Source organism: Zootoca vivipara, chromosome 8 (genome assembly GCF_963506605.1).
Source record: "Zootoca vivipara chromosome 8, rZooViv1.1, whole genome shotgun sequence".
NCBI classification, from domain to species: domain Eukaryota; kingdom Metazoa; phylum Chordata; class Lepidosauria; order Squamata; family Lacertidae; genus Zootoca; species Zootoca vivipara.
This window is the reverse complement of record NC_083283.1, coordinates 55,095,209-55,217,104: the sequence shown is the minus strand read 5'-3', so window position 1 is coordinate 55,217,104 and position 121,896 is coordinate 55,095,209. Positions and strand designations below refer to the sequence as shown.

The window sequence follows — 121,896 nt, the reverse complement described above, 5'->3', positions numbered from 1 at the left end:
CCACCCTTCTTGTGGCAATTAAACTTTGCATGTGACAGTGATGTTGTCTGTGTTTTATAGCTGTAAACTGCAGGTGCTATTTTTATCCATTTCTAAGTATTTTGAGTGGAGTCTTTCAGTCCCAGAATGGGGAACAGTGAAATAAAGTAATAATAAATATATACCAATGGGAAAGAAAATATACAAAAATTACATTTATACAAAAATTACATTTATACAAAAATTACATTTATACAAAAATTGGACATTTCCTTCAGAAAATGTCCAATTTTTGTATAAATGTAATTTTTGTATATTTTCTTTCCCATTGGTATATATTTATATTTGGTCTCTGCAAAGTTGCAGCTGCAATCTTATGCATACTTACTTAGCAGTAAGTATTGTGCTTCAAAGGCCCTGGATAATCTTGTTTAGTTGCACTTATGTCTATATTCAAATTCTTACTCGGGGCGGGGGAGGGGATTAATTTTTTCAGTATTAACTAACATCCTGTTACATAGCATGGAAACTAAAACAACTGCATGTTCTAGATATGCTTCATGGAACACACATGTGCCATAGGTGAAATTACAGTTTGTTTCCCAGCCTTTGAAAATGTTTCACGTGGTCTTTCCTTCCTACCCCCAGTGCTTCTCAGGACCTTTTCTTATCTAAACTTCCACGAATCAGCCTTAGGAATGAGTGATACAGCGCAGAGTCTCATCAAAATGCCATTTTCCTGAGCTTGAGAAAGCCTACTTCCAAATGCTGAGCAAATAATTTATTTGGCTCTGGCAAAGGTAAATAAATGTTTTCCTGTTCCTTGTACTCCATTAGACAGAATTATTACACATAGCAAACTATAAATAGCAAAATATGTATTGAGCTATTAATATCCCTGACATTCTCATATAGTACTGTACAGTGGAACCTCGGTTTATGAACACCTCGGTTTATGAATTTTCGGTTTATGAACACCGCGGACCCATCTGGAACGGATTAATTCATTTTCCATTACTTTCAATGGGAAAGTTCGCTTCAGTTTATGAACGCTTCAGTTTATGGACAGACTTCCGGAACCAATTACACCCATGCTTCAGTTTATGAACATTTCAGTTTAAGTACTCCACGGACCCGTCTGGAACGGATTAATCCACTTTCCATTACTTTCAATGGGAAAGTTCGCTTCAGTTTATGAACGCTTCAGTTTAAGTACTCCGCGGACTGTCTGGAACGGATTAATCCACTTTCCATTACTTTCAATGGGAAAGTTTGCTTCAGTTTATGAACGCTTCGGTTTATGAACAGACTTCCGGAACCAATTGTGTTCATAAACAGAGGTACCACTGTATTGTAATTTAACAAAATAATTTCAAATTGGAGTACTTCTGTAAGATTTCATTGAGACACAGAATAGAAAACAAAGCATCTTTATAAGAGATTGATCAAATTGGAAACTGGGATGTTTATCATTTATTTCTTTGTTATCATGTAACACGATATTATTCCTATTATAATATTATTCTCTGAACCAAGAAACAGTACAATCCATTGGAAGATGATGACGATGATGAAGAACATCTATAGATTAAAATTATTTGGATCAACTAGCTCTCTGCTACTCTGCAGAAAATAGCTTACAGTGAGATTCTAACACTATGCAGAAATAAATCCTGATGATTTCAATGGAATTTACTGTCAAATAAGAGTATATAAGAGGGCAGCCACCATAGTGGCAATTTAATTAAAATATGTTTCTCTTTCTCAGTTTTATTTGATCACAAACCCTGTTTACCTATCTACAAAATTTAAGGCCCAACTAGGCAGCCCTTTCTAAGATGTTTATTCCTTTTACCGCATGAGGATGAGCTCTGTGAAAAGCATTGTTGGAGGACCGCATAATGGCATAGTAAGCTTAACTCCAAACATTCACCTGACATTTGCATCAATGCCAGCCATGTTGTTGAGCCATCATGGCTTATGCTGTCGAGCTGTTCCCACTTTTTGTGAACACAGCGTCTAAAGTAATTAGTGCTTGACACAACACGGCTCACAAATGAAAGAGATGGGTCATGACATTCTTGCAACGTGGAGAAGTTTGGGCATCCTGTCCAACTTTCACTCCAGTAACTTGTCACTTTTCCCCACTTGGAAAATTATTAGCCTCATATTATAGCTTTAAATGCTGCCTAGCAAAGCTGGCTTACAATGGATGCTTTAAAAGTCTGCACCAATAAATGCTCTTCTATTGTGTGCACTATAATGGTTAGAAAATTTGCGCAGCACATTGTCACTTGTATAGGATTTTATAGAGTGAAATCGTATTCCTGATTTCCACCTGGTACAAAACAGAAATTCCTGGAGTGTGCGTATGATGAAGAGAATAATCTGCTGTAGTCTGTGTTCTGAAAAGGACACGTAAGAATGATGAAAATGCAAAACACAACCTTTTAAGTATGGATTAACTCTTTTTTCTTTTTATAGGAAAATAGAATATTGATATGAGATGCCAGTCTCAAGCTGCTGTCAAAAATCACTGAAAAGGGCTATGTATACACTGAAGTATGACTCTCTATGGAATGAATCGAGAATGCCCCAAAATGTATCCCACTCAGGCATTCATGCTGAAACCAGCAACAATTGTCAATGACCTTTAACATGTTTGCTATTCAAATTAGCGCAGATCATCAATTGTACGCAGCATACATAGTTATGTTTTTGTGTGTTCTTCATTACAAACTTTCCCTCCATTTTCTTCTCCTCTTTTTTTGATCTCCAAGTGTTCCCTGACTCTAAGTATTTATATTTATGAGTTCAATTTGCCACAGACAGCGTGCATGCATGCCCCTCCCCCAGCGACTCTGCTTGCTGCCGGAGTAGATTCTGTCGCAAATGGGAAGAAACTGGAGAGGGCTTATGCAGAGGCTTCAAACATTATGTGCACCAAATACCACAGCACTAGGTAACTGTTTAAACTGAAGCAGAAGCATCCTTGATTGTCTGCCTTGCAAAGAACCACACTGAAGAGATTTGGACAGCATGCTCCTTTTAAGTGCTTAGTAATCATGGTTGGGCAGGGAGGAGGGGGGAAGAGGGTGAATATGCAATGGAAGGGAAATGGAAAGATCGAATCAACACTCCTCAAAAATTTTGCCTTTGCCAGTTATCACACACTACAGTACTAGGCAAAGACTAAAACAAAGCTCCATTCTTACCCCCAACACACCCAGCACCTAGCACCACAATTCAGCCAATTAATTTGAGGCTCCAAAAAACCTCAGAACTCAACATATATCAGCTGTGTGTTTGGGCGATTGAAGTGAGCTTTAGAAAGCATCCTGGAAAATATGAGATAAAGTTTGGAGCTTATCTTTTTTAAAAATAAGATATATGGCAAATGGATTTGTTCTGAGAAGTTCCAACTCTTTCCACTGTTAGTAGTATTGTCTTCTTCTTGAAGCCTCTTGTTTAAAAGAAAGGGCGGCGCAGGAGTAAGCCACTTCAGATATTATGACTCCTCTCAATGAGTAACACGTTTGTTTAGGGAATTCCATTGCCAAACATATTGGATAGTATCCAATCAAGGCATACTCAGAGTAGACCCATTGAGATCAATGGACTTGAGTCATGATTTTAAATGAATCATGTCCATTGATTTCAATGGGTCTACTCTACCTTGATGATTATCGTCACATGATACAAGCACACACATATTTGTCCTGTCTATGCACACTGTGGTTGATATGTTTTGGACAACACCCAATGATACAACTGTGTTTATTTAAAAAACTGCGATGCAAACCGAATTCATAGTTGACAAATGTCTGATTCTGATACAAAATAATGTATGCCTTTAAGAAGGAGCGGTGTGCATAGCTTTCTCTTTCAGCTTCCAGTACATTGCCACATGAGATTACTGAACGTATATAATTTGTGTGTGGTCATTCTAGTACAGCATGTACCTGTGATGAAATTAATGCACCCAGGAAAGCCACACGCATCAAATGTCAAACCAAGATTTCATGGAGAAGTTGTCTGCAGCAGACGTCTCTGAATTAAGCAATAAGGACAGCAACAATTTAACAAGAAGAAAATGGGCAACCCAGCAGCATGGTATCTATCGCGAGAGAGTCGAAATTATACAAAATTGCATACTTTGTATGTGAATATATAGTTTCCTTTAATCCCCATCTATTTAGTCATTTGGCTGAAGCAGAGATGAATAACAGATCTGCTAATGAATCAGTCCTGTTAGTGGAATAATTGTTTTTTATGTGACTCGCTTTTGGCTATCTAGACTTTCCCCGCATAATACAAGAACTTTGTGCTGATGAGACAATAGTAGACAGTGTGTGCATTTAATATAGAACAGACCATTCGCCCGGCTGGGGGAAGACGTCAACCTATACGCTGCGAGGAAAAAGACCAGGAAAAGGAGAGGGGGATTCCTCCCGTCGCCTTCCATCCCGGAGCCCTCAAGGGATTCCCAGATGGGCTAAAGGGCGGTGGAAAGTTTGAAGCCGGAGGACCCCTTGGCCAGGGCTTGGCACCGAGGGGTGTAGAGACGCCCCCCTCGCTGCTCGCCGGAGTGGAGCTGGCGCAGTGAATCATGTGCAGTTCTTTCCTTATTGCCTTCAGCGCATGGTTTCACCTTCAGGTTTCTTGTTTGTCTGTGTCCTTCTCAAAATCGCTTCACCTCAACTGCAAGAAGGTAAGGGGATCGGGAAGAGATAGTTAAGCCCTTCTTTTCTCTCCACTCCCTCCCTCTTTCTTTTTTCTTTCTTTTTTCTTTGGAAGTGCTGAGGAAGAAGATGGGAGGGGATCAGAAAGAGGAGGAGAGAGATGAGAATATTCTTAATACGCCCGTGGGAAAAACTTCGCGTTTCCAATTAATAGTTAATCTCGCTCGGTAATGGAAGAGACTTTTTTACAGAAACGATAACTTTGGGCTCTTTGAAAGGGGTGGGGGGGGTAGGCAGAGGGAGGAGGAGAAGAAAAAATGGTATTTTGCGGGGGCTGAATGGATTGTCGCTATATGTTGTTATTTTTTAAAACTGTGAACATTTGGACTTTGTACAGAGGGGTGGGGAGGAGATCTCGCACGCAAGAAAGAAATCTGCCTGTCTTTTTAAAAAATGAAATGTTTGCAGGCTGCGGGAGGGAGGCGATGCTTCTCCAGCTTGGGAACGAGCCACTTACATTATTAAGGGTATTTGCAGATTGGATTGATTTATTGCTTAGTGTGTGTGTGTGTGTGTGTGTGTGTGTGTGTGTGTGTGTGTGTGTGTGTGTGTGTGTGTGTGTGTGTGTGTGTGTGTCCGTCCTCTTCCCCTCGCCACTTCTCTCTCTTCCATTCCCCCCCCCTCACAACCCCTCCTGAGCCTCTCCCATCAGCTGAATTAAAAGGACTAGTTTATCCTGGAAAGTTGAGGGCTGTAAATTAGGTGGAGAGGAAGGGAGTCCTTGGAGGGCAATCCCGGAGATTAGTCCTGCCCATTGGATATACCGGGAAGGTGGGAGGGGGGGGGAGAGAGAGAGAGAGAGAGATGAGAGGACTGGTGGGGGGGGGGTGCAGAGAAGAGAAATAATGCAGACATTTTGTCCTATGAAACCCTCCTCTTCTTCTTCCTCCTCCTCTGCCCCTCCCATCTCCACCCAGAATTAGCATAATACTACTTGCTTGCAACCGTCATTTGAATCAAGCTGTTTCGACAAGTTGAGGAAACTTTAGAGGGGTCGGAGTAGAGCTGCAAGAAGTCTCAGGGCGCAGGAGGCGTTTTTCCTCCAGGTTAAGGTGACAGGGAGGTGGTCTCAATTTTGTGCTCTGGCTTTCGGGTCGCCTGCCCTCTGCAGCTGCAGAGCTCTAGAAAATGCTGCCCACTTCCCCGCGGCAACGATCTTGCTCCAGAAGCGCTGAAAAAAACTCCCATCAGTAGACCAGGACGCTCTGGAAAATATATTGTGTGGATCTAGAAGATCTTGCAAATTCAGGCAGCCCCCCCCCTCCAGCTTGTAAAAGGATATTTTGTTGTTGTTGTTGTTTCTTCTAGACCATTTATGGAGATCTATTAATGCATGGTCTTTATCTAATCCAGATGTGGCCCCCTGCCCCCTCACCTCTCTCAATCTCCGTGCAGTGCTTTATTGTTGGTTTACAGTCTCTCTCTCTCTCTCTCTCTCTCTCTCTCTCTCTCTCTCTCTCTCTCTCTCTGTGTGTGTGTGTGTGTGTGTGTGTGTGTGTGTGTAAAAAGCGATCTGTGTAACCTGTGGAATTTGAAATGCAAATAAAAGCCCGTGGGAGTTGAGGCAGAACAAATCAGCATTTATAAAGTGGGGAAAGATTTCATGTCTTTGAAAGCATAGGGGGCGAATTCTCTCTCTCTCTCTCTCTCTCTCTCTCTCTCTCTCTCTCTCTCTCTCTCTCTCTCTCCCCCCCCCCCCCAGTTCTATTAAAAAAAAACAACCACCGGAGTATTGAACAGTGACGTCAATTCGTCCCTTTTCTAATGTGTGTGTGTATATGTTGTTGTTCTTGTCGTTAATGTCTAAAAAGCGGGCATGCGAAGTGCTTACAGGAAAACAGATTACAAGATTAACATCTGTTAACATGATCGTTTATCTCCAGCCAAAAATAGGTCAGTCCTTAAGGAAGCTCGATTGGTTGGCGCATGATTAAATAATGAAATTAGACTAATGAGTTCGCAAATTAGACAAGAGTTGGGGGTGCTGTTATAATCCCAATTGACCTGCAAGAATAAAAATAATAATGGTACAGTAATGGTAATAATAGTAATGGATTCAGAGACTTTAGGAGATCAACGTAAGGTCAAAGCCTCTTTCAATGGAGTGACACAACTCCTCTCACCTCACCTCTGGGTCCCTTCCTCCTCCTCCCTCCTCCTCCTCCTCCCCCTCCTCCCTCTGCTTTACAGCTAATAGTGTGTTACAGACTCCAACTCTCGTTTTTTTTCCCCTTTCTCCACTGAAGTGATACATTAATATTTTCCATCTCCAGTGCTTTTGGTGAAGGAGACCAACTCCTCCATGGATATGGATGTTTGTTGCTTCCTAAACAGTGGGGTGTTGTTTTTGGGAGAGGTGGGGGGAGGGGTTCACACAATGTGACACACAGTGGCAAAGAAGAATGGGAAACACCGATGCAAAGTAGCTGTGGTTCGCTTGACTCTGCCCTCCTGCAAAGATTGGCAGACCCACCGTCCAATCAGCAGCTCCAGCCCTCCTTGCTGCCTTTGCATTGCAACTCCACATTACAGGCTCGGGAAAGCGGTGCTGCTGTGCCCTTGTGTTTCTCTCTCCCTCTCCCTCTCTTTCTCTGTGCCTGCATCTGTCTTTGTTGGGATATACGTCAGTATTGAGATAGGTAAATTAATACTTTCCCTCCCCCACCACCCCCGCCCATCTGCTGTGAACTAAAATCCAGTCCTTGGGACCAGAAACTCGAATCATGAATAGAGAGTTATCGTTAAGGAGCTGGTTTTAAGTATCAAGTTGAGACCTGCTGAAGGCAAGGAAGTATAAAATGATCTATGGGTGTATCTGAACAATGTGGCAGACTCGCTTATCTGAAGGGAGAAAAAGGTGGAGTGCATCCAGAAATTCCACCCATTTTCAATCCAAGAATGATTATTTATATCACTTTTGAAAGCCATTGCTATTAAAGAGGGTTTTGTTGTTCTTTGGCCTTTAAGATAGTGCAGATTCACACCACCTCTGTAACATAATGGGTGTGTTTGATTTCTTCATGGTTTTCAAAGCAGACAGCTGTGTAGCCAAATAATAATAATGAATCAGGCAGTGCCCTCTCGATTCTTTCTGCACCAAGTGGTTGGTTAAAAAAAAACAACCTCAAAAATAATTTAAATTTAAAAGTCCGCTTTAGCAAATGTCAGATTTAACCATCATGGCACAACAGCCTGACTGTTAGGCAGCATACTTTGTGAATGCCACACCACACAATGAGCACATTCATGGAAGGAGCAATCCTATACTATGCTTCAATTATGTTAGGCTGTGGATTTGCAAGATACTCCTCCTATGCCCACCATGGCAGCAATGCCCATCCCACTTGCATACCTTGAGAGGTTTGGCCCTTCGGGGTCCAGGCAGTGGGGGCGGGGAAGGCCACTGCCAGAACCCATAAGCTCTTTGCCTGCTTTAGAGAACCATTCTGAGCCAGATTTTTCTAGGGGGTTAGGGGAAAATCCATGGGCATAGCCAAGGGGGGCAGCTGACCCCCCTAGATCAAAAACAATAGGAATACTTAACTAACTGACCAATCACTTCGATTCTCCCCCCCCCCCAAAAGTCCTGCCCCCCTCAACAAAAATCCTGGCTATGCCCATGGAAAGATCCCAGTTTACATTTTCCTAGACCTAGAGGGAAATGGTTGTATTTAGCTAGGTAACCCAGAGTAAAGGTAAAGGTAAAGGGACCCCTGACTCTGGGGTTCCGATGCTCATCTCACGTTATTGGCCGAGGGAGCCAGCGTACAGCTTCCAGGTCATGTGGCCAGCATGACAAAACCGCTTCTGGTGAACCAGAGCAGCGCACGGAAATGCCGTTTACCTTCCTGCCTGAGCGGTACCTATTTATCTACTTCCTGAAATCAATGGAACAATGTAAGTCTGTATATTCATTTGAATGGGTCTACTCTGAGTTAGACTAGTACCGTATTGGATGCAGCTCAGAGGAACAACATGTATGATAATGTCATAGTCTTATTGAACAGCATCCAGGATGGAGGTGATTCTGGAAGGAAAGTATTTATTTATTTATTTATTTATTTATTTATTTATTTATTGTGTGTGTGTGTGTCTAACTAGCCACTCCAGCAGGGATTGTACAGTGGCTTGACACAGATATGAGGGTAGTAGCTCCATAGTAAGGACATCTTCACCTGTTGCATCTGTCTGAAATAGAGCTTTTCTGCAGATCAAGAACCTTTGGGAGCATGCTGGTCACTGTTGCAGGTTACGGAGTGGATTTTGATCATGATGAGTGCAAAGTGGGGAGTGGGGCGGATCCTGTAGCTGTGGTGATCAAGGGAAAGACAAATATTGTATTCAATTTTTTACTGTTCCTTGTTTGTTCTGTGTATATTTACCTAAAAAACAAAAACAAACCATTTAAAAATAAGAGAAGAGAGAATATCAAGCAGTAGCCAACAGCTCTCCAACATAATCTCTGTAGAGGGATGCATATTGGGTTCTTGTGAGCAGGTGTGAGAGAGCAGTGACTGGTGCTGCCTGAGTGCTCAGCCCTGTAAGGCAAAAGTGAGCCTGTAAGGCAAAAGTGATCCTGTAAGGCAAAAGTGCACCTGAGTGTCTCACCAGAAGTGGCAATAGTTGCAGAGGAGTGCCTGCCTTTGTCAACAGGTAGCCGTGATAGGAGGCAAGAGAACATCGTGTAAAAGGCAGCAGGCAGTGCGGTTGCTGTAAATAAAGCTGTACAGTTTAGACAAGATGGACGTAGTCGCACATAGCAAAGGGGGTGTGGTAGAGGGAGACACTTGAAGCAGGCATGCGTTACAGGATGTGTTTTCCCCTTTATTTACTTCATTGTTGTTGGGATGGAGTGGAATTTGGTGATAGGAATCTGGAGCCCTATGGTGAGTTACCTGCTACAGTTATCGGTCACTTGCAACCAAGTGAAGATGTACGGCGCCAGAATGGTGCCTATGTCTCCACCATCTGGGGATGCAGGCCTGGGGATCATTGGATCTTGCCTGTTTTCACACAATAACAGTGCATCCTTTCGAATTTTATCTGTGGGGTTTTATCTGCACAACTGGAACGCATTTCATTCCATTTTGGCAACTGTAACCCTGGTTTAAGGAGCCATTTGGTGCCTAGCTTTATATATCTGAGTTTCTAATATTGGATCAGAGTGGTACATAGCTCTATGCACTCTGTCAGCTGATTTAGGATGTCTCTGTGTGGGATTTATCTATTGATGGTGGTGTGCTATGAATGGGTCCTATGCTTTGCCATGAGGATGTGACTGGAGTGATTGTCCATGCAGGGGTTGCTTAAATCCCCACCCCCTTCCACTGATATCTCAGCTGCTTGTGTGGATTCTTTGTGATAGGCTGAGCACTGATGTAATATTGTGCTGTTGATGGGGACGTGTCTGTGGACTGAAGGATTGTAGGATACGATGTCTGGAGTTCTTCCCTGTGTGGCCCATGACTCTGCCTGATATTGGCCTTTTTAATCCTGGAACGGCTCTGCCAACAGAGTGCTCTACATATCTGTCAGGGCGACAGCCCATCTGGCATTCTGCCTGCCTAGCATGGCTTTGCCAGTTTCTACGGCAAATCTCAAGTACTGTATATGATTGCCCCCTAAAAATGAATAGCTGCAATGTGTCCTTCCCTGCTTTGTACTTAGCAAATTCTTTGCTTTGCGATTTCATTTGTTTCCTGTTATATCAATATTATAATTGATTCTGGTTTTGTATGAGGAACATACTGCCTGTTAGTATATTGATTGTTCGGGGCAAATGAGGTTTCTGTGCTTTCCAGGATAAATGGTTGATTTCCTGGGTTTTTCCATGATCTGTATTTGGGTAATGGGACAGGATGGACAACTGAAGGCCTAAATTCGCCCTTTTGTCTAGAAGCCAGCTGCCCACTTCTTTCGGAAGATGGTCAGAACTATTTTTCTTGTTAGAGAGAGAAACCTGAGTAGGTTCAAAGAAGAGTCCTTTATGCTTTGGCCTTGTGCCACATACTTTATTTCATAGCTGCTATGCTAAATGAGTTAACTACCAAAGGGTTTTTCATTAACTCACTTGGCAGCCATATATTTAACTTTTTGAAAAAGAAAAAAAAGAGAGTGTAACTTAAAGAGGACAAAACCTCACACGAGGAACATTTTGCTATTCAGCTGCATAGTTTTAAGAACCAGATTTATTTATTTTTTAAATCATTTCCTCCTATTTGTTCTCTCCATCTCAACCTGGGACAAGAGTAGGTGGGGGAGATCTATCAATATTTCAGCAGCTAATTACCATAGGCAGCAGTAACTGAATATAGTCCTCACCCCTTGAACTCCAATGTCACCAGTTCCCTCTGTTTTATTAGGTCAGGCGTGCACCCATTGTTACACGCTGTGGCATTAGCAAGAACATTGTTCATGTTACAGAACAAGCCATGGCAGCTTTCAGGCCAACGTGGTGTTAGTAGTGGTGATGTCTGTTTTCCTGCTTGACACCAATAGCCAAATCCTATGTATACCTAGTGCTATTTTTCCAGAAAAAGACTCACCATGAGCGCCTCGCTTGTCCTCTTATAATGACAATGGTGCCCACCTGAGGGTTGCCCAGAATTGAATTCTGGTGAGTTCCGGTTGAAAAAAGGCCCTATGTATATCCATTTATTCATGATTACATTTATATCACACTTTCCCACCAAGAAGCTCAAGGTGGCATAACAGTTGCCTCTCACAACAACCCTGTTTGGTAGGTCAGACCTAGGTCAGCCAAGGTCATTTGGTGAGTCTCGTAGCCAAACAATTATTTGAAAACTAGTCTTCCACCCCCACCCCCTGCTCTCCGCACACACACACACACACACCCGGTGCCGGAGCATGAAGCTCCGCTACTGCTTCCAGGTCCAACATTTTAGTCACTACACCTGGTGTAGACTTATGCACTTCTTGAGAGAAAGTCCTGCTGAAATCCATGGGGCTTCCATTGGGGGGGGGGGGAACCTCCATAGGATTAACCTGTTTAAGCATATTTACATTTCCCATATCTGCCATGCAAAAAGGGAAAACCCACTTGGCTGAAATGTATGTTCTGCTTTCTGCTCTGTATACGCAGAAATAGTGGTTCAAAAGTGCACTTACAAGCACAGTCCTATGCATGCATAAACCAGAAGTAAACCCTATTTTTTTCCTCCAGTGGAACGTCTTCCAAATCAGAACGCCCAGCCTAGGGTCGGAGGCCGAGGCTTCAGTCCTCTGTACACTAACCCATCAAACGCAATGGGACTTCCTCCTGAGCAACCATGCGTGCGTAGGGGGAAGTGCGCTTTTAGGATTATTTCTGAGAACTACTGCAGACATGCCTGGCAGACCCCCTCAGCGACATTGGCACCAGTATGGGAGAAAGGTAGTGTCATTTCAAGGTGCAGTTGTTTGCAGCAGAATAGCAGGAGTGGCTTTGCCCTACCCATTGTAGCAGTGCCAGCTTTTATTATATTCTGGGACTACAATTAACTATCCCAGAAGAAGCCAAAAACCCCAGACGACCCAATACTGGTAATAATCAGGATAATAAATGATGTTTGAGATTTTTGAGTGGGGCTTGGAGCTGCAAGGATTGGGGGACGGTAGGGTTTATACCTGTGAAGGGCAGAGGCAGAGCTGTTTTCTCTCCACGCCCCCCCCCACCCCAAAAACAGCTTGTTGCTGTGTGTTAGTCTGGAGGAAGGAGGGAGGGGAAAGCAGCAGAGAGGCGAAGAAGGGAGGAGCTTCGCCCTGGCAGGCGGCTCTCACCCTCAGTTGTTTTCTCCCCCTTTTTCTGTAGCCAGAAACGTCACACAGCCATGTAACTGTAATACAAGAAGTGAAAGAGGCAGAGAGAGAGGGAGGGAGGGAGAGAGAGAGAGAACAGGCACAGCTCAACTTCTAACCCTTAACAAAGGCAAAAGAGAGAGAGGGAGAGGATTTGTCAAGGCGCTACCCAAAAGAAAAGAAAAGTGGAGGTGGTGGTGGGGGGAGAGACCGCTGCAGCCCCTGAGAAACCAGGCGAGGCTCAATTTCTGGAGGAGGAGAAGCAAGCAGCTCTGGAGGTTAGAGCGCTGCCCTCTTGGATTATGTGGGGCTCCGGTTGGCGGAGGACACTGACTCGGGAGGTAATTGCTTTCTATTTTCAACTTGAGTTTTGTTATTGTGGAAAAGGGAGAGCAGCGAGGGAGCGTCGCAAGGCGTGGCGAGCGCAGCAATTGTTGCACAAGTGTTTAAAAGGGAGGAGGGAGGAGGGAAAGCATGAGGTGCAATGGTTTGGCTGGCTGGCTGGAAGGGAAATATGCAGCATGCACAGATGTAGATAAATAGTTAAGATGCCGCACAGTGGGGGATTAGTCGCCTGCACCCCCCACCCCACCCCACCGCCTCCAATCGCTGGGAAGCTTTCCTTGGGGAAAGAGGGTACTGGGAAAACGGGGCGTGTGTGTGTGTGTTCAAACAGGAGATCTTTACTCGAGTCTGGAAGAGGTGAAACTTTAGCAACCCAGATGTATTTCTTGGGCGTGAGATGAAGGCAAGCGCAGGTCTGCATAACAAAGGGAGAAGGATGGATCGCGGATTGCAGATCTTAGATGAACTCTTATTCTTGTTCTGGGCTTTTTCAGAGAAGTGGGTGGCTGGGAATCCAAAGCCCGTGCGTATTGACGCAAATATGCATTCGTTCATTGAAATGGGAGAGACTCGTCGCTGTTGTTGTTGTTATGTCATGTTGCATCTTAATCATAGGGGAGGGAGGTCTGCACAGAGTGTTCTCCGGAGTTCTAAGGCCTTAACAACTTATAAAGGAGTTGAAAAGTTGACACCAGGCCTTACATTGTTGTAAGCAGGCTTCCTCTGCTGTGTAATCAGCGGCTGCATTTAGAGATGAAACAAATCCCACAAAATGTTTTCCCAACCAGTGATGTGTCTCAGCTAAATAATAAAAACAGAAACAGCCCTTCAGCTCAGTCCACAGGATGACTATTGCTCTGAAACATAAATATTCCAGCGGCTATATACATATTATCTTCTTGTGTTTGTGTAAGGCAGAAGAGAAGCTTGTTTTGCTAGGTTGCTTCCTTTTCTGTCAGTATGATGTTTAATTGTATCCTATCAAAATCTGGAGGATGTCATGTTGATACTTGCATATATATATAATTGAACGCTCTCTTTCAGACTGGTAGGAGAGAGGGAATCGAGTTATATATGGGTTTTCTAATAAAACTGGAGGCTGAGCTCGCATAGGAACATTTGTGGCATAATTAGTACTAGAGCTCAGTTATCCAAGGAGGCGTCTTCAGTTTCACAAGAGTTACTGCCATAGCCATCTTGAGTAAACTCTGAGTAATAAAGTGATCTTCAGTTCTGTTTGTTTTACTCTGAGTCATTTAATATTAGGCATGCCTTTATTTAGACCTTAGACAATGTGAAAGATGCAGTTAAGAGGCCTCTCATTCATTTGCAGGGCCTTAATCCCTGAAAGCTATATTCACCACCAGTAGGGTTAAAAAAATACTGAATCATTTGAACACTTTATTAGATTATATCTAATTCATACAGGTGAAGATTTGTTTAGATAAAGCTCAGATCCAAAGTTGATGGCAACTGTAAATGAGTATACTCTTCAAATCTGGCATGCACAACATCAGGAACAAAAGAAAGCCCTGATGGATCAGACTTTGTTTCCCACAGTAGCCAAACAAATGCTTCTAAGAAACCCATATGGAGGCAGGAGGTGTTCAGGAACTGGCACTTTCTATTTGGTGGTATAGTGCATTTGAACATGGAGGTTCTATAAAACCATCATATCTAATAACAATTGATAGGCATATCCTCCATGAATTTGCCCAATCTACTGAAGTTATCCAAGTTAGTGGTCATCACCACATCTTTCGGCAGTGAATCCCCTAAAATAATGATGCTTTGCGAATTGGCATTCGGGGTGTGTGTTTTATACGTGCCAAGAAAAACAAAGCCGTGATAATTCAAAAATAAGCAACGATGACTCAAAAAGGATTAATAGTGGAGAACAACGTTTTAAATCGGGCTGCAGAACTTAAGCATTTTATATGTTTAGCTGGTTGGAAATGTTAATTTTTCTTTTAACAGGCATGGGAACGGTTTGTAATCACTAACCAGATGATAACCCAGTGGCATAAATTGGTTGGGGAACCAGATGCAGCTTTTTACAGGGACGTGCAATGGGTCTCTGTGGCTATGCAGTGTGTGGATAGTTATTAAAATCATTCAAAATGGGAAAAATGCACAATTCACATGTTTTCAGTGGTGGAAAGTGAATCTTCTTGGGAAGCAGGTTGCTTCGCAAGTTTTTCACTGGTGCAGCACTTACAGTAATTCCACAGTTGCAACTACAATTACTTAGGAGGAAGCCTCATATTCCATTGAGGCTTCCACTTTCAGTTTTTGGTTGTTGAACATTTCAGAAGTCGAACGGTTTTCCGGAACAGGTTACATTTGACAACTGAGATTGGACTGAATACACAGGTTGGTCTGCAATCCATATACACAACATGATCATAATGACACATAAGCTTGTATGTTTACTCAGAGGTCTGAACAGGGCCGTCTTAAGGGTACCCAGCACCCTGGCGCAAAAAAATTGCCCCCCCCTTCCCTTCGGCCTGCACGGTTCCCGGCTCCAAGTTACTCACCTCTGGTGGCTCTGGATGCTCTCCTCCTGGCGCCGCTGCTCGGTGGCGCTCAGCTCTAGGCGCACGGGTCGGCCCAGCTCACCCAGCTCCGCTTCCCTGCCCAGTGGAGGCCTGTTGTACACGGGCCTGCGGAGGAGCTGCCGGGTGAGCTCGGGAGGCTGCTGCAAGGGGAGCGCGACTCCGCCGGCCTCTCCGAGCTCCAAGTCTGGCAGGCCCCGTTGCCAGCCCAGCGCCCCCTCGCTGCCACCAGCAGGGCCGCCGCCGCCAAAGCCAGAGGCCCTCCCACTTGGGACACCCATGACCGCCAGCCCCGACGCATTTCTGCTGCGCCACCTGAGGAGCGCAGGGCAGGACCCGAGGAGGAAGGGCCACCCCGCTACCGCCGGGCCTGGAGCAAGGAAGCGGCCTTCTTTGCAGGAGCAGCCGAGGTGCCTCAGAGGCTGCACGGCTCCTGGCCTCGGAAGTTTGACAGCCTTCCCGCCAACCCTGGCGCTGCGTTTCATTGGTAGAGCTGCTGCCATGTGGCGTCACCTCTACTAATGAAACGCAGCACCGGGGTGAGGGATGACCCTGCAGAGCGGAGTGGGGTCCTAATGCCCCTGCTCCGCTCGCTTACCTCCCTGCTCTCCCCTGAGCGGCGCGGCTGGCGGAGGGAAAAGGGAGGCCGCCGCGCAGCTCCTCCACTTGCTGGGGCGCCCCTCAGCGCCCCCTGATCACCCAGGCGCTGTGGTGCATTGCGCCACTAGAGCCAATGGGCGAGCCGGGCCTGGGTCTGAACAAGTTCAACTGATTTCCTAGGAAGTGTAGCCTCAACCAATGAATACTGCTGATGGGGCAAGAAAGCAACAGCAAGGTCTCTTTCTACCCTTCACTTCAATAGTCTCCTAGGGAAGCCTCTCAGGAGCACTTCTATGAGCAGTGAGATAATGTGCGGTTGTTAGCAGCAAGTACCCTTAAAGGTTCTCAGCCATTCTTATCTGATACTTGACTAGGTCAGTTCAGGAATAACCATCGTTTTCTTTGTTGACTTCTTTACCTGTTACATATAATGATCTTACTGATGCTCCAGAAGGTATCTTGGTCGGCTGCTGGAGTTTGGTAAGAGTTGTAGCTCAGTGGTAGAGCATCTGCTTTGAAACTAGAAGGTCCTTGGTTTAATCCAGGTAGGCCTGGGAATGTCCCCTTGCCTGAAACCTCAGGGAACTGCTTCCAGTCAGTATGGACAGTATTACTGTGCTAGATGGACTTCTAAAGAAGGCAGAAGGGGATGTAAGCTTGCCCAAGTACTAGGTATGGGACTACAACAACCTGTTGTCATTTACTGGTTCTAGCTGGCAGGTTTTTATTCAGGTCCTGTGATGATTGCAGTAACATTTAAATCCGCCACAGTACCCACATATGTGCCAATGAATATCATCTCATTAAAAAGAAGAAGAAAGAAATCCAGAGGGATGTCTCTTAAGATTTAAGAAGACCCAATATCAGTGCAAAGAACAAATCAAAAGAACCACGGGCGTTCTAAATCTTTGCTTCAAAATTTATTCCAACATCTCAGGGCTTATTTATAGGTGTGGAAGGCACAATTCACTTCACATAAATGAGCAATCTGTACACTTTCAGGTGTTAATATTGTATTTATTTATTTATTTATTTCATTTTTTAACCTTCTCCTGTGAGGCATCCTGAAGGAATTTACAACGTATAATACACACACACACACACACACACACGCACTGCATATGGGTTGTGTTCAGCTAACTTTTACTTAGAGCAGACCTATAGAAATTAATAACCATGATGAATTTAATTTCAATGGGTCAGCTCTAAGAAAAAGTTAGTTGAATGGACCTCTATAGCTCTCTCCCATATCTTCTACTTCTGAGAGTTGCCAGAATAACAATATCAGACCCAAATAAGGTGAAATCAATAGCACCCTTATTTTTCATTTGTCAGATAGGCCAACTTGAGAGATGTATTCATGACCCTGTTCAAGGACACAGAAACTGCTCTTTTAGTTCTTCTGTATGTTGTTTTTGATTCGTTCATATGCAGAGTGTCAGTCCTTTGTTGTTTTGTCCAAACAGTGTAATGCAATAGATTTTAGGGCTGTTTACATCTAATCCATCCATGTGGAGCCATAAGTGAGACTGCGCTAATGGATGCACACACTCTGTTAATATCATATTCCAGATTACTATCTTGGATTGTGTTGTGAAAGGACCTGTTGTGGTTTAATGGAACCAGGGTTTCATCTTTTTCATTGTTTTGAATTAAGCACTTGCTCAATGCTTTCTATCCATCCATACAAGTTGTTTCAGGATTGGGTACTTTGTAATACTACCTGCTTGGCAGGAAAGTAAATTTGTAGCACTGATCTTCCTTAATCTTAACTCCAGCACAAGAAGCTGTACTGTAATAGCATCTGGCTGTTTAGAAAGACCTTGTCCAAACCTTTGCATTTCATTGGTAATTTTTTCAAAAATATGTTTATACTGTACATGCTTCAAACTGTGATGTATTTCTTCTCGGGAGCAGTAATTAGTATTGGTTTATGTGTTTTTGTCAAAAAGTTTGTTCACATTTTTGACAGTGCCATGCGTTTTGGTGTCATTCGATGTGTGTATTTTCACTTACATGAAAGGCAATAACTTCTTGCATCCATTGCAAGAGCTTTTGACACCTGTTATTGTAATGCATTGCTTCTGACAATGGTGACCAACTAAGGACTACCTCTGATGTTCAGAAATATGTGAGTGTTTTCTTAACCCAATTTTATGGCTGAAATTATTACCAGGGCTTTCTTTTCAGGGGGAGCTCACAGGAACTCAGTTCCAGCACCTCTCAGGGGGGCACCATTGTCATGAAGGAAGTGTCCATGGCTGAGTTCCAGCACCACTTTTTCTAGAAAAATAGCACTGATTATTACCATTAATGTAATAGTTAAAATAGAACAGCTTTCTCTGGCTGTGTGTCTTCCACATGTTTTGGACTGCAACTGCCGTCATCCCTAACCAATGGCCATTCATGCTGGAGCTGATGGAATTGTAGTTCAAAATATCTGAAGGGAAACAGTTTGGGAATTCTGGAACAGAGTGCCAGGCTCCAGAACTGCTGTTAAGAGAGCAATTATTTACTTTTATCATGGTGGGGAAGGCTCTGGAATTGACTTTTGCATTCCTGAAGGTATACATATGCCTTATAGTCCTGTCTTTCTCAGAGTGTGAGAGCGGCATAAAAAGCAGAGGGAAAACAACTGTTTTTCTCTGGAAGTGCCAAATTGTATGAGTGCTTTTGGAACATATACTTCCTTTGTTTAGGGGATGATCTCAAAACTGACTTCTTCTGTAAGGGAGAAATGAGATCCTGTGTGGGTTGACACTGCCCATCTCACCACTGGCATGAAGTAACTTTTTTGAAACAAAATTTAAAAATTCCTTCCAGCAGCACCTTAAGGACCAACTAAGTTTTTTATTTTGGCATGAGCTTTCGTGTGCATGCACACTTCTTCAGATACCGGTAGCTCAGTTGGGTAGAACGTGGAGCTGATGACGCCGAGGTCGCAGGTTCGATCCCCCACCAGGGGCGGACAGCTGCCTGGGGAGACGTCTGTTTCAGTGTATTTGAAGAAGTGTGCATGCGCACGAAAGCTCATACCAAAATAAAAAACTTAGTTGGTCTTTAAGGTGCTGCTGGAAGGAATTTTTTAAATTTTGTTTCGACTACATCAGACCAACACGGCTACCTATCTGTAACTTTTTTGAGAAAGAGAGTTGAGTGTCTTTGTGCGTGCTCAGGTCGATATTGAATCACTTTTGAGCAGTGATAGCTGGAGATTTGTCATATTTTGGTTCCACATTGCAAAAAAGAAATGTTAAATGTTGAATCTGGAAAATAAATAGCCAGATAGCAAAATTCAGAAGAAAGTCTCATTTATTTTAGTCAACTTCTTCAGTATGCTGTAAATGTTTGTACCTTGCAGCAACATTCCCTTTTCAAAGCAGACACCTTACATATTGTAAATGTTTATACATTTTCAGTGCTAGGTTAAACTGTTATGACTCACTTATGGCAAAACTCTGATCACTCAGTCAGTGTAATCTTCGTTATTCTGTTGGCATGACAGTTTTGCAAAGATAATATGTTTACAGTCCTGTGTAGACTTAATGTGGGAATGAGCTGCATTGGGTGTGGTAGAATCTACCGGTCCTTCAGAGTAGCCCGCATAAGTCTGGGCTGTTGGTCTTTGTTTATGTTTACTTTAACCCCCTCTTTTTGCATTCTTATTTATTTTTAATTGGAAATCGTGCAATTAGAGCTTTACAGTGTAAACGTTAAATGATCTGAGTAAATCGTTTTTGAATTGTTCACACTGTCATAACTTACATTAGTATGGTTTCGGTGCAAGTGTTGACTTCATTGGGCATTTGACATTCAGCAAGTGCCCTGTCTCATAGTTCAGTGAACTGAGCTTCCTGTTTGAGGCGCAGTTGGCTTTTCAGAGGTAGTGCCCAGTATAATAGTTATTCAACAAACAGATGGTAGCCTAGTTTTAATTATATCCATGTTGCTTTTTTATTGTAATTTCATGCCTTTCACTGGAGATCTGCATGGCTATGTGATTCCCGAGAACACATTTTCTATTGCTGATTTATCCTTGTATTCTTGAAGTTTGATTACAGCAACCGTTGTTTATGCCAGCACTCTCAAGGCACATGCTTATGTTCTGAGATGTGCTACGATCAAGGGGGTGCGGGGTGGGTGGGAATTTATTAAGTAGCTGCCAAATAACTTATTACTCAATAGTAATAGTACACATGTTTTGTTCTGTATGATTTGTGGATTTATTGCTTCTTAACTATGAGGTAATGGCTTTAATATTATGTTTTGCAAGCTAGCTTTATTTTTAGCCTAGCTTATCCAGTCAGTGTCAGAAGCTTCTCCTCTAGAACTGCAATACAACGTGGATTAGACTAGTGCCCTTCAACCAGTCGAGACCCGAGACCCACCTCTGACTCCCAGACAGGAATATGGCCTACTTCTACATTTTAACTTTTGATTTATATTTAGTAGCACTAGCATTTCACTGCATATCACATACTGAGGTGCTGACATGCAGATTTTTTCAATACACATGAGCCAGTATTTCATGTGCAGTATTGTAGGTCAAACCTTTTAACCTTTTAAAATAGCTGTAACCCTCTTGATTTCTGACAGTCTTGTCTAAGCCTGTGGCTAATATTGAGCATTACTATTGCATTATTTTACCAAAAAAGCGTTTCTCTCACTTTCCCCCCCTTTCCATAAGTTTCACCACTTCCCTCCTTTTTCTGTCACTTCTGGTGACTTTTTCGCTGCCTACCTATGTGTACTTTCTGTCCTCCATCTTTGCCTCACCCTTGTGCTTCCTTTGTCTGATGTCACTCCCTATCATCTCATCTTCTTCCGTGATCCTTTCTGTCACCAGCTATCTGCCTGCTGCCTCTCTCTCTGCTCATGCTTTCTTCCACATTTCAGTTACCTACTCAAATATTTCTCACCTTTCTGTTTCTCTTCATCTGCTGGCATTGCCTTTCTGTCTCTCTCTTTCGCTTTCCTTTTTACTGTGCTCACTTTTGTCCATCTTGTGTCACCTTCTCTGCCACCTTTAATTCACCTCTCTGTGACTCTTGCCCCTTCTGAAGGTCAGCTTGCCTGAGATCAAAATGAACAGCATTTCACCCTCAGAATTTATTATCGGTGGCAGCTGTATGTTGTTGCCCCTTTGTTGGATGATGAAGTGTGAAGGAACTCATCATATTCTCCTCCACTGAAGTAACGTATAGTTGTCACTCCAAAACACTTTTTTCCATTTAGTTTGCAAAGTCTTTCCATATTGCAGTCTCTTTAAAAAGCAACTAAAATTAATTTTCCTTCCCAATCAACATTGAACAATTAAAAGTTGGAGTTCTGTGCTTACTTACTTGAGAGAGTAAGTATCATTAAAATAACAGCCATATTTCTGAGTAGGCATGCCTAAAATCTGCTTATTAATTTAACTAAGGTCCTCCCTGAGGAGCTGGGTCTCTTTTCCCCTTCCTGCAGTTCCACCCCCTTTTCTGTACTCTTTTAGGAATGCATCTCTTTCCCTCTTTCACAACCTCTTGTCTAACCTGCCCTCTCCTTATGTCAGCTTACCTGAAATCAAATGTACAGAAAATAAATGTGAAAAGGTTTTAGTGCCCTAAGAACCTAACATATGCATCAATTCTTTGCTGTTATCCAAGTCCACATAAGTTGGAGTAAATCCCATTTAAATGAATGGGCTTTCTGAATAAGTGTTACGGGGAGTCAGGAGGATGGCTCATCAGTCATTAAGCAAGCATGACAGTGCAACCCTAAACATTTAACTAGCATCAACAAGAAGAGTACTGGGCCTTTTGCTCAGCTCCTCTCTCCTTCCCAAGATGTTCATAGTATGCTTAGATTGAGCAATTCTAGCACTATGGAACAGTGAAAGTTAGAAGTAATTCTGTCAGCTTCACAGGAACTGTTCAGAATTAAAAACTAGTGTGTGGGAGCAAGACTTCTCTTTAGGACGCATGGGCATCTCATGGCAAAATGGTTACAATGGATGTTTACTGTATGTAATTGTAGTATGCTCCCAGTGGTAGTTATGCTTATTTGTCACATTCTGTAACAGGCATAAATATTTGAAAACCACTGAAGGTGTCTGGAAACAGGAAATTTTAGAGCCATTAAAATTATCTGGTCACTGTATCTTCTTAACATATATTTTTGGCTGCAATCCTATAGCCATTAATTTGGGAGTGAACCCACTTGAACTCACTGTGACTGACATATGGGTGGGACATGCCTGGACCTTGATACATATTTTGTCTCATTGCTGTAATTAAAGATACCTAGGACAGTACTTTCATTTGCATTGTTAATTTGCTTAATGCAATAGGGATAACTTTCACCATCAAACGGTTGTTTAGTTCTGAATATTTATTGAGAAAAGCAAGGTATAGTTTTAGGGCCATTTGTAAGGAGTTTGTGTTCAAATTATTAAATGAATAAAGACTACTGTACAAGCCTTCAGCTATGAAACGGCCTTACTTCAAATGATTACTGTACAGTGTATAAAATTCATCTTCCAGCTAATGTCTTAGCCATGAATCTTCTTTCATAGAAATCTCATTGTGCCTTCATTCTGCAGCTCCCCATTAACCTTCTTTTCCCCTAAACCTCTGTTTTTTCCACTTGACCTTTCCTCTATTCTTGCTGCCTCTTCCACCCTTTTTCTAGCTGTTCTGCCACTGTGCTCCATGAACTTTCACTTCCCTAACACTGGAGTGTTTTTTTCCCCCACTCAATTTTCCATTCTTACCACACATAGAATTTCCTATCCCTACACTGTGGCTGAGGGTATTAATCCTAACTAAACTTACAACATTCTTTTCCCATATAGATTCTGTACTGTGAGTATTCTATTGATGCTGTTTCCCCAATCTGTTGCAACATTTTGTGATAATGCTCAGGGACTTGATTTCAGAGGCCTCCATGCAGTAGGCACAATATAATATAGATGATGGAGTTGAATTGTCACCGTTCCTGCTATTCCATTACACCAGCAGTCTTCTTATTAAATTATGTGAATGGAGTAGTTAGATCTGAGCATAGAGAATTAGTTTCCTATTTGCTAGCTGCAGCAAGAATGCCTTTTCTGCAAAGACTGTTAATAACACTGAACATTACAGAGTGTGGGAGTTTGCAACTATGGGCGAAGTACATACTTTTTTAGATTCCAAGAAGGCAGGCAAGACAATATAATTTTTTGATAAACTGGCAAAACTTTGTTGGCTGCAGCAGAAGATGTGGGATATTTCCAATTATGAGTTAAAGGTTTTCATTGTTTTAATTAGTTAAGGCAATATAGTATGAGAGACTCTGGCGAGAGCCCCCCCCCCTTTTTTAAAAAAACACCACATGCAGCATTCATCTAGGCTACTTACAATAAAGTTACCAGATTTTTTTCAATGAATCTGGGGACACTTTTCAACTTCAATGGATTGTGTATAGGGACCGATTTGTAAATCTGAGGACTGTCCCCAGGAAACGGGGACGTCTGGCAACCTTAATTTACAAGTATATCCTAAAATTAACTCTCTCTCTCTCTCCCTCTCTCTCTCTCTGTGTGTGTGTGTGTATACATATATATACAGAGAGAGAGTTATAGCTTTCAAATAAAATAATCTGACGCCACCTCCCTCTCCTCACTCTCTCACAGTGTTTCCCCACCAAAGGGAATTAGTTTTGTCAGATTAGACTCCTTGATTCAAATGCCCTATCATTATTATTTCCTTGGCCCATTTCCCCACTCACCTCACAGAGTGTTTGTTGAGGGGGAGGAAGGGAAAGGAGAATGTTAGCCGCTTTGAGATTCCTTAGGGTAGTGATAAAGCAGGATATCAAATCCAAAACTCCTCTTCTTCTTCTTAAAAATATGGGTTATAGAAACCAGGCCTGTGACATTTGCTTTCAGGAAGCATTTAGGTACATGTTTACCCGTTGTGACTTCCAACTGTTTTAAGATTTTAGAGTTTATTTGTATGCAAGGCATGTTCAAATATATCAAGACAAAATGACGTTTGAAAAACAACACCTAGATTTAGTTCTTTTCACGTGTAGCTCCTCTACTATTCAATTGTTTTAAAGGGTTCCCCTGCTTGATCGTCCTACATTTGGTAAAATTGTACATACCCATATTGTATAAATAAATCTGAAGTCACAGTTTGTGGTTTCCAAATGTTCCTTTTTCTGAAGTATTATACAGAGTGTGATGGTGCATGTAATGTCAAGCAATTGATCTGTGAGTTTGACGGTTTGTCATGATCCTGGCTTGAATGAGTAAACACCCTTTTATACTATTACCAGAGTAGATATAGATATATGCAAGCTCTGAATATTTGCATATATATGGCAACTTTATTCCTATAAATCATTGGCAGAGCATTGCTCATATGAGAACCCTAGCACTAAATGAGTGTTCATTTATTGGTTGAAACATGGCCTATTTAGGCCGGAGGGTAAGATTTCCAAAGGTATTGACTTGTTTATTAAGAATATTTAGGTCCTCACCTTTCAACATAACATCGCTCAATGTAGTTAGCAATATGAATTTTTCGCAAGACGAATGCGTTTTGCGATTTCAATGAAGACTTGCAAGACGAGGTTTCCTATGGCGCGCTTCACAAGACGATTTTTTTCGTCCCATAGGGTGCCTCGCAAGATGAATTTTTCGCTATACGAAGCGACTCGTGGGACGAATTAAATTCGTCTTGCGAGGCACCACTGTATTTGAGCTGTAACTGGCCACAGCACATTCATATAGTGGGAACCCCATATAAACTGACCAGTGTCTCAGCTCACCCTCAGCGCTAGACTTCTTATAGCCATCGGCAGAGTAGCTGTGGAGTCAGCCATTCTTATGTCTGTCTCTAATGCCTGCCCCGAATACCTCCAGTAGTGCAGCATTTAAAAAAGATGTGCCGTCTTCAAGTGTTTTCATCTCGAAGATGTGAGTTTATACTTATTCTTGCATTGGTGAACAGGAGATGAGAATTAGATTTCCATATGCTGTTTAGAAGCAATCATTGAGTTCTGTATTCTGCAAACCTCTCTCGGCAGCATTTTATTGGTATCTCTTTGAATTCAGCAGTATGTATCATACATTTTCGCACCTGCAAAACTGTAGATGCAGTAGTTCTATCCGTGGTTGATTAACATTGGTCCCTTGCTGACATGTTAATTAATGACTATGCTAATATATTTATGAGAAAAGGAGGCATGTGTATTTGCAGATACCTAGGAAAAAAATCTATATAGATGGGATGCAGGATTCAGGCTCGGCCCTCCCCCCCCCCAGATGAATTTTAATGCTGCGAGTTAATGTCATGATGTGTAATGCATAATTTATATTATCATTAACAGGGATGTTAGAGAAATGTTTTCATGCCAGGTTAAGAAAACAGTGCAGTTAGTAATAGCAACTGTCGTTGGGAAATATTTGAACTGGTATTGCCAGAGATGTTCGGGTCAATGGTATTAATAGAAAAAATCATACCTTTTCTTAATGGGGTGGGTTCGGAGGAATTCACATTATGGAAAGAATGCACACAGTTCCAACGATTGGCCCAGCATACATCTTGATTTGGAATTGTTTTCAAGACATTGACTCTAGCTGGAGCAATGGTGCCTGGATTCCTTAGAATTAATTTATGCGCGCTCTCTCTCTCTCTCTCTCTCTCTCTCTCTCTCTATATATATATATATATGAACAGCAAGTAAACCCCTGTGTTTAGCACTGGCTCCATAAGAAAAAATGCAGCATAACTACCTTGGGATTGATGGCCTCCTCTTGGGAATAATTTTTTTAAAAAAATGTCATTGTAAAAGTTGGGGTTTGGGTGTTTTATTTATTTATTTATTAAATTTGTATGCCACGCTTCGTCTGTAGATCTTGGGGCAGTTCACAAGATAAAAGCACAGAGTACACAATAAAAACCAAGAACAGAACAAAACAAAACAATACCCCCCCCAAAAAAAACACTCTCACCTCAAAATACAATTAAAAGGATATAGGCTGTTAATCAGCCAAGGTAAAGGTAAAGGGGCCCCTGACCATCAGGTCCAGTCGTGTCCGACTCTGGGCTTGCGGCGCTCATCTCGCTCTATAGGCCGAGGGAGCCGGTGTTTGTCCGCAGACAGCTTCCGGGTCATGTGGCCAGCATGACAAAGCTGCTTCTGGCGAACCAGAGCAGCACACAGAAATGCCGTTTACCTTCCCGCTTTATCTACTTGCACTTTGATGTGCTTTCGAACTGCTAGGTTGGCAGGAGCTGGGACCGAGCAACGGGAGCTCACCCCGTTGCAGGGATTCGAACCGCCGACCTTCTGATCAGCAAGCCCTAGACTCTGTGGATTAACCCACAGCACCACCTGGGTCCCTAATCAGCCAAAGGCCTGGTTAAAGAAGAACATTTTTGCCTGGCGCTTAAAGGTGTATAATGATGGCACCAGCCAAACCTCCCTAGGAAGAGTATTCTACAAATGGGAAGCCACTGCAGAAAAGGCCCTTTCTAGTGTTGCCACCCTCCGAACCTCTCATGGAGGAGGCGTATGAAGGAAGGTCTCAGATGGTGATTGCAGTTCCTATGGGGAAAGGCTGCCCTTGAGGCATTGCACTCCTGAGCCAACTGACTTTTCATAGACACTGTCTATCTGAATCACATGACCATATGCTTGCTGAAGTATGGAAATTAAAAATAGGAACAATATATTAAGAAATAATCTGCGGATTATGTTTTGTCTCTTACATATGATGCCATGCTTATTGTGTGTCTGTATTTTTAGGTGTGTTATTGTAATAATATATAATCTTCATGGATTGTATGGCCTTGTTTAGAAATAAAGATGATCCTGAGGACAGCTTCACATATTTTATTTTTCATACATACAATGCGCTAGCACTGTGTGGGGTATGGCAGGGGTGGCCAACTTCCAAGAGACTGCGATCTACCCACAGAGTTAAAAATTGGCAGTGATCTACCCCCTTTTTGGGTGTCCAGGTCAAAGTTGTTGAGCTTGAGCTTTTTTTTTTTTTTTTAGGAAGAAAAGCCCTGTTTTGGGAGGTTCACGTAAAAGTTGTTGAGCTTCTTCAGGAATGCTTTGATGGTGTTTCCTGCTTGGCAGGGGGTTGGATTGGATGGCCCTTGTGGTCTCTTCCAACTCTATGATTCTATGATTCTTTAGGAAGGAGGAAAGTGTCATTGAGCTTTCTTTTAGGAAGGAAAACCCAAAGCCCTGTTTTTGGTGGTTCAGGTCATTTTAGGGGTGCAAGGCAAAGGTGTTGAGTTTTTTTTAGGGGAGCCAAAGTTTTTTAGCCTCTTTGGGGGGTGGGGAAGCCACTGATCTACCGGTGATCTACCACAGACATCCAGTGATCTACTGGTAGATCACGATCTACCTGTTGGACATGCCTGGGGTATGGGATTATGCATTGTCTCCTCTGAAGTAAGGTCCTGGAGTTCGTTAGTTGCTAAGTGTCATAAGGCCATCAATCTCACTTGGCATGAGAAATGTGCTCACGCTATACTCAAAATGTGAATTGTTTTATCCATCTAAACCTTACTGTGCCAAATAATATCCAAAACATCCCTTGAAGAGCCTGATGTTGCATTTTTCAAATATCCTTGGAAAGAAATGTCCTCCTTCTGTTTTGCGAGTTCTTGGTTTCTGCAGTCATGGCAGCGTGGCCTGAGATAACCCTGTACAACTTGCATGTAAGGCTTCCATGCTATGAGCTACTTGACAAAAAGCCTAAAAGGAATGTAACTCTTGAGAGCTGAAGGAGGGGTTAGAGGAAGAGCCATAACTCAGTGGCAGAAACATGTGATTTGCATCCGAAAGGTGCCAGTCCACAATATCTCCAGTTTAGAGCTGGCCAAGACTTTCACCCAAAACTTTACAAGAGTCATGACTACCGGTAGTTAGTGTGCAGTACTCAACCAGATGTATCCACCGTCTGACGGTAGACAGCAACTGCCTACATGCCCTAATTCAGGGGTCAGCAAACTTTTTCAGCAGGGGGCCGGTCCACTGTCCCTCAGACCTTGTGGGGGGCTGGACTATACAGTATTTTGAAGAAGAAAAAATGAACAAATTCCTATGCCCCACAAATAACCCAGAGATGCATTTTAAATAAAAGGACACATTCTACTCATGTAAAAACATGCTGGTTCCCGGACCGTCCGCCGGCCGGATTTAGAAGGTGATTGGGCCAGATCCGGCCCCCGGGCCTTAATTTGCCTAACCATGCCCTAAATCCATTGAAACCATCTCTGCATAGAAACAGGATGTTGAAATATATTATGTCTATTTACTGGTATAATCATCATCACCATCACCATCATCTGCCAGTTTCAAAGTTTTTTTTTTTTTACAAATAAACTTTATTGGTTTCAAAAATGAAAAAAAAATATTTACCAACCAAACAAGCCAGTTTCAAAGTTAAGAGAACATAATCTCTTAATTTCACCTTAAATTATTAGTCAGAACTTTGCCATTAAAACAATCATGAGTGGTAGCAGAGAATAAAATGTTTATTTTGTATACAGATTAGGATACCAGCTGATGTTGCCTGTATGAATTCTCAGATTTTCAAGTTCTCATTTAGCAGTGATATAATAATAATAATGGAGGGTTCCGATTACCTTTTTTGAACCAGGATTACATTTATTGAACTCTGTAAATTATGGCAGGTTTGAAATAAAGCTGTTTTGAGTAATTACGGTGTGTGTGTGTGTGTGTGTGTGTGTGTGTGTGTGTGTGTATATATATATATATATATATATATATATATATATATATATATGCACCGGGGAGGGGTGGGGGTAGGAGGGGTGTGCCCCTTCCTGTTGTGAGGACAACCAGGATAGGACAGGAAGCCAAGAGCAGTTGCAGACCTTGAGGGTGTCAAATTTCAGCATGTGACACCAAAATTCAGCCGCCCCACAACCTCTTGTGTTCCATTCTCTATTATAGTTGTGGCACACCTGAGATTTCATGCCCATTGTGACCAAACCAGTCACACTCCTCTAAATCTGCCTCTGCCAAGAAATGTTCATAAACATTTGGATTTCAAACCTAGTAACATATTTAAAATTTGCTTTGGTTCAGAACTATCTTATCCTCAAGGAAATTGGTTACCCTTTTCCTGAATAAGTATATTTTATTATCCTGATTCAGAACCAAATCATGTGAACCAAAGTCATCTTTCATCTAATTTAAATGCTGGTCGAGTTGGCCTTGGGATAATTGTAACTAATTATGTTTACTTATGAAAGTCACAGTCCTGAGACTCCTTACAAGCTTAGTAAATCTGCTTGATTCCAGAGTTTAGTTTAAATCTGACTTTTAGTTTTAACCTATATTTAAGATGATTAGAGATTTAACTGCCCAGTCTCTGTTACACTATTAGTCATTCCATTTTGTCATGGCTATTGTCATTTTGCTTGTGCATGTATAAAGTTGCACTTGTATCATATCACATGCCTCTTTGAAAATCTACATGTCTTAAGAATCCGACTGTGAACACTATCTTTGCAAATTCATAACAAATAGGAGTGGTGATGTGCTCAGTCATTTACAATAACCATTTCTTTTTCAACCAATTTCTAACCACCTTAATGTAAGTAGTATAAATTGACACATGAAGTTAAAGACAGACTAGCAGCAACTTGAAAAAACAGAGGTGTATGCTAATGTGTCTTTATTGTTTATGATTCTGTTAGTGGCTTAACTATTTTCTGAATAAAATGACTTGTCGTTGACCAAAGCAACTTTTTAATGAAAAACCTCTAGGAAATTAGCTATAACTGGAATATTTGGAGGAACGCAGGTGGCTCTGTAGCTAGACTTTTCAATATCCAGGAGATAATTTGTCTTTAGTAATGAACATTAATATTCATTCATTCATTTTCTGCAAGGAAAATGCAGAAAAATACTTAGGCAAATGTTATTAATTCCTTGGTGTATCCAGAGGCAGTTGTGGGCTGGGATGAAGTTACAGCTAGGATGTACAGCTAGGATGTTATGAGAGGCTTCTGTGAACAAACCATTTGCAAAATAAACTTGATGTAGTTGTATAGTCATTTGGACAAATATTTTTGTGAATTTTGTACTTAGGGGTATTGGTATAGATATCGGATAATGCCATTGGACATGTTTGGCTTAAACAAACCAACAGAATAAATAGTATTCTGTCACATGCATCCCTCCCCACCAAATCAAACATTCTTCTTAAAGTTAATGATCACAGAAGCATTTAAGATATCTTCAGAAAACACATTCCTGAGATGCTGTGAAAAGGATCATGAAAATAGCTGTTTTGTCTCTATGTCCGTGAGAGTTTTTAGAGGGGCTGCCAAATCAGTAACTGCTATATGATAGCGATGTCATCTTCTCACTTCAGTAGTGGTTGTTTGTGCATATGTCTGTCTGTACTCACTATGAATGCAGAAGCCATGTGTGGAATTGTAGATTCGTGTTCGCAACAGGATGAAATAAATTACGGATCCACAGGACATAAAAAGGAGAATTTCTGTTCTCAAGTATTCATCTGTTAGATATTCATGTAGCTTATCTTAACATGGGCTTTGGTGTTTAATTTGAGCTGAGAAAATGTTGGTGTTGAGTTTTCCCTGTCAGACTTCGTTTTAGAAAGTTTTGTTACTCTCCTATTAGAATAATATCCTTTTGGGGATTTGTTTTTGGAAGAAATATGGGTTAATTCATTCTGTTTCATGCCCACCTTCTCTCTTTGCTTATATCTATGAGCACCAAACAAATGGGGTTCTGTTTGTTTGTTTTTGGAAGAGTTTCTTCATTCATTCACCAGGCAACACACACGCCATTCTCTGACCAGATTCATGGGTGCAAGAAGGTGCCTGGGTGGCTCCTTGAAGCACAATATGCAGGCAGCTTTATGGGCAAACTGTGTGAGGCAACTACCCAATTGTGGTGGCCTCTTTCAACCATGCCAATACACCCCACTTCCTTATTTTGCAAAATGTGACCCAAATTGTTATGCTTTCTGATCACCACTCCTGTGTGGAAGATGAATAATACGTCTCATGCACTTCATTGTGGAGAAGCATATATACAAGCAGGACCTGCAACAAAATGATGCCGTGTGGAGTGTTCTTTTTCCGGATTACAGCCCACCTTAGAAACAGAGAATTGTAGATAGGAAGGGATCCTGATAATCATCGAGTCCAATTCCCTGCAATGCAGGAATATGCAACTGGTCCTTGGCATAATTAGCACCATGCTCTAACCAACTGAGCTAAATGCCTTGTTCTCTAGCAGGATACTCCATTGCATAGCCACCCTCCCTGCAGTTTCCCATATTTTTCTCTAAAGGGTCTTTGCATCAGGGCCAGCTCTAAGCCCGCCCCCGGTGGTGCGGGGCGCCAGGCCACCAGGGGCGCCACTGCGCCCCCCTGAGAGGCGCGGCTGAGGCTGCCCAGGTGCGCCTCCGCTGTTCAGCGGCTTCAGGCCGCCCTCCGGAGGCGCACGGGCCTAGGGCCACCTCCACTGCGCGCAGGGGTGTTGCAACAGGGGGCGGGCAGCGCCCCCTGGCCCAGGGCTGGCCCTACGGCAGGCTGGGTGACGCAGTGCAGCTGCGTCCGTGGCAGCTGCACTGCGCGCGGCACCCGCCCGCCATGCTGGGAAATGGGGAGGGGGTGCTGGAGGGATCCGTCGCACCATGGCGCCAGGGCGCCGGGCATGCTTAAGACGGCGCTGCTTTGCATTCTGTGTGCACTGAACACGCTCAGTCGTCATGGAGCTCTAATGGGGCTCCTCTTTCTCTCTCTCTCTGTCCTCTGTTAGGATCCCCATAAAGTTTGTTCATTTTATGTTTGGTGCTTCTGTATATGGTGCTTTCCTCTGAGCCTTCCAATACCTCCCTCCTGTTCTGGCTACATCAGAATCTACACTTGACAAATCCATGCAACATGAGCACATATGCTGCTGATGACTACTTAGCCACTAAATTAAATAAAATAGCTATGTGAGCAGTGTGGTTTCAGTGTTATTTTAGGCCAGGTGTTTTAAAAAAACAACACCACACCACAACATTTTACATTCACTTGTAAGACGAATTAATTGCACTTGGAAGAGTTTCCTGTTTAAAATGGTTTGCGTTTTGTTGTCCTGAAATGGAATTCAGATAAGGCTTCAGAACAACGGTTTCTCTCTGACCTTGAATTGTGCTTGTTTTTCTTGGCATAACTAAAAAAGAAAGTTAAAATACACTTGATGGCAATATATATGCAGACCAAGAAGAATCTTGTATTTGGCAGTGAAGTATTTGGCTACGAAACATTTAAGTTGCTATTTATTCCATCTTAGCATTTTTTTAAAGGAAAAACAAAACACTCCATGAAGCTAATTGCAACCCTTTATTAAAAATGCAGGAATTCATAATATTTGTCTATTATTACATTATCCCACCATTTCTCCATGGAACTCTAGGTGGTATACCTGCTTTTCCCCTGCCTATTTTATTTTCACAAACTCTAGGCTAGGTCAGGCTAAGAGACAACGACTGGTCATAACTCACCCCGTGAGTGGGGATTTGAACCCTGGTTTCCCAGGCCCTAGCCCAGCCCCCTAACTACTTATACCACACTGAGTGTTTCTCAATCAGGAAAGGATCTCATATATTATGTGCCTACGTTTGCTTCATCATACTGGACAACGTGTGAGAAGATTTGCTTGGGCTAGGTAGAGAATTCAGTTCAGGGGTGTGTGTGTGGTATTTTTTAAAAATTTAAAACTCTTTCTTTACAAGGCATTTGAGGTTATTTACAGTGCCTTTTCCATCTTTAGGCATTTTGCCAGTGGAGAACAATAACAGTCATAATAATTTGAGCATTTCCTAATGTGGTGTTCCTTCCATAGTGAAATAGATATTTTCCAAACAACAGATCTTTTCCAAACTTGCACATAGAGCCAGATAAATTGTGTGTGTGTGTGTGTAAATGTTAGAGGCAAAGTACAAAAAACCCAGATATTCTAGATTACCTAGGAATCCTATTTATTAGTAAATAGTGTTTGGTAAATTACCAGATGAGGCCAAATGAAAATGGGCGCAACTTGATCTAACCTAGGCAGACTCCCAAGAATTCTATAGTTTTCCAAGTAAAGCTTAGGGCAAGGATACATAAGTAGTGACCTGCCATATCTTGAGAGCCACGGGTTCCCCATCCATGTTTTAAGAATGCGGGGTTACATGATAAAGACTTGCAGGCTTTCCACAGGCTCTGAATGTTGTTTCTTCAAATTCTCTGGGTGGGATTAGGCAATGGCCAGAAAATGCCAGGAAAAAAAAAACACCAAACAAAACACACTGCAGAATGTGCGATTAAATGCTGTTTTTATAATTAATAACAGGACAATGTCTTTGTGATTGTAAGTGAACCAAGCACAAATGCATGACTTGTGACGCCTGTATGAACCACAAACAATATTTCCCATATTCTTAAAACATGCAAAATTGCATATTTTTACTTGAATTTATTATAGCATGGCAAGCCTGAGTGGCACTTAACATTCACACAAAACACCATTTTAACTTTGGGTTTCAACACTTAGGCTTGCAGTTGCATTTTACAAAACCGTGTCTGTTCTAGTCAATTGTTCTACTATACCATCCAATATTAGTGACAACTCTTTGACTTTGGGGATATTGCAGGTGTTCTGTAGAATGGCCGTGTTCACCTTTTGCCTCCAAGTCCCACGCTTTACTGACTCCATGCTAGAGACAATATTTTTGGTAGAGGAGCCATTTAGTGTTTTGCATGGTGTTTTGGAGTGTGCTGTTGATTGTCTAGGTGATAATTAAATTGCCTGAATTTTGCCTCCAACATATGCTTCAAAAAATAACTAAATGGAACAAACTACATGGAACTGCAAAGTGGCACACATTGCTGTCTTTCAGCTGAAACCAGTGCTTGCAGTCAAATAGGAGGGTAGCTGATTTCAGGGGAGTGTGAAGTATTTTCATTTCACAGAAAGGTGTTGTACCCAGTGGCAGTTGGCAAGGGAGTGAATACAGATGGGTATCCTTCCAGTGCGAGTTGCTATAGTGCAATATAGCTTAACATTACAGCCTAGCAACTGTTCAATATTAACATTGCTCATTGCCTTAATTAGCTGCTGAGCCCCGAGTCTGGCTGTAAAAACACTTGGCGGTGTCAAACATTGATCTGCGCTGCAGTTGTGGGTCTGGCAAGCCTGAGAATAAACTCATCGCTCCGTGTCAATTTGTAGGCTGGTGAAATAATGTGCCATTTGTTTTGTACCTGTTTTTGAATGTCTTTGCGCTGGAACAGTAAGAAGAGTAGCAAAGATTCCCCACCCCCACTAAAAATTTATGGGTCACTTTTTGCCCTTTGACCCATCGGAAGAGGAGGAGGAGCTCAACTAATCACAGTTTTGCGTTGCTCAACCATCCCTACTCTAATTCACTGTTTGGGTGATTTGTATAGATGCTCAGTTTTGAAGATGAATTATTCATCTTGGGAGATGAAAGGGTAACCTCATACATTCCCTTCTTAGAATGGAAAGGACTCTGCTGTAGTTCTGGCACTGCTGCTAGCCACCATTTTATTTAATACTAACATGTGGAAAGCCCACCTTGCCATTGTTTACAAGTAACAGTAATGTTGCATGGAGTATCATCTTAATGCTGCCCTTGTAGAATTATGCAGCATCTTTGGAAGAAATCATCTGAATTACTATGTTTTTAATGTTCAAACAGATGCGTTATAATGTGCTGCGCACTTTTTTTAAAATGAAAAGGATTTTGAAAACCATTCAGTGTGAAAAAAAGATACAAAGTACAGAGTTGAACTATAAACTTAGAAGAAATCTAAAGCCAAAAAGCATGCAAAACTGATCCATTCAGCAACATTGTTGAGAGTAAGTTACAAGCACAGTTTACCTAACCCAAAACTGCAACATGAAGTAGTTAAAAGAATAGAAGCTTCTGTAGCTGATCACAAAGATGGGCGGGGATTAATAATAAATTATTATTGTTATTATTTTGTTGTACAATCCAGTGAAGACTTAGGCCTGGCTAAGCTTAGTTTGTAAGCAGAATTTTGTGCTGAATTGTGGCTACCATATATAAGGTTTCCATATATTTAAACAGTTAATATAATGCTTGAAAGTAAAAATATTTTAGGTGCTTCTGTCTTTATCACCACGCCTTAACTGTATGGATTGCAGTCAAATATCACATTTCTGTACTATTTTGTTTCTCATGTCCACGAGGCAGCTGGACACTGTTTCATCAAGGTTCTGTTTAGAACACAAGCATTATAATGACACTGGCATATATGCAAGATGATAATTTACGTGGCAACATGTAGTCCCAAGACACCTTTATCAGCCCCTAAGGATTTTTTTTTTAAAAAAAGAAGTAATGCAGAATCTATTTTTCTTTGAAGTGTTTTCTCAAGGCCTTGTTGTTGAGGTGAGTTTTAAAAAATGTGACAGCATGTTTTGCAAGTTTGGGGTGGGGGTGGAAAGTCTGGTAAAGAAGCCTAAGCTCATATGAATAACTTTTAGAATGATTTTGGGACTCAGTTCAGCATTATCCCCTCCCACCTCTAGTTGCTTTAACTATTTAAACATAAGATACTCAACCAGGTGACAGGCATGTTCACCACATGTTTCCAAATACGAAAATCAGTTGCTGCAGTTTTGGAGTTTGGAACGTGTCCAGAAGAGGGCAACCAAAATGGTCAAAGGCCTGGAAATGATGCCTTATGAGGAACGGCTTAGGGAGCTGGGTATGTTTAGCCTGGAGAAGAGAAGGTTAAGGGGTGATAGCCATGTTCAAATATATGAAAGGATGTCATATAGAGGAGGGAGAAAGATTGTTTTCTGCTGCTCCAGAGAAGCGGACACGTAGCAATGGATTCAAACTTCGAGAAAGAAGATTCCACCTAAACATTAGGAAGAACTTCCTGACAGTAAGAGCTGTTCGGCAGTGGAATTTGCTACCAAGGAGTGTGGTGGAGTCTCCTTCTTTGGAGATCTTTAAGCAGAGGCTTGACAGGCATATGTCAAGAATGCTTTGATGGTGTTTCCTGCTTGGCAGGGGGTTGGACTGGATGGCCCTTGTGGTCTCTTCCAACTCTATGATTCTATGATTCTAAGACATTTCCAGTGTAGTGAGAGGGGTGGTGTGGTAAGAGCCAGTGTGGTGTAGTGGTAAAAAGCAGTGGACTCGTAATCTGGTGAACCGGGTTCACTTCCCCCACTCCTCCACATGCAGCTGCTGGGTGACCTTGGGCTAGTCACACTTCTCTGAAGTCTCTCAGCCCCACTCACCTCACAGAGTGTTTGTTGTGGGGGAGAAAGGGAAAGGAGATTGTTAGCCGCTTTGAGACTCCTTCGGGTAGTGATAAAGCGGGATATCAAATCCAAACTCCGCCTCCTCCTCTTCTTCTAGATTTGACTCTTCAGGTGTGAATGTCTTGCGCACTGTTTTTAACAATGAATAATTAGGGCACAGGTTTTGTTTATGGAGCCAGACTTGTTTGCTATCCATACGCAAACTCTTTGTGAGAATTGGAGTTAGATGTTAAAAATCAGGACAAGCAGCCAAAGTATGTGCGTGTCTAATTTTATGGGGTTTAGGCTAGAAGCTTTCCTGGAGAATGAAGCGACCCTAATCAGTAGACTCTCTAGCCCTATTTTCCTGTGCAAAAGTGCCTGAAGCAAAGCACTGGAAGAATTTGAGAATGAATACTTGCACTGAAATCCTTTATGCTGGAATATTAGAGTGTGCGGTGTTGCAGATAAGAAAAAGGGAGAAGAATAGTGCACTAGCCTGCAAAACAGTTTACCAACTCACAGTTCTGCAGGCTGCCTGCATTGGGTGTGGCAGAGTTGCTCAGAAGGAATTTATATTCATTAGAGGTGAATGGGCAAGTAACAATCTGAGCCAGGCTGCATTAGTGTAGTGCAGAGGATTTCAACCTTTATACGAAGACCCGGGAATGGATACGATCTCTGTCAGTTTCTCATATATTTATAAGTATTTTCTGTCCTGTTTCCTTATTAATCAGTGATTAATAAGTTAAGTTCAGCCAGTATGTCAGGTCCAAACTCCATTCTGGAGCCATGTGCAGTGTGCCCCGTGTGAATGGAAGGATGGGATGGAACAAACTGACACAACAACTTTGGGGGATTAAAATGGGCCACAACTTTATTGATTACAGGTGCAGGTAGGCTTAGGCTTAGGCACTGGGCATGTATCCTGTATCAGCTTCCTGGCTGAAGGCGTAGGTTTGAATAGAGGCATGGCTGGATTATGAAGCACCTCAGGATGCAGGTCAACTAAGGTGGCCGTCCCCAGGCTGCAATTGGAAGTTCTATGGCCCCTCTGCCCACTGTTGTGCTTCAGGACAGAAATGTCCACCCATACCCCTTTATTGGGGTACTCTGTGATATCGTACCTGCCTTAGGTCAGGGTGATGCACCAAGTCACATACCCAGAGTTGGACTAAGGATTCCACCCAATGCCTTACCCGCCACACAAACCGCCCCTGCATTGCTCTTCTGCCAAATACACTGGAGATTTCAGGCACAGTCGGCTTAAATCTTGTAGCGGCAGACCAGCGCGAAGACTTGTGCACTCTGGTCTGCCGCCCAGGCCCTGCCCCTCCCTCCCTCAAAGACCACCAGTGGCCATTTAGGAATTGAAACGAAGACTTATGAGCAATGGCTGAGGGAATTGGGTGTGTTTAGTCTGGTAAAGAGGAGGCTGATATGATAGCCATCTTCAAATATCTAAAGGACGGTCACATGGGAGATGGAAGTTTTTTGCTGCTCCAGAGAGTAGGACTCAGATCAATGGATTCAAGTTACAAGAAAGGAGATTCTGACTAAACATCAGGAAAATCTTTCTGATAGTAAGCGCTGTCAGACAGTGGAGCAGACTCCCTCAAGAGCTCTGGACTTTCCTTCCTTGGAGGTTTTTAAGCAGAGGTTGGATGGCCACCTCTCATGTATGATCCAGTTGAGATTCCTGCATTGCAGGGGGGTTAGACTAGAGGGGCCTGAGGGTCCCTTCTGACCCTGCGGTGCTATGATTCTAGGATTCTATAATATACATTAATATATCTAATTAAATATATATCATTAAATATAGAATCAAGACAATTAATCTATTTAATTATTAAACAAATTTAATACACAAACAGAAGTATGCACTTCATGAAACAAACAATAATTTTTTTAAGGCTTCAATATGTTTTTCTTTCTTGAATGTTGCTGAGGACTGCCCAAAAAAGGCTGCAATTTGTACCACCCTGAGCTAAGGTCATTACAGTGGAAGGGGGTGGTGTGGTGGGGGATTTAAAAACTTGGAGAATGGTCACTATCATTAAAAATATTATTGATTAATGGCACATGGTAGGACCTGTAACTGTTTTTTAAGTGTATGCTGTCAAAAAGCAGCAGAACAAGTTGTACCATAATGTGATCAACAATTAGATCACACCAAAACAGTGCTAACATTTCAGTAGTTGGGGAAACGCCTTGCCTTATGCAAGTTTCCTTTGTCCTTTTTTTCTGCAGCTTTTTAGAGGCAAGGGACCAAGGGGTAAGTGGAATTTTTGGATAGGAAGAGGTATGTTAGTGGTGCAGCTGAGCATCTTGAGGAAGGCCAAATCACATTGCACTGCTCATGACACAGCATGGTTCAGTTGTGTCAGGTAATATGATATTATTATTACCGTGTTATTATTAATTACAAGGATGCGTCCTAGTTTAAAACCTGCAACCAGTTTTAAACACACAGACACACAAACACACACACCACCACCACTCTTAGCCCAATCCAGTTTCAGCAATAAGCCCAACCTGTTTTGCAATAGTTGATAATTCCTTTTGATGTGAACTTGCTCAACTTTACTGGAAGGTCAAAATTGCATGATGCATTGTATCCCATTGCAAATGTAGGGAGCTGCTACTGCGTGGGAAGTTCTATAAGCCTTTCCAGAAGATTGCAAAATTCGACATCATACTTTTCAGAACAAAGCAAATTCAAATGTGGTTATTTTGTAAACATACCTTCACTTAGTTAGCTTAATATATATATATATATATATAGAGAGAGAGAGAGAGAGAGAGAGAGAGAGAGAGAGAGAGAGAGAGAGAGAGAGAGAGAGATGCAAGTGCTGCAAACTAGCAGGGTGTGTTCATAATAGCATCTTTCTACACACGTATATTTTTATGGAGACTTTCCCCCTTGGCAGCTGATCCCCAGAGAACTGAAAACTGCCTGTAAAACCTTTCTGGGTGTGAAAAGCTGGTGACTAAATAATTCTCTTTAGAAAAATTTCTGGAGGGGTATCATGTATGTAACAGTTTGAAGAACTTCCTTTTAAAACTTGCTTGCACCAAATCTCTAGATCGTCTTTAGAACTGCACTAGGGAAGTCATGAAGAAACGTGTGGTTATGTGAAGGCAGCTGCTAAGAGGGAAATAGTGGGGAAATGGGTGCACTCAGCTATGGGCCATGATAATCATCATCATAACAACTTTCTCTAATAGCAAACTTGGATAGTTGAGTGCCAACAAGACTGCACCCCAAACTGGAGCACAGAAAAGCAATCGGGCTGAACCACAAGTACCAAAAAACAAACAAGCGCAAAAGAACTCAACTCCAACTCCCCTGTCCCCCCCAAAAGCAGTCTGATGAGGACTCACCCTTTTCAGCGACTTCCAGGAAGCATGGGATGTTGCCCCAAACCTCTCTGATTTTATTCTCAACTCAGAAAGGGTGGGTTGATTAGTTGGCTTGAGCTTTCTGGACCCTGAACATTGCAGCTACATCTACACTGCTCAATTTAATTTGAGATAAATAGTTTTGTTTTTATTTCCCTAGTTTTCAGGAAATGCTAGTGCCATTTAAAAAATTGTTTTTATCGAAACCTCTTAGATTCATATTATATTAGGTGGTATATTTTTTATATAAGTAAGTAAACACAAGATTAATTTTTATTCTGTACACACAGTTAAAGAAAGGAGACAAATTAACAGAATGGCCCAAAATTATAATACACAAGTCATGCAATCAAAGCATTTGGTCAGTGTAGTTTATCCTCCTAAAGTGATTTTTTGGGGAAATATACATTCAGGCATAACTGCTGCAATATTTGTTGTGCTCTGATAGCTCTGAGGACATCCATGGTGAATCATTGGGTTGCATTCAGCTGATTTTTTACTTTCAAGTAGAGCAATTGGAATTAATAGCCATGAATAACTTAGGTCTGTTAATTTTAATGGGTGTGGTCTGAGTGAAACTTGTTGTTGTTGTTTAGTCGTTTAGTCGTGTCCGACTCTTCGTGACCCCATGGACCAGAGCACGCCAGGCACTCCTGTCTTCCACTGCCTCCCGCAGTTTGGTCAAACTCATGTTCGTAGCTTCGAGAACACTGTCCAGCCATCTCGTCCTCTGTCGTCCCCTTCTCCTAGTGCCCTCCATCTTTCCCAACATCAGGGTCTTTTCCAGGGAGTCTTCTCTTCTCATGAGGTGGCCAAAGTATTGGAGCCTCAACTTCAGGATCTGTCCTTCCAGTGAGTACTCAGGACTGATTTCCTTCAGAATGGAGAGGTTTGATCTTCTTGCAGTCCATGGGACTCTCAAGAGTCTCCTCCAGCACCATAATTCAAAAGCATCAATTCTTTGGCGATCAGCCTTCTTTATGGTCCAGCTGTCACTTCCATACATCACTACTGGGAAAACCATAGCTTTAACTATACGGACCTTTGTCAGCAAGGTGCTGTCTCTGCTTTTTAAGATGCTGTCTAGGTTTGTCATCGCTTGACTCAGTGTGCAGTGTGGGGAAACAGATCTGCCACTGTTTGCTTCTGCAAGAAAGCTACAACATATGCCTTCACGCTATGACCTGGGTCAAGGTTTTTCCCCTGTAAATAACAGGATTAACTGTATTAGTCATGGTAACCAAATGCTACTTTAATCATTCTCATTGGAATAATGAAATGAAATTTTAGACCCAGCCACCTAATTCAGTTAAAAGCATATTGGAACAGCCAAATCATCAAGATGAGATGAGTCAGATACACATTCACAGGGATGGGGCCACCACTGAAAAGACCTTGTCTCTAGTCCCTTAGAAGATCTCATAGTTCTTAATGGCAAGCCTGTGAGCAGGGCCTTTGTGGCTGTAGATGCACATAAAGCACATGATTAATGTCAACCATATCATGTTATGAGGGCATGAACGCCTGTGGCCAGATCTGCCTTCTCCAGTGTGGGCTCCAGCTGGTGAATCAGCTAAAGTTGACAAAGGGCCTTTCTGGCATTCCTCTTCACCTGCATCTCTAAACATAGCACTGAGTTGAGGACAAGCTCCTGATTATTCATTGAGGTTCACTGAGGTGGATGAAAATAAAACCATCTTGGTTTCCCAATTGTATGCTAGCCTACCTCACAGGGTTGTTGTGAGGATAAAGTGGGGAGATCGAGAACTACCTCGATCTCCTTGGAGGAAAGGTGGGATGCAATTACTTGAATAAATAAATAGATTTAATATATTTGGAGGTGATTTCTGTAATATTTCTAAATCAAAAGCAAGAATTCAGAGCCTGGGTATCAAGTGATATCCGAAATGATATTCAGCACTCCTATTCTCCCTGTAGATATAGTGTATAAAAACAGAATGCTATTAGTGATCGATATATATGTATTCTATAATTCATCTATTGTGCTTGCTAATAGACCATTTTTTGTCACATTGTGCCCACAAAGTGGTTTCTAGCATATAAATAAAATAGTACTTAAAATTCACAAAAAAAGCACAATTTCAGTTGGTGGAGCAAGCAGTGCTATGGAACAAAGCAATTCTGAAACCCAGGACAACCTAAACAATTACCATACATGATAGAGAGCTTTGACTTTGCCTTCCCACGATGCATATGGTGGCAATGGAGAAGTGTCCCAGTGATGCTTCATAGTGCAAGATAATGTATAGGTGGAAAATCTGTTAGTGCTGTTCATTGGATTGTATTCTTAATCTGAGCCCACACTGTAAAAGAAACAAACTGCCCCAGGGGAGAACTCTTCTCCTGTGATAGGTTGGTTGTCTATATCATCCTGTCCAAAAAAAAAAAAGGCAAACAGAATTTAGCCACACTCCCAAGTGCTGAAATGTGGCTAAAATATGTGGTCAAATGCCCATCTGTATGTGCTCTGTTTCTCTCTAAGGGCAAGCAAACTCCGTGTGTTTAGCTCAGAAAACTTGTTTTTGTCTTGCAGGTAGCAACACAGTTGTTATGGACTCTGTGTTTTCTCTGACTGCTGCTAAAATTAGTCAAATGCCTGCTGGAGATTTGCATTGCTACGGGAACTCTAGTTAAGCTACTGAACTCCAGTTTCTCAGATCTGTGTTTTTAAAATCATTCATTTAATGTCATTTTGACTGCTTGCGTTGCTCTTAGATTTCATTTATTTTTCTTAGCATCTGCTTTAAAATTATTCTGGTTCTGGAATGCACTATTGCCTCCATGTGCAGCTGGTTCTGTACGTTTTGTCAAAGCCTTCGGTCGGTTAAAAATTGATTGCCATTCATCATGGATAGTGTACTGTTATGTTTTAAGTGAAAAATAAAAGGCAGTGGGACGTTACATTCCTGCCTAGGAATTTTGGCTTTCCATTTTCAGTGGAAATGTCAGATGTTTTATACTGGATAATTTAAAACCACATGAGGACAGCAGCTTCAGCAAGAGCCTGGAATTCCAACATAACTCTACACTTTGCCTTGACTCCATTGCTTTGGTGTGACTAGCAGCAATTTGTTAAAGTTTGAACAAACCGGAAAGGCAAAATGTAGAGCTCGGACTAATGTGGGATTTTTCTTCCCAGTATTTTCTCTGTTCTGTTTGTAAAGCCAACATGGAAAATGGAAGACAGAAAATACTTGCAAACCTCTGTTTGCTCTTGATGCTCCCTAGGAAAAATAGTCAAGTTTATGCTGACTCTATGGGACAGACATATGAGGGATTCTGTCCTTGGTTTTGTAGTCATTGAATAAATAACCTTGTCTTTACCACCCATTCTGCATACTCTCTTTCAGGAACAGCCTCCCAGAAAAATTAAAACACATCTATTCATAGCAGGTGAGGATAGCAGTAGGAGATCTCTGTACCACGTTGATGCTGGGACAGAATGAGAGGCTTGAAACATGTCTGCGGCTATTGCCCCATATAAACCAAAGTTTATGGAAGTGGTGAAATATGGTTTGGGAATGTTATTGGCAAGCAGCAAACAGGGCTTTTCTTTCTGCCATTGTGCTGTGTGATGTGTTATGCTGGAGTTCCATATAAATAGTTCAGCACTTTGCACCAAAATAAGCTGGACTGGGGTGACAGCTGAAAGGTTTGATTTCAGGTTCGATTTCTTCTCTGCAGGGATAACTATGTCTGGCAGCTTTGGAAATTCAAAATAGTCAGCTTGGGTTTCACATTTTATTTGCTGTATGGAACTATTGCTTTCCAAATTGTCCCTCTTTCTCTGTTTAAAAAGAAATCCCATCTATTACTTAGGGCAGCTAGGTTTTGTGAACGTTGCGTGTATATATAGATGCTTATGAAAAATGTGGGTTTCCAGACAATAATAGGATGATTTAGATCCTGTTTATCATGAAGTAGTCCACACTGTGGAAGTACCTTAATTTCTGCTGTAATGGGTCCATGGCGTGTACATAATGCTATGTGCAAACAAACAACCAGTTGAATGTAGAGTGAAAATTGCAGCTGCTTCACTTCTCCTTTGGTTCTGTTGCCTTCATGGTAGTTGGTGCTAAGCCCTGGATTGGGTTTTTGTTACGTCCACACCTGGGCATCTGCTTTGTCTTGCCCTGTGTTACTATTCAGTGTTACTATTCCCAGTGAAACAAAACAAAACTGAAGAAGAACTCTTAAAACAATCAACAATCAAATTCATCCCAGTATAAACAGCATAGCAGTCAAAGCAGACATAGGGGTTGTTTCGAAATATATGTTTTTGGGAACCAGTTTTTTTGTGGGTGGTGGTGGTTGTTCATTAACTGCAGTTTCTGAGCAGTCTTCATAGAGAGCCCCACACACAATGCAATTCTGGGCTGCATCAATAGGAGTATAGCATCTAGATCAAGGGAAGCAATAGTACCACTGTATTCCGCTCTGGTCAGTCCTCACCTGGAGTACTGTGTCCAATTCTGGGCACCACAGTTCAAGAAGGATACTGACAAGCTGGAACGTGTCCAGAGGAGGGCAACCAAAATGGTCAAAGGCCTGGAAACAATGCCTTATGAGGAACGGCTTAGGGAGCTGGGTATGTTTAGCCTGGAGAAGAGAAGGTTAAGGGGTGATATGATAGCCATGTTCAAATATATAAAAGGATGTCATATAGAAGAGGGTGAAATGTTGTTTTCTGCTGCTCCAGAGAAGCGGACACGGAGCAATGGATTCAAACTTTGAGAAAGAATATTCCACCTAAACATTAGGAATAACTTCCTGACAGTAAGAGCTGTTCGACAGTGGAATTTGGCAGCGGGTTGGACTGGATGCCCCTTTTGGTCTCTTCCAACTCTATGAATCAATGCATTGCAGCACTCTAATTTGGAAGTAACAGACCATGGATTACTGTGGTCAGGCTCTGTCTGTCCAGAAAGAAGAAGAAGAGTTTGGATTTGATATCCCGCTTTATCACTACCCGAAGGAGTCTCAAAGCGGCTAACAATCTCCTTTCCCCTCCTCCCCCACAACAGACACCCTGTGAGGTGGGTGGGGCTGAGAGACTTCAGAGAAGTGTGACTAGCCCAAGGTCACCCAGCAGCTGCATGTGGAGGAGCGGAGACGCGAACCCGGCTCCCCAGATTACGAGTCTACCGCTCTTAACTACTACACCACACTGGCTCTCACCAGGCTAAAAAGAAGGGACACAGCAAGTGTACGAGCTGCGGTTAGTGGAAGAACTCCATGCTATGAAACCCCTTTGGACTTCCAGTGGCAAAGGTGACCAGCTGCATCAATAGGAGTATAGCAGGCATCCCCAAACTTCGGCCCTCCAGATGTTTTGGACTACAATCCCCATCATCCCTGACCACTGGTCCTGTTAGCTAGGGATCATGGGAGTTGTAGGCCAAAACATCTGGAGGGCCACAGTTTGGGGATGCCTGGAGTATAGCATCTAGATCAAGGGAAGCAATAGTACCACTGTATTCCACTCTGGTTAGACCTCACCTGGAATACTGTGTCCAGTTCTGTGCCCAAGCTGAGCACCCCTGTCTGCAAACCCATCACAGAATGAACTGTCTTACCAACATTCTTTATCAGAATGCAGCTGCAGATTATGGGCCGTCATCCAGTCAATTGCTGATCACAGTCACTGTTATTTATTATTACTAGAAACAAAACAAGAAGTGAAATACAAGATACAAATACCAGATATTGGACATCCATTGCTCATCTGACTGAGAGTCTTCAGCCTACTGATGCTCACTGGGTTTCCTTAGGCAAGTGACTATTTCAGCCTAGGATCTCGTTGGGTTCTTGTGATGATAAAATGGGGTGGTTGGGAAGAATCATATATGCTGCCCTGAGCTCATTTTCCCAGCTGGTCTGCCAATTTGGGCCAATTTAGCACCCTCATCCAGGATTAAATCATGAACTATATACACTATATACACTACACATGGTGCTTTGGCTCATGGTCAGCTGAACTAAAGATGGGTCTCATTTGGGAGTTTCAGCTGATTCAGAATGCTGCTGTCTTCCAATGCCATAAAGAGGAAGGAAGATTTGCATCCAGTTTATTGGGAGATGTGCTGGCTCTTAGGTGCAATGCTTTTTGAACTTTGGAAGTCTTAAATTGTCTGAGCCCTGCAGATATTGAAGAATGTTTCTCAGGCTGGGAGGATGGTGCATAAAATTTCCTCTGCAAAAGCAGCAGGGAGACAGAGCAGATCTTTATAGTGATGTCCTATGAGGTTTGTTACCTATAGGTATCAGCATTGTTTCAGAGTTGGGCTCCCCAATGTGGCACCGTGATGCTCTCAGTCATAACCCTCACTGCATGTTTTGTTTTGGGTGTTTGGGGTGGTGGTGGTTTTGAGCATAGCTAGCTTTTCTTTTGTGAAGTGGCTATTATGTGCCCACAGCAGTTGCTTAGACCTCTAAATGTAAGCCCAGGCCCCCAAAGGCAGGAGACCCCTATTATAAAGCCTTTAAAAGACAATATAAACATTGTTATTTGTTGTTGTTGTTTATTTGCTGGATTTGGTAGCTCCAGAACAGAAGAGACTTCGATACTATTTTTAATGCAGTGATTTTGTTCATTTGTATTGTAGTTAATTGGTATTTGAGTTCAGGACAATTTAAATTGTTTTAAATTATGTGCATCCTGTTTAGATCATTTTTTTGATTGGGCGACTTAAAATGTGCAATACACATTTCCCTCAAATTCTCCTTAAGCTACTCTTACCTGTTGTCTCTCAGCTTCTCCTTAGTCTAAAGTTGCCAATAGCAACTTACATATTTGCATTCTAAAATCAAAATATCTCTGGCAAAACCTCCACACCTACTCATGTTCACGGATTAGTTTTCTTAATCTTACCAACAATAACATGCTGTCCCCCCGACCTCTTTGCATTTGAAGTCAGCTTCAGCTACTAATCTTTATATTACAGGAAATACACTCTATGCTCTTATGCAATAATATTTGGCATCTCATGATTAAATATTCTTTATTTAGATGATTTTCTACTACTTATCTAGCTCCTGTTTGATAACTTAAAAAGCTATCAAAAGTTGACAAAAGAAAGAATAGCTTATTTGTGTCAATGTATGCCAGAGAACGATGGATGCATCATTTTTATTGCTGCCTGTGTGATAGCATGTTTGATGAAATCAGGTTGTGTTTTGAAGATTTGTTCATACTGCTAACTGCAATTGGGAAATGAATGTTTGAGATTTGTGACTTGCTCAGAGAAACAAAGACCTTAAATGAAAAGGAGAATTGTGTTTTATCCACTTGAAAATGTGATGCGTCCTGCAAGTATGGTAAGGCGCTATGTAATTTGGAAAGCACAATTTCATTTGGTGGGGTGCCTGTGTGTTGAGTGTGAGAGCACATGTGTGCAAAATATGTTCACGCAGAGACAGTTTTTGAAATAAAGGGGTTTGGTAAAGGGGTACTGTAAACAGTTTTGTCAATGCCATGTATGACCATTCATTTCGACCTTGTGATGGTAGCATTTTTGTGTGTTCTGTTTCATTGATTTTTCCCTCCTGTACATGAAATAACTGCTAATATTGGCTGTCCTTTTATTCTTCATATTAGAGTGGAAATGTAGTTTGGACATAATGGATTATTGATTGGTCTGAGAACAGCAGAAGCCCCAAGGCCTTGTCATCAATGGTACTTACTCTCCCATTTAGAGAATGCATCACTTCATACAGCTCTTGGGGACCCAAATCTGTAGAATATAAGCTTATAATTGTTGATCTTGTAACAGTGGTTTTTAGGGCAAGGAGTGCTTCATTGTTGTTATGAGTTCCCCTCCTCTTCCCATTTGTTCAAAGAATAGCCTCTTTGTCCTGGTAGTAAGATAAGCTGGACCAGGATGTTAATGATGTATTTTAATTCATTCCTTATAGTGCTACAATGTAGCCAATAAAATACATTTCTTTGTCCCTGGGAGGACAAACAGGACCAGTATACTGAAGCGCAAAATATCTACTGAGTGGGGGACGGGTCTGTGTTTCTCAGAAGTGCACAAGAACACCCTCTTCACATTGATCTCCTTTAGAAAATGCTATATAAGCTGCTTTATTGGACGTATCACTGCTGTTCTTTTCTTGCCTTTCCTTATTGTAGATATTCCATGGCCAGGAGGTTGCATTTGCTTAATATAGGTGCTTGTTGGTGTGCTTTGTCTCTTCTTTGGGGTTATTGTCTGTGGTGCTGTTTCAGAACAGCTTAAATTACATTCTCCGGAGGTTTAGAGCCCATTCAAAATATCATTAGAACAGAGAAGGGAGAGTGAGTCAGTCAGAAAATGCCATGGCAAAGGATTCTCGGAGTAAGGATGCAGGGTTAATAGCTGCAAATCTGAAAAGGATGTATCCCAAAGTGTAAAACAGGATACATTAATTAAAAAGAAAACACATTCTTCAGTAACACTGGAAACAGAAGTAACTTCAGTTTAAAGAGCACACACACCCCCTTATTTATTTGTAGCAGTCTCTCCTTTTCGTTTTTCACTTCTACCTCTGTGTTTTGACAACTTATGCTTCAGTTGTGGCTATAAGTAACAAAACATATTTTGTTGACTGTTTTCTATATATGTATATTTTAAACTGCCAGTATTTTTGTTCCAATGGTTTTGGGGGAAACAAAATCAAGGCAATGTCATGCTGACTTTTTCCTATTGCCTGCATTTACTTGGAAGGACGCAGGTTGCTAGGGTTTCCTGTGAATTCAAGGATATGCTTACTATTTAAAGACAGGCACCCCTTCCCCGCCCCTGTGCATTTTAGCTGCTCCAGTGTGACTGAACAGTTGTGCTCTCTTTGGAAGAAAGCAGTATAACAGTGAATTAAGTTGTCCACAACAGAAGGAAAGAAGAGCCTTTCTGCAGGATTTTTGTCAGAGCAAGGAGGTACGGATTAGGTATTCCATATGTGTTAAGTGTTAGACTTTTACATCGTTTTCTATTTCCCGATAATGTGAACTGCCTTTGATAATGAGAAAGGAACACCACAACAGATGGTTTGAAGCGGAATATCAAGGTCTGGGATTCAATTCTAGGGCAGCCATAGGCGCACTGGAGGTGCTGAGGACAGCCATATCAGTCGTGTAATATAGGTCCTATTGAGTTCAGTGCAATATATTTCTACGTAGGCATGTGAAGGATTGCAGCTTCAAAAGTGCATTTCAGTTTTTTGACATGTTCAGAGCATTCTGGGCGTTCCTCTTGGGTGGTGGGTGAGAGGATTGCCATGCAAAAAGTTAAATTCTCATATCTACCAGAACTGAAAGTTTATTTTTAAACTTGCTTCATTGCTTGAGTAACCCTACAGTCCCCTGTCTGAGCAGATGTTATTTCAAGGCCAAGGGTGCATGGCTAAGCTGCTGTTGAAATAATGAAAGCCTAGGTTCTTCATATGTTTATATATGAGAATATATTTAAGTAAGTGAAACAGAATGGGTGTATTCACCGTTTCTTTTAACGAAATGCATGCTTAAGTCTTGATGGTGTAAAGGAGTGGGTGTGGTGAGCTGTGGTTGCTAGGTCAACTTTTTAAAGGCAAAGCTAAATTTATTCCATATTCTGAAGAAAAGGAGGTTGCCACCAATAAGATATGCCGTACATATAAACCAGAACAACCAAAACTCGATCTAGTTCAACAACTGGGGAAATATTCTGCTTTGGATAAACTGCTGCTGTAGATTAGTTATCGCTACTGAATGGAGCAGTAGTCTTTGTTCACTGCTGTTCAGCATTGCATAGTACTGGGCAATGTAGGAAGAGATACGGTATTCATGAGACCATCTTAATAATGGAGTCTTTACTAGCAGTGGAATATGGTCAAAATTTACAAGTGGTATTCTTTGTGTCTGATTCCAGAATTAGGTGCAGGTTTGAGGAAGCCCAAACACCATGCAGAAAACATTTATGGTATTTTTAAATGGGGTCCGGGATGGACATTAGCATTGGGTCCTGATTGGATTTGAAGCCTCTGTCACCTGTCGAAGGATGCAAGGTGCTGGTGCCAGCCCTGGCTGATCATAAATCTGCAACTCTCTCTTCCTGGATACTTGACCAAAGCTTGAAATCTTTTGGATGCATTGCACTGTTCACACATTCATGTTAGTAACTTGGTGACTGCAATATAATAGAACAGGGTGTCTCTTCACCAGCAAAGAGAAGGACTCATTTCTTCTTGAAAAGCACAACAGAATGTCAAGATATCCTTACAAAACTTTGGTTTACATGATTATACTTATGGTCAGAAAGTAGTACAAGTGTATCCTTGCCATCTCATGTAATAGGATTTAAGCAGCCGAAGTCCGTGCAGGCCTCCAGTCTGTATGAGCACTGCAGAAGTTAAGGCATCTCTACCCTTCACTAACTTCTACAGAAAATACAAAATTTCACTCCTGTTGAATTCAGTTTAAAATAACTATCTTTAATGTAGAAGGATTTCAGCCTAAAACAGTTTAACCCTGTTTCGTTGAATGCTCTATGGATCCTTCCTGGTATTAGTAAGGATTTCCAAGTCTACATTAACATTTGCCTAAATAAGGTATTACTGTTACTGTTAATTTGAATTGGCCTGTTTAAAAATCTTATTGAATTGCATTGTTGCTTTAACAAAAATTCGATGCACTCTTAGCTGTCTCCATTCAGCAGCTATGCTTAAGTTACCGTCAACAGGGATAGAGTGCTGCACTCTACAAAAACCCTTTATCTCTAGGCAAACAAACGTTTGGCTGTTTTTCATTAAATTATACATGTCTATAAAGCCACAGACTTAAAATATTACAGCTTCTTCAAGAAAGGGCTTATTCACTTGAAATTATGTATACACACACACACTTTTGTTTGGGCTAGAAAGAAAAAGTACGTGTTTTTTGATACTTAAATTCTTATTTTTAGTAAACATACAGACACATACTCTATTTGCCCGTGTCTGCAACTACTATGGAAGTATACTTGTGTAAATCCTCTACTAAACATTCAGTTTGTGAATGACAATATTCAATGCAAAGTCAGATTTTCTGCAGCCTGCTGAAAATGTAATGTTTTGGTGTAGATGGCAAGAAAATATTAACGGGGCTATTACAAAGGGAGCAAAAGGAAATGAAATGCTTTGCATTTAGTAATGCCGTGTCCTGTTTTCTGTTTTGGTTCCAGGTCCTGCTTGCTATCTGACTCAAGAAACGCCAATGAATGTTTGTATCCCAAATGCTTTTACACAGCTGGAAGGAAACCCAAATATGAGAATGGAGAGATAAAGGCTCCGTCATCAGGAATGCATGATTGAAAAAGCAACCCAGTTTCCCAGCCCGAAACAGGGTTCTGCCCTTTTGACTGATGCTTCTGTGGTGCAGATGGATTGTAGCGTAAGCACAAACATGGAATTACGAAGAGCCTCCAGTCCTCACAAGATGAACAAGAGTGATATGAATGCAAACAAGTCTGTGCTGCACAGCTGCTGCATCTGTGGCAAAAGTTTTCCTTTCCAGAGCTCACTCTCACAGCACATGAGGAAGCACACAGGGGAGAAGCCATACAAGTGCCCTTATTGTGACCACAGAGCTTCCCAAAAGGGCAACTTGAAGATTCACATCCGGAGTCACAGGACAGGCACTATTAGTCAGGGGAATGAAGTGGAGATGGGAGGAGAAGCACAGCTCAGTGAGATGAGAGTATCTGAAGGCCTTGACGGTTGCACTAGCCCTACCAAAAGCACCTCTGCCTGCAACAAGATATTGAACGGAGCAACTCCCAAAGAAGAAGGCAAGATCTTGCTCAGGAGCAGCAGGAAGGAGTCCTCTGAAGAAGCACCAGTTGGAGAAGATGTTAAGCTTTGTTCTTTTCCATGTACCTTCTGCAAAAACAAGTTTGAAGGTAAGAAAGAGTTGGAGCAGCACATCCATCAGGTCCACAAACCTTTCAAATGCAGACTGTGCAACTACATGACATTAAGGGAGGAGACTCTGCTAAACCACATAGAAAGGGACCACATCACCACTCAGATTCCAAACGGGGAAACGTACAATGCCGAGAACTGCAAGGCTGAGTCGAGTGCAGGAGAGTTTCCTTGCGAAGTCTGTGGGCAGGCTTTTAGTCAAACCTGGTTCCTCAAAGCTCACATGAAAAAGCATAGAGGGTCATTTGACCACGGATGCCACATCTGTGGCAGGAAATTTAAGGAGCCCTGGTTTCTCAAAAACCACATGAAATCCCATGGCCCAAAATCTGGGAGCAAAAACAAGCCAAAAAACGATTCGGAGCCTATAGCCACTATTAATGATGTCGTTCAAGAAGAGATGATTGTGACTGGTTTGTCCCTGTATGAAATTTGTACAAAGTGTGGAAACCTGTTTACAAATATGGAAAGCCTAAAAGCACACAATTCTGTACATTGCAAGTCTCAAGGAGCCCGCAGTGAACATAGAGTTGATAGGCTAGTTGACGGGGACCCCCCTGTTGCAAAGCAGTTTTTCTTCCAGTATCTGAAACTAAGGCCATCTGTAGGGATTGATGGCGCTCCAAGGGGCCATTCAGGAAAAAGAGTAGCTGAGCTGGATCCAGTCAACAGTTACCAGGCTTGGCATCTGGCTACCAAAGGAAAAGTTGCAGAACCTTCTGAGTACGTGAAGTATTTAGGATGGGACGAAGTCCTGGCGGATGCTGACGTCACTTACGACAGGGACAAAAGGGAATATATTCTCGTCAGCCAAGAGAAGCGCAAACAAGAGCAGGACTCCTCCAGCTCGTCCAGCAATCCAAAAAAGAAGAATTGTACTAGTGGGCGTTCAGAAAAAAGCAGCCATGTGCAGTCGGGAGACAGCTGCATGCTTAGCCAAGAAGACCTGGAGTATAGGCCGTCCTCGCGCCAGAGCAGAAGGGTGTCTCAGAACAAGTCCACAGAGTGCTTTGAATGTGGCAAGATCTTCCGCACCTATCACCAAATGGTACTTCATTCCCGTGTGCACAGGAAAGACCGCAGAAGCTGCAGTGAAGGGGTGGCAGCCGCTCAGCAAGATCGGTATAGATCAAATAGTGAGGATGGCGACTCTGGGTCTGCCAGTGGACCGAGCACACCAAGTTCTGCTTCTGGCCCAGAGGATTCAGTCACCTCTGGAGTGGGTGAGGAGGGGCCTGAGGATAGTTCAGAGGAAGGAACGCAAGAGCCACCCCCACGTAAGTGTCTGCAATTTTTTTTAACAACTTCCTTCCCCCATTTTTTTTGCTTCCTTTCTTGCAATGCTAGAAGATGCTGTTTCTTGAGCTTTTCAAGTAAAGTAGGAAACATTGAGTATCCCTCCGAGTTGTTGCTGGACCACAACTCATAGAAACATAGAATTGTGGAGTCAGAAGGTACACCAAGGGTCATTTAGTCTAACTAATCTCAAGAATCTCCGGTAAAGCATCCATGAAAGACAGCCACCCGATTCATATCACCCCTGCCCTTTGGCTATGCTGGCTGGGGCTGGTGGAAGTTGTATCCAGATTAAATTAGTTAAACCTAGGTCCTGTTGAAATGTGGAAACATTGTGGAATGTTAGTCATGATTAATGTAAGCTACACTTGATTTAGGTGTGCCTAACTTCATCTGAATCCAACCCCCGATGCCTTTAATGTCACTATAGGTTTTCCTTTAAATGGTTGCCTTCAAATTCAACAAACATACCCACAGAGAGCCGTGTGGGAACCACTTGCATTTGGTGTGATTCCAGGCTGTTGGGGAACATGCACAAGTCATTCATAAATTAAGAAACAGAGAAGGCCATTTAAGTAGATCTTTCCCACCAGATGAGCACAGTCCCTCTCGGTGAGATGTGAATTGGGTGAGAAAGACCTAACTGGCCCCACCCACACGGCTACTTATTCTACCTGGTGCATTGAACTGCACCAGCACTGCTGTGTGTGTCTCTGAAAAGGACCTTGTATATGATTAAACATACCAAGGTTCCTGATTTGGAATAATTATTATTCTTGAATCCTCAACTTAACATGAGATGGTTAGCTGGAATGGTGGCAAGCTGATCCTTCTCTCTTCTCATTTGCAGTTTGGCTTCTGCATCTTGCTTGCAAATCCAAGATTTGAAGCCACTATGTAGTAGCTACTTTGCTAAGAAACCATGGCATTAATTCTTGCCTGGAGAATCAGTCATATGTAAATCTTACTTATGAAATTGTAGCATGCCTTTGTTGAATTTGCCTGATTTCTATTCTTTTAATGGACTAAATGGATATGATGGAAGCAACCCTGAGTTGTTTCCTTTAAAAAAATAAATAAAGAGTAGTTAAAATATAGAAAAGGGAGGTGGGAATATGTGTTGAATTGTCCATGATTCCATTTTAGAGCACCCTTTTAATAGGCATTCAACACTGCTATCATTATACCAAATGTTGCAATGTATCATTAGCTTCTTAGAAGTGTTGGTTTGAATCCAGTTTCAATTATGTCAAAAGATTTAGGAAGCATATTTAGGATGCCAGTGCCTCTGAACGATATCATGGTCTTTGTTATCAGTTAATGTGCATCACCACATACAGGATATCTTGTTCCCATTTATGCAATACTCTCCTTGATTCAATAATTGGTGGCAGTCCTGTTTTGCTGATGTAACCTAAAGCACTCAGATTGCCTAACAATTATCAATGAGAGAAGTGTGCATTCTTCTCTCTCTCTCTCTCTTGGTACTGTGCCTTCAAAAGTTGTTCGAAAAACTTGAAAGGATGTAATTAATCTCTCTGGATTACTGCAGTCCTCAGAGTCTGATTCTGGTTAAATGGAACAAGTTATTCTCCAAATAGAAGCCATGTAAATATTTGAAGAATCACTACTGTGACTGCTTTTGTACAATGTTGTTTTATTATTTTGCATTTTTTATTTCTCTTTGTTTATAAGGCTCTCTTAGATTCTAAGAGAAGAAAATTTCTTTCCTACAAGTTGTTTATATTTTTGTTGTTGGTAAAACAGTGCTTTCCTACTGACATTTTGGTCCCCTGAGAGTTGGCGGATTAGAGTTTTGAGAGTTTTAGCCTGCCGTTAGGAGCTTCGTTGTAGTAGTAATCAGCACAGTTCAGAACGAAATTTATATAACACTGACTGTCGCTATATTGAGGAGCAATTCACACATTGGCCTGGTTCACATGCCAAATTAAACCTTAATTATAAATGAACTGTGCTTTAATGTGAATGAACAGCATGCTGGTGCATGCTGCCAAAAAGTTCTACTGCTCGCCAGAGTCTGGCTTGTCACGGTGTTCAAAAACTTGTCCTACTGTTTTGTTTCTCTCCAAAGCGAGTCCCACAAGTGATAACCAAGGTTTGTGCTTGTGGTTTGTTGGAGAAAGCAAACCACGAACTGTATTCCATGTGCCGCAACAAGCCAGACCCTGGTTTGTCATCCAGCAGGGTGGCGGTCGCAGGAAAAAGAGAGCAGCAGAGTAAGAATTTTTCAATGGTACGCACCAGCATGCCGCTCGTGTACAGTAAACCATGGTTTGCTTTTAAAACTAAGGTTAATAAAGAACAGAATTCAATCAGAACCCTTGAGGAGTGCACATGTATCATGCACCATTCACAGACATGTTAAATTGTATCTGTGAAATCTTATACAGTCATAGCTTGGTTTAAGTACGCTTCGGTTTAAGTACTTTCAGTTTAAGTACTCCGCGGACCCGTCTGGAACAGATTAATCCACTTTCCATTACTTTCAATGGGAAAGTTCACTTCAGGTTAAGTATGCTTCAGGTTAAGTACGGACTTCCAGAACCAATTGTGTACTTAAACGGAGGTACCACTGTATTCCTTTAAATTAATTGAAGTAGGTCTGCTCTTCCATGTTGCCTGGTGTTGGATAGAATCCACAGGTTATAGAATGATTAAAACACTAAAAACAGCAGTAGAAGGTTTCTGAACTATAGTGACATTATTCCATAAGCTCATATTTACTAGCATCAGCAATTAAGGGTATGATGTATTTATGCTAAAATTAGTCGTTAAACTAACCTGTTCTACCAAACTAAATGAATGTAACTACCAAAGGCATTACCTTATATAAGCCTTTCTGTCACAATCATAGATCATTTTAAGAACCGGTTCTTATGAAAAAGCCATCACCAATGAGCAGAATAGATTCTCCCCCTTCCCCCTTTCTTTTAAATGTAGGGCTCCACTTCACAAATGAATTAGCTGGAATTCAGTGAGATATAGTGGGTTCATTGGTTTGTCAGCCAGACTGTGTGTTGCCAAAGTGTTTTAAGCGAAAAACAGATGATAAAATGCTGCAGTTATAGAGTGGAGAGAACCTCTGAGGCACATGGATTGATAATTTATTCAGTTTAGCCCAAAGCTTTTTGATTATAGTCTTTGTTAGGGGCACACTCGTGTTTTGCATGTTGCCAGGTGATAGAGAAATCACTCCGCAGCATGCAGTAAACTCAGAAGCCCTATGCCCATATGACTTGTGTGCATACAAGTGGCCTTTTAAGTAAGGACTCAGCTATACAGCTGCAAATAAAACATTTTAAGTGTGCTTTAAGTGCAGTGTACAATGTGACACTAGATGACGATGGTGAGCCTTATGGAAAATTCAATGTAATTTTAAAAACGCTTTTAAAAAAGCATTTTCAGAATGTTTTTTATATGTGTGTAGATTCCACCTAAGTTGTGAGCTGAGGCACATTTTGACCCCTCACCTGCAGCATAGCACCTGCTTCTTGTAGTCACCGCATGCTGCACACAGTTGTGTGTAAAGAGAATCGGCAAGCGAGCTCCTGCAAGAGTTTTTGCAAGATTGGGACACCTGTATTACCACGTGTCTCTTTATTTGAGCAGGAACTTACATGCTGAAGTTCCTACACAGAATTGCAAACAGTATCTGGGTTTTATAAGAAGCAAAACAATGTCAGGGGCAGGGCTAAAAGTACAACCCCATTCCCTACTCATTGCATTGTTTCCTTACATGTGAGCTACATGTGCCACAGGCTAGTGTGGTGTTTTATTTTACAGTACCCCCAATTAAGATTGTAATTAAATGCATTTGTCTGAATCTCCTATATATTTTGGAAAGCTGTTTGTCCGTTCCCTTAAGATATCTTGATGAAATTTTGCATGATGGTTCCTGAGATCAGCAAGCCCATCTTATTCTAAATTTGGATACAGTTGGATGTCTTTTTGAATGGAGATGGTGTGCTGTACTTTTCAAAACTGCATTGATTTTTTTGGTTTCTCAGAATTCCTGAGCAACTCTGAGTATGAGGCTGCTAGTAAACTCTTAATTTCATGCACCTCAAACTCTCTCTTGCTCCTTCATTGCCTTTGCCATTTCTGTTTCATCTTAACCAAACAGTTCCACCAAAGTCTCCCCCCTTTTTTTGCTCATATTTAATTTTATCATAAGGCTTTGTGGTGTGAAACCTGCTGTTGAGGTTTCCTCGTTAACGAACAAGCAAGTGTTTCTAGCTGTTGACCTTTTTACAGCGAAAGGAAAACTCATTTTGAAATTAGAGATGCAATAAGTTGAATCGGTACACCTGACATTTCTAGAAAAATATAGTTTGGAACAATCCTTAGTGGTCATAAAGTGGTCTTTAAGTGTTGTTTTAGTCAGAATTGTTGAATTTTGCGTGCCCTCCTCTCCAACCTGAGCTGTAGTTCACTGTGAGTTCATTGACTCCTTCTGTGTACAGGTAACACTTGGGTATATTGTGCTAAGGATATTTCCCCCCCTTATGCTCTTAAGGTTTTGCTGAGCTTCCACTTGCGGGTTTCCCATATGTCTCTGGGTGGCCACTGTGAGAACATTAGCTTGTCCCAACAGGCTCTTCTTTATTGTATGGATGATGGGTGCATGTATGCCATTTTGCCAACATTTTTTTAAAAAACCAACTTTTTACTAGTAATTTTAATAAACACAATACAAACAATTCAATACATTTAAATGAGTCCCAGAGAGAAAGAAAGAAAGAAAGTGGAAGGAAAGAGAGGCAAAAACTATATACTGCATCACAGTCAATTTTGGTTTTATGAAACGATCATGACATCTTCTATATTAACTTTAGTATACTTTAATACAGGGGTCTCCAAACTTACCTGCCCCTCGGCTGGTGCCTCCAGCGCCGATCGTGTGGCAGGCCAGAGCGGGCGGGAGTGCGCACCCCTACACGTGCACACACACGATTTCCGGCACACTTCCGGGTCGCCGGAACACCAGAAATAGCTTGTGCGCATGCGCATGGGTCTCCTCCGACCTGGAAGTGCGCAGGAAATGGCGCTTGTGCATGTGCATAAGCTATTTCCAACCCGGAAGTGGGCAGCCACGCCGCGCTGCACTGGTAAGAGCAGGCGGCAGCCGCGGGCGGCGGGGGTCACCAGGGGCCAGATAAATGAGCCTCACGGGCCGTATCCGGCCCCACACCATAGTTTGGTGACCCCTATACTTCAAAGTTATAACAACCAAATATTAAAACAGAAATGCTGGGGAATGGAAAAAGTTATTCCTGCATAAGCTGATGGCTGAGACCTTTCATGCTCTTTCTTGTTTGTTGTTGTTGTTGTTGTTTAGTCGTTTAGTCGTGTCCGACTCTTCGTGACCCCATGGACCATAGCACGCCAGGCACTCCTGTCTTGCACTGCCTCCCGCAGTTTGGTCAAACTCATGTTCGTAGCTTCGAGAACACTGTCCAACCATCTTGTCCTCTGACGTCCCCTTCTCCTAGTGCCCTCAATCTTTCCCAACATCAGGGTCTTTTCCAAGGATTCTTCTCTTCTCATGAGGTGGCCAAAGTATTGGAGCCTCAGCTTCACGATCTGTCCTTCCAGGGAGCACTCAGGGCTGATTTCCTTAAGAATGGATAGGTTTGATCTTCTAGCCGTCCATGGGACTCTCAAGCGTCTCCTCCAGCACCATAATTCAAAAGCATCAATTCTTCGACGATCAGCCTTCTTTATGGTCCAGCTCTCACTTCCATACATCACTACTGGGAAAACCATAGCTTTAACTATACGGACCTTTGTCGGCAAGGTGATGTCTCTGCTTTTTAAGATGCTGTCTAGGTTTGTCATTGCTTTCCTCCCAAGAAGCAGGCGTCTTTTAATTTCGTGACTGCTGTCACCATCTGCAGTGATCAAGGAGCCCAAGAAGGTAAAATCTCTCACTGCCTCCATTTCTTCCCCTTCTATTTGCCAGGAGGTGATGGGACCAGTGGCCATGATCTTGGTTTTTTTGATGTTGAGCTTCAGACCATATTTTGCGCTCTCCTCTTTCACCCTCATTAAAAGGTTCTTTAATTCCTCCTCGCTTTCTGCCATCAAGGTTGTGTCATCTGCATATCTGAGGTTGTTGATATTTCTTCCGGCAATCTTAATTCCGGCTTGGGATTCATCTAGTCCAGCCTTGTTTGTATAAGAAGTAAAAACAGACCATATACTGAAGAAGGTGTCCTTTTTTACCTTGTCAATGCTCAACTCCAAGCCTTTGTAGTAACTTTCCCTCACCATTTTTGTACTCTTTTGTTGTATGTGTCTTCCCTCCTGGGCTTCAAAATACATCCATTATTCTGCCCATGTAGCTTTGGTCCATGTCTCCTTGAGTCTCTGGCATAATGTGAATATAGGATTGATCTGCCTACCTCATGAGATTTAACACGACTTGACTGCATTTTAGGGACCTGTTTGCTTTTTTAATAGTTGGGTTGGGATTGGGTCCAGGACAAAGCCAGAGAAGTAAAACTTGAGTTACTGGTAACGCAATGTGTTTAAAACGACTACCAGCACAAGTAGTTAAATTCAGAGTCACTGGGAGATGTGCCTAGGTTTCAATTCAGCTTGTATTTCCCTCAGGTTGGCATTTGCCTTCAGGGCTTAATTATGTAGGTAGCACATGATTACTCAAGTTGGTCAAAATGTGCTAACTCAGGTGTGTTAACATGTTGAAGTAGATATGCTGACTCTAATCCAAAGCTTCATGTCAGTGCCAGATCAGTGCAAGCTAATGGAACTGTATGAGTAGAGTTGTCTTGCATGTTGAAATCAATGGAAAAATCATTACTTAAGATGGGACTTGCAGGTTTGCATCTGAGCTCCTTCATCTGAATGGGGCTCTTTACTTGACACCATAGAAGTGTCTTATTCTCTTGAGTCCTATTGCAACTCTGGACTCATCTGGAAGCAGCCTTTTGCTGCTGTTATTCATAGATCATGTATAATTAAGAAGGGGAGTCTCTCTCTCTCTCTCTCACACACACACACACACACACACACCTTCCATTCATTTGTGGTTGTCTACTATATCATTTTTGGAGGTGATGGGAAACGCTTTATTTGGTGGCTGCTATAAATAATGGACATTTAGGAATTACATACCGTTACATATTATTTATATCTTCTATAAATCCATAATTTTAGTTTTTAGAATGTTGCTGGCCAAGGCACAACTCATAATTCTTATTTCACAGATTTGTAGGTTTGTTTGAAAATACAGTTGAGTTTTCTGTCCAGGACTGGAATACGTCTCCCAACCACGTATTTGTGGGCATACAAGTCTGGAATAAATATTCAAAATATTTAGGAACTGACGTATCCAGCTGCCTGCAATTTTTCTATATAAAAGCACACACACACTCTTCAACGAGCGTAACATATATATCATGAGTTTTCTTCTGACTATCTGCACTCTCGTTCATTCACCCCTAACTATGGTTTGCCTTTGTTTTAGTATGTGCACTGGGTCATCTTGTGCTTTTTCACTTCATTTCTCAGTAGATTATCTAAAACGACAAAATGAAATATAGGTTGCTATACAGTATACCGAATTCTGAACATTTTGGTGTTAGGGGGCTGTGTAAGATGCTCTGAAGATTGTGCAGATTTGTGGCATCTAATTAAACACATGCAATTTCCCCCTGTACCATTTGAAGTATTCCCAGGTACTATAATTGTAATATGTTGATTTTGATGGAGTACATTTATTGTGTACTGTATTGTTTTCTATTGAATTGACTTATTGTACACTGCCTTGGCGTTATTTTAATGCTAGGTGATAAATACATATTTTAAATAAACAAATTTAGATATGCATTTTCAGGTAGACAGAGATATGCTTTGTCTATTGTTAGGGTTTGAAAAGTTCCATTTCTAATGCAGCCCCGCATTACTGCTATTTTGAATGATGCTAAGACTCAGGGATCCCTGACACACATAGACAGAGCATGCAAGCAATAAAAATCTTATGATTCTCCCATGAAAATGTATAGAATTTAAGCACTCCTAATATTCTGTGGATTATGCTTAGGGTTTTAGTTAATTCAGAAGGGTACAGGATTCACCGCATAACACGACTACTCTTTGTAGCCATGCTGATCCCCCTCCCAGCCCCCAAGAAGTCTGTCTTGTTAAAGAAACAAATAATAAGACTATATTGGGTTTTTCATTACAGCTACAGTGGGGCTACCTCAGCAGATGCTAACAGCTGTTGCTCTGTTTTGTTTTTTACTGACCTTGGTTGTCTTTTTCTCTCCCCCTCTTACTGCATTCAGTCTCAACTAAAAATGCCTTATAGGAGCCCTTAATCACTTGAATCGCAAAAAATATTCAGCAAGAAAGAGTTCATTTTTATCTTATCCTTACCAAAGCATTTTTAGTGGGAAGAACTAAAAGGACCTTGAAAATATATGCATGTATTTTATGTTTCTTTGGATTTCCTGTATTGGTAGTGTAGGAAACCACACAGAAATATCAGCAAGACTGATACAGAAGTAGACTGAATTGTGGGACGGCACCAATCTTTTGTTCTCTTTAATATAAACCTCATCCAGGTGGGCCCACCCACTGCCATAAACCACCGTTGCTGCTTCTGCATCCCTCCCCACGTTGGTTGAACTTTGGCAACCTGTGGGCTCTTGCATGTAGGTTCTTTGTGTGATTTTAACCCAGGCATCCCCAAACTTTGGCCCTCCAGATGTTTTGGACTACAATTCCCATCATCCCTGACCACTGGTCCTGTTAGCTAGGGATCATGGGAGTTGTAGGCCAAAACATCTGGAGGGTCGCAGTTTGGTAATGCCTGTTTTAACCCCTGGAACATCAGGGTTCTAAATTGTGTAAGGAACATACACAAGTAGGAATGTTTCTCCTTGATGCAGATGTTCAGTTGCCAACTAGATATGGGAAGAGCCATAGCTCAGTTGCTCCAAAAGTCCCTTAAAAAGGAGAGGTTCAGGGAAACACAATATAGGTGTGCTAAAAGAACAATGGCCACATTCTGATCAAAATGTTGAAAATGCAGAATCTCAGATTGTGGACGATATTTAAAGTCAAATGTCTAAAATTCAGGATCAGATTTTAACAGCTGATTCGCAGTTTCTGACAGAGCCACAAGTAATGAATTTGCCTGTGCAAGCATTTCTGTTGTGATTGACAGCTGGCTGCCAAACAGCTGTGAGGCAGAAGAAAATACCTACAACAGTTGTGATTTTCCTTTTATCCTTTTCCCTTTGTCTCTCTCCCCACTCGTACATCACAATTTGGGATTATCTTTTTGGTTGCATCTTTGATACAATTTTCATTTTTGCATGCCTCCTCACTCAGTTGGTGGATGTGGGTTTCTGGTTTGGGGGGGGGGGTGGATTGCCAGAGGGGGGAAAAGATGAATGGTTTTGCTCTTGCACAGCAATGGAGTATTGTATTGTGAGAGAGAGGATTTGGTGTCAAAATCTTGCAAGATTTCAGACAAAGTAGAAAAGAGAGATCTGGTTTCTGGCCGAAGAATGGTTAGCTGGGGGCAGGCAGGCAGTTCAACACACTTGGGCCTACTGGTCTTTGATTGGTCACTTTTCCAGAGGGCTGTAAGGGATTTTCTTTCTTTTTTAAAAAAAAAAAGTTTTGCCCTGATTGGCAAGTGGACAGGTATGTTTGGTTTACATGCTTTGTTGCTGTTGTTTCACATTCCCTGGGGTACCCTTTTTAATTAGAAAACTCGCCGAGTGTTGGTTGTTTTTGTAATAGCTGCGTACGGTTTGGTTTCCTCAAAGTCAACGGCAGCCTTACAGTGTCTGAAAACACAGCACATGTTAATTGAATAATGGATTTAATGTCAAATTTGAAATACCAGTCCTGAAACTCAGTTTTTAGCATTTGAATTTCAATTCCAGCCATTCTAATCTATCTGAGCCATGAAAATGCCTTGGCTGATTCAAAGTAGATTTTAAATGATCCTTACATTTCTCTCCTTTGGATACATAGGAATAATATGCATGTGATCCTTGCCATGCAATGCATGAGGAAAAGATCCTAAGGCTTTTGAGTGACTACCACAGTAGGGAGCAAAGATGCCCTCTCTTAATTACCCAAATTAACTCTGAACACATTAGCAGGACTAGTCTTCAAGGACTCTCACATTGTACAAAGGCCAAATGACTCAATGAATGAGGTAAGGCAGAGGTGTGGGCCTAATGCTTAGCATTCAGACATCAAAATAATTACTCCTCATTTAGCATCTCGCAGAGCATGATCTGGAACCAAGGGTACTGCAACTTGAACAGTATTTTCCCTACTTAAACCACTGAAAGCTCACTTTACATTTCGGTTTAATTTTAATTCTTCAAATACTGTTTGAATAGATGTGCTGGAAGCACATGGCGATGCATGGGATTTGACCATTTCCTCTGATTGTAGCTGAAAAGCTCTTACTGTGCTTCCATTTATTCACACTCCCGTTACGTCAGCCCATTAGGATATTGATGCATTATTTATCATTGTAATCATGGTTAGGGCAGGACAATCATGTTGAAGGTCTGAGTAAAAATGGGTCAGGCCCACACCGTTGCCAAGGATGGGGAAAGGTGTAGGTAACTACAGCAGAATATGTTACACAGCAGAGAAACTTGACTCTCGCCGCTCTGTCTTTCAGGGCTGATATACACAAAATCCTTTCCAGCCCCTGCCATCCTTTCCCACCACGACCACGCATACACCCCGCCACACACACTATAAAGGTAAAAGACATCTGCAAAGGTGCATTAGCTCATACAGTCGTACCTCGGCTCCCGAATGCCTTGGGAGTCGAACGTTCTGGCTCCCAACGATCGAAAACCGGAAGAGAGTGTTCCGGTTTTTGAACGTTCTTTCGGAAGCCGAAAGTCCAGCGGGACTTCCACGGCTTCTGATTGGCTGCAGGAGCTTCCTGCAGCCAATCAGAAGCTGTGCTTTGGTTCCCGAACATTTCAGAAGTCGAACGGACTTCTGGAACGGATTCAGCTCAACTTCCAAGGTACGACTGTATAGAAAAAGCCCTACTCAGTTTTTGCATCTCTTTTTCATAAGCTAGTCAGTTTGAGAAAAATCTCTTTAACTCTGGATGGGTTTTATTTTATTTTAAGCTTTTGTGATTTTTTGGCTAAAATTTAAAGAGCATAGTAGAAAAAAAATTATGGATACACTGTTCAAAATTAATATTTCTTCTAGTAATTTTGTGCACAGCGAGGAAACAAGGGTGCCATTGATTACAAGTGTTTTGGAATATTTGTGGACCATCGCAGGTGCATGATCTAGCAGTGGTCTGTGAATGATTGACAAGGTATTTGTATGGAACATAATCTATGATAGCTGTGCAGCTGTAGTTTTACAAATACCTAAAAAAACACCAAATGATAAAAATATTATTCTAATTTTTTTCTTGCTGGATTTCATTTTTGCCTCCCTTTACTTAACGATTCCTCTTCTGATGCCGATCCACATTTTTAGAACTTTTCCTTGTCTGTTAAGTTTTGAGCTTGGCCACAACATAGAAGCCACTTCCAGAACTACAGAGCAATGTAGTGCCAGTTTAGTGCTCATTACTGGGTTATTTGCTCCCCCCCCAAAAAAAACAACAACTAAATTTGTGCTGTGTGCCACAATATCTTTTACATTGTGAAAAAACTGAATTATAATGTGGTATTAACAGGGGAACTTTGTGAAAATAGAATAAGCTGCCATGTGAATGCAGCCAAAGTTGCATCTCAACTCATGTTTAAAACGAATCAGGACCACACTTTGGCTTGATATTCTGGTTTGTTAAGTAACCCTAAGCGTCACAGGCCTATGTAAATTATACCTACTCAGTTCCACTCCACTGTCTTAGAATACCTGCTGGGAATGGCCAGCAAATAAAGGCTTCCCCCTGTCATTGGCTGAACAAGCTCCAGCTGTCTCAAAGGACCTAGAGGAACCTGGAACTCTGGTAGGCAATGGCCATTAGCCAACACAAGGTGAGGCCACAGAAGATGGCAGGAAATGGCAGTGAGTAATCTTGGCACCATGTGGACACAATGTTATTTCTTTTCCTGATTCTACACTGAAATATGAATATGATTTTATCATCCAACTCTTTTGTGAACTACTTTGACAGCCTTTTGGAGCTACGAAGGAGGATATCAGTTTTCTAAATATGTATGTAATGGTAACTGTGGTTAGTTCTTGTCATGTGGGAAGGAGAAGGAGCGGTGTGCAAGCCCAAGGCTCGCCATGCAAGTTCATTTTTGCAAACACAAAGCTTGCTTTGACATTACTTCTGAACCTGGCCAAAAATGCTTGGCTGCCAGAAATTGAAAATTGGCATTACTTTATGGGAAGCCATGATTTTCTTATCACATTAGTGTTGGGCTCTGAAATGAAAGGTTTGGGAGGTAAGTTTTTTTTAATGTTCAACGGATGTTTAATTTGTCATTAAAGAATATTGCAGTTTAGTTGGCTTTCTTGGGTCCACTCAGTTATAAAATGTACCTTTCGAAAATCCCACTGAAGATGCTCAGACTGCCAAATTCATTCTAGAGTGTAATGTCCTTTGGGATTAATTCCATACACAAAATATGTTTGCTAAGTATTTATCTGGTCACAGTCCAGCTTTTAGTGCTTGTTTCTGAGACTTCCAAAAGTGGAAGAGGAAATGGAATGGTATTGTAGATATATGTGCTTTTGGTACATTTAATGAAAGATGTGTTTTACCTATAAATAAGCAAGTGTTTTTATTCTTAAATATAATAAAATTTGGTCATTACTAACCCTGTATGGACTTCACGGGATCAGGAGACCTCTCAAGTTATCTATTCTGGCCTCAATGATAAAATATTGGGAGAAGCAACACTGAAAAATTCCTCTGTAACAAGTAAATGTATTCATTTAACATTGGAAATATAATTTCTATAACCGTTAATAATGACATACCTAATAACAGTTTAATAATGTGGATATAGCCAAAAAGCTGGCATTTGTTGCAAACAGTGTCAGGGAAGATAACTACTCCTAGAAATCATACATATGGACAAATTAGATTTATGATTATGGTTGAAGTCACAGGGTAGGGTTGCAAAATCAAACTGAGCATCTGCCAGTATGAATACTATGAAAAACCTGACCTATAACCTCAGCAGACCAAAGTTTTTGAATTCAAACTGGAACACAGCCAGATATGCACCTTTGCCTTAAAAATGACACGTGGGAAGAATTACTCAACGGTTGCATGAGATTATTCTAGTATTAAATTGATATTTACATATCAGTGGAGGGAATGCATGATAGCCAACATGCAGATCTGTTTGTCTTCCTGCTGATACAAGCACAGAACATTTAGGAACTGTGTGGGTAGGGGAGTAGGGTGAAATGGCAGGCCATTTTCCTGGCACCATGGCAGCTAGGGTGCAGAGCTTTCGATGTCTGCCTGTGACCAGTTGGTAGGCTTTTAAGCAGGGCAATTCGCATTGACTGGGTAAATTTCACACTGCGGCATGAGAATAACTGTAGCTACTAGCAGAAAAATCTTATGGAGAGGGAAGGCTCATATATTAACAGTAGGCTGAATATACATTCTAAGCATGGTGGATATAATTGAATGAACACACAGACACACACACTTTTCTCATGAAATGCCGCACAACAAATGTGTTCAAGCTACCTTCACCGGCAGTAAACGGTTTTATCTGTCTTCGCTCAGAGAGCACATGCTTTGAGTGCAGAAGGTCTCAATAGGTCTGCAAGTGGATGGGAACCGTGCATGACAATTTGCAGAGCTGCTAGTCACTGTTGAGGTAGATGGACGATGTATAATTGGGCAGCTTGTTCTTTTCCCAGCCTTTCCTTCAATGGAAAGCATGGGAGAATTTTCTCATGCTTCTTTGATTCTAATCTGGGAAAAATATATCCATCTTTTTCTTCCCTTCAGTGGAAATTTTCTCTCCTAGCCCATAAATCTACAGTGGGTCAGGATTTCTATAAGAGCACAAAGAGACTGGATTCCCAAACGGTTTTGTGTTTTTGGTTCCTCAAGCACTGGATTTTTACACACACACTCACTGTATGTGAATGAAGTGCCTCATGACTCATGAACCATTGCTAGAAAAGTCACCTCACAAAGGGGAAAAAATATGTTTTGGGGCAAAAGAGGAAATGGGATTAATTCTTCCCATTTCCTTTATAATAAACTGTTTCGGGTGGTTTTATGTTGGAGGATTAAGGGGCAGAACAATCAGAAGTGGTCTTAATGAAGGGCATCGCCATCATGGATAATTCTAGTCTTCTCATTGTCACATATTCTTGTATTTAACTTACTGTTTTCTATTTGGCTAGTAGGAGCCTTTTGTTTCTTAGCAACCATCTGTTCATCCAGTTTATTCCCCCACCTGAAGTAATCCTTAGTTTAGCATCACAACTGATTACTGTTGAATTGATTATGGGATGACTGCCAGAAGAGGGCGGGTGAAGACATTTATTTACTTTCCTATTGAGGCATACCTGAAGTTCCTATGAATTTTCACGTTCTGACAGTATGGTTAATGTGAAATCAGAGCTATATTTTATAACATTCTTTTATTTTAGCTGGAATAAAAAGAGAACAGTACATTAGAGACTCACTTCTCATTTGTTTTCATGACAAAATTATTATGAGAAGAATCCTTGGAAAAGACCCTGATGTTGGGAAAGATTGAGGGCACTAGGAGAAGGGGACGACAGAGGATGAGATGGTTGGACAGTGTTCTCGAAGCTACGAACATGAGTTTGACCAAACTGCAGGAGGCAGTGCAAGACAGGAGTGCCTGGCGTGCTATGGTCCTTGGGGTCACGAAGAGTCGGACACGACTAAATGACTAAACAACAACAACAGCAATGTAATAATTTTTTTAAAAAAAAAATAAGTTTCTCCAAAAGGCTGAGTAAAAATCAAGCCCCAGTAAACCTTATTAAACCTAAAATCTCAACTGGAAATATATATGTTACATGTGAGCTGAAAGTTAATTGCATCCCTCTTTTCCTCAAATCAAAAGCTTTCATTATCTCAAGCAGTCTTATTCTCTCCAAGACAAAATTTTGGACTACGATCTGAGAGACCTGGTTCAAATACCTACTTGGCCATGGGGCTTACTGGGTCAGTCACTGTCTCTCAGCCTAATTTACCTCACGGGGTGGCTTTGAGAATAAAATGGGGAGGAGGAAAACCAGGTATGCCACTGTGAGCACATAATGGTAAATACATTAAATAAAAGAGATAAGCCATTTTCCAGAATGTTGGGCTTCTGTGGGGTTGACCTCAGTGACCGTGCTTCTGAGTCCCTGCTTTAAAGCAGAGACGTAACGGTACAAGTGCCTGCTAGATTTTCTGCTGTTTTAAGTTCAAACCCTCTTATGTGATTGGGGAAAATAGCAACTGTCACATTGAGGCAGCTTAATCTAGAACGAGGGACTGACTGGCTTTATCTACTGCTTTCTGGCAGCTAACTGTCATTAGGTCTGAGCCACCTGCTGTTTATGACCATTGGCCAAATACACTACACTACACATTTTTTTAGAGGCCTTGGTCAAATATATTCCTTAGGAGGACTAGAGTCTCAGTCTCTCTCTCTCTCTCTCCCTCTCTTTCGCTCCCTCTCTCCCCCCCCCACTTATATTCACCACCTCAAAGATTCTCTGAGCTATAAATGTATATTGTTCTCTTACAGTCTGTTACTACCCAGTTTTCTATTTAATAGAAAGTTGCAGGTCATTGTTTTTCAGGTTTTATGAAATCACGCCTCCACAATTTACTGGCTTTTCTTCTTCCCTCAGCAATTTTTGTGTAGTTATTCAGGGTCCCATAACCTCCTTTGCCATTTCAAAGAGGGTTCAAGAATCGTGACATGTGCTTACAAGTTAAGAACAGTCATGCATGCCTGCTGTCAGAGGAAAAGGGAAACTATAGCTCTCCGGGTGCTGCTGGACTCCTCTATCAACCCTGACCATTGGCCATATTGTGGCTGATGGAAGTTGGTGTTGAACAATATCTCTATCACAGTAAAGCAGTTAGGAACATGAGTCCCCCCCCCCCATATTTTCCTCTCCCAACTTCAGCTGATGGTCCCCTGGCTTTTGCATTTTATGGCTCATAGATGTCCCTGAGTATGCTTAGCCTTCAACACACTAGAGTTCTCTTTTATTTATTTGCTGAATAATATTTTTCTGCATGCCAGCAGAGTCCCCCAAGTACACAGAAACCATTAACTTTTTAATGGTCAGCCCTGTCTGTCTTTCCAGCTCAATAACTAAATTCTCTCTCTAACAGAAGGAGCAAACGAGAGCTGCAACAAAACGTCGTAGCAGATCCTATGTCCTAAAAGGAAGGTTCTTGCCAGGGTTCCAGTCTGGCCTTTTGGCCCAAGAAAGGCATTCCGCTCAATCCGCCCTCTTTTGTCTTTCCCGCCATTCTACGTTCTGTGGCTACTGAACATACTCAGTTCTCCTTGGGCTGCTTGATTTTTCATTCCTTAGAGTTTTTTAAAGGGAAAAAATGTGTATTAGTATGAATCTTGGAGTTCCCCCAAGCATGCTTATGTCCTCCTCTTCTTGTTTCTCAGTGAGTGCATTTTGGCTATACAGTGGTACCTCGGGTTACGACGCTTCAGATTACAGACTCCGCTAACCCAGAAATAGTACCTCAGGTTAAGAACATTACCTCAGGATGAGAACAGAAATTGTGTGCTGGTGGCACGGTGGCAATGGCAGGCCCCATTAGTTAAAGTGGTACCTCAGGTTAAGAACAGTTTCAGATTAAGAATGGACCTCTGGAACAAATAAAGTTCTTAACCTGAGATACCACTGTAGTCTTGTTGTCTCATATCACTGATTTTTCTGCTAGAAGGAGCAATCATTATAATATTTGATTACTGTAACTATTGAATAATTGTTAACATATACCATCAAGCTCTAAATGGCTGGTAGTCATTGATTTAATCTATAAAATGAGATTATTGTGGTTGTTGCTTTATATGCATTGTGTTGTTCAATTTGCATAACACTCTTCACCCTAAAATAACCCAAGTGCAATATGTTTATCCTGTATATACCTATAACAATAATCTAAGTATCAATGTAAATTTAGCATTTCTCGATATTTCTCTGAGAATGGAACCATGTTTATATTGATACTTAGATGTGAAATGCTTAACATTCTTTTGCCTGTAATAAGTGTTGTTTCCGAAATCTCCAGCTGTCTTTATATGCAAGACTTAAGCTCAAAGCTAAAAGGAGCTGTAAAAAGGGCTGCCTTTTCACTAGACTAATACTAAAAGCAGACTTTGCGCTCTTTAAAGTTAAATAAAATGTTTGTATTTTAAAACAGGCAGCTGAATTTTAATGTTTTGCCTGAAGACAAAGTTGAAAAATGATTCTGCAAAAAACCACTATTCTAGCCTGACTTGTAGTCTGTATCTATGGAATGTAATCCACTTGCCCCGACAGACGTATCTAATATAAGCAAAGAAGGAAAGGAACATCTGAGCTTCAGCTCTTTTCTGGTCTGTCTGTCTGCCTGGCTGTCAGTTTACAGTATATTTTAGGTGGCTTTTATTGTGTCCAGTTGCAATCTACCCATAATTAATTACACACAATTATGCATTTATTTTCTTCTGCACCCAATTTTATTTGTGTTGGGAGTTTTGCTAGTGTCAACCCTCTGACCTATGCAATTTCAGTGTTTGGAATTTGGACAATCTAAATGTTTGCTCTCTGTTTTGAAAACTGTCGAAAATTCAGACTAGGTTCCCAGCCAGTGTAGTGGGAAAAGAATCCTAGTTGTTTTCCTTCACATTCTTGATCAAAACATCACCTTGTTACAAAATGTCCACTGTGCTTTGCATATACTGTAACATAGCCTTATTTTCCTCATAGACAGTTTTTTGTTTTTTGTTTGGTGTGGGCACTAAATTGTTGTCTTCCTTTGAAGATGCAAATTTTGATCCAGCCTCTGTAAGAGAGTTGCACAAGATATATGCTCCATTGATTATGTGGGGGTTAGGAGAAGGGTTAGCTAACACTGCTCTTCCTTCATAATACACAACAGAAATATTGTGCATTGTATTTCTGATATGTGGCAAGCTTTTATGCCCTCCCGTAGCTCCTCTCAGCACTTCTTCCTCAGAACTTGCCAAAAGGCTTGTCTGAACGCTCCAGTGCAGTCTAGTTGTCGCAAGAAGTATTAGGCAATGCAATTTTTTTATTCAAACATTTTGCTTCAGTGATGCCGACTTCCCTGAGATATTGTTCTAATATCGTAACCCGCATGCCTCTAAATTTGTAGCACTGCTGCAACGTGGATGCTTTCAGTCACTGCTCAAGATACTGTCATCTTTAATTCTCTGACTGTGAATTTTAAATGCATTGTAATAGCTACAGATGATTGCTGGCAGTTGGGAAAAAAATTCTCCCTGGCATTATCCTTTGATGCCTGTCAGTTTCTAACTTATGTTGTCACTTCTTGCCCAGAGAATAAAAAGATAACTGGTCAAACAAGTTAACCAGGTTGCTATCATTTACATTAATCATAAATGTCATCTAGGCTGTTCTCGCAGATTTCAATTACAGCATAATCTGCTATCATTTAAAGTATTATGACTTCCCAATCTGTATCTCATTAGCCCATTTCTGGTGAATCTTATTCAGCTTACAAGCTACAGGTATATAGTTGAAGATATAATGTATGCTGCAGAGTGTAAGCAGCAGTTCACTCAAGCTCTGCAACTGATGAATAAGTAGTTTTTAAAAAATGACGCTTGAATTGAGGTTGAGGAAGCTGTGTTGCTTTGTTCTGCACAAGGAGTGTCCTTGGCTTTTGTATGTTTATAAACTTCCTTATATGTCCTCCCTAGTTTTGGTGGCATGGAAAGTAACACTGAGATGTAAAGCACACGTTGCAGATTACTGTTCAATTCTATTCATCATCTCACATCTTTATGCCCTATATTTCTTTGGTCATGGAGCTCGATAGTTCAGGACCACAATGCCTCATGGACTGCCTCTCCCCATATGAACTGACTTCGACTCTGTGATCAAGAACTGAGGCCCTTCTTTGTGTGCCTCCTCCATGATGAGGGGTCTGGAGGATGGCAACGTGAGAACGGGTCTTTTCTGCAGTGGCTCCCCATTTGAGGAATGTTCTTCCAGAGAGTTCATCCGGCCCCTGCATTATATATCTTAAGGCGCCAGGCGAAAACATTCCTTTTCAACCAAGTCTTTGTTTGATTAATATTCAATGTCCTTTTAAATGTGTTTGTGCCAGGGTGATGTGTGTTATTGTTTGGTTTTCATTTAATTTTTTTTTTATTTTGTGCTTTTGTCCTGTGTTTTTCTGTTGTGAATTACCCTGAGATCTTCGGATGAAGGGTGGTATATAAATAAAATAAATAAAATAAAAATACACGTAGCTCCCAGGTGGTCACCCATCCACTAAACGGACCCATCCCTGCTTAGCTTCAGCAAGGCAGTGACCTCATATGCCTTCAGACCATACACTGGCCACTTGACTACTCATTATTCCCAAGTGTAGCTTCTCCCCGCTCACTTTCTTTCAATGTGCAAAGGGATAAAATAGCAAGACTTTTTGTTCTGGTGCCTTTCTTCATTTCCCCCCAGTTTCTGTCTGGTTGCTGCTTTGCTTCCATGGTAGCGATAAGGGAAACAACTATATTGCTCTTGGTATTTTGTGAAGTGATTATATCTGTGCAGACAGAAAACACCTACCGCATTTTCTTTGGCAAAGAAATATCATGTTGCTGTTCTTAGCTCAGTGCTTAATCTGAATCTAAAGATCAGCTTTGAAAGTCCTATTCTTGCCTTAAAGAACAGATTAGCTAGATAGCAGGAAAATATTTTGCTGTTCCTAGTGAGTGAATAATCTGCCTTTATTGCTATAATCTGACTTTATTGTTTGTGAGAGCAAACAGGCACTGTTCTTGAAAAAAATAATTTTAACTGTGATGAGATGATAGCAAAATAACTTTCAGTGACATTTAGAAATTTCACCCATTTATTGTCTATGTCAGTATGAGCAGATGTCAGTAGATCCAACCTTTTTTTCCTTTTTTCCCTTTTTTCGTAGAACCCCAAGATCTACCAAGCAGAGTTAGACATGCAGTTAGTAGGATTAAAGAACAGGGTGAATCTAAGCACATCATGACCATAGAAATTTATTTGACGTAGCATAACTGAACTGGGTCCTTTGGCACACAAGTCCTGGTTAGCTTTCTTCATTCCAGGAGCCTAGTTTGGGTGGGAAGGGCAAAACGTTCCGTGCTTGCACAACTTCACCTCATTTAGATGGTATAGAGAATTGGAGCTGGGTGTCACACACAGATTGATGAAGTGACTTCACCCAGTGGCTTCATTTAGATGTTAAACAGTATCAGGGACAAGATTAACCCCACCTTAAGTGCCATGGAGCCAAATGGATGTTCTTCAGTTCTCTGGAACCATCTTGTGGATGGGAATAGCACCACCGAAAATGGTACCCGCATCTCCAAATACACAAAGCTGTGTCTAGACATGCTTTTCAGTGGCCGTCCTTGTCTTCTTCCTTTTATGGCAGCAAGATTTTTTTTTAAGATAGAGTTTCCCTTCTCTTTACAACAAAATAGCAATCAAATTAGTAAAGACTGAGTATGAGAGAATATTTGTGTAAAGTGTGGGGGGGGTGGGGGGGGTGGTGTGTATGTGTATGAAGTTTTTATTTAGCTTTGATCCATTTTTTCTGCATTACACTTTCTGTGCAGAAGGCATTCTGTATCTATATTGACTGACCAAAGTCCTCAGCCCATTTTAGTCTTGAGCAAGAAAGAAGCATTAGTAGATAACATATTGGGCTGTATCCATTGTTTTTGGTCTGCTAGCGCAAGGGCTTTTGTGTTGTCCAATGGGCGAGTCTTCAGGTTGTGCAACAGAGGAATCTAACACAACAGTTGCACCAGCAGAAACCCATTGCACAATCTATTGTGCGAAAGGTCACCAGCAAGCAGCTTTTGCATTTTCTTGCACAAGAACATTTTGCCAGCACAACACATTTTGCCGTTGGACCAGGTATATCGCTAAGTGACTTTAACTCAGAGCTACATTGGATGCAACCTATTACTTTCTTACACACATCAGAGAGTAATTTTAGTTGCTTTTGTACCCTCCCCCTTCCAACTTTCTGTACTGCCTTTAAGAACCTAGCTAACAAATTGGTTACATGTGTGAGCGTTTCCTTATACACTTGTCCACAGTAATCACATTTACAAGGTAGAAAACAGCATCCTTTTGATATTTACAAAACAAACCATAGTATAGTGGCTCTTAGATGGAAAGCCGTTGACAGGACGTTCCATATTGGTGACACAACCAATGGAAAATATATGCTTGATCTATGATGGTGGTGGGCCCAGTGGACTTAGGCAGGTTGATTCCCGAAGGCATCATGATGGGCATGCAGACAGTGTAGATCTTAAAACTGGTGGGATGTGTTCCCAGCAGCCAAGTGAGGTCAAAATCTTGCCTGTTTATCTTCAACTAGCTTCCAAGTCGTAAGCTCATGTGCAATACATTGTAGTACTGTATAAACAAGGTGTTCCCAGAGCATGGTCCTTGTTGCCAGACTGTCCAGGAGAGGCATACTGGCCTAGAAAACACCCTGTGCCACTGAGGACACCTATACCTCAAATGCCAAGGGTGGATCAAGAATTACTCCAAAGCCATGAACCTGATTTTTCAGCAAAACAAGCTGAATTTCCCTTCTCCGGGCCAGGGAGTAATTTCCCCACCACCACGCCCCCATTACACCATTTCTCAGCAAGGAGTGTATCTGGGATCCTTGCTGCTCTTTGCAGTTCTACCGCCGGTAGAAACCACTGCAAAGCTTTTAACAGATTTTTAAAATAGAAAGACTGATGCAACTCTCTGCCACCTTGTATTTATTATGGCGCATCTCCCATCCCTCTGCCTTCTTAACAGAAATGTCCCTTGATCCAAGAAGCCTACCGGGGGAAAAAAATCTTTGGGGAGGGCATTTTTACAGGCCTACAAAGTATCTCAAAACAACAACAACCCTGGTCTGAATACTTCAGCTCAGCACAAGAATCAGGGGTCTGTTGGCGATGTGTTGCTAGGAAATCCAAACAGGAGGAAGGGAAAACTCTCATGGGAGTAATATGGAGATACAAGTGATTTAGCTGTAGAGAGGATTCCCTTGAGCTTCTTCTAGACATTGTAAGTTGCGCAAAATACATGATGTGTGCATGGAGATTTTTATTTTTATTTGGTAAAGGATCTTAATCTGTTTTATGGTATGCATCTCCCCCCCCCTTTATTCTTTATAATAACACTTCCTGAGTGTCCCTGAGTGCTATGATGTTTTTGCAGTAAATGGGGCAAGAGAGAAACAGGCACCATTGCACAGGGCGATTTCACAGTCGTCCATTATTGATTATTTTCCTCTCCCATTTTCTTCCCAGGCCCTTGCCCTCAAACCTGTCAGGTGTCTAAAACTTTCAAAGGCAGCAGCAACACTTCCTTCACTCAAAAATCAAACCTGTTACTTATTTATGCTCAGTAATCTTCCTTTCTTTTTCTTGCTTTGTTCTTTTCTTTTCTTTTCTTTTTTAAACTTCGAGGGGACTGGCCAAATAATACAACTTGTTAGTTTTGCTTGGATATTCTTTAGCACATCATTATTTTGTACAATATTTCTAATTAAACTATGATGTCAGCTGTAATTTTCTGAACTGCTTAACTGAGAAAGAGGGTGGAGGTTGAACGAGGCTGGAGGTTTGCTCATTTGGAATACAGTAAGAATGTTTCTCTTGCTTAAGGTTAGATTGAAAATACATTTCAAGGATATTTTTGTGTAGTTTGGGTTTCACGAATTTGTTCTAGGCTTTGGAGAATTAAAATGGAGAAATATTAAATTAGGGAGTGTTACATTAGGAAACAATAGCTGGAATATATGTATTTTTTTTACTTTTGAATTAATTTGTTGCTTTTTTCCAAGATAGTAGCAGGTTCCTTCTAGTTGCCACTTATTGGTCAAAGCTTGACATACTTTCAATTGTGTTTCCATGCAATTTAGGACCACACACCATGCAAAGGGAAATGTTGCAATTTGGATTATAAATTGTGAATAGGTGCCATCTAGTGGTTTCTTGGGTACAGTGCAGTTCCAGCTGAATAAATTTGAGGCAGCTGCCCTCTGAATGAATGTCAGTGTCTTATTGTATTACATTCTTAACAAAGATTGCTTATATTCTGAATTTTTTCTTCTGCAGAGGCGTGCACTGGAGACATTTAGCATTTTTTTCAAAAAAAGGAAAAGCTTATCATAAAAGGGGTACTACTTTTAAAATAGAAATTAATTGTTAACTTCCTTGATATTTTTAAATGGTAATAAACTGTTTCAGTGCATACACACAATTACCAAAATGCACAGCCAGGCTTTTTACGAGGTCACATTTCTCTAGTGTGTTGTATCAATGATTTCTTTGTACTCTGCAGCAATATACTGAAACATAATGCCACAAAGAATCTTACATACATAGGATTCCTAGGTTTTTTATTTATGTCAGACTTCTAGCAACAAATACATTGCGTTTTAAGATTTGCACACTATTAGTCCCACAAAGGAATCTGGGCATCGTGCAACTTTTTATTAGTTAATTGCAGCTGTTTATGAGCCATAGCAACAGCAGTAAAAATTCTGTGCACACTCTGAAAATCACTTTCAGGAACAGGAAAATACTTGGTGTATAGCAGATCCTTCATCATGAAGTTTTACAAAAGTTTTATGTTCAGAAAGGAAGCCATTAGAAGTGTTGCTTGATAACAATTTGGAAGGGGAATTGCAGAAAACTTTTGGTGCATTTGTAAAGTTGGTTTTTATGCTTATACACATAGAAAATTGCAGATGTTATTATAAATGGAAATTCTTACATCACAATCAGGACATGAGGTATGGACTTCACAAACTACAAGATTCAAGCTCATATTAGTGAATACAGTCGTCGTGGGTGGAAATCGAACAAACATAACACTAACATTTTTGTGTAATGATATCAGGCAAGTGTAACTTGTACTTAAAGCAATCCCAAAATGCCACCTGAATCTTTCTCACATATTGTTGGCCTGGTTCAATGAGTGGGTTTCTGGACCGATGATTGTTAAAACCTAACTTCATGGTTTAACATGGTTTAATCATGAACTGTAACCAAGGCTTGTTCTGTGGTTCACAGCTCATGGTTTGTCCTTGTGTTTACCTTTACCGTTGTACCTTGGAAGTTGAATGGAATCTGTTCCGGAAGTCCGTTCAACTTCCAAAACGTTTGAAAACCAAATCGTGGCTTCTGATTGGCTGCAGGAAGCTCCAGTAGCAAATCAGAAGCTGCGGAAGCCCAGTCGGATGTTCAGGTTCCAAAAGAACATTCACAAACTGGAACACACTTCTGGGTTTGTGGCATTCAGGAGTCAAAACGTCCAAGTTCCAGGGCATATTAGATCCAAGGTATGACTGCATACAGTATCTTTTGGAATATCTGCAGCAGACCTTGAAGAAGCTGACACCTAAACAAGCTGAGTGATTTATGGAGACCAGCCTACACAACGGGAAGAGTGTCAGTTGTGGGTTCTGCCAGGCTTGTCTGCCTCCAGACCTTTTCTCACCAGAATTGCAGCCTTGCTTCTAAAAATGTGGTCTAGACACTAAAACCTGGTAGTTTGAGCTAAAGAGAGGTACAAGAAAGTCTTATAATCACTTAAATACAGTGGGATGGTATGCCGTCCCATTTCTCTTCATGTAGCCCTAAAACACCCGAGTTATTTGCTGTGGATGTAAAACCACCCCAGGTTGTGAAATGTCAACTGAAGCCAGCCCAGAGCTATTGCTGAAGCTGAGAAAGAAACAGAGAGAGACTGCAGAGACTGGAAAGGCACTTAGGTAAACAGCTTCACCATCCTTTGAAGCCTAAGTCTGTAGAGAAGTTGGGACCCACAGAGAGACATGGCCTAAAGTGAAGTGAATGGGTGGACGAGATGGTTATCAAAATATGGTGCCACAAAAGAAAAGGAAGACTTGTTGTTTTCCCTTGGGGTGGGGGGAAAGCTTTCTGTTTGGCAATAGACAACCCACTGCACACACGAACACATGCAGAATATTATAATTTCTCCAGTAAGAACCTCGCAGTGGCTGGACAGAGGAAGGGGTTTGGTACCAAGTACAGTGCTACCTCGGGTTAAGAACTTAATTCGTTCCGGAGCTCCGTTCTTAACCTGAAACTGTTCTTAACCTGAAGCACCACTTTAGCTAATGGGGCCTCCTGCTGCCACCGCCATGCGATTTCTGTTCTCATCCTGAAGCAAAGTTCTTAACCCGGGGTACTATTTCTGGGTTAGCAGAGTCTGTAACCTGAAGCGTCTGTAACCTGAAGCGTCTGTAACCCAAGGTACCACGGTAGTGAGGTGGTCATTGCTAGTTTGGCACTCCTACTGGTGCACCTGTGTGGCCCTTGCCTAGCCACGCCATGCCCCAGCCTGGTTTTGGGAAGTGGCAGCATTGCTAGAATTGAGGAAGCAGGTTCAGCAACTCGTCTAATGTCCACCTGCTTAGCTGGCCCTCCGCTACAAGAGTTTGCTTTGTAAAATAATTGTGCAGAAGGGGACCTGGCCTCACAATGAAAGGAGTGCACACAATGGGTGGCAGTTTTACTCAGAGTATGCCTATTGAAATGAATGACTGTGGCTAAGTTAAGTCTATTCATTTCAGTGGGTCTGCTGTGAGTAAAACCTAGCTGAATATCTGGAAACCTTTTCAACTGTATGCCATGAGCGATATTAGCTCACATTTGTTAAAGGTTTTAACTTCATTTTTGAAATTTCATTTAATGACTGATTGCTGAGCCATTATTTCAGAATGTGAGTGTTCTCATTCAGATTTGTAAACAAATCTGTCTTAATTTGAAATGAAACTATCCTCCTCCCCCATTTTGAGTACTGCTTAAACATTCCCTCTAGAGTAGACCTTCTCTCTGTAGAAATGTTAATTTTCTTCTACCTCAGCACTTTTGTCCAGCATAAATAGTCACCTACTTTAGATTGAAATCACTTGAGATTACAGTACTGTACTGGTGAACCTGTTTGGTAAATGTGGCTCTCATCAACTTCCTGCTTACTTATGTTCCTAACTGTTCTTTTCTATTTTTAAATTTGCTTACAGGTGCTCTGTTCGTATTTCTTCACTTGTGTACTTAAAAAAGAAAGAAAAGCAGCTCATGTGACTTGAAGGTGGAATATATTTCCAGAGCAAAAAGTGATCTAACACCTGAATTTCACTGGGTTCCTTTTCTTTGGGAATCTGAAATCATCTCGTACTTTCAAAATATACATATGAAAACATTCTACATTGCCATTATATTGCAGATGAGAGCACTAGCATAGTATGGGCATAGTAATAATACGTTCTGTTTATCCCAGTGTGATCATTTGCTATATAACACTTCTAAGCCATGATGCCAGAGGAGTAATAAAATAGCCACAGCTTCTTTGGACAGCACCTGACAGTACAAAATAGAGCCATTTTGCAGATGGAGTGAAGATTCTGAATTGTGAAGCTCAACAGCATTTAGCTACCTTTCCTAGAAATAAATTTAGCATGGCCAGAGTGGCTCAGACAAGGTGATAGTGCTAGGAACACACAGCATAATTTATACAAAGCAGTGTAAATTAAGTGCCCACATAGACCTGGATTGCTTACTTTCCAGAAACATTGGATGATACACTTCTGACTAATACAAAACGCAGCGATGATTACCCAGTGGGACAGTATATGAGTTGCCACTTAAAACTTGCATGAACACAGGCAAGTTGATGATGAAACAAAACAGATTGAAGCAGCCTGGGTGACTGCATTTTATTTATGTACTTTTTTAGTAACTACTTCCTTGTTAATTTATTTAAATCAATGTTCACGTGGCTTTCATAAAGATAATGTGGCAAGTTTATAAGGGGCAAAATACAGTCATACCTCGGTTTAAGTACGCTTCGGTTTGAGTACTTTCAGTTTAAGTACTCCGCGGACCTGTCTGGAACGGATTAATCCCCTTTCCATTACTTTCAATGGGAAAGTATGCTTCAGTTTAAGTACTCCGCGGACTGTCTGGAAAGGATTAATCCACTTTCCATGACTTTCAATGGGAAAGTTCGCTTCAGGTTAAGTACGCTTCAGTTTAAGTACAGACTTCCGGAACCAATTGTGTACTTAAACTGAGGTACCACTGTATATGTAGTGGCATCTCATTGACTCAGTCCCATTCTTTTTCACTCAAACTCTATTCCAGTACATGCAAAAACCCGCTTCAGAATGCAGTGGATTCCCAGGAAATACACAACATTTTTCACGTATATTGTGTTTAGTGCTGAAGGCATCAGAACTTTCCTGATGGAGAAGGGTAGAGCACATGTATTGTATTTTTATTTTATTTTTTAAGTTTCAGATTCAATTGTTGGCACCTTGAAGAAGGGCTGAGAAAGATAGAAACACAGCAGAGATGTGCAGCTAGCTAGTTTCTTGTGCTCTCTAATGTTTAAATGATTAGCGGTACAATCTAAAAGTTTTGCACCATTTGTGAAAGTAAAATGCTGTGAAAATAAAAGCACACATTTGTCACAATGATTTTCTTCTACCCATCTTAGCAAGTGGGTTAGGAATAGAAAAAAAAAGCTTTGATGTTCTCTCTTTTTCTCCTCCCTCCAGAATGAAAACTTCCACTTTGAGCCAGGCTGTGGCAGTATGCTTCAGCCTTTTCTTTGTGCTTTCCAAAACAGCCTCACTCTCCCCCTCCCTCCTACTATTCCCAGCCAGAATCCTTGGGAAGAATCCTGCATGTAGCATAACCCATCACTGAAATCTTTGAATTATACCCTTTCCCATCTACAGTACTGAAATGAATGTACTTTTGCATAAGTCCCTACGACTCACCAGTGTGCAGTAGAATCAATACTACTGCATGTGGATGAATTTATTTTAGGGGTGGTGTTTTTTAAAAAAAGGAATTGGGATATCTCTGAAAAAGACCGGATGGCAGAAATTCAGATTGCTCTTGTTTTCATTCACTCGAACATTAGTGCTGTTGTTATTATTATTATTATTATTAAAAATCTTTCCGGTGGGTGATTTGTGAAATGAATGTTGCCTTCCACTTTTAGAACAAATCTGATGTGACATTTTGGTATTGATTAGTGTCTCCTTTTCTCCCCCCCCCCCCATCATTCCTTTCCTCTTTAGGCTTTATTCATTCTCCTGGTGATCTTGAACTCTTTTGGCTTCTTTGTCTTTTTAAAATAAACTAAATACTTTTTTATGAATTCCGGGAAAATGCACTACCCTTTTCTAAGGAAAAAAGTTGTTTGTTCACGTGCTGTTTTCCTCTGTGATTTCCAAAGTGTTAAGCAGAAAGTGATTCTTTCCCCTTTTGTGAGCTTTAAAATCCAGGCCCCAATTTGAAAGCATTATAATGAGATGGAAACTTTTAAAGGTCAGTGCACCCAGAAGTGGAACCCTCCCCTGCTTCAAGGAGGATTCTCTCATAGATTTGTTGTCCCATTGACTCTTAAAGGAGCTTATTGAAGATGCCAGTAAAGCCTCTCCTCCTTCCAGAGGGGAGGAGTTGTGAGCATTTCAGCCCCTTGCAACAGCTGTCCCGGCTGCCGTGCCGCCCTCCCCGCAGCCAGCTAATAGGGCTGTCTCAGGGGGTGGTGTTTAGCCGCACTTAAGTAGCCGTGGCAGCCCTCAGCCCTCATTGTGCTCCGGATTTTGTCGGATCTCCTGCCCACCCACTCTTTAGGTCATTTCTATGCCTTTGACCTTGCTATGGACTCCGGTCAGCTGCCTTGGTTGCCCAGGGAGCCTGGTAGGGATTTTATCCATTTGGCAAATTGGCACCAGCTTCTTGGTTTTCGCCTACCTCATAGCAAATCGTCACAACTTTTCTGGTATTGGCGGTTAGGCATTGGAATATGTGTGGTGTATCGGAGGGCAGGTTCTGGCCATCGCCTACCCCTCCCACTTATTGGGTATTCCGTTAAAGGAACCCGGCAGTCGTGAATCCTGTCTGACGTCATGCTGGTGGCTAGGGCCATGGCACGATCCCCGATGACATCAGGGGGAGCTTCCAGTTGTATTTGCATCAACAAACTCCACCTTCTGGTTGTTAACCCTTGAATGACTCCCCACTGAGTGGGGTGGAGTCATGTATAGTTTGTTTGATCCAATGCCTAAGCCAATACCATTCACATGCTGTAACCAATAAAAGTTGTGGCCTTTTTTGGCCCATTAACCTAAATACATTGTGTTCTCGTGTCTTTCTTCAAGCGGGTGGCGGGTTCTCGACTCACAAATAGCTGATGTCTTTGGCAATCTCAGTAACGCTGTCACCAGGACTGTTTCATAGTAGGTCTTGAAAGCGGTTTGCTACTTGGTTGTCTTTTTTTTCTTTTTTTATGCCACACATAGTTATCATTGTTTTTCCTCAGTTCTTGTGCAAAGAGGAAAATGGAGGAAGCTGGGATGAAAGGAAACAGGAAATGGAACTGTATACAGTATTTAGTCAACCTTTAGAATTAACTAGTGTGACAGGTCATCTGAGTAGATCCAGTGATTTGTTTTTACAAGAACTGATATTGGTATGGTAACTGCACAAAGCTCACAAGAGTCCCCCTACACATGATAGAAAGCTAAATCAACTTTTGGCCAAAGGTTGAAAACCAATAGGACCTCAGAATTATATTACTTACAAAAAAAAAGCTGATGAGATACATTGCCTTCACGCCCTGCACCCCTTCAGAAACCAAGCCTAGATACATGTAGCTGCAGTTATGCACATTCTTCACATGCTACCCTTGCCTCTTATCTTTTTCAAGACACAGTGTTCAGGAAACAATTTTCCGTTTGAAGTTCAAAACACAAGCTTGTCTCCTTCACCACTTTATGGGGGTTGAGAGGAGAGGAGGGAAGAAAGAATAGAGGCAAGGTTTATCAACATCGTGCTGTTACACATTACATTTTATTATTTTATTATTCCATTTTATTATTTTAAAAAAACTAAACACTTATTAAGTACACTTAACAGTTACCTATGTAGATGTAACATTTACAAGAGCCATTAAAATGTGTTGTCTTCAGCAAAGCTGTGGGACATATTTATTGTCTGTCTCCGGACAACAAGACTGACTTCTTCCTCTCTCATGTAAACTTTCCCTTTTCATAGTTTGTCCAATGGAGACTCCTTGTTTCACTCCACTCAATTCAACTTTGCAGTTTTAATTAATGCCTACTTCCCGATAAAACATGGTTGTTGTTTTTCTGTTGAAGCTTATCTTCCCTCTGTGGTTCTTTTTTCAAGGACTGAAAATGGAGACAGCAAAGTGGTCTACTCTTTGCTAACTTCATTTTCGGTCCATACTGAGTGGAAAGTAAAAACAAATACAGGCTGGGGGCAAAGCCTAAAAGTAATTTGGATTCATATGACCATTGGGTTTCAAAGCAGCATTTGTTAAACTTCTCTGAGCACCATTTTATCTGTAGGGATCTAAACTCTTTCTTTTGCTTGTGCTTTTTAAAGGGAAGACCAAAGATTTTACTTAAAAACGATTTATACAGCTCTCTGTCTTAGTGGATTGGCATACATTTTGCACAATAAGGATCCACTTCACAGATGACACTTTTTCCATGTGGACAGAAATGCACTGTTGTGTACTGCATCGTGTGAATAAAGCAAGTGTGTCTAATTTTTTTGGCTTATAGGAAATAGTCACTAGCATTTTCAGTACTGTAAATAATAGCTTTCTACACACACGCACACACATGCACACACTTTAAACAGTCTCCTTTGCTTCCTTCTGCTTCATTATCCCCCCCAAAGTACCCCTTTCTTTCTTCAACTTCTAAAAGTTCCAGTGTTATGACTGCAAGATTAATGCCTACATTTATGATTTCATGGTCCACAAATTTATACTTTTTGCCGTAATGTGAAATTCCTTGCTGGAAGGATTTCCAGAGTTTTATGTTAAAGAAGAAGAAAGGTCTCATTTTCCTGAAATTGTTATTCTTGAAAATGAAATAATTTTATTGATAAAGCCCAGTGGTTTCAGAATGCAACCCTACCATAGCCAGCATTTGGGAACAAAGGAGCAGACACTTGCCTGCAGTCCGGAACAGAACAGATTATTGAATTGGTCTGCTGGTTGTCCATTCATGTTTTCCATTGCCCAAATTCTAAGAGTTTAGTGCTTTTTATTTTCCACAAGCACCAGGTGTCCACTTAGACAATGCTAGAGTGATTAAGATTCAAATATGTTATGAGTTGTAAATTCCTTTTGGCTTTGTGTGTGTCACCTGTTTTTCCTCATTTGTTGCTGTATTGTGTTTTGTTTTGTTTTTTTAAGGACTGGAGGGTTTAAAGGGATAGTTGAAGCACGCATTGGTTACCCTAGAGCAGGAGTAAAGTAATACCTAAAGTATTTTTTTTTAACAAAAGAAGAAACAAAAATAATTTAGGCAGAAAATGTACTTGGATCTAATTTCCACAAGGGTTATATAAGGTATGGATAGTGAATTACAAAATAGCACAGGTGGCTTTGTAGAATGGAGGTGTGTATGAATATTATTACTAATATTAATATTGATAATAATTCTAACTCAACCTTTAGCTCTATAGATATCTGAGTGGTATGCAGGCATGTGAAATAAAACTAGCAGTTTTTCCGGGTCATGTGGCCAGCATGACTAAGCCGCTTCTGGCGAAACCAGAGCAGCACACAGAAACGCCGTTTACCTTCCCGCCGGAGCAGTACCTGTTTATCTACTTGCACTTTGACGTGCTTTTGAACTGCTAGGTGGGCAGGAGCAGGGACCGAGCAACAGGGATTCGAACCGCCGACCTTCCGATCGGCAAGCCCTAGGCTCAGTGGTTTATACCACAGCGCCACCCGCATCCCAGAAGATGAATGGAGACCTTTTTTATCTGTGGGCCCACCCCTGCTATACAGTGGATACCTACATTTATGATTAACTGGAGAGAAAGGTTCAGGATTAGTTCGTTCTTAACTGCATTTCTTCTTTCAATTGCTGTTAACTATTAGGCCAGGCACCCCCAAACTGCGGCCCTCCAGATGTTTTGGCCTACAACTCCCATGATCCCTAGCTAACAGGACCAGTGGTCGGGGAAGATGGGAATTGTAGTCCAAAACATCTGGAGGACCGAAGTTTGGGGATGCCTGTATTAGGCTGCAATTTTCTATTCACTTACTTGAGAGTAAGTCTCATGGGTCTCAGTTGGGCTTTCGTTTTTATCAAGATGAACATATGCAACATATGTGATCCTGCTCCTGAACATCAAAAGATGGATATTAAGATCATAATCAAGATTAGAAGGTATTGGGATTTTCGGATACAGTGTTGTTTCTAATAACGAAGTCCAGTTTTAAACAAAATTAAATGATACAGATTCCCCTGATCAGTAAAAGTGGTCTAGATCAGTGAAAAGTGTTTGATTTGTTTGGGGTCTTGCTGACATTCTCAGTATTAGAGTAGTACAGTGGTATCTCTATTTATGAACTTAATTCGTTCCGGAGGCCCGTTCTTAACCTGAAACTGTTCTTAACTAGAGGCTTGCTTTCGCTAATGGGGCCTCTTGCTGCTGCTGTGCTGCAAGCACACGATTTCCGTTCTCTCATCCTGGGGCAAAGTTCTCCACTCGAGGTAACTCTTCCAGGTTAGCGGAGTTTGTAACCTGAAGCGTTTGTAACCTGAGGCGTTTGTAACTCGAGGTCCCACTGTAGTGGGTAGTATGGCGGGGCTCTGCACTCACCCAATCTCCAGTTTGTCATGTTGCTGATGCTTACCAAGAAGCATAAGGTCAGTGTGGTGCAAGCGCACTGGCAGAGCCAATCAAGCACTGTGCTGACCTCACCATCAGCTTTTGCACTTGGCCTTTCCCCTTCTACCTCCTGGTAAGCAGCAGCAATGCAACCAACCCCAGGCATTGTGTTGCTGCTATAGAGTTGTTATATGCTATAGTGTATTGTGTAGGTTGTTTGTGTATCTCCTCTCTCATTCTATAATGACTTGGGTAAGCTAACTGGACTTATTTTGCTCTCTCTGGTTCCTTAAAGATGTGTATCAGGTGAGGGCTATAATACTGTTGAATATTAACTGGTCCAACACGTTATATATTGATGCTGTTGTGTAGGGAAGTTTTTAATGTTTGATGTTTTATCGTGCTTTTTTTTGGGGGGGGTGTAGTGGGTCTAATAAGTTGAAATTTAATTTTAGACTCCATTTTGAGTTACTTCATCATCGCTAGAAAACAACATAAGAATACGTGAGATTTAAACTGGAATATTCTTTTTTATTATTATTATTAAAGATTTTCTTGGTTTACAGAAATATGTGCAATGTCTCTCGTAACATTTTTACAGATCAGCTTTTAATATTCTAGGGTGGCTGGGGAAACTCAGCCAGATGGGCGGGGTATATATAAATAAAGTATTGTCATTATTATTATTATTATTATTATTAAATGCAGGGGGCCGAGCAAAATAACCTTTATGTCCTTCCATTCTATTAAAAATAAAATTTGAATGTCCAAACATTCATTTCATAATCATTGTTCTAAGACTGACTATGTGGTTCCACATTTGCATTGGGGAGGTGAAAGGAAAGACCAATGCTTTTAAAATACATCCTCCTTTTTTTGTCCAGTTGTATTCGAAATATTTCACTTAAAGTCATAGAAAACGAGAGCTTCTGTTTACAGTTGACATGATATTTAGATTAAAAAATAAATAAATTAGAAACATTCTTTAGCAAAGTGGAACAAACTACAGCGTTTTAAACATACACCTAGAGAAACACACTGACAGGCAACAAACACCCACAACCAGAATGGAAAAGCAACTAGGTTAATCTGATGTCTTTACAATATTTTGCTTACATTTTTTATATTTTAAAATAGAAGATTCATGTAAGTATTAACCGGGTTTTCTGGATGCATTCAAGCCCTTCATTTTTAATATCATGCTGCCAATAAAAGCCATCTGTATTAGTTTCCCATCTTCTGAGATAACACAGCAAAATATAAAATCCTGCAGGCAGCGTCGCCAATCAAAACAGAGCCAGAGGTCTAGCAGTAAAATGTAATAATAACCAAAAGCCATGTAATACAAAGCAGAAATGCTTGTTCAACAGGTAGGAAATCTTCTGAGGTTCTTTGTGGCATTACACTTAAGTAGGTCAGACTTTCTTTTCATTCACTTTTACTGGGCAGTAAAATGAGCCTTTGCCCAACTTGTTTGACTTAACTAGGCTTCCATCAGTGTGACACTCTAAAAGACATCAGAGCCCACTTTCGATATTTATTTATTTAAGAAATTTACATGCCGCCTATCATCAAAAGCCAACAGGGCGATTTACAACATGGTGACATAATAAACAACCTAGTGTATCACATGATATCCACAAAATGCAAAATGTTAGAAGTTGTTGTGAATTGTGTGTGTGTGATAGTGTGCGTGTGCATGTATAATACACAGTAAAAGATAATAGTACTTTATATGTTCTACATTATAAGCAGCAGTGACAAATTATTCATAGTGCCAACCAAGCAATAAACACCACAACCTTGCGAAACACAATGTCTAACAACATGCTATTATTTATATGCATTTACTGTGTCAGTAAAGGTAAAGGGACCCCTGACCATTAGGTCCAGTCGTGACCGACTCTGGGGTTGCGCGCTCATCTCGCATTATTGGCCGAGGGAGCCGGCGTATAGCTTCCAGGTCATGTGGCCAGCATGACAAAGCCGCTTCTGGCAAACCAGAGCAGCACATGGAAACGCCGTTTACCTTCCCGCTGTAGCGGTTCCTATTTATCTACTTGCACTTTGACGTGCTTTCGAACTGCTAGGTTGGCAGGAGCTGGGACCAAGCAATGGGAGCTGACCCCGTCACAGGGATTCGAACCGCCGACCTTCTGATCAGCAAGCCCTAGGCTCAGTGGTTTAACCACAGCGCCACCTAGCCCCCTCCTTTTTGTGTGCAAGCTGTTTTTTTAAAAATGCGAACATAGTAAAAAAAAAATGGAGCCAAATATGCTGCAAAACCATGTGCAATATCAATTTAAGGAGGAAGCTGGGGTGGGGTGAGATTGATTAAATATCATGTGCAACCGGAACCCCAGTCACAATTCAGACATTGCATTTAGCCAGGTGACCTATATGACCCACTGCTCTGCAAGACTGTAACCACCACCTTAGCTGATTGTATGTTTCAAGCTTACCCTTGCTGACAGGTAACTATGTTCACATGGTAAGAAAGCTTGAACCGCAACTGCTGGTTTAAGATAGCTAATAGTTACAATTATCCTGTGATGAGCAAGGTTGCCATAAATGCTTAGTGCAGCAAAATGACCTGCTTCTCTCATTTAGTAATTTTCAGGTTACACCAGATTGTGGCTTACCACAAACACACATAAAAAGTGCTAAGGGATACAGTAGGTATGTTTGTTGAATTTCTCAAAGTGTTGCCCCTAAACATTTCTATGGCTCCAACATCTCTGCAACATCTCATAAAGTTTTGTGCACTAGCTTTGCAATGGAACAGTGGTTGGCATACCTTGTCCTACAGATGTAGCTTGATGAGTTATTCCTCTGTCGAGTTTATCACCCATGGCTGAAAACTATGGCCAGAAAAGCCACCTCGATTGGACTACCACCATCCCTCTTTTATCATCTGGGCTATGATACAACCCTTGAATCCCTTAGGCAAAGGCTTTGGAACATTTCACATAGCAACCTGCGATCTCGATCTCATGTAATCTCATGTAGCAGCAGGAATCCAATATGGGTACGACTTTCAGATACCCTCATATCTTAGGAACCTGTCTGTACCAACCTATCGGCGTAAAGCGAATTTGTCTAGCGAGGCAGCCTCCACTAGAAAAAACCTTTCGTTAAGCGGAAATTTCGTTAAGCAGGGCATTCCTTAAGCGAGGCACCACTGTATTTACCAAAGCCAGACTAAATGTATTTCCTTCGGAAGTGCTAAAAGGTAGACTGAGAGGCATCCCTTATCATAATAGGCTTTGTTTATGTTCTCAGGACGTCGATTGCATGATGCATATCTTACTGCATTGTGGGCAATACGAGCAAGCAAGGGACCAACTGATCAAACCCCTACTGGCAAATCTGCCGAGAAAATCTGAAGCCTCCCATATTAAATATCTTTTGTCTAATGATATTATAGCGGCCGTGGCAAAGTTTCTTTCGGAAGTCAAAAGAAACTCAAGACAAAACAAAATGACTGCCTTGGTTTCTCTGTCTCTCTTGTGGTTGGCTGTCTTAACTGTATTTTGTTCTGAACTTGTTCTATGGGTCTTTGGACCGCAATAAAGATTTATATATTATTCATTTGTCTGGGCATAATGAGTAGCATTGGGTTTCCCCACTGAGTAAGTTTGCCTATTGGCATCAATGACCTGAAAGTCATAGTACTGACATTATGGAAATAGTGTCCGGATACTGAAATCCTCAGCCTTAGTAGGTAAGTTGGGGTGTGGGGATGTATCCTACTAAATGGATCCTACTAAAAGTGGGTGGGAGAATTCTACACCCACCCCAGAATTCTGTCCCTCACACGGCATAATTTCTTAGCCTTATATAGTTAAACCCTGCATCCTAAAATAATCTAAACTTCCACATGCTCCAAGCCAGTACATTTCCCCCTGTGCCATGTCATTATCAACTCTTTTCTGCTCGTAGGTCTCTTGATTGGTCAATAAAGAGAACTCTGAGTAATACTACCAGGGGCATACTTAAAATAGTTCATTAAAAATTATTCTCTGCAGCACCTCCAGCAACTGCTTGACATCAAGGATGAGTTGTGGGAGTTAGCGAAAATTGGGGGGCTGTGGCTTGGGAAGTATCAAGGCATTTCTCATATGAGATCTTTCCGGAATAAATTGCCTCAGTAAAAGCTGATAATTTCCCATATGAAAAAAGGTGGCATTCTTTTCAGCTGCTGGTTTCCTCCGGATGTGTAGATCAGGGTTAGCCAACATGGTGCCCTGCAAACATTTTAAACTACAACTCCCATCATTCCTGGCTGTTGGCCATGCTGATGGGACTTGTAGACCACAACATCTGGAGCGCACCATGTTAGTCCAGATATTGACATTAAAATCATAAATCAAGAGCCAATTCCAAATTTGGAAATAGTGTGGAAAAGACTACCTGGAACAGCTGAATTCCAGTGGCCCAGTTTACACAAATAGGCAAATGAGATGGTGGAGTTGTGAGGAGTTGTGATTGTATCTGAATAGACTGCATTTAGGCACCCATGTTTCTGAACTCTCATATGGGGACAGGGAAATTCATTGAAAGTAGAAAACTAGCACAAGGGGGGGGTATGCTGGTTAGTTGTATGCTAGTTCATTTTTATTTATTTATTTATTTTACTGGCAGGGAGTTTTCTTAGGTTAGGGAGCATGCAAAAAGTACACACACATCCGGGCCAATAGTTTGAAGCTGTAGAGTTATTTTGGAAATTAATAAGAAAAGCATACAGTACTAGGCAGAAATTAGTGAGTTTTAAAAGTCTATATTTCTGTGATCTGCATGGAAGGCTATGATTCTGCGCACAGTTAAAGCTGCTTAAATTGCAGTGAAATCATATGGCTCTAAGGCTGCTAAGTGTGTACAGGATTTCAGCCATTCTTGGCTGTCACTCTAATGGCAGGTGATTTCCCAACCCCGTGAAACACCAAAGTCTAGAGAGCAAGCCTTTGTTACTGAAAATAATGACTCCTAGTGGAAAGGATCAATCTCCTCTACTGTATTGCAGTTGACCGGAAGTGTTAGTTATTTACTTCTGTTTATTATTTAGCTTTTTAAAGCAAACTAACTGCACCGTAGTAGGAAAGACTTGGAATTCTTCAAAACATTTAACTGCAGCAGATGTGCTTTAAAAATAACACAGATGTGCAGTGTCAAATTTCACAATCCCTGGCAGCTCTTTTGATTCCAAGTGTCGATTTAACTAGCGGTGCTGGGCATGTGCTTTCAGGAAGTCTTAACTTCTTGTAAAACAGGAAGAAACACTTTAAATACAAAGGACCTTGTCCCATTGAGAATTTGAAAAGAAAATGATCTTTACCGAATGAGTATTCAACCCTGCTAGACAGCAAATGCATGGGTTATTTTTAAGCTAATTACTCAGAATTAAACAAAGGCTTAAGGCTTTTTGCCTGAACTGGAGATGAGGCCAAATTAAATTGAAGTTGAGACACTGGTTTTTTTTGTTTGTTTTTAAAACCACACTCAGCCTAAAACAGATCACATTTAGCAGGGTTGGAACACTGCCTGTGGTACCAAAGTTATACTAAGCAACAGTGATGTGACTTTCCAAAATACTTGCATGATGCAGAGAGGAGATGCAGATACAGAAAAGACCACTTATGATCTGATTCTTGGAATCTCAGTAATTCTGAGCACTTGGAATATATGTGGAAGATGAATATTACCAGCCACAGGGCCAGGCCCATCCATGAGGCAAGGTGAGGCGACCAACCGCCTCAGGCGGCAGGAGCCACAGGGTCAGCAGATCTGGCCTTCAAGGAATGCATTGCCCACTACTAGAAATGGAGCAGGAGAACAGTAATAATAATAATAATAATAATAATAATAATAATAATAATAAATATTTGTATTTGTATCCCGCCCTCCCCGGCTGAGGTCGGGCTTAGAGCAGCTAACATCATAAAAACAACACAATATGCATAAAAACAGACATCAATTAATTAAAATACATTTTAAAATTAATTCAGACATGTTAAAATCTGGGCAGGTGGCAATTATCAGGTTGGAATTGAAGTGGTTAATACTTGCCAGGGCCAGCTGTTTCCACTGAACATACAAGAACCTGTTAGCGGGTTGGGGGCCTCCTTCGGGCTTGTTTTATACAAAGGAAAGTAAGCACAGCCCTAGGACTGGCTCATGTGATTTTGGGTTGTTTTTCTCTCTGAGTAAACTGTCCTCTCTGGTCGGTATTTCCTAAATGGTTTTTGGGAAAATACCATTTGAACCAAGAATACTTCTGTACACTAAGCAAGAATGTCCACAATTACAGCATTGCCCAAACATGTCACTGTGGTTGCAGAAATCACTGGCAAAGTATGTGTATCATTTGCCCACACAGTATGTTTCCCATGTTATCTGATACAGGCATGTATCTGTGAAAATTTGCCCTGAGGAAAAATCAACCCACAGGACTGTGTGAACTGCTCTTTGGTCTTGAATCCTTGCATCGCTTTTCAAATTGTTTTTCATTTCTGGCCATCATCTTAGATCCTTCTTCGTGTACCCCTTCCATGGGAGATTCAGAGGGTGGCAACACGAGAATGGGCCTTTTCAGTGGCAAACCCCTATTTGTGGAATGCTCCCCCCAGAAAGATACACCTGGCACCACTTTGATCTATAGTCACCAGGCAAAGATTTTTCTCTTTTGGCCCTTAATTTGAAGGGTGCGATTATGGCCTTTTAGTGGGGTTGGATATGTTAGACCTGCCTTTTAATTGTAAAACTGTGTTTTTAAGAATGGGGGTTGTTCTTAATTAATTTTAATGTAACTCATTTCAGCAGCGGCGGAGGGCAGGCGCACTGCCCCCAGGAACATGGTGCGCCGTGCGCAGGGGCGTGACAGGCAGCCGCGATGGCGCCCCATGGGATTGCGCCACTCAGGGCAGCCCGCCCATATCTTCCTACGCCCCTGCATTTCAGACACACATTGAATAAAGCAACTGACAAAAACAATAATGTGAACGTAATAGGTAACTTCGCTGTGTGCATCACCCAAGAGAGGTGTGGAGGGGAACCACATGTGATCAGTGATGTGTTCCCCGTCTTGGTTTGTGGAATACTCTTCCCAGGAAAACCCACCTGGCACTATCATGATAAATATTTAGGTTACAGGCCAATACTTTTGTGTTTATTCAGGCCTTCAGTAGCTAAGCCTCTTCTGTAGTGCTCATCTTTTAGTGGGGTGGGGAAGGACTTAGCATTTTGATTGTGTAATGGGATGGCCATTTTAGGAATTGCATATTGCTTTAAAGTGTCTGGTTTTCACTTGATTTTATCAGTTTGCATTTTATCCAATTAAGTCACTTAGAGGCTTCTCTATAAAGTGACTAACAGATGTATTAGTAGTAAGAATAGTGATGATGATGATGATGATGATGATGATGATGATGATGATGATGATGATAGCTTCACTGTGGGCTTGTGCAATGGGGGATTTGTACTTTTGCAATAAGCAGCGCACACAGAAATCCACTACTTGTATGTTTCCCAGTTCCTTTCAGTGGTGGTCCCTTGAGCTGAAAGCAATAGGTGGGAAAGTCTCATGGAGGGCAGGGGCTCACTGTGTGCATGAGAATCACCCACCTGTGGGGCTGCTGTGGTATGCTGTGACTTTGTCCAACCCAAAGAAGCTTTTCCCCATTCTCTGATATTTATCTAGAAAACCTGCATCTTGCATGTGTTTTGTCTTCATAGTAATTCTGTTTTTATGTGTGCCTTCCAGGTAAGAAGCCATACCTTTGCAGTTTTTCTGAAGAAGCACCTCTGGCAACCCTACAGTTCAACCATGGGAGAAACATTACAAGAGAAAACAATGCCAGTGAATCTAAAACAGAGCTGTCTTTGGTGGCATCTATACCAGAAAACAAGACCAGAGAACCCTTTCCAAAACATGTGGATTGCAAAATTTCCCAGGATTTAAAGAGGTCGGCATTTCAGCAAAGCCACAATTTCCCTTGCTCCAGTAGGACGGTTGACTTTGCTTCTAGACTCTGTCCAACGTACTCTGATGTGAGACTGGATTTGCAAACCCCGCTGGGCAAGGGCTCTGAGGAGAATCCTCCTGATATTTGTGAAGACCCTGTGTTAATTGACAGTGCAGATTTCCCAGAGAAGATTCCATTAGATCTAAGTGAGAAGTCAAGCAGGGCTGATTCATGCAATGCGAGTTTTACCTCAACCTTACAGGCTGCTTTGATTGTCCACCCGTGCCCTTACTGCAGTCATAAGACCTATTACCCAGAAGTCCTGTGGATGCACAAAAGAATTTGTCACAAGGTCAGCTGTAACTCTGTGGCTCCCCCTTGGGTCCTTCAAAATGGATTCAAGAGCATAAAACACAACGCCGTTTTCATGGCACGAAGTGGCCGCACCGGACCCCCTCCTGCTCTTGGTGGTAAAGAATGCCAGCCTTTGCCTGTCAGCAGATTCACACGCCTTCAGGTGCCAAGTTTGGGACCTAAAAATAATTCTTCTGGTTCTGCTATGACTGCTAAGCCTGGGGCTATGCAGAAGGATGCGCCACTGCCCACTGGTAGCTATGGTCCACGGTCATCAGGCACAGATGGGTACAGGCAGCCCAAACTGAACCACACCCACGAGCAAAACAGCACAGTATCCCAACAGCCCCAACTGAAAGCAAAATACGAAGCAAACCCCAAGTTGCTGCAGGCAGGGAGCTTTGGCGTAAGTTTGGCGCCTTCCCCGGTGATTGTCTCTAAACCCAACTCACAGCCCTCCAACAGCAAACTCGCCGAGAAGTATACCGTCCCCCAAGTCAGTGCTGGGTTTGTCCCTTTAAGCAAGCATTGCACTTCAGAACCAGGGAAGGCCAAATTTTACTCTCCGCCTCAGTACCTCCCCCCGTGTAAAGCTGAGCCATACCTTGTGCAAGAAGACCCACCTGTGCCTCAGCAAGATCCGAACACCAAGAAAGAGAATGAGGCGAGGGCGCTGGTCAATTGTACAGCAGGATCCAGAGCAAGTCCTCTAATGCTGTCCCAGCCTAACACAGCAGGGCCTCTCCCACCTGTACATTCCACCAAACAGGAGCCACCGTCGGAAGGACACGAGAAGTGCTTGGACATTTTGAACATCTTTAAGACCTCCATTCCAAAGGATCTCGCCACTCTCTACCAAACATGGGGTGCCAATAGCCCTGTAGTGGACCATGCTGGTAAGGGTTCTAATAACTGCTTTTCCATGGTATTTTGTTCAGTTAATGACTATCGCTGACCTTTTGGATTTGTGAAAAGGGTGTGTATTAATCACCATGTTTAAACTAGATTACCTCCCTTGTTTTAACTGTCGCAACTTTACTCCAGTTCAGGCTTCCCCAAACTGCGGCCCTCCAGATGTTTTGGCCTACAACTCCCATGATCCCTAGCTAACAGGACCAGTGGTCGGGGAAGATGGGAATTGTAGTCCAAAACATCTGGAGGGCCGAAGTTTGGGGATGCCTGCTCCAGTTAGTTCCCTGGGAGTAAGTCCTGTTGAATTCTATTGGTGCAAATTCAATGGCATTTTTATTTTGTGTGCAATAAACATACCTTTTAGAGAACGTGAGGCGTGGAGAATTTGGAAATTGGGGCTCGGAAGAGACCCTCACTGGTATAGCCGGCCATGCCATCATTCACTGCCCTTTGCACCAGAATCCTGGGGTGGATCTACACTCATGTTTTTAATGTTAGGAAAAGGTTAAGGAAGGATTGTGGTAAAGCAGAGGGACAATGATGCATTGCTTTTAACATTCTTGTTGTTAAAATGCGACACCAGAGGGTGCTGCGGAGCAACCAGAAGTGTTTTGACTAAAATAAACCAACAACAAGGTAACAAAGACGATTTAAATTACAAGTATGCACTGTGACCTTTTAGAACAATATATCTTACATCATGGGTAGGCAAACTAAGGCCCGGGGGCTGGATCCGACCCAATTGCCTTCTCAATCTGGCCCACGGGCAGTCCGGGAATCAGCGTGTTTTTACATGAGTAGAATGTGTCCTTTTATTTAAAATGTATATCTGGTTTATTTGTGGGGCCTGCCTGGTGTTTTTACATGAGTAGAATGTGTCCTATTTATTTAAAATGCATCTCTGGTTTATTTGTGGGGCATAGGAATTTGTTCTTCTTCTTTTCCTCCAAAATATAGTCTGCCCCCCCCCAAGGTCTGAGGGTCAGTGGACCGGCCCCCTGCTGAAAAAGTTTGCTGACCCCTGTCTTACATAGTTCAAATAACGTTAAACAGGTCAGTGTAGATCCAGCTTTTCAGCAGCCTTTGAATGTGAACCCTAGTGATGAGGGGGTGTTGGGAGGGGGGGGAGCCCCTTGTCAGCACTGTGCCAATTGCTCCCTTTTCTCTGGTGCTGATCCTGGTGAAAGTTCCATCTACACACGTTTCTAAGCAGAAGGTAGATATACAAATGTTCTTAGTCTTCAGTGCAAAGAACTAAGATTTTTTATATTTCTTTTCATTTCTTTGTGGAAGAGTCTTTGAGGGAACAGGCTTTATTGAATGCACTGGTAAGGCTGTGCATTGCGACTTAGGGTTTGAGTTGTGTACAATGAGTTATTTCACAACATAAAGACAATAATAAAACAACAGGTGCAGATGGTCATGCATGAGAGAAGAGAGTAAATGGGTAAGGGAATAGCAGGTACCTCATCTTCAAGGATTTGACTTTCCCTATTGGATTCTGTGTGTATAAACTGATATGGAAATCTGCTTCCTTTTGTTCATGGCCCTTGTGTAAACATCCATTGAGAAATCCTAAGGCTTTTCATTCCTAATTCTCTTAGCAAGCTAAATATAGCTGTTATTCCTTACTGGCTAAATAAGAAAGTTTTAACTAACTGTTAGCTAGATAAATCTAACAAGATGCCCTTAGAAAAGTTCCTTCTGTTCTCTCTCTCTCTCTCTCTCTCTCTCTCTCTCTCTCTCTCTCACACACACACACACACACACACACACACACACACACACACCTCAACACCCCTCATTTATACCTGCCTATTGAGTAGAAAAGACCCTGGAAAAGACCCTGATGTTGGGAAAGATTGAGGGCACTAGGAGAAGGGGACGACAGAGGACGAGATGGTTGGACAGTGTTCTCGAAGCTACGAACATGAGTTTGACCAAACTGCGGGAGGCAGTGGAAGACAGGAGTGCCTGGCGTGCTCTGGTCCATGGGGTCACGAAGAGTCGGACACGACTAAACGACTAAAGAACAACATTGAGTAGAAAGGCTTTTAGAAGTGTCTTCTAAAAAATGTATACCAAAGAGGTGAAAGAATGAGCTTGGCCAGTTGTGGATACAAATATAGTCCCGAGTAAGGCACAAGCTTTTACTTTTTGACCATTGTGGAAGAATGCAGTAATATATTTAAGGACGGGCCACCTCATAATTCTGGAACTACTGCTACGCAGTTCCCCCCATGTTGCAAAATAACACCAGAATCTCCAGGCATGAGGATGAGTCTACATTTTGACTTTTCCCCATGACAACATTGCCCCATTTCTGAAATGGTCAATTACAGCATGGGGAAGAGGTACAGTATGGGTCCTGCTCACATGACTCCTGGATGCTGATTATACTGTCATACTCAGGCTACTCCCACCCAACCCCATGTAATGTTTCCCAAATTCTACCCCCCCCACCAGTTCTATATTCTAGCTTCCCACAAGTAGAAAAGGCCATGCAGGCTCCAACCACACATGGCTACCAGATGTTTGGTGGTGATGTCATTAGTCTTGCTGGTGCAATCATGCTTCTGGATCTGGACACAGAAGCTTGGCTTAGAATCATAGAATCATACCACAAGGGCCATCCAGTCCAACCCCCTGCCAAGCAGGAAACACCATCAAAGCATTCCTGACATATGGCTGTCAAGCCTCCGCTTAAAGACCTCCAAAGAAGGAGACTCCACCACACTTCTTGGCAGCAAATTCCACTGTCGAACAGATCTTACTGCCAGGAAGGTTCTTCCTAATGTTTAGGTGGAAGCTTCTTTATTGTAGTTTGAATCCATTGCTCCATATCCGCTTCTCTGGAGCAGCAGAAAACAACCCTTCTCCTCCTCTATATGGCATCCTTTAATATATTTGAACATGGCTATCATATCACCTCTTAACCTTCTCTTCCCCAGGCTAAACATACCCAGCTCCCTAAGCCGTTCCTCATAAGGCATTGTTTCCAGGCCTTTGACCATTTTGGTTGCCCTCCTCTGGTCACGTTCCAGCTTGTCAGTATCCTTCTTGAACTGTGGTGCCCAGAACTGGACCCAGTACTCCAGGTGAGGTCTGACCAGAGCAGAATACAGTGGTACTATTACTTCCCTTGATCTAGACGCTATACTCCTATTGATGCAGCCCAGAATTAATGGGCCACCCTTTAATTTTCTGGAGTTAGGATATGTGTGCCAAGTTGGGCTGTTAATCACAGGCCCCAGCCTTGGTCATTAGATTGGCCATTCTGCCTACTGCTGGCAGTTCACATGTTCCCTTAATCTAGATTGAAAACACTAGATACCCCTGGCCAATCATTAAAAAATTAAATTATTAACAAGAAAGGAAAGTGGGAAATAGTCTGTGGGCAGGAAAGGTTTTCAATAGCCTTTTAACACGTTTCAGAACACCAGTATCGACATTCAGTTTGGGGGAAAATATAAAAATTGTTAAAACGAATTAGGAGGGCTGCTTTACCTTTAGCTTGTTTTTAAAAGTAAGGTGGAATTGCAAAATGTTTATTTATTAGGATATTTCATCCAGGACAGTTGACACTCTATTGCCAGACTTTCATACATACTTTTTGGTCATTGCATTCCCCATTCACACACATTTTTGTCAATAATAATAATAATACTGTAATAATAATAATAATAATAATAATAATAATAATAATAATAATAATATCATCATCATAGGAATTCAAATGGTTGCTTTTGTGTTTTAGTTTACCTTTCATTCTCTTTTCCGATCTCTGTATTGAAGCAAGTGCTGGTGCAGATATTTAGACACACTAAATTTGCTTGGACAAGAGTAGTTTCATTCAGGTTTCATTCAGAAGAATAGTTCAGTGATTATAGTTCTACCCAACCCACAGATTATAATTAGTAGAAATTTGGAATTATTTTAGCATGTGTTTGCCAGCGTGGGTCACAATATTACATTGTAAGCAAAGAATGCTTTTTTGTAGTTCACATACAATCTCTCTCTCTCTCTCTCTCTCTCTCTCTCTCTCTCTCTCTCTCTCTCTCTCTCTCCCTCTGTATTTCTCTCTCACACGCAGAAGCATTATTCATCTTCTAATTTTGAATATTCGGTTTATTTCTCTTTTGCAGTAGAGCTTTATTGGCCCCAGTAGATCATTCCCTTATGAATGCTTTAGTATGCAATGGAATTGGGGCAGGTTTGGAGCTTTGGCTTTTACATTTTAAATTGGCCTTCTATTCTCAGGAGAGAAGTGCACAGTTTTGTTTCCTTCTAGTAACACAGTGATTTCCCAATCCCGCAGAGAAATAGTTACAAGTACTGCCAGAATATCAGTGCAAGCTATTAGCATTTGTATTATGTCAGGCATTCAGCAGTTTGATGCTTGCTTAAGAATTTCTAAAAACTAGAACAACAAAAACCAGGGGTCTCAAATCTGTGGAGGTTATTTTTCTATTTTACTGTTTGTGTTATTTACTGCTATCATAATATTAAATGTGACACTGGCAGCACGGTAATTTCCCCATGTGGTTTCACAGAAATTCCTACGTATGATGAGAAATTGAAATTTATTTAAATAAAAGTGACTAATATTTATATACATATATACACTCCTAATATTATATAATTTATCTTGAGAGATAATTCCACAAAGGTGTCATTGTGATCTGCATAAAAACCTTGAGAGTGTTTTTTCTCATCAACAGTTGACAAAACACACTCTCAAGGTATACAACCAGATTTTTTTTTTGCAAAGGGATTGTTAACATTAGCTATAAATTAATAGTGTTTCTCCTCTGTGTGATTTAAGACCAGTTGATTGGCTGCTTTCTGCCCTCCAGCACTGCTTCGTGGTAAGATAATAGTATATATTTATGTAGCACATTATGTATGTATTCATTTGTTAACTGCTTTTTCTGTACAGCCCAGGAGCTGAAGCTCCTTTGGCAGCTCACAAAATGGAGGTCAACCACCATAATATAATAATAAGACATGAAGTAAAATCTAAAATGGATTTTAAAAGCCACAGAGAAAACAACAACAGTGAAGAGCAGCAGTGTAAGGATATTATAAGTGTCAACATATTTTTAAAATTAAAGGACAAAAGAAGTCTAGCAGAATGAAAAAAGTCTTCATCTGGCACCAAAAAGACCAACATTTGGGGGCCACATGAGCATATCTGAGATAGGCGTTCTACAATATGTGTGGCATCACTAAAAAGTAGCTGCCTATTTCCCTGCATTTGGTGAGAGCACCCAGAGAAGGGCCTCAGAAGGTAACCTTTGAGTTTGGAAAGGTGGTCCAAAGTACCTCATATACACTATTTATACACCTCATATACACATTTATGAGATCCCCATGGAGCAGTGGTTCCTAAACTTTCTTTGGTGAACCGTTTATATAGCACCGTGAAACTCGTATGTTTTACAGTGAATGCAGCGCCTCAGAATGCAGCCTGCTTTTAATCCATGCAGAACAGCTAGTTTAGGGGGTGTAGGACAGGCTGCATGACACATGCACACACAGCTCTGTCCACTCACTGCCCCCACAGCATCTGATGCCCGAGGCAGCTATCTCACTCTACCTCATGGTAGAGCCGGCCTTGCTTCTCCTTGGTGAAGCAGATGTCTGGAGTTCAAAGCACAACTTGTCCCCACTTGACTCCCGGATTACAGTCCAAGTCCTCAGAACTCACTGGGTAACCCCTATTCTGCACATGCCTCTCCCAGTGGAACCAAAATCTGAGAACTGGGTTTTTAGAATATACTTTGAATATGACCAGTAGGAACAGCCATTCCTTTTTTTATTGAAAGTCACGCCATGATGCGGCATACTTCCCACTGGGCCATTCTGTTTGCAGTGAGGTGTTATGCCAGGTTGCCACATACCGTACCTCTGCCACAGCTGAAAATAGCACCATTTATTTCTTGTAAAAGGATACTGCAGTTCTATGTTGCCTCATCTCTACCCCTTCTTGAAAAATGTGAGATTTTTTTTTGCCCTTTAAAAACTCTTAAAATCCTAACACCCACCCACCCACACCCACAGTTTTGCAGTCCGTTATTACTTTCAGCTTGAATTCTGGATTGCCTGCCATCCCTTTATTTTATTTTGTTTTCCTTGCAAGGCTGCAATGGAGCAAGAAATGCAGACTGGAGGTGGGGAGAGAGGCAGGACTTGTCTGTGAGGAGGGGATAGAGAGAAGATCTGGAAAAGGGCCAGCAGGAATCATTTACCCGTGTGAGCAGCTTCTCCCCACCTCCCCCTGCCTCTCTGTAACCAGCTTGGGCAGCTGGGTTGGAGCGCCAGAATGAGCTAGGATTAAGACAGGATCACGGATTTGGGTGAAGACAAGATTCACAGTCTAAATTCTAGCCGTGGTTTCGGACTGTGGTTTGTTGGCCACAAGCAATTCATAATGAGCACTGTCCTAATGTGTACATGTGTGTTTACTTCTGTAATGTCTGGATGGCTTTTCTACCACTTGGATGTTCCACAATGATACATTTTCACTTTCAATGTGCCAAGGCAGATGATGCCTATTTTAATTATATCTCTATCTCTCAATAAAAGAAAATTAAAAAGATAAATTCTGTTATTCTACCCTTGATCCGCCTCTCCTCCTCACCACCGCAGCGTTTTGATGGGTTCAAAATTTTCAGCAACAGCCCCTTAAATGATTTTTCTTTTAAAAGGCAGGACATGCTAATGGCAAATAAAAACCTTTTCCCACCCCTTTTGAAGATGCTGCCTAACCCAAATAGCAAAGAAGACGCTTCAAATATTTTTGAGAAAATAAATAACCCAATAAAAGTCAAACGTGTCCTTTTTGATCAGCAGTAAAAGACAAAGACCAGCCCTTTAAGTCAGATACTGTAAACTGACCTTTGGAAAAAAAGAAGAGGTTTGAGTCATTTTTCCACAAATGCTAATGGCCTAGAAAACATGTTTATCAAAAGCTGGCAGAGGACTGCTGCGTTGCTACTATCTCCAAATGCCCGTAATGACACTTTGATTCACAGATGTCTTCCGCCTGTGCCTCAGAGCTCTGGGGTCAAAGCAGCACCAGCAGGCAGGTAAGGCAGGGCTAAAGGTTTGATCAGCTTGTGATGGCTCCACTCACTCTGCATTTGTCTCCAAGGTATTGCAGCCTGGGGGGGACAGTCGGGCTCTGGTTCTACTCACTTCCTATTATCCATGTGACTTGTCTCCGCCACGCTGGAGTCACTTTGATTTGCCTGATGTACTGCTTGACAAAGCTGGGTGATGGCTGAAAAGTAGATCCAGCTGCTATGAAAAGCGCACACCTGACATGCCAGTCCTGGTGCGGGCACATCATGGGGAGCATTTTTTAATTCAATGTAATTTATGCATCCTTGCCGTCCTGTGTGTGCCTGGCCTGTCAGCCGGTGCCTAGATGAAGGCTGACAGTTGTCATCCAGGGCCTGAAGGTAGCCTCACATAATGACACATTAGACATACTAATGATGTTTTCCTCTGGCATAATGTTTTCTTCTCAACTTTCCCTGACTCCTCGCTTCTCTCCCCCCTCCCCTCTTCTCTCTACCATAGGGATGCTTAGGACACAAACACGCCAAGGAGACTATCTCTGCGTAGAGTGTGGAAAGGGTTTCACCCAACCAAGCCACCTCAGAACTCACATGAGGTCTCACACAGGTACATTTTTCTTTACCATTCCATCAAGCGGGTGGGAGAAGCCCTTACTTACAATATTTCGCCTTATTCTTAATTTCCTTTACTAACCTGCTTTTTATTTTATTTTTTGATTTTTGTAAAGAGAAAGATTCCCCATTTTGTTTAATTTCATATTTGATTAGCGTCGATCTTGTTCTTTTTCAGGTACTTAGTTCCCCCCACCCTCCCCACATGCCTTACATAGCACTGCAGCACAATTGAAATAAGCTTATTTGTAAGGTTTTGGTATATGTGTGTGTGTGTGTTTAAAATAAACCCACCACTTTAATTAGAGAGCAGAATACTCTGGAATGAATATGCTAATGAATTCTCTTGCCATCAGCACAAATTGAAATCAAAGACCCTTTTTGATCCAAACATGAAGCTTTGTTTTGCTTTCCCCTTGCTGCAGACTGAAAGAGGTCTGAGGTTTAATTTTTTTATTTTATTTTATTTGGACAATGATAAAACACTAAATCTCAGCCCTTTTCAAGCTGTGCGATTTGGAGAACGTAGCAAGCTTGAAGCTGCTAGTGTGTCAAGTTACCTCAATAGCATTACATGAGACAGTGAGACTAGCAGAGGTTTTTTTTATTTATTTAAAAAAATATTTCTTTTTCTTTTTTGGAGAAGTGTGAATGATGCATACATAAGCCAGTCTGATGCAAAATGACAGAGGCCAAATGGTAAGTAATTCAAGAAGAGGGTCCCTTTACACATACACTGATAATTAATGTTGTCAGTGATTGCTTTCTTCAGCACTGAAGTCTGAATTAAAAAGGGCAATGGCCTTAGGCTGCCATTAGCACACTCTCTTACAGTAAGTGTTACGGTAAATTGGTATTTTCCGGCTACGGGCGAGGAGCTGGTGTCTCTGCTTTTTCCCCACCCTCCCCCAAATGTGGTTTAATCTGTAATGGACTCGAATATTGTACGCGCACTAACGAAGCTTGAATGTTAATCTGTTAACAAGCCCCCTTGTTCCCACAGTGGTATTTGAGTCTAATGGACTCCGAGGTACTGACGTTCACACCACCTCCGCAGACGCCCCAAAACAAGTATGTTTTACAATTAATTGGGTATTTGGTTTTTAATGTGGTAGCTGGGGAGAAAAAAAAAGTTACACCGTGATACTCATCAGTAAAGCACTGACTCGTTAGATAAGAGTGTAAGTAAACAATAACCGTGCTGTGTTTGGTTTTAGATGCTAAAATTTGTGGAAAGGCCCTATACAAATGAGACAATTTATTAGCGAATGTCAACAAAATTGCTAAAAATATATTGAGAAGGGAGGGAGGGTAATTTAACAGCATTTAAAATTGCTATCCTGGTTTCGCTAGGTAAGTTCTTCAGTGCATATCTGCCCACTTCTCTAATTTCTGAAATGCAGCAACAGTAGAACTCACCCATAGTCCGTGTTTTTCTGAAGAGTATTCCTATCACAGTATTATATAGCTCCTATCTTTTGAAAGACGCTTATCTTTCAATCTCTGTGGTCTCTGTGTGGTGGTGTGTTTTCCTCTCTTGACAAGCACCTGGCTGTCCTCTAAATTTCCTTATTTTCACTAATGCTGTCCTGGACGTTATGTTTCTTGCTTTTTCTTCCTCCCTGGTGTTTTTGGTTTCATTTTTATTTCCAGTCAGTTCCAGACCACCTAGTTCCCATCGGCCCATCCATGCATAGCATGGGCCTAACATCTAGTGCAAGCAAGTTCAGTTGCTTTTTCAAGTTCTGAATGTGATCCTTTATTAGCACAGGAATAAATTCTGGCACACACACACACTCAGGCAAATACTGAGTAAGCTATGTGTGTTTATTATTGCCTCCTAGTACAGTACTTCAGTCCATCAGAGGAATTTATCAATTTTTCCATTACAACATCCCCCACCATTAGTTTCAACATGGCCGTAGTGCTTGGAGAACTGCACCCAGGATTCCTTGCACAGGACCTGGAACAAGGGATTGCAATGCCCTGATCCTGAGCACACACACCAGGAAATGGACCTGTGCGTATATTATGTTGATACTGGGACGCCTTTGAAAATAACTTCATCCTATCCTGCCCATAACATTTGGGAATGTTCATCAAGGAAAGAATTAGCATCATGTTGAAGGTTTCCATTCTCCTCAGAATGGCTGTCAGGAATGTCAATGGGGTAATGGAAAACTCTCAAAGCAGTGAAAATAATAATCGTTGGTAAACACACATCGTTGGTAAATGCAGGAAATTCATATAGTTAAACACCTCTAAGAAGTAAAAAGATAAGGACATTTGTATTGGGTTAGATACAGTGGTACCTCTGGTTACGAACTTAATTCGTTCCAGAGGTCTGTTCTTATCCTGAAACTGTTCTTAACCCGAGGTACCGCTTTAGCCAATGGGGCCTCCTGCTGCCGCTGCACCACCAGTGTGCAATTTCTGTTCTTATCCTGGGGCAAAGTATAACACGAGGTACTACTTCCGGGTTAGCGGAATCTGTAACCCAAGGTACCCCTGTATATTCCAGGGCTGGATCTAGATACATTTAAAAAACCCATTTCAGGAAAATGCCTTGTAAACCTCATACTGTAATGGGAAATCATGTCGCTGAAAGATGAAACTTCACAGCGCCATCTGGTGTCACAGTGTTATAACACATTTAAAACGCCTTTTCTTTACTAATGTAGCTGAGTCCCAGGTCTCTCATGTCCACCATTTTATTTCCAACAATAGCCAACCCAATAATTTGGGCAGAGACCAGTGCTGACTGACAGACCACAAACTTTACATGGAAAAGGACCTGGGATAAATCCCTGGTACCGCCTGTCAAAGTGTGATATGAAAAGGCTCTGCCTGAGATGCTGGAAGGATAGCGCTGCTGAGAAGAGCAGTACTGGACTAGAGGGACAAAAGAGTCTATCTATGTTGGTACAAGGCGGGCACAAGGATATGTGCCTTGTCACGGGACAAATGATAAGTTATTTATGAAGCACCACATTGGGGATCCTAGTTCTAGGTGATGGGCCTTTTGCAGCAGTTCTGTTTCTTGTTTTATCACAGCTGTCCTTCCATTTCACATATGTATCCGCTGCCCTGTTAGTGTCGTTAATTAAAATGCATACTTTAACTGTGTCTGCTCTCATCTTTTTCACCACAGTCAACAAAAGGGCACTTTACCCACAATATCAACTTCTAGTTCATTCTCAGGGGTGGGGAAGGGATCTCAGTGCCTCCAGAATGCTGGTAAAACCATTGTTTTCCTGTTATAAACTTCTTAATTGGAGAAATAGCTATTCAGGACACTGGAGCAATGTCAGTTCTGGTTATGGCTGTGCCATGATTTCCAGATTTTCTCCATGCTCCAAACCATAACAATAGCTTTGGAAAGAAAGATTAAAATGGTTTTCAGTGAAGGTTTGGTGGTTCTTAGCACTGTGTATATAATTGTACCACTGGCACATTTCAGAATGTAGGGAAATGATGTTTATCCCAGGTGATCAGAACTGAATCCTTTCCTGGCCCATTCAAGACTCCTTGTAAGATATTGGCTTTTAAAAGAAATGAGTATCCAGCTCAATGATACCTGAAAGAGACTGTCAGTTTTGTGAAACCGATTAAATTACAGCCACAAATGTCTATGGGTCGATTCCAGTGTTTATGCAAATGGAATGCAGCTAGTATGTTTCCGAGCACAATTCAAAGTGTTGGTGCTGACCTTTAAAGCCCTAAATGGCCTCAGTCCAGTATACCTGAAGGAGCGTCTCCACCTCCATCGTTCTGCCCGGACACTGAGGTCCAGTGCCGAGGGCCTTCTGGCGGTTCCCTCACTGCGAGAAGCCAAGTTACAGGGAACCAGGCAGAGGGCCTTCTCAGTGGTGGCACCCGCCCTGTGGAACACCCTCCCACCAGATGTCAAAGAGAAAAACAACTACCAGACTTTTAGAGGACATATGAAGGCAGCCCTGTTTCTGACCACAATTCAAAGTGTTGGTACTGACCTTTAAAGCCCTAAATGGCCTCAGTGCAGTATACCTGAAGGAGCGTCTCCACCTCCATTGTTCTGCCTGGACACTGAGGTCCTTCTGTCAGTTCCCTTGCAGCGAGAAGCCAAGCTACAGTGGTACCTCGCAAGACGAAATTAATTCATTCCGTGAGTGGTTCCGCATTGCGAAAATTTCATCTAACGAAGCGCAGTTTCCCATAGGAATGCATTGAAATTTAATTAATGCATTCCTATGGGCAAAAAAAAGCCGCTGCCCTCCGGGTTCCTGCAGGTCCGTCCCCGCGGCACGCTCGCTTCCCCTCCTCCCAGTTCGCCTCGGGAGCCGGAGCTCTTTCCTGCCGACTCACCCGCCGAGCCAGGAGCGGCCACAGCAGCCGCATTGCCCCCAAGTGCCACGGCCACTTTAAGGCTCTTCCGCTCCATGGCCCTTTTAAGGCGCCTGAGAGAGGAAGAGAAGCCCACCCGCCTCCCTCACAGCCCCAGCGCTCACCGGCATTATTTCCGGCGCTGCCACTGAGGCCCGAGCCGGCCGAGCCGAGACTCCGCTCTGAGGGAAAGCGGTGAAGCGGGCACGCAGCGGTGCGGAGGCACAGACGAGGCCTGCTGCCGGCTGCGCTGCCCACCCGGGCCGGACAGAGGGCCAGGCTTCTTCAGGGGGCTCCTTTTCCCTTCAGTCATTGCTGCGGCGGCAGCTTCCCTTCCTGTCGCGAGGCTACTTCGTCTTGCGAAGCAGCCTCGGCCATAGACAACTTCATTTTGCAAGTCTTCAAAAAAATATATCGCAAAACGCTTTCGTCTTGCGTTTTTTTCATTGCACGAGGCGTTCGTTTTGCGAGGTACCACTGTACAGGGAACCGGTAGTGGCACTTGCCCTGTGGAATGCCCTCCCACCAGAAGTCAAAGAGAAAAACAACTACCAGACTTTAAAAGACATCTGAATTTAGGGAAGCTTTTAATGTTGGACGCACTATTGTATTTTAATATTTTGTTGGAAGCCACCCAGAGTGGCTGTGGAAACCCAGCTAGATGGGCGGGGTATAAATAGATTATTATTATTTTACTATTACCATTACCATTACTATTACTATTATTACCACATTAACTACATTTTTGCATTTACCACGAAACTCAAAAGGCGCACAAAAATACACCATGTTTACAGTATGGTAATTAATAGGCATATTCTCAAAAATCCTTAAAATGAAAAAGTTTGTAAGCTAATTAGGTGGGGAGGAAGTTCACAATAAATCATTAGCTGCCTAAATATTCTTAAGTAGAAAACATTTCAATGGTTGGTTGTAGAGATGAATACATTTTATCATACATCTAGACTTTCATGTGTTTGAGAAAGAATAGAAAAATGTGATCAAAGGGAAAACACAGGCAAATATTACTACAAAATCTTTTCTCTTTTCTTGACAATTTTCCTTTGCAGTGTTAAGTACTAGTGCTAAGGTAGCAATCTAAAGAATACTGAAGCTAGCAACCTTGGTATCTTCAGCTAAAAGTCCTCTTTTTGACATTTCATTGACATATGGAATAATATCGTGCCTGCTTTCTTTGGCTTTTTTAGCCTTATGATTAATATTTTATTGCAATTGTTTTTTTAAGATAGCTAGATTGAGTCCAAGAATTCCATTAATCAAAATAATGCATAATGAACAAATAAATGGCAATCTATTTTGTCTCCTTCACAGCTAAAAATATTATAGTACAGTCAAGGAACAGGTAGATCCTGTTTGGATTGGTCTGCTTGTGTTTCCTTTTGCTCACAGATGATTCAACTGACATGTTGAAGCAAAGAAGAACACATCTTGGCACCCTTTAATTTTTAGCTGAATGTGGGCAAGTCCATCCACTCAGCCATTCATTCTCATAAACTTCTAAAAAATACACTAGTTTGCCTATATTTACACAGGAACATCTCTAATTTCTTCTGCAGATTTCTTGGAGGGAGAGAGGAGAGAGTTGCTTTTGGTCTGCACAGAGTTGTATCAAAAGCTTGCTCTTCTGCTTGTGTAGCTTAACTTCCACATTCTCTCCTCTCCCTTGCAGTCCCCCACCCACCCTCAAAATTTGATCCAGAGAACTGTGGGACTCCTCCCTGAGTAGATTTATGGGGGGGGGAGTGCATGGAGACAAGAGAAGTTGGGGAAGTTCCCTTGTACAAGGGGAAACACACTTGCTCAGTGATTCATTTTTGTGCTTCTCGTTCCTCTGCATTCCACAGACTTATTGTGCACATAGATTCATTTGCACATGTTTACTGTTGGTTTTTTTTTTCTTTCTGTTTTACAATATAGGAAAAATTTTTAAGAGGGGTGCTATCTAAGGTGGGGAAATATGCAATGAATGAAGGACAAACAGAAATGAAAAGATGCATCAAGAAGTGCCGCTTCCAGCTAATTAAAATGCAAAACTAGATCCAGATCTGGTTAGATCCAGATATCCTATAACCAGTTCCAACTTATGGAAGTGGGAGAGGGAAGGCCATTTCTGCTGATTTCTCCTGCCCCCAAAGCACCATGCAGCTCCCTCTTATGCACCATTAAGACTCCACTGGGGGGGGGGGTGTTTAGAGGACCCTCTGGATAAATATGGGAAGTGCTACATGAGCCTGCAAGCTAAAGAGAAAAAAAAGCACCCCCTTCTGTTCTGTGAGCTTTTGCTGGGTCACCAGCCCTTCTGTGAGCTGGATAAACCCTTCCACGAAGAAGCCATTCCATGTGGAGAGGGCTGCTCTGGATCCAAGCTTGCTATTCTTAATAGTTTGATTTTTGCAGGCAGACAAGACTTTTCAGAGTACCAGTGTTTGTTTGTTTTTTTAAGAAGAGTTCACATCTTTTCATTGGATCAGTTCTTTGCTTGATTCATGCTTTCTTCATGGTGCTAGTAAACTCATCCCTATTATCACATCTGTAACCGGGTCAATTTGCTCATAGCAAATTGGTGGCTTTATCCCTCCCCACCCACCTGCCACCATCCTTTACGCTGCTTGCTGGCTATCAAGCTGCCATAACTGCACTGGCAACCCGAACTTTATGTGGAAAATAAACCATGTGGAATCCAAGAGATACACCCCAGCATCTTCCGCACACCGTATTTTTTTTTGCTCCATAAGACGCAGCTGACCATAGGACACACCTAGTTTTTAGAGGAGGAAAACAAGAAAAAAATTCTTTGCTTTCTTTAATTGTCCTAGGCATAGCAGCCAACTCCTAGAGGCCCAGGAGCCTTTGCCTCCCATTAAACATTTGAGAAAGCCTCTCCCCCAGTGGCAGCTTATGTAGTGTAACAGTATAGGGTAATTCTCTCTTGAGTCAGCTTAGCAGTTCACTGTTGGTTGTAGCCAGTGCCATGTTATTCAGAGTAGACTCACACATTTCACTGTGCCTAAGGAGGGATGCGGGTGGCGCTGTGGGTTAAATCACAGAGCCTAGGGCTTGCCGATCAGAAGGTTGGTGGTTCGAATCCCCGCAACGGGGTGAGCTCCCATTGCTTGGTCCTGGCTCCTGCCAACCTAGCAGTTCGAAAGCACATCAAAGTGCATGTAGATAAATAGGTACCACTACAGCGGGAAGGTAAACGGCGTTTCCGTGTGCTCTCTGGTTTGCCAGAAGTGGCTTTGTCATGCTAGCCACATGACCTGGAAGCTGTATGCCGGCTCCCTCGGCCAATAACACGAGATGAGCGCCGTAACCCCAGAGTTGGTCACGACTGGACCTAATGGTCAGGGGTCCCTGTACCTTTAAGTAGGATTAGCCTTGGATACAACCTAGATTTTAGCCTAGATTTGGAAGGTGTCTAAGGGCACCTTGACACCATGATCTGTAGTTCATGATAATGTGTTCCTGAAAAACAAAACGGCCACCCAAGTATGCCAATAATATAGTTGTATAGGTTGGATCTCAGAAAAAAAATTAAGGTGACCTTTCTAAAACTCATAGGAGCCAAATATTGAAGAACCACAATAATCACAGTGGATAGCAAAAGCAGGTTGTTTAATCAGAAGCATCGCCATTTGGTTTGGAGGTTGTTTGAATACCTGCTTGCAATACAGGCAGGCAGCTTTTATGAGCAATGCAATCAAATAATTGATTTGAAGTCATTTGGTCTGGAGCCAGTTAAACTAGCCTCAGATACTTGGCATCTTTATCTCTTAGTGGAGCTTTAGTAACACATTGCCCCCCCCATCCTGTAATGGCTCCAGTTCATCTCTTCTTCCGTGCAACTGGGAAACTTTTTCTCAAACTTCCTTTAAAACAAAACAAAAATCTCTTGCCACTTTAAAGCACTTTCTCTTATGGTAATGCAGACATTCACACAATATCATTACATATTCTAATTTAGCACCGAGGGCTCTGTTCCCATCGTAGTAACACAAGTGTGGGGAAGCTTTGCTCTGAGCTATGGCCTTCTCCATTATTGTACCCAGAGAGAATTCCACTAATGTGGTCTGCTTAGGGAAGAATTATTACGCACCCCTCCCACTCATTGCCTGAGCTCCTGGCCTCCTTGCTAATCTTATGTTGTGGGACAGTTGCTAACCCCTTTCATGTTTCTCCGCTATGTGTTAATTCTCCTCTGTGGGTGAATTGCAACTGGACCTGTAGGGCAAGCCTTCCCGAGGAGTCACTGACGAAGATGGCTGCCCCACATAGATACCTAATTACACCCTCGGGCCAAGGTCCCATCTTCCATCGCTCTCTCTTTCTCCCCCCCTTTTTTGTTTCTCTGGCAATTCTTATCCAGGGAGACTGGATCAAGCTGTTCCTTTTCCCTCCCATCACAGACTTCATTCCCATATTCCCTAGTGCACCTGTAGTGCGGAACGATAGAGAGAGAGAGGGAGATAGCAGGGCCTCTCTCTCTTTTAATTTAACAATGAGCATCACCCCTTGAAATTGTTCGCCTATCTCTTAGGCATGATGTAGCTGTGCAAAAATAAAAGGCATCTTTCTCAGTTTACTGCAAGGAATCCAGCAACCAACTAAAGAAGTTTTATCACATCTTTCACTCAGTTACCGTTTCCTACATTTCAAATATACTGCGGTCTGTACAGCTGCCCCCCCCCTGTTTCACCCCTTTAATTTTGTTGCAAATCTTCCCAACTCACAGCAGACATTTGACTGGTAAATGTCATGAATCTTGGGCCGGCCTTAATTAGGATGCTTTTCTCTCTCTCTCTAAATCTATTAACAAAGGGGAGATGCTTAATACATTATGTCAACCAGCACGGGCTCTTCTTCAGTTCTTCCCAGGACTGCCATAGGCACGGCTTGAAATTTACTGGGAATGGTGGTCCTTTTTGCATGGATGTTGAGTCTTAAGTTGTGTTAATTTAAAATGGTCTGTTTCCCTTCATCAAGGCTTTAGCTTAAGGTTAATGTATGAACATAAGATGCATTGTGCCATAGAGCTTTAGCAATCAGGATTGTAAGCCACATTGTTCAGACAGGGCTGCTCAGAATGCCAATGCCAGGGAGCTGGAGGCACCTATTTCATCGCGACTTTATTTTGAGGTTTACTTGGGTGTGGAACAGCCCCTTCTACTTTTCCATATTGGTAATTTTCCTTTTATGGAAACTGGTCAAAACTCTTACATATCTCTTTACTTTATTTTAAAAATAGTTGTTACCCACTCTTCATTGCCACAGGCAAAATCCCAGAGCAGGGCACAAAAATATGGATTGATTGATTGATTGATTGATTGGGTTTCTATGCTGCTTTTTGTCATACCTGACAGTGTACATAATACACCATATAATTACAAATCACAGAACACAATAAAATATCAGCAACATCAGTAATAAAATCACAAAAGCAGTTCTATAAAATGAAACAAAAAGCTCAAGGGTCAAAAAATAAGTGAAGCAAATAAAAAAAAATAAGCACAGCTAAAAATGCCTAGCAACTGATTCAGAACACCAGGATATTCTATGATAGTATTTCAGAGGGGAGGGAGTTCCACATATATAAGTTCCACAAATCAAGCACCCTGCAGAGAGCTGTGCTGCCCTCGCTTATTAGAGGCATATATACAGTATATGCTCTCAAACCTAGCTTGATCTAACGATTACCATAAGGTCTCTTTTACAGGAAGGACACTTTCGATTGTCATTCACATCTGTGTAATTAGCCGTTTCCCCAACACATATAATAATTTTAATAATAAGTTTATTATTCGTACCCCACCTATCTGGCTGGGTTGCCCCAGACACTCTGTTGCAGACAATCTATACTATGCATATTGATATGAGAGATGTAATTGCCAGTAGAGAGACAGGAATCAGTAGATTTCATTAAAAGAGGAGAGTGGGGGGCTGATTTACACATACAAGCAGCTGTGTGGGTGGCCACTTGAAATATAGCGACTTGAGGGTTCATTTGTATGAAGTGGCTTCCTGTGCAGTTCAAACTGGATGTGAATGTAAATTCTCACTTTTGGTTTGAGCTTCTCTCTCTCTCTCTCTCTCTCTCTCTCTCTCTCTCTCTCTCTCTCTCTCTCTCTCTCTCTCTCTCTGTGTGTGTTTGTTTGTTTGTTTGTTTGTTGTGGCTGCATGAGTATCCCTGTTCAGACCTGTGCATGGAGCAGTTTCTGCACAATTGTGCTTCAAGCAGCCTTCCACACAGCTTCTTACAGATATGGAATAAGGTTGGTCCTAAACGCAGGATCAGAACAACCTGCCATTAAAACAGACCATTAAACAAAATGTGCTCTTTCCAGATCATTAAAAGATGTTTGGTCCTGTCCTTCCACTATATTCTTCACTGCCATAAAATAAAGCCCTGTCAACTATACTTTTTCCTGGAGGCTGAGGCATGCTACTGTGCAGGGTTTTGACCAAATTTTGGGATCTCTCAGTGCAGACCATTGGCCATGCTGACTGAGGCTGATGCGAATTGGGAGTCCCATCGACATCTGGGGAGCCAAGGGCTCCCCAATTGCTGTGTACAGAGTGAACCCATCCTGCTTTCTGAGGGCTCCTTTAAAATCTCACCCAAGCATGTGGTTTATCTTGTCACATGAGCAATGGTTACATTTTAAGCCAAAAGAGAAATTCGAAATTACTAGCAGGCTGTCCAGCATGAAGAATCCAATAACTATGTATGCTGTACCAATGTATTGATTCACGGAGGGGAAGATGGCATGCCTCTGTGCCTGGAAGATGGGGTAATTTGGCACAGGTGGAAATCTTAGGCCCAGGGGCCAAATGTGGCCCTCAAAACATCTATTCCTGGCCCTCAGATCTCTCCCCTTGTTGGCCCTGCTTCACAACTTGAGTGTTTTCGCCTGGCTGGAAAAGTATCATTGAACTCTTATAATGCCTCTTGGTTGTAGAAGAATAGATAGCAGCATGTTTGTGTGTCTCTATGTGTGTAAAAACTAGCCTAAAGCACAAATATAAAATTTATCTTCACTAGTCTGCCTTCGAAATGCTGCCCAGAAGGAAATGTGGCCCCTGAACTAAAAATATTTCCTCACCCTTGTAGTACGGCGTAAGTCATTTTGGATCCTTGAATATAGTTCACTATTCAGCTCACATGAACTTCAATCTGGTCCTGCCACCAAAAGCAATTTAAAAACTACCCTATCATTTACTTATAAATCCCCTCAGTTACCGTAAAATTTTGCTTTCCCCTTCCTCTGGTCTTTCCCCTCTTCTTCTAGCTATTCTTAACCTTTTCTTAAATGCTCCTTCAGTCACTATTATTTGCTATTCTAGTATGTCATAGAGTTTATAGGAACTTGACATGCTGTGCTCTCACTGGAGATGATTAAAAATAACTCTTTGTGATGTATTAGGTCAACGTTAATGTGCATAATGCTAATAAAAAGGTAGCTGGGGCCAGTAAAGAATGTGAGATTGCTCAACTGCTAGCCTAGAAATGGAAGCAATAATTTATTTTATTTTTTTAAAAAAGTGTTATGAGAAAATAAGAATAATAAAATGCTCTCCCTCCTCCCTGTTCTATCTCCCCTCTCCCTCCATTTAGGCGAGAGACCCTTCCAGTGCAGATATTGTCCATACAGTGCCTCTCAGAAAGGGAACCTAAAGACGCATGTCCAATGTGTACATCGGGTTCCTTTTGACAACAGCCAGTACCTTGACCGACGGTTCCTACAGCCTCCAAATAATTATTCTCACAACCCTATGGAAGAACAGCTGGAAAACCTCCTCGCAAAGCATCCGGTCCCAGGAGCAACTGTGTTACAATGAAATCTGTGCTCTGTGCTTTGCTGGAAAGCGATGCCTCTGAACTGTTAATCATTTTTTTAAAATAAATGAAGAAGCTGCAGAAGATATATACAAATTGACATACTAATCAGTCCCCACTGCTCCTTATTTCCTTTATAACAAACAGCGGCGCTGGCAAGCTTTCTGGTGGCGCAAGGCATCTCTATTAATCAAGATAACTTTTTTTAGACACTGGAAAAATTAAACTTTATATGATTTGGAGGGCAGGACTGCAACAAAATCCTCCCTCATGGTTGCTTGAATCTTTAAAACACACACACACACAGGTGGATTTGGGAATGTGGGATGGAGTGATTAATGAAACTGCCATTAGCTGTCATGCTGGGGGGGGGGGCACACAACTTTCCCCCCTCCCCTCCCCCCAAAAAGGAAGAAAGCAAAATGGAGGAGCCATTCAGTGCTGTGAAAGCCAGGCTTGATGAAGGACGGAAGGGACTAAAGAGAAAGAGCATCATTCTGCAGCGAGGTTGTTTCATGATAGTTTGGGGACCACTTGCATTTCCAGTGGGCTTATCCTTGACTGCACACCATTAATAGTATGTGAATATGGAAATTGAAACACTTCTTTAAAATGCTTCTCTTTTCACTTCAGAAAGAAAAGAAAATGGCTAGTCAGACACTAAAAAAGGAGAGGAAGAAGAAAAACAGGCTTCTGTGTTTAGTTTTGTTTTTACTCTCAGGGCCTTTCTGATTGTTTGTTTATCCTGCGATTTCTTTCAGCGCTACTTTCTGTGACCTGATCACAAAGGAAATGTGCATGCTTTTTAAAAAATAAAATTAAAAAGATTTTTTTGGGGGGGGGATGATTCAGCTGTTTAAAGCTGCTGATTTGTATGCTTTTAATAGAAAGAAAGAAAGAGAGAAAGAAAAATAAGAGTTCAGGCAGACCTAGGCCCTTAGGGTACTTTATGTGCCTGTATTTCTGTGCAGCAAGCCAGTTACCCTTTCTGGGCCCTTGTGACATTTTGAAGAGAGAGGGGAAAAAAAGATGAATAGCTTCTTTCGTGGTGACAGGTCAGCGTTCATCTAATGTGTCATGTCCTGTACTTGGTAATCACTGGGGTAAGGGGGAGAGAAAGGAAGCTTTATATACCTCTTCTTACAGTGCAGTTGTAAGGGTTGCAAGTTGTTCACCATCCAGTGTCTGCAATTCATTTTTTTTTAAAAAAAATATATATTCCACAAGTATAAATATTTTTCTTTCCCTTCATTGCTATGACACTATGTGTGTTGGTAATAATTCAGATTTTCAGATTTTGCACGTATAATTTTATGCATCATCATCATCATCATCATCAAAATGCTGCCTTGAAAAAAAATATTCTGTGAAACACTTTTTGCAAAAAGAAGAAGAAGAAGCTTTACTAGGTTTTTAAAAATTGTAACATTTTTGTAAAGGCAGAAAAAAGGATTTTTTAAAAATAAACTAGCATGCTAAATATATTTTTCAAAAAAAGCAATAATTTTACATGTACAGAAATGGCGCTAACCTTTTAATACTGATCGAGAGCCACCGTTTACTTTCTACAAATAATGGGATCGTGCTGTCTTTGAAGTAAATGGGCTTCTTACACAAAGAATTTTAAATGTGTACTTTTTCTGTTCTAATTTTGTTTTTGTCTCTCTTTGATTTGGGTTTCTACTTAATTGCAGATTACTTGACCGTTCTTGCTTTACAGTTGCTGACGATAATGCAATTGAAACGTTTGTATGCAATTTGCTGGCTTGGGATTTCTATTTGATTCCTCATACACCAACTGTATGCCTGCTGTAATCCTGGTATAGCTAAGAATATCTGTGCAAATGCCTATATAAGTGATTGCAATCTGCTGTCTTTTGAAGTTATCTTGCAGTCTTGCAGAAATTTGTATAGACACATTCCACACTCCCCACTTCCTGTACTCCACTCCACTCCCCCCCCCATCCAGCTCGTTTTCTGTCTTGATTAACACTTGATCAATTTGGGATTCACACTCAAGTGCTACTTTCCCCTTTATCAAGCACTTATTTTCCTTGTTTAAAGCAAACAGGTAAGGATTCAGGAATGCACAAAGGTAGCTGCTTTGCTTATTTTGTGTGTTTGTAGTTATTAAAAAACCCTTCTGTCCCTCAAAAGTTATGTGAGTGTCATGTACAGCTGTAATTATTTATGTTGGTTGATTGTGTTTTGTTGTTGATTGGGGGGGGGTTGGGGGGGCGTGTGATGGGTTGATTTTTGTTTTTGAAAGCTGATATGAAAGGATCTTAGTTAATATTAAGACTTTAAAAGCTCCTCCTGGAGACTGTTTACTTCAGGACTGTCTGACGCAGAGAAAGTGCTGTCACTGCCATTACCAGGGTACTAATCAGCAAAGTTTACAATCATAATTTAGCTACATGAAGAACAACAGCAGGGGAAATCAGTTTAAATAATTATATGCTGTGTATAGCACAGAAATGAGATTTTCACTTAATTAAACAAGAAATGGGGAGGCTGAGGGGGAGCAGTCATTAAAGAGCAGCCGTTTTCACGTGTGAATCCCAAGCATTGTAATTTCCTCCTTTATCATCCATATTGTATCGATTTGTTAATTCAGTTAGACCCTAGTACTTAGGATGATTTGTGTTCTTATTTATTTAGTTCTTTGGGTTTCAGATAGCTTCCCCCCCCCCTTTTTAGGAAACTTGATAATTTTGTAGCATGACACACTTTGTAAGCCATCTTCTGACTGTTACAGAGACTTTTCTACTACCTCTATCAATCTGTTTCTTTTCCTTAACAGGTTTTCTACAGTGTTGCAGTCTAATGTACCTTAGACAATAAAGGGTTCGATTATGAGCACTGCAGATGGTGTATCAGCTATACCTTTCTCAATCTCTCCTTTTGTTTTCCTTCCTTTATTTTTTCTTTTTTTGCCCTCCAATAAAAACAAACAAACATGAGCCATAGCAATTCACCTTCTGCTCTGACACACATTAAAATACTCTACAACAGGCTTCCTCAACCTCGGCCCTCCAGATGTTTTGAGATTACAATTCCCATTTATCCCTGACCACTGGTCCTGCTAGCTAGGGATCATGGGAGTCATAGGCCAAAACATCTGGAGGGCCGAGGTTGAGGAAGCCTGCTCTACAAGGACCAAAACCAAAACACAGGAGTAATGGCACCTTTCCAAAATGCTATGTTTGCGTTCACCTTTGTGCAGTGGAACCTCGGTTTACGGCTACCTCCATTTACAAACACTTCGGCGTTTACATCCGGGTTCCGCAGCATCGGATGCGCAGACGCAATCTGAGCAGCTCGCGCATGCGCAGAAGCAATCTGCGCAGCACGTGCATGTGCAGAAGCGCTCTATCGTCGTTTCGCGCACGCGCAGTAGTGTGTCTTCAGCAAGCAAATGCCTCCGCGGAACGGATTGCAGTTGCAAACCGACATACCACTGTATTCCTTAGATGATTTCTACTGCAAGTGAATGGCTCTGTGTACACACCATACCTTAAAGTCCATTTAAAGCACATTTCCTCCCCCAAAGAATTCTGGGCACTGTGGGTTACATCACACAGAATTGCAATCCCCAGCAACTCTTAACAGACGGCAGTGCCCCATAATTCTTTGAGGGGGAAAACATGCTTGACAGCATCTTCCTTAGGGGATCAAACAAAAACAAAAAAGGTTGGGGTGGAAGACTCAAGTTCTCATAATTTCAGAACAGCCACGTGCAAGTTTGAAATGTGTGGCATTGATGCTTTGTGATCAGGTTCACACAATGTGTGTCAATAGCTCCTTTGCAACCCACTCATCCTGGAGACATTACTATGCCACATACAGGAAAGAAGAGTGACCGACATCTGCCTATCCCCACCAACTGAATATAACCAGATGAGAGACAGATAATGTGTGAAAGATTAACACTCAATTAGAGGGATATAACTAGAAATAGTTCCCAAATTATTTGAATTTGCTTCCGACTTTCCACTCCTAATACATAAATTGGGGGGGGGGTAGCGGAATTTAAAAATGCTCAATGCAGGGCACTATTCTACTTGAAGATAATGATCTCCATAATTCAGCTTGTCTTTCCAGTAGTGATTTTCTAACAATCCAGAGCACATCAGCTTTGGAGAGTGTCCAAATCACTAAGATTTTACCTAGAATAAAGTGAAATGAAAATTCCAGTGTCAAAGACGAAACTGGGTTGATTCTATCAATGATATCCTTCCAGAAATGTTCACTTACGAAGATCTCCAAAACACATACTAGATTCCCTTGTGAACTTCTGCACCACTAGGATCTCTAAAATGCCCAAATCAAGTTTCATAAGTATGAGTTCTAGATCCACATATGACAGTGATTTGTATATTCTGGGTCCTGCAGTTTATTAGCCTAGTCAACGCAGTTGGATGGCTATGTGATGAGGAAAGATCTGTAGCATGTCTATTACATTGAATCCTGCCTGTGCATGGGAAACACAGCAGAGTATTTGTTCATTTGAGAGGTAATTCTAAATATCTTAAGGACTTTTTTTGAACTAGCAGCAAAATTAATGAGCAAAACTTGAGCATTAATATATTACCTTAAAACTTTATCTGTTCTACTAGTTGTGCTCAAAAACAATGGGTAGGAGACCAGGATCATATACCCCATTGACTGGATACAGACTCCTGTCTATTTCCTCTGCTGAGGACTTGCTATGATTCTATTCCTCACTTGGGTGTTCACAGTACCAACAAAACCATGCAGAAAGGCAAACCAAAAGGAGACTGATGACTTTCTGAAAGCCAAAAGCTGGGCATTTTATAAGAAGTCAGTCTACTTAAAATCTCCATTGACCACGGGCAATGAAAGCAATGGCAACGGATGACCAGTTAAAAAGGAATATGATGGCCCAATGACAAGGAAAAGGCTGGAAAGACAATTTGCCTCTCCTTTCTAAGCAGCTTGTCCTATTAACACAGGGAACAGGAAGTAGGAAATGTGTATGTTGGCTTAACTTAATTGTTCATCTGCCTCAGATCTGCTACCAAAGATGTGGCAGTATCCTTAGCGAATAGGCAAGCAGCAAGACGCCTTGCAAAGTGCTCTGGAAAATGATGCTTTCACACCAAACAGTGGAAACCCGGGTTCTCTACCGGTACTTAAAATGGTCGATGCAGCACTTCAGAGGACCTTCCTTTTTATTATTTCCTAAGCAGATGCCTTGCTGCAGCAGGCCTTTGAGGTTGCTGGAGGGCTGGCACATCTAGCACTCTTCCAGGATGCAGTTTGTACACTTCATCGTTGCATGTTGGACGGCAGTGAAGTGGGGGTAATGCCCCAAGCCTCTGCGAAGAAAGCACATTTAATATTTAAATAGCCTCATGAATTTCTGATTACCAGTTTGAATATTTTTCTACAAAAAAACCCAATGTATATCACAGATTATAAAATAAAGACTAGCATTATATTTGTTCTTTTGAGAGAGAGAGAGAGAGAAAGAACACACACGTTCCAATCAGCAGGTCATTAGACCTAGCTTAAAAGAGGTTTTTCTCTACAAGAAGTTGGTAAAGTTATATATTAAAAAAATAGATCATGTTTCCCTGGTTTGTTCCTGTAAGATAAACTCATGCCATGTCATCTGTTATCTCCATCATCTGGAGTGCAGCGCCATAAAAAGTCCTCAGGGGACGAGAGTTATTCTGAGAAGTGGAAAAGTATTTATTAGCCTTATGAATACTCTCTTTTCCCTATCTGTCTCTAAAAGCCTTCCAATCTTTCAAAGTTGAGGCTTGCATTCGCTTGTAATTAAGCTGTAACTTGGATTTAGAGCTGCCTTGCATCGTGATATACGCAGGTAAGGAAGGATGCCTTCAGATGGAAGTTTAATGTGGAATCGTTGCTGCTCATGTCCACAGCTTTTATTGCAGCATCTGCGTGATGTCATCATCCTCAAAATGCCTGCCCATACTTTTTATTTCTTTTTACATTTAATCCAGATTCCTCCTTACAGTTGGAAATTTGGTAAGTTAAACACACACACATACACATTGTACATCTGTAGTAATTACTGGTGCATTTTTTGTGCTTACCTGGGAGACTTTACCTGTGGTACAGATAACAGGCTTTTGAGCTACATATTGGGATTTTTTTTTAAAAAAAAAAAGTAATATGAGGAAGATATGGACAATACCTCTTTATCATTCACAAGACCTCAGTATGATTTTAAAAACAAACAAACATACATACATACACACTGGAAATGGGCATTTCCCTGACCACAAATAGCAAAACTCTCAATTTTTCTCATTGTGAAACATGGCTAAGTAAGGCTGCTAATTTTTGCTCTTGTGCACCGTCTGGGACACTCCCACTGAAGATTACCACACAAAGATACAGAAATACATGTCTGCATGCCCAGAATGAGAAAAGTTAGTGGAGGGCAGTGGAAACACAGAATAATACAGCCCCAATACATTGGGTCAAGCTCCACCTGCTGGTGGGAGCAGATAGCAGCATAGCGATATTTATCATGACTGGTAAAAAATGGAACAGGTAACTTGCCAACTTTACACACAGAAAAATAGGACCTGCCTGACCAGGTTGTGATATAAGGTCTGTAAACACCCTAAATTGGTAAGGTGAACACTACTGGTATCCTGCCTGGATTCTTGCTGTTTCCTATAAGGGATCCTCTTCTCTCTGCTCCACCAAACACTCCCCGCCATTCCAATTTGAGCAGCGGTGGGGCAGCATCACAGAGCCCACCTGTCACCTGTATGCTATTTACCTGGATGGAGCAGGGCAGCAG

The 121,896-nt window shown here is 41.6% G+C and overlaps 1 protein-coding gene across 2 annotated transcripts; it reads left to right on the top strand.

Annotated features, from left to right (window-relative positions):
* Positions 1-4,056: 4,056 nt before the first annotated feature.
* On the top strand, positions 4,057-117,971 carry ZNF516 (zinc finger protein 516). 2 transcript variants are annotated; one of them, XM_035126324.2, is made up of 6 exons: positions 4,057-4,690; positions 50,956-52,971; positions 93,707-95,158; positions 102,762-102,866; positions 103,875-103,942; positions 114,867-117,971. In XM_035126324.2, exons 2-6 carry the CDS (start codon positions 51,078-51,080, stop codon positions 114,924-114,926), a joined length of 3,579 nt encoding a protein of 1,192 aa, XP_034982215.1. In that variant the 5' UTR covers positions 4,057-4,690; positions 50,956-51,077; the 3' UTR covers positions 114,927-117,971. The 2 variants fall into 2 exon arrangements, with proteins under 2 accessions (XP_034982215.1, XP_034982216.1); XM_035126325.2 differs by lacking the exon at positions 4,057-4,690 and adding an exon at positions 8,310-12,859.
* The last annotated feature ends 3,925 nt before the right edge of the window (positions 117,972-121,896 follow it).

Excerpts from the sequence above, each read along its gene's own strand:
- ZNF516 (XM_035126324.2), top strand. The coding sequence starts at position 51,078 with ATGATTGAAAAAGCAACCCAGTTTCCCAGCCCGAAACAGGGTTCTGCC. Across the intron at positions 95,159-102,761 it reads CCCTGTAGTGGACCATGCTG|GGATGCTTAGGACACAAACA; the intron begins GTAAGGGTTCTA and ends TCTCTACCATAG. Across the intron at positions 103,943-114,866 it reads CCGCAGACGCCCCAAAACAA|GCGAGAGACCCTTCCAGTGC; the intron begins GTATGTTTTACA and ends CCCTCCATTTAG.